The 144,179-nt window shown below is 42.2% G+C and overlaps 4 protein-coding genes across 7 annotated transcripts; 2 read left to right on the top strand and 2 right to left on the bottom strand.

The window, feature by feature from the left end:
- Positions 1-33,746: 33,746 nt before the first annotated feature.
- LOC119524030 (mediator of RNA polymerase II transcription subunit 12-like) lies at positions 33,747-73,457 on the bottom strand. The gene is given in 15 exon segments (XM_037822710.1): positions 33,747-33,782; positions 67,478-67,558; positions 67,907-68,136; positions 68,582-68,708; positions 69,041-69,172; positions 69,391-69,529; positions 69,663-69,760; positions 69,922-70,068; positions 70,464-70,718; positions 70,826-70,936; positions 71,126-71,307; positions 71,791-71,950; positions 72,083-72,269; positions 72,478-72,587; positions 73,204-73,457. Coding segments are annotated over 15 exon segments (2,094 nt in total). The 5' UTR covers positions 73,303-73,457.
- Positions 73,458-77,506: 4,049 nt separating this feature from the next.
- Positions 77,507-81,153, top strand: LOC119524167 (cytokine receptor common subunit gamma-like). 4 transcript variants are annotated; one of them, XM_037822808.1, is made up of 8 exons: positions 77,507-77,648; positions 77,865-78,018; positions 78,269-78,414; positions 78,617-78,756; positions 79,164-79,326; positions 79,894-79,990; positions 80,251-80,320; positions 80,662-81,153. In XM_037822808.1, exons 2-8 carry the CDS (start codon positions 77,957-77,959, stop codon positions 80,845-80,847), a joined length of 864 nt encoding a protein of 287 aa, XP_037678736.1. In that variant the 5' UTR covers positions 77,507-77,648; positions 77,865-77,956; the 3' UTR covers positions 80,848-81,153. The 4 variants fall into 4 exon arrangements, with proteins under 4 accessions (XP_037678736.1, XP_037678734.1, XP_037678733.1 ...); XM_037822806.1 differs by having other exon boundaries at positions 77,576-77,676; positions 79,164-79,281; XM_037822805.1 differs by having other exon boundaries at positions 77,576-77,676.
- A 550-nt stretch (positions 81,154-81,703) lies between these two features.
- On the top strand, positions 81,704-83,571 carry LOC119524318 (uncharacterized protein CXorf65 homolog). Its single transcript, XM_037822926.1, has 6 exons — positions 81,704-81,728; positions 81,856-81,942; positions 82,143-82,277; positions 82,598-82,666; positions 83,111-83,217; positions 83,435-83,571. The coding sequence occupies exons 1-6, from the start codon at positions 81,704-81,706 to the stop codon at positions 83,528-83,530; spliced, it is 519 nt and encodes a 172-aa protein (XP_037678854.1). The 3' UTR covers positions 83,531-83,571.
- Positions 83,572-91,835: 8,264 nt separating this feature from the next.
- Positions 91,836-98,944, bottom strand: LOC119524153 (forkhead box protein O4-like). The gene is given in 3 exon segments (XM_037822787.1): positions 91,836-93,296; positions 93,643-94,702; positions 98,109-98,944. Coding segments are annotated over 3 exon segments (1,521 nt in total). The 5' UTR covers positions 98,562-98,944; the 3' UTR covers positions 91,836-93,288.
- Positions 98,945-144,179: the final 45,235 nt, after the last annotated feature.

Raw genomic sequence — 144,179 nt, 5'->3', positions numbered from 1 at the left:
AAACATAAAAAAAATTTGAAATAGATCTCAGGGAAATGAAGGACAACATGAAGCATGCAAATATAAGAATCAGTGGTGTCCCAGAAGGAGCAGAGAAGAGTAAAGGGTTAGGAAGAGTATTTGAGAATATAGTTTGGAAAAACTTCCCAGCCATCTTAAATGACCTAATTATGCAAATCAAAGAAACTCAAAGAACTCAAAATAAAATAAATCCAAATACACCCAAAGAAAGACATATACTATGCAGATTGCCAAATGCTGAAGAGAAGGAGAAAGTCCTGAAAGCAGCAAGAGAGAAGCAATTCAACACATACAAGGGAAAATACATAAGACTAAGTACTGACTACTCAGTGGACACCATGAAAGCGAGAAGGCAGTGGGACAACATATTTAAGATTCTAAAAGAGAAAAAGATTGCCAGCCAAGAATTCTTTATCCAGAAAATCTCTCCTTCAAAATTGAGGGAGAGGTTAAAATTTTCAAAGACAAACAAATACTGAGAGAATTTGTTAACAAGAGACCTGTCCTGCAAGAAATACCAAAGGGAGCCCTACTGGCTGAGAAAAAAAGAAATGAGAGAGAGGTATGGAGGACACAGAACTGAAGAATATTAGTAAGGGTAACTTAAAGGGAAGACGGCTGATTCAAGAACTGCCTTCACAGTAATAACTTTGAATGTGAATGGATTAAACTCCCCAATTAAAAGATACAGACTGGTAGAATGGATTTAAGAATATGTCCCATCAATATGCTATTTACAAGAGACTCATCTTAGACTCTGCGACACAACAACACTGAAAGTGAAAGGATGGAAAAAAATATTCCACGTAAGCTGCAACCAAAAGAAAGCAGGGGTAGTAGCTATATTAATATCAGACAAAACAGACTTTAAACGCAAAGATGTCATAAGAGACAAAGAAGGACACTATATATTACTAAAAGGGACAATTCACCAAGAAGAAATAACAATCATAAATGTTTAGGCACCCAATCAAGGAACTCCAAAGAACATGAGACAAACATTGGCTAAACTGAAGGGAGCAATAGACACGTCTACAATAATAGGGGGAGACTTCAATACACCACTCTCCTCTATAGATAGAACAACTAGACAGAAGTCCACTAAGGAAATTGAGAACCTAAATAATGTGATAAGTGAATTAGACTTAGCAGATATATACAGATTCTTACATCTCAAAGTACCAGGATATACATTCTTCTCTAGCTCTCATGGAATGTTTTCCCGGATAGATCATATGCCGGGGCACAAAACAAGTCTTAAAAAATTTAAAAAGATTGAAATTATTCAAAGCAAATCCTCTGACCATAATGGCATGCAACTAGAAATCAATAACCACCAAGGAACCATATCTTTCACAAATACATGAGGTTAAACAACATGCTCCTAAACAACCAGTGGGTCAAAGAAGAAATTGCAAGAGAAACTGCTAAATATCTAGAGATGAATCAAAATGAGAACACAACTGTTCTAGTTTGCTAATGCTGCCGGAATGCAAAACACCAGAAATGGATTGGCTTTTATAAAAGGGGATTTATTTGGTTACACAGTTACAGTCTTAAGGCCATAAAGTGCCCAAGGTAACACATCAGCAATCAGGTACCTTCACTGGAGGATGGCCAATGTGGTGTCTGGAAAACCTCTGTTAGCTGGGAAGGCATGTGGCTGGCATCTGCTCCAAAGTTCTGTTTCAAATGGCTTTCTTCCAGGACATTCCTGTCTAGGCTGCAGTTCCTCAAAAATGTCACTCTTAGCTGCACGTAGGGTATTTGTCCTCTCTTAGCTCCTCTGGGGCAAGAGTCCGCTTTCAACGGCTGTCTTCAAACTGTCTCTCATCTGCAACTCCTGTGCTTCTTCAAAGTGTCCCTCTTGGCTGTGACAAGCTTGCTCCTTCTATCTGAGCTTATATACTGCTCCAGTAATCAAGGCCCACCCTGAATGTGTGGGGCCTCGCCTCCATGGAAATTATCTCATCAGAGTCATCACCCACAGTTGGATGGGGCACATCTCCAATGGAAACATTCAGAGAATTACTATCTAATTAACACTGATAGGTCTGCCCACACAAGATTACATCAAAGATAATGGCATTTGGGGGGACATAATATATTCAAAGCAGCACAACAACATATCAAAACCTATGGGATGCAGCAAACGTGGTGATGAGAGGGAAATTTATGGCTCTAATGCTAAATGCATACATCAAAAAGGATGAAAGAGCTAAAACCAAAGACCTAACTGAACAACTGAAGAGGCTAGAGAATGATCAGCAAACTATCCCTAAAGCAAGTAGAAGAAAAGAAATAACAAAGAATAAAGCAGAAAGAAATGAGCTGGAGAACAACAAAAAAAAAAACAATAGAGAGAATAAATAAAATCAAAAGTTGATTCTTTGAGAAGATCAACAAGATTGACAAACCCTTAGCTAGACTGACAAAGTCAAAAAGAGAGAAGACCCAAATAAAAAAAAGCCAAAATGAGAGTGGGGTCATTACAATGGATCCCAAAGAAATTTTAAAAATCATAAGAGGATACTATGAACGACTGTATGCCAACAAACTAGACAACCTAGAGGAAATGGACAATTTCCTGGAAACATGTGAACAATCTAGACTGACCCGAGAAGAAACAGAAAACCTCAACACACCAATCACAAGCAAAGAGATAAAATCAGTCATCAAAAATCTACCTACAAATAAAAGTCCTGGATCAGATGGCTTCACAGGGGAATTTCACCAAACTTTCACCCCAAAATTGACACCATTCCTGCTCAAACTCTTTCAAAAAAAAAAAAAAAAAAAAAAACAGAAGAAAAAGGAACACTACCTAACTCATTTATGAAGCTAATATCACTCTAATACCAAAACCAGATAAAGATACTACAAGAAAGGAAAACTGCAAGCCAATCTCCCTAATGAATATAGATGCAAAAATTCTCAACAAAATACTTGCAAATTGAATTCAAAGGCAGAGTAAAGGAATTATACACCATGATCAAGTAGGGTTCATCCCAGGCATGCAAGGGTAGTTCAACGTAAGAAAATCAATCAATATAATATGACACATTAACAAACAGAAAGGGAAAAATCAAATGATCATCTCTAGATGCTGAAAAAGCATTTGACAAAATTCAGCATCCTTTCTTGATGAAAACACTTCAAAGGATAGGAATAGAAGGGAATTTTCTCAACATGATAAGGAGCATATATGAAAAATCCACAGCCAGCATAGTAATAATAAATGGTGAGATACTGAAAGCCTTCCCTCTAAGATCAGGAACGAGACAAGGATGCCCGCTGTCACCACTGTTATTCAGCATTGTGCTAGAGGTACTAGCCAAGGCAATCTGGTAAGACAAAGAAATAAAAGGCATCCAAATTGGAAAGGAAGAAGTGAAACTGTCATTATTTGCAGATGATATGATCTTACATCTGGAAAACCCTGAGAAATTGATGATACAGCTACTGGAGCTAATAAACAAATTTAGCAAAGTAGTGGGATACAAAATTAACGCACATAAGTCAGTAATTTCTATATGCTAGAAATGAACAAAGTGAAGAGACACTCAAGAAAAAGATACCATTTTCAATAGCAACTAAAAAAATCAAGTACCTAGGAAAAAACTTAACCAAAGAAAACCACATAACTCTAATAAAAGAAATAGAAAGGGACCTTAAAAGATGGAAAAATATTCCATGTTCATGGATACGAAGGCTAAATGTCATTAAGATTTCAATTCTACCCAAACTCATCTACAGATTCAATGCAATCCCTATCAAAATTCCAATAATATACTTTGCAGACTTGGAAAAGCTAGCTATCAAATTTAATTGGAAAGGGAAGCTGCCTCAGATTGCTAAAAATGCTCTAAAAAAAGACAAACAAACTGGGAGGACTTACCCTCCCTGACTTTCAAGCTTATTATAAAGCCACAGTATTCAAAACAGCATGGTACTGGCACAAAGATAGACATATTGATCAATGAAATTGAATTGAAAATACAGAGATAGACCCCCAGATCTACAGCTGACTGATCTTTGATAAGGCCCCCAAAGCCACTGAACTGCGACATAACAGTCTTTTCAACAAATGGGGCTGGGAGAGTTGGATATCCATATGCAAAAGAATGAAAGAGGACCCCTACCTCACACCCTACACAAAAATTAGCTCAAAGTGGATCAAAGGCCTCAATATAAAAGACAGTACCATAAAACTCCTAGAAGATAATGTAGGGAGACATCTTCAAGACCTTGTTTTAGGAGGTCACTTCCTAGACCTTACACCCAAAGCACAAGCAACAAAGGAAAAAATAGATAAATGGGAAATCCTCAAGCTTAGAAGTTTCTGTACCTCAAAGGAATTTGTCAAAAAGGTGAAGAGGCAGCCAACTCAATGGGAAAAAATTTTTAGAAACCATGTATCTGACAAAAGACTGATATCTTGCATATATAAAGAAATCCTACAACTCAATGACAAGAGTACAGACAGCCCAATTATAAAATGGGCAAAAGATATGAAGAGACAGTTCTCTGAAGGGGAAATACAAATGAACAAGAAACACATGAAAAAATGTTCAGCTTCACTAGCCATTAGGGAGATGCAAATTAAGACCACAGTGGGATACCATCTCACACCAATTAGAATGGCTGCCATTAAACAAACAGGAAACTACAAATGCTGGAAAGATGTGGAGAAATTGGAACTCTTATCCTTTGTTGGTGGGACTGTATAACGGTTCAGCCATTCTGGAAGACATTCTACCAGTTTCTTAGATAACTAGATACAGAGTTACCCTTCGATCCAGCAATTTCACTTCTTGGTATATACCCAGAAGACCTGAAAGCAGTGGTGTGAACAGATATCTGCACGCCAATGTTCATAGCAGCATTATTCACAATTGCCAAGAGATGGAAACAACCCAAATGTCCTTCAACAGATAAGTGGATAAATAAAATGTGGTACATACACACAACGGAATACTACGCAGCTGTTAGAAAGAACAATGTCGTGAAACATATGACAACTTGGATGAACCTTGAAGACAAAATGCTGAGTGAAATAAACCAGGCACAAAAAGAGAAATATTATATGCTACCACTAATGTGAACATTGCTGGGGGAGAATGCAGGGGTGTTGGGTTTCCCCACATCAGTGGTTGGTGATGTGCTCACAGACATTGGGGACTGGTGGTTCCCGATGGGCTGAGCCCTCAGTCACGGGACTTGCCCTTGGGAAGACTGTTACTGCAAAGGAGAGGCTAGGCCTGCTTATAATTGTGCCTAAGTGTCTCTTCCTGAATGCCTCTTTGTTGCTCAGATGTGGCCCTCTCTCTCTAGCTAAGCCAACTTGGCAGATGAAATCACTGTCCTCCCCGCTATGTGGGATCTGGCACCTAGAGGTGTAAATACCTCTGACAACATGGAATATGACTTCCAGGGACGAATCTGGACCCGGCATCATGGGATGGAGAACATGTTCTTGACCCACAGTGAGATGTGAAACGAAATGAAATAAGTTTCAGTGGTTGAGAGATTCCAGAAGGAGCCGAGAGGTCACTCTGGTGGGCACTCTTACACACAATATAGATAACCGTTTTTAGGTTCTAATGAATTGGAATAGCTGGCAGTAAATACCTGAAACTACTAAACTATATCCCAGAACCCTTGAATCTTGAAGACAATTGTATAAAAATGTAGCTTATGAGGGGTGACAATGTGATTGGGAAAGCCATGTGGATCACACTCCCCTTTGTCCAGTGTATGGATGGATGAGTAGAAAAACAGGGGCCAAAAAAAAAAAAAGCATCCAGTGTTCTTCTTTACTTTAATTGTTCTTTTTCACTTTAATTTTTATTCTTATTACTTTTGTGTGTATGGTAATGAAAATGTTCAAAAATTAATTTGGGTGATGGACACACAACTATATGGTGGTACTGTGAACAACTAATTGTACGCTTTGTATGACTGCATGGTATGTGAATACATCTCAATAAAACTGAATTATTAAAAAAATTGAATTACTAAAAAAAGTGACTCTAGCTTGTATGTCAGAGACGTAGGAAGGAAGAAGAAAATGAAAATAGTAAATGAGAGGAAAGAAGAGTAAATGAGGGGGGAAGGAGAGAAATGTTTTAAACGCTGACTAATAATAATAATAATATATTGTTGGATTTAAATATATGGTGAAAATTAAAATACATGACAGAAATAGCATGTAAGTCATGGAAAGAGATGCATGGAATTAAAGTGTTGTTGTCTTTGCATTGAAACAATAAATATATGAAGACGTCTTTAACCTCACCGGAAACAAACCAAAAAAAAAAAAAATGCAAAAATAAAATGCAGTAAGATTCTCTACATGTCCACCAGAATGGCTAAAATTTGAAAAATTGCCTGGTTCGTAAGAATGTGGAGCTAGTGGAATATTCACACACTGCCCATAGCGTATTCAGAAAGCGGCACATTCAGAAAGTTACAGACATGTGCAACAAGACATGTGCAAGAAGTGCTGCAACAGCCTTATTCATAATAATTACAAACTGGAAACAGTCCAAATATCCAGCAGTAGTAAAATGGGTAAATGAATTATTGTATATTCACATGATGGAATACTTTAGTGCTGTACTGTCCAATACAATAGCCACTAGACGATATACATGTAGCTCCTTAGATTTACAATTATATTAATTAAAATAAAATAAAATTTCAGTTCCTCAGTAACATTAGCTATATTTCAAGTACTCAGTAGTCTCATGTGGTTACTGAGTATTGTATTGCAAGCACAAATACAGAACATTTCCACCATTGCAAAAGGTTTAGAAAGCACTGCTATAGAGTCAGGTTCAGCAAAATTTTTATATAAAGGATCAGTAGTAAATATTTTAGGCTCTGAAGGCCACATGGTCTCCTGTGGCAATTACTCAGTTCTGCCCTTATATCATGAAAGTATCCACAGACAACACTTTAACAAATGAGTCTGACTGTGTTCCAACACTTCATATGCACTAAAATTTGTATTTCACAAAATGTCATTCTTCTTGTGATTTTTCCCCACACATTCAAAAATGTAAAAAAAGATGTTAGTTCACAGGCCTTAACAGAAACAGACACTGAGCTAGATTTGGCCTATGGGCCATAGTTTTCCTACCCCTACTGCAAAGCAAAGAAAATGAATAAATTATAGCTACCCACAACAACATGAGCAAATCTCATAAACACAAGAAATATGTATTAGTTTCCTATTGCTGCCATAACCATCTGCCACAAACTAATTGGCTTAAACAAAACAACTTTATTCTCTTACAGTTCTGGAGGTCAAAAGTCTAAAATGGGTTTCACTAAGCAAAAATCAAGATGTCATCACAGTTGTGTTTGCTGTGTTTCTTCTGGAGACTCTAGGGGAGAATCTATTTCTTTGTCTTTCCCAGCTCTTGGAGGCCACCCGTATTTCTTGGCCTATGATGCTCTTCCTCCAACTGCAAAGCCAGTAACATTGAGCTGGGTCCTTCTCACACTGCCATGTCTCTGGTTCTTCCTCTTCTACTTCCCTCTTCCAGTTTTAAGGACCCTTGTGATTACACTGAACCTACCCAATTAATCCAGGATAATCTCCCTATTTTAAGGATAGTTGATTAACCACCTCAATTCCATCTGCAATCTTAATTCCCCTTGACATGTAACTTAACATATTCACAGGTTACCAGAAATAGAAAGTGGACCTATTTAAAATGTCATTATTCTATCTACCCCACAACCAGAACCCAAATCACATATATCAGCTTTATATGGTTCAAAATAAAAAGGTGAAACTTACTGTGCTGTTTAAAGAGTACTCCTTACTGGTGGAGGCTGTAAAGGAAAACAAAGAAGTGATTACCATGAAAGTTAGGAGGGTTGTTACTTTAGAGTGAGGGGGAAGGTGAACTGATTGAGAAGGGACACAAAGGAAGCTTCCAAATGCGGGTAATGTTTTGTTTCTTGACCCATATGGCACTTACAAAGGTGCATGTTTTATGATCATTCATTGAGCCATCCATTTAAGTTTGGTGATCTTCTCTGTGTGTGTTACTTCTACAATAAAAGAGTTTTCATAAAAAGAAAGAATAGGACTCCCAGTGTGAAATCACTAGGCAGTGTGTGGTGGAAGAATGTGTAACCAAACTCAGTTTATGGAAATGTAGCACCCAGTCAGAATTGTATGCCTCAAAAATTAATATTAATGAACTGCCAGGGATCCCATGATATTCAAGTAAGGCCTCCAAAATGAGAGAGATCTAAACAAACAGAAAGAAAAGGAGAATTCAGAGGAAACAGAATTATGGGAAATAGAGTAAAATTTAAATAAAAAAAAACATAAACAGAGTGACATCAGCAAGATGATAGAGTAAGAAGCTCCTAGCAAATGCCCTCCACACAGGGAAACAGAAAAATAAGAATTAACTGTCAGAATCAACATCCCCTGCATTGTGTAAAACTCAAGGACAGATAGTAACCAAGTGAAAACTAAATCAGGAAAAAGAAAATCTATACTTGGTAGGAAAGCTGTGAAATACTTTCACTTGCCTTGGCCCCACTCCTTCCTCTGGATTGCTTTGGCATCCTGTGGGAGTGATGGCAGCTAGCCTGCTCTCCCAGTGCTGCAGTTCACATTCTTAGTGTAGGTCCCTGGTATCTGGTTATTAGCACACCTAATGCACAGATTTGGTGTGTTTGTATGTCTTTCCCAACTTGCTCACCCCCTGAAAGACTTACTCAAGGCACTCATTTGTGTGGCCTAAACCAGAATTCACTGGGGGCAGAGAAGTGGTATGGAGAAGTAGCACAGAACCAAGCAAATCACAGCTGCCTGAGGTGAAATTTTGAATACGAAACATAAAATACAGCATCTGTAGCCCAGGAGGAGAAGATGGGGAGAGAGTACTGCACATGCCTAGGGCAAGACACATGCTCAGAAAGACCTGAAGAACCTAAATGTTCACTGTAGGCTGACCTATAGGTTCAGCGTAATCGGAGCTAAGCATTGAATGAAAGTTTCACAACATGACCAATCTAGACTACACCCTTAAACAATCAAAAATAAATAAATAAATAAGAACTCACCAAACCCCGGGGAAGGGGAGAATCTGACTTCCAAAGTTAACACATAAAAATATTCAAATATCCAGAAAATCACATGGCATAGAAAGAAACAGGAAAAGATGGCCCATTCAAAGGAGCAAATTCAGTCACAGAAACTATCCCTGAGGAAGCCTAGACACTGGAAATAAGTTCAATGAACTGAAGGAAAACATGGAAAAGAACTAAAGGAAATTGTGAAAATAATACATGAACAAAAGGAGGAATTATAAATTTTAAAACAAACCAAACAAAAATTCTGGAGATGAAAAATAAAATAAACGAAATTAAAAATTCACTAGAGGTATTCAGCAGAAGATTTGAATAGCCAGAAGAAAGAATTGGCAAACCTGAAGATAGGGTAATTAAAATTACTCAGTCTGAGGAGAAGAATGAAAAATAGGAAGCAGAGACTAAGAGACTAGTGGGAGACTATGAAGTATACCAATGTATGCATTATGGGAGTCCCAGAATGAGAAGAGAAAGAAAGGGTAAGAAAAAATACATAAAGAAAGAATAGCCAAAAACTTCCCAAAATTTTCAAAACACACGAATATACACATCTAAGAAGTTCAACAAACTTCAAATAGGATAAACTCAAATACGTGGATGCTGAGACATACTGTAGTCAAACTGTTGAAGGCCAAAGACAAAGACAGAATTCTGAAAGAAGTGACTCATCACACTTCTCATCAGAAACCAAGGAGGCCAGAAAACAGTCAGGTGACATATTTAAAGTGATGAAAGAAAAAAACTGTCAACCAAGAATTCTATATTAGGAAAAACTGTCCTTCAAAATGAGGGCGAAATCAAGACACCTCCAGATAAACAAAAGCTGAGGTTGCAACTACCCTGTAAGTTTGATATTATTTCAAAATACGAAATTTAAGAAAAAAACAGCTGAGAGATATTGCTACTAAATCTGCCATACAAAAATTGTTAAAGGGAATCCTACAGGATGAAAGGAAAGGATGCTAGATAGTAACCTGAAATCATATGAAGAAATAAAGACCCATCATAAATGTAACTACATAGGTAAATAAAAATGCTATTATTAGGAGGCGGGGCAAGATGGCGGACTGGTGAGCTGTATGTTTTAGTTACCCCTCCAGGAAAGTAGATAGAAAGCCATGAACTGCGTGGACTGGACACCACAGAGCAATCTGACTTTGGGCATACTTCATACAACACTCATGAAAACGTGGAACTGCTGAGATCAGTGAAATCTGTAAGTTTTTGTGGCCAGGGGACCTGCACCCCTCCCTGCCAGGCTCAGTCCCGTGGGAGGAGGGGCTGTCAGCTCCGGGAAGGAGAAGGGAGAACTGCAGTGGCAGCTCTTATCAGAAACTCATTCTACTGATCCAAACTCCAAACATAGATAGACTGAGACCATACACCAGAGAATCTGAGAGCAGCCAGCCCAGCAGAGAGGAGAGAGGCATAGAAAAAAACAACACGAAAAACTCCAAAATAAAAGCGGAGGATTTTTGGAGTTCTGGTGAAGATAGAAAGGGGAAGGGCAGAGCTTAGGCCCTGAGGCTCATATGTAAATCCCGAAGAAAAGCTGATCTCTCTGCCCTGTGGACCTTTCCTTAATGGCCCCAATTGCTTGGTCTCTTAGCATTTCAATAACCCATTAGATCTCTGAGGAGGGCCCTTTTTTTTAATCCTTTTTTCGTTTTCTAAAACAATTACTCTAAGAAGCCCAATACAGAAAGCTTCAAAGACTTGCAATTTGGGCAGGTCAAGACAAGAGCAGAACTAAGAGAGCTCTGAGACAAAAGGCAATAATCCAGTGGCTGAGAAATTTCACTAAACACCACAACTTCCCAAGAAAAGGGGGGTGTCCACTCACAGCCATCATCCTGGTGGACAGGAAACACTCCTGCCCATTGCCAGCCCCATAGCCCAGAACTGCCCCAGACAACCCAGTGTGACGGAAGTGCTTCAAATAACAGGCACACACCACAAAACTGGGCGTGGACATTAGCCTTCCCTGCAACCTCAGCTGATTGTCCCAGAGTTGGGAAAGTGGAGCAGTGTGAATTAACAAAGCCCCATTCAGCCATCATTTCAGCAGACTGGGAGCCTCCCTACACAGCTCAGCAGCCCAGAACTGCCCTGGGGGGACGGCACTCACCTGTGACATACCACAGTCATCCCTCAACAGAGGACCCAGGGTGCACAGCCTGGAAGAGGAGCCCACTTGCAAGTCTCAGAAGCCATACGCCAACACCAAGGACTTGTGGGTCAGTGGCAGAGACAAACTGTGGCGGAACTGAACTGAAGGATTAGACTATTGCAGCAGCTTTAAAACTCCAGGATCACCAGGGAGATTTGATTGTTAGAGACACCCCCCTCCCTGACTGCCCAGAAACACACCCCATATACAGGGTGGGCAACACCAACTACACACACAAGCTTGGTACACCAATTGGACCCCACAAGACTTACTCCCCCACTCACCACAGAGGCAAAGCAGGGGAGAACTTCCTTGAAGGGAACAGGTGGCTCGCGGATGCCACCTGCTGGATAGTCACAGAAAGTGTACTCCAAGAAGCTGTAGACCTGACAAATTAGAGAAAAGGATTTCAATTGGTCTACAAATCCTAAAAGAACTCTACCAAGTTAAGCAAATGCCAAGAGGCCAAAAACAACAGAAAATTTTAAAGCATATGAAAAAAACCAGAAGATGTGGATAACCCAAGCCCAAGCACCCAAATCAAAAGACCTGAAGAAATACAGTACTTAGAGCAACTAATTACAGAACTAAATATGAACGATGAGACCATGGCACGGGATATACAGGACATCAAGAAGAGCATGGAACAGGATATAAAGGACATCAAGAAGACCCTAGAAGAGCATAAAGAAGACACTGCAAGACTAAATAAAAAAATAGATGATCTTATGGAAATTAAAGAAACTGTTGATCAAATTAAAAAGACTCTGGATACTCATAGTACTAGACTGGAGGAAGTTGAACAACAAATCAGTGACCTGGAAGATGACAGAACGGAAAATGAAAGCACAAAAGAAAGAATGGGGAAAAAAATTGAAAAAATTGAAGTGGACCTCAGGGATTTGATAGATAATATAAAATGTCCAAATATAAGACTCATGGCTGTTCCAGAAGGAGAAGAAAAGGGTAAAGGTCTAGAAAGAGTATTCAAAGAAATTGTTGGGGAAAACTTCCAAAATCTTCTAAACACCATAAATATACAAATCATAATGCCCAGCGAACTCCAAATAGAATAAATCCAAATAAACCCACTCCGAGACATATTTTGATCACACTGTCAAACACGGAAGAGAAGGAGCAAGTTCTGAAAGCAAGAAGAGAAAAGCAATTCACCACATACAAAGGAAACAGCATAACACTAAGTAGTGACTACTCAGCAGCCACCATGGAGGCGAGAAGGCAGTGGCACGATGTATTTAAAATTCTGAGTGAGAAAAATGTCCAGCCAAGAATACTTTATCCAGCAAAGCTCTCCTTCAAATTTGAGGGAGAGCTGAAATTTTTCACAGACAAACAAATGCTGAGAGAATTTGCTAACAAGAGACCTGCCCTACTGGAGATACTCAAGGGAGCCCTACAGACAGAGAAACAAAGAAAGGACAGAGAGACTTGGAGAAAGGTTCAGTCCTGAAGAGATTCGGCATGGGTACAATAAAGGATATTAATAGAGAGAGGGGAAAAATATGACAAACATAAACCAAAGGATAAGATGGCTGATTCAAGAAAGGCCTTCACGGTTATAACGTTGAATGTAAATGGATTAAACTCCCCAATTGAAAGATATAGAATCACAGAATGCATAAAAACAAATGAACCATCAATATGTTGCATACAAGAGACTCATCTTAGATACAGGAACACAAAGAAACTGAAAGTGAAAGGATGGAAAAAAATATTTCATGCAAGCTACAGCCAAAAGAAAGCAGGTGTAGCAATATTAATCTCAGATAAAATAGACTTCAAATGCAGGGATGTTTTGAGAGACAAAGAAGGCCACTACGTACTAATAAAAGGGGCAATTCAGCAAGAAGAAATAACAATCGTAAATGTCTATGCACCCAATCAAGGTGCCACAAAATACATGAGAGAAACACTGGCAAAACTAAAGGAAGCAATTGATGTTTCCACAATAATTGTGGGAGATTTCAACACATCACTCTCTCCTATAGATAGATCAACCAGACAGAAGACCAATAAGGAAACTGAAAACCTAAACAATCTGATAAATGAATTAGATTTAACAGACATATACAGGTCATTACATCCCAAATCACCAGGATACACATACTTTTCTAGTGCTCATGGAACTTTCTCCAGAATAGATCATATGCTGGGACATAAAACAAGCCGCAATAAATTTAAAAAGATTGAAATTAGTCAAAGCACATTCTCTGACCACAATGGAATACAATTAGAAGTCAATAACCATCAGAGACTTAGAAAATTCACAAATACCTGGAGGTTAAACAACACACTCCTAAACAATCAGTGGGTTAAAGAAGAAATAGCAAGAGAAATTGCTAAATATATAGAGACAAATGAAAATGAGAACACAACATACCAAAACCTGTGGGATGCAACAAAAGCAGTGCTGAGGGGGAAATTCATAGCACTAAACGCATATATTAAAAAGGAAGAAAGAGCCAAAATCAAAGAACTAATGGATCAACTGAAGAAGCTAGAAAATGAACAGCAAACCAATTCCAAACCAAGTAGAAGAAAAGAAATAACAAGGATTAAAGTAGAAATAAATGACATAGAGAACAAAAAAACAATAGAGAGGATAAATATCACCAAAAGTTGGTTCTTTGAGAAGATCAACAAGATTGACAAGCCCCTAGCTAGACTGACAAAATCAAAAAGAGAGAAGACCCATATAAACAAAATAATGAGTGAAAAAGGTGATGTATCTGCAGATCCTGAAGAAATTAAAAAATTATAAGAGGATATTATGAACAACTGTATGGCAACAAACTGGATAATCTAGAGGAAATGGACAATTTCCTGGAAACATATGAACAACCTAGACTGACCAGAGAAGAAATAGAAGACGTCAACCAACCCATCACAAGCAAAGACATCCAATCAGTCATCAAATATCTTCCCACAAATAAACGCCCAGGGCCAGATGGCTTCACAGGGGAATTCTACCAAACTTTCCAGAAAGAACTGACACCAATCTTACTCAAACTCTTTCAAAACGTTGAAGAAAATGGAACACTACCTAACTCATTTTATGAAGCTAACATCAATCTAATACCAAAACCAGGCAAAGATGCTACAAAAAAGGAAAACTACCGGCCAATCTCCCTAATGAATATAGATGCAAAAATCCTCAACAAAATACTTGCAAATCGAATCCAAAGACACATTAAAAAGATCATACACCATGACCAAGTGGGGTTCATTCCAGGCATGCAAGGATGGTTCAACATAAGAAAATCAATCAATGTATTACAACACATTAACAAGTCAAAAGGGAAAAATCAATTGATCATCTCAGTAGATGCTGAAAAAGCATTTGACAAAATCCAACATCCCTTTTTGATAAAAACACTTCAAAAGGTAGGAATTGAAGGAAACTTCCTCAACATGATAAAGAGCATATATGAAAAACCCACAGCCAGCATAGTACTCAATGGTGAGAGACTGAAAGCCTTCCCTCTAAGATCAGGAACAAGACAAGGATGCCCGCTGTCACCACTGTTATTCAACATTGTGCTGGAAGTGCTAGCCAGGGCAATCCGGCAAGACAAAAAAATAAAAGGCATCCAAATTGGAAAAGAAGAAGTAAAACTGTCATTGTTTGCAGATGATATGATTTAATATCTAGAAAACCCTGAGAAATCGACGATACAGCTACTAGAGCTAATAAACTAATTTAGCAAAGTAGCAGGATACAAGATTAAGGCACATAAGTCAGTAATGTTTCTATATGCTAGAAATGAACAAACTGAAGAGACACTCAAGAAAAAGATACCATTTTCAATAGCAACTAAAAAAATCAAGTACCTAGGAAAAAACTTAACCAAAGATGTAAAAGACCTATACAAAGAAAACTACATAACTCTACTAAAAGAAATAGAAGGGGACCTTAAAAGATGGAAAAATATTCCATGTTCATGGATAGGAAGACTAAATGTCATTAAGATGTCAATTCTACCCAAACTCATCTACAGATTCAATGCAATCCCAATCAAAATTCAATCAACCTACTTTGCAGACTTGGAAAAGCTAGTTATTTGGAAAGGAAAGATGCCTCGAATTGCTAAAGACACTCTAGAAAAGAAAAACGAAGTGGGAGGACTTACACTCCCTGACTTTGTAGCTTATTATAAAGCCACAGTTGCCAAAACAGCATGGTACTGGCACAAAGATAGACATACAGATCAATGGAATCAAATTGAGAATTCAGAGATAGACCCTCAGGTCTATGGCCGACTGATCTTTGATAAGGCCCCCAAAGTCACTGAACTGAGTCATAATGGTCTTTTCAACAAATAGGGCTAGGAGAGTTGGATATCCATATCCAAAAGAATGAAAGAGGACCCCTACCTCACCCCCTACACAAAAATTAACTCAAAATGGATGAAAGATCTCAACATAAGAGAAAGTACCATAAAACTCCTAGAAGATAATGTAGGAAAACATCTTCAAGACCTTGTATTAGGCGGCCACTTCCTAGACTTTACACCCAAAGCACAAGCAACAAAAGAAAAAACAGATACATGGGAACTCCTCAAGCTTAGAAGTTTCTGCACCTCAAAAGGAATTTCTCAAAAAGGTAAAGAGGCAGCAACTCAATGGGAAAAAATTTTTGGAAACCATGTATCTGACAAAAGACTGATATCTTGCATATATAAAGAAATCCTACAACTCACTGACAATAGTACAGACAGCCCAATTATAAAATGGGCAAAAGATATGAAAAGACAGTTCTCTGAAGAGGAAATACAAATGGCCAAGAAACACATGAAAAAATGTTCAGCTTCACTACATATTAGAGAGATGCAAATTAAGACCACAATGGGATACCATCTAACACCGATTAGAATGGCTGCCATTAAACAAACAGGAAACAAAAATGCTGGAGGGGATGTGGAGAAATTGGAACTCTTATTCATTGTTGGTGGGACTGTATAATGGTTCAGAGACTCTGGAAGTCAGTCTGGCAGTTCCTTAGAAAACTAGATATAGAGTTACCGTTCGATCCAGCGATTGCACTTCTCGGTATATACCCGGAAGGTCGGAAAGCAGTGACACGAACAGATATCTGCACGGCAATGTTCATAGCAGCATTATTCACAATTGCCAATAGATGGAAACAATCCAAATGTCCTTCAACAGATGAGTGGATAAATAAAATGTGGTATATACACATGATGGAATACTACACGGCAGTAAGAAGGAACGATCTCGTGAAACATGTGACAACATGGATGAACCTTGAAGACATAATGCTGAGCGAAATAAGCCAGGCACAAAAAGAGAAATATTATATGCTACCACTAATGTGAACTTTGAAAAATGTAAAACAAATGGTTTCTAATGTAGAATGTAGGGGAACTAGCAATAGAGAGCAATTAAGGAAGGGGGAACAATAATCCAAGAAGAACAGATAAGCTATTTAACGTTCTGGGGATGCCCAGGAATGACTATGGTCTGTTAATTTCTGATGGATATAGTAGGAACAAGTTCACAGAAATGTTGCTGTATTAGGTAACTTTCCTGGGGTAAGTAGGGAACATGTTGGAAGTTAAGCAGTTATCTTAGGTTAGTTGTCTTTTTCTTACTCCCTTGTTATGGTCTCTTTGAAATGTTCTTTTATTGTATGTTTGTTTTCTTTTTAACTTTTTTTTCATACAGTTGATTTAAAAAAGAAGGGAAAGTTAAAAAAGAAAAAAAGAAAAACAAGGAAAAAAAGATGTAGTGCCCCCTTGAGGAGCCTGTGGAGAATGCAGGGGTATTTGCCTACCCCACCTCGATGGTTGCTAACATGACCACAGATATACGGGACTGGTGGTTTGATGGGTTGAGCCCTCTACCATAGATTTTACACTTGGGAAGATGGTTGCTGCGAAGGAGAGGCTAGACCTCCCTATGGTTGTGCCTAGGAGCCTCCTCCCGAATGCCTCTTTGTTGCTCAGATGTGGCCCTCTCTCTCTAGCTAAGCCAACTTGAAAGGTGAAATCACTGCCCTCCCCTCTACATTGGATCGGACGCCCAGGGGAGTGAATCTCCCTGGCAACGTGGAGTATGACTCCCGGGGAGGAATGTAGACCTGGCATCGTGGGATGGAGAATATCTTCTTGACCAAAAGGGGGATGTGAAAGGAAATGAAATGAGCTTCAGTAGCAGAAAGATTCCAAAGGGAGCCGAGAGGTCACTCTGGTGGGCACTCTTATGCACACTTTAGATGGCCCTTTTTGGGTTCTAAAGGGTTGGGGTGGCTGGTGGTGGATACCTGAAACTATCGGACTGCAGCCCAGAACCCATGAATCTTGAGGACGGTTGTATAGGGATGTAGCTTGTGAGGGGTGACAATGGGATTGGGAGGGCCGTGGGGACCACACTCCACTTTGTCTAGTTTATGGATGGATGAGTAGAAAAATGGGGGAAGGAAACAAACAGACAAAGGTACCCAGTGTTCTTTTCTACTTCAATTGCTCTTTTTCACTTTAATTATTATTCTTGTTATTTTTGTGTGTGTGCTAATGAAGGTGTCAGGGATTGATTTAGGTGATGAATGTACAGCTATGTAATGGTACTGTGAACAATCGAAAGTGCGATTTGTTTTGTATGACTGCGTGGTATGTGAATATATCTCAATAAAATGAAGATTAAAAAATGCCATTATTATTGTATTCTTGGTTTGTAACTATATTTTTATTTCTTGCATGATATAAAATACAAATGCATAAAATAATCATAATTCTATGTTATTGGGCAGGTAAAATATAAAGATGTAACTTGTACTAAGAATGACATAAAGAGAGGGATGGTACAGGAAGAGAAGATTGTATATGCTATTGAAGTTAAGTCGGTTTCAATTCAAACTAGACTGTGAGAGATTTAGGATGCTAATGTTAACCCTACGTTAACCAAAAGGAAAATACTCAAAAAATATACAGAAAAGGAAATGAAAAGGTAATCAAATGTTTCACTTGAAAATGATCAACTTTACACAGAAGGCGGCAACAATGGAGGCAATGACAGATACAAAAAGATAGAAAAGTTACCCCAAAAAGGGCAGAATGGCTGAAGTAAGCCCTGTCTTATCAGTAATTACTTTGAATGAAAATGGTTTAATAGGCAAAATTGATTTTTTTTAAAAAAGCATGATCTAACTATATGCTGTCTAAAGAAGACTCAGCTAAGACACAGAGATACAAACATCTTGAAAGTGAAGGAATGGAAAGAAAATATTCTGTACAAATAGTAACGAAAAGAGAACTGGGGTGGCTATACTAATGTCTTAGTTTGTCAGGGCTGCTATGACAAATTCCAACAACAGGCTGGCTTAAAAAAACAAATATTTACTGGCTTACAGTTTTGAAGGCTAGAAGTACAACATTGAGGCAATGGCAGGGCTTGCTTTCTCCAAAGTCTGTCATGCTCTGGTAATAGCTTTCCAGAAATCCTCCATCAGATGGTGTTTTAGTTTGCTAATGCTGCAGAATGCAAAACACCAGAGATGGACTGGCTTTTATAAAAAGGGGGTTTATTTCACTACACAGTTACAGTCTTAAGGCCACAAAACGTCCAAGGTAACACATCAGCAATCGGGTACCTTCACTGGAGGATGGCCAATGGCGTCCGGAAAACCTGTGTTAACTGGGAAGGCACGTGGTTGGCGTCTGCTCCAAAGTTCTGGTTTCAAAATGGCTTTCTCCCAGGACGTTCCTCTCTAGCAAGCTTGCTCTTCTTCAAAACGTCACTCACAGCTGCACTCTGTTCAGTCTCTTTGAGTCAGCATGTTTTATATGGCTCCACTGATCAAGGCCCACCCTGAATGGGTGGGGTCACACCTCCATGGGAGTATCCCACCAAAGTCACCACCCACAGCTGGGTGGGGCACATTCCAAGCAAATCTAACCAGCACCAAAACGTCTGTCCCACAAGACCACAAAGATAATGGCATTTGGGGGACACAATACATTCAAACTGGCACAGATGGTGATCTCTTACTCTCTTTGTGTCTGCCTTTCTGGTTTCTGCTGACTTCTGTCTTCATCTGGTTTCTTGCTTCACCTGACTGTATCCAAATTTCTTCTCTCTATAAGACCTTCAGCCATACAGATTAAGACCAACTCTGACTGAATTTAGTCACACCTAAATAGGATCATCGAAGATCCTAGTCACAAATGAATCTACACTCTGACTCACTTTAACATATTTAAAGATACTATTTAAAAATGGGTTCACACCTATAGGAATGTATATTAAGACTTGAGCATGTCTTTTGTAGGGTACATGATGCAATCCCCAACAAGTAACACCAGACAAAATAGATTTTAAAACAAAAATTGTTACAAGAGTCATAAAAAGACATTTCATAATACATCAAGAAGCTATGACAATTATAAAAACGTACACATCTAACAAAAGAGCCCCAAAATTCATGAAGCAAAAACTGACAGAATTGAAGAGAGAAACAGAAAATTCAATAATGATACTCAGAGACTTCAATATTCCATTTCCAATAATGGATAGAACAACTAGACAGAAGATCAGTAAGGAAATAGAGTATTTGAGCAACATTATGAACAACTAGACGTAACAGATACCTATAGAACACTTCACCCAACAAGTGCAGAAGACACATTCTTCTCAAGTGCCCACAGATCATTCTCCCAGATAGACCACATGTTAGGTGACAAAAGAAGTCTCAATACATTTAAAAATATTGAAAACACGCAAAGCATCTTCTCCTACCACAATGGAATGAAGCTATAAATCATTAACAGAAGGAACCCTGGAAAATTCATGAATATGTGGAAAAGAACGAATACATTCTTAAACAACCAGTGTGTGTCATAACTATCAAAATTTTTTGTGTGTTGCCTCAGCATTCATCTTATGTCGGCTAAACCACTTGCTTCAACACTGACCTTTGGCCTAGTTAATAAGCAGCATTCCAGCCCTGGAGCATATACTCCCCCAGACCCCAAACCTGCATCTGTGGCCACCGTACAACCTTACCCCAAACCCACAATTTGTCCCAAATGATAGGCTAACCAAACCTATCACCTTCAGACCCCTAGCCCTTTCACCTCTTCACGCACATTTGCTTTAAACTAACCAATCCTTGATTCCCATGGGAAATCTACTAACCTCTACCCCTGGAAAACAATAAAGCCCACAGGTCCCTCTTGCTTGTCTGTGTGCTCCCCACCTGCTGGCTGAGCCACCTGACAGGATCACACTTCCTATAGACTCCTCATGGCAGTCTTCTCTCTCTGGGGCCTGTGAATTACAAAATATCTTTTCTCATGCATTATGGGCTCTGTTTCCTATTGTGTCACACCTGACCTCCACCCAGACCCAAATTAAAAACCCAACCTAAGTAATTCAAAACAGTAGGTCAAAGAGGAGATCACAAGGAAAATTAGAAAATTCTTAGAGACAAATGAAAATAAAAACACAGCATATGAAAATTTATGAGATACAGCAAAGACAGTGCTCAGAGAGAAATGTACAGTTGTAGATGCCTATGCTTAAAAAGAAGAGAGGTCTCGAATTAATAACCTAACTTCACATCTAGAAAAGAGGAGCAAATTAAACCTAAAGTTAGTAAGGAAGGAAATATTAAGGATTAAAGTGGAGATAAATGAAATAGAGAATAGAAAAACAATTGAGAGAATCAGCAAAACCAAAAGTTGGTTCTTTAGAAAGATCAATAAAATTGGCAAACCTTTAGCTAGATTGACAAAGAAAAAAGAGGGTGCAAGCAATTAAAAGCGTAAATGAAAGTGGGGGCATTACTACTGATCTTGCAGAAATTAAAAGGATCATAAGAGACTACTATAAACAACTGTATGCAAGCAAATTTGATAACCTATATGAAATGGACACCAAATCCAAGTGACACTGAGCCCTGTAATACAAGGGTGGCTCAACATAAGAAAACCACATAATATACAACACATCTCAGTAGAAACTAAGATGGTGGCTAGGTAAGACAGGACAAAAAAACACCTCCGTGAAAAACACTAGATAAAAAGCAGAAAGTGACCCAGAATACAGGTTACAGCGATGCACCAGCTAGATGAGGTCTGCTAGTTCCACGGGGCCGTATACTTGGTGAAACCGGGAGTCTGCATTCAGAAATGAGTAAGTAAGCTGGCTGGAAGACCCGCAGCCGTGCGGCGGTGTGGGGAAGCCAGGTTTTGGCGTTTGGAGACCAACTGGCTCTTTTTTAAAAAAAAAGAAAAAAGGGAAATACCCAGGAGCAGCTGCAGTTGCGATAGTGGGAACCACGCAGTAAAACACAGCAAGAGGGGGCTGGGCCGGCCTCTCCATGTCTGGCCAGGAAGATAGCCCGCTGCAGATCCCCTCGGGGCCGGGGGAACAGAGGGGAGAGCCGGAAGCAGAAAGAAACCCCGCGGCTAGCAGCTGGCTCCCCGGAGGGCTGGATAAACTCCTGCCCTGGTCCATGCCCACAGCCCAGAGCCCCACCAGTTGTCCCAGAGCTGGGAAGGAGGAACTGTGCAAGGAGGGGGGGGGGGGCTGGGATGCCCCGTTCGGCCACCTTTGCATCAGGCTGAAAGTGCAGCTGCAGGGCCCGGTGGCCCGGGGCTTCCCTTGAAGGACGGCACGCACTGGTGACGTAGCATGGCATTCCCTCAGCAGAGGTCCTGGATGATCGTGGCTGGGGGTGGGGGACCCGCTCGGAGAACCCAGGGATACTACGCCAAATCTGGTGGTTTGTGGGACAGCGAGAGAGAGGGTCTGGGGCTGAAATGAAATGAAGGCTTAGACTCTTGCGGCAGCCTTGAATCTCTGGGAACCTGGGGGATTTGAATATTAAAGCTGTCCTTCCTCCCTGGCCACCGTACACATGCCCCACATTCAGGGTGGACGGCTCCAGCAACACACACAAACTGAGTTCTCCAACTGAACCCCACAAGAATCATTTTCCCACACGTCGTGGGGACAAGGTGCAGAACTGACTTGAGGGGTATAGGTGACTCACAGGCGCTATCTGCTGGTTAGTTAGAGAAAGTGTATGCCACCAAACTGTGTTTCTAAAAAATTAGATTGGTATTTTTTTTTACAACTTGAAAGAACCCTATCAAGCAAAGCAAATGCCAAGAGGCCAAAAACAACAGAAAATCTTGATGCATATGATAAAACCAGACGATATGGAGAATCCAACTCCAATCACACAAATCAAGATATGGGAAGAGACACAGTACTTGGCACAATTAATCAAAGAACTACAATCGAGGAACGAAAACATGGCAAAGGATTTAAAGGACATCAAGAAGACCATGGCCCAGGATATAAGCGACATAAAGAAGACCCTAGAAGAGCACAAAGAAGACATTGCAAGAGTAAATAAAAAAATAGAAGATCTTATGGAGATAAAAGAAACTGTTGGCTAAATTAAAAAGACCCTGGATATTCACAATACAACACTAGAGGAAGCTGAACAACGTCTCAGTGTCCTAGAAGCCCACAGAACAGAAAATGAAAGAACAAAAGAAAGAATGGAGAAAAAAATCAAAAAAATCAAAATGGATCTCAGGGATACGATAGATAAAATAAAACGTCCAAACTTAAGACTCATTGGTGTCCCAGAAGGGGAAGAGAAGGGTAAAGGTCTAGAAAGAGTATTCAAAGAAATTGTTGGGGAAAACTTCCCAAACCTTCTACACAATATAACTACACAAAGCATAAATGCCCAGCGAACTCCAAATAGAATAAATCCAAATAAACCCACTCTGAGACATACTGTGCTCACACTGTCAAATACTGAAGAGAAGGAGCAAGTTCTGAAAGCAGCAAGAGAAAAGCAATTCACCACATACAAAGGAAACAACATAAGACTAATTTGTGACTACTCAGCGGCCACCATGGAGGCGAGAAGGCAGTGGCATGACATATTTAAAATTCTGAGAGAGAAAAATTTCCAACCAAGAATACTTTATCCAGCGAAACTCTCCTTCAGATTTGAGGGAGAGCTTAAATTTTTCACAGAGAAACAAATGCTGAGAGAGCTTGCCAATAAAAGTCCCACCCTACTTCAGATGCTAAAGGGAGCCCTACCGATAGAGAAAGAAAGGAGAAAGAGATATAGAGAATTTTAACAGACATACATAGCACCTTACATCCAAAATCACCAGGACACTCATTTTTTTCTAGTGATCACGGATCTTTCTCCAGAAGGGACCATAAGCTGGGACATAAAACAAGCCTCAATATATTAAAAAAAAATGAATATACTCAAAGCACATTCTACAACCACAATGGAATGCAAATAGAAGTCAATAATTTTTGAAACTGTAACTTCACTATTTACTTCCTACATGATATAAAATACATAAACTCTAATGACAAATCAGTGGTTTTGAACTCAATGTAAAATATGTAATTTTAGACAACTATATAAAGGTGGGGGAATGGAGGAGTATAGGAACACAGTTTATGTGTCCTATTGAAGTAAAGGTGGTATCAAAGAAAAACAAGATTGTTATGGATTTAAGAGGTTAATTTTAAGCCCCACAATAAACACAAAGAAATTACCAGAGAATATAACCATAGAGATGAAGAGTAGAGTATGGGTTAAGAGAAATGGGGGAAGGGGCAATGGGGAGTCAAGAAATGAGTGTAGGGTTGCCGTTTGAGGTGAAGGGAAATTTCTAGTAATGGATGGTGGGAAAGAGCATTAGAACATTCTAAATGTGATTAATCCCACTAATGGAAGTCTAGGGAGGGGATGGAATGGGAAGATTTACGCTGTATATATGTTTCCGAAACTAAAAAAAAAAGACAGTCTAAACAGATGACAATTGAATGCCAAGGATGAACTTGGATGGGATTGGAGGATCGAGGACAGGTGGCTCAAAGGGACACAGTTGAGACATAAGGAAAAGGAAATATAGAATGTAAGCTTCGTATCATTGTTGAGTCTCTTCTACTTCTTAGCTGCGATTAATGGGATTGCAAAAAAGAATGTTCTTGTTCATGGGAAGTGGATATGTGAATTATAGTGTATGTTCAAGGATGTGTGCAGCTAGCTCTCATATGTTCAGAAGACAGAGCAATAGATGATGGATGATAGGGAGGGAGGGAGGGAAAGAAACAGCAATGTGACAGCATGTTAAAGTTGACGGATTGAGCTATCAGGGGACAGGGGTCAGGGTATGATGGAATTCTGTGTATGGGGTTAGTATTGCTTTTGCAACTGTTCCTGTAATTTTGAATTTATTTCAAAATAAAAAAATACAACACATCTCATTAATAGAATGAAGAACAAAACCCACGTGATCATCTCAATTGATACAGAAAAGACATTTGACACATTCCAGTGCCCATTCATGATAAAACACACATTAAAATAGGATAAAACACTCATTAAAAGGGAACTTCCCCAAGATGTTAAAGGGCATATATGAAAAACGCACAGCTAACATCATACTCAATTGAGAAACACTGGAAGTTTTCCCCTAGGATCAGGAACAAACACGGATGTCCATTGCCACCACTGTGATTCAACATTGTATTGGAAGTTCTAGACAGAGCAATTAGGCAAGAGAAAAATGAAAACTGGAAAGGAAGAAGCTAAACTATATCTATTCACAGGTGACATGATCCTTTATAAGTAAATGCCAAAGAATTCACAAGAAAACTAGTAGAACTAATAACTGAATTGTTATCATGACTTGCAGGGTAAGATCATCCCCAAAATTAGTTGTGATTCCGTACGAGGTAATGAACAGCATGAAGAGGAAGTAAAAAAAAAAAAAACATTGCTAAAATTATTTGTTTACAAAACATTGCTAAAAATAATCAAAGAAGACTTAAATAATGGAAGACTTAAATTCCATGTTCATGGATTGGAAGACTTAATATTGTTAAGATGTCAATACCACCCAAAGAGATATACAGATTCAACACAATCCCAACCAAAATTCCAATAGTCTTCTTTGCAGAAATACAAAAGCCAATTATCAAATTTATATGGAAGGGTAAGGGGCTGGGAAAAGCCAAAACCATCTTGAAAACGAAGAGCAAAGAGAGAGGACTCACATGTCCCAATTTTAATACTTACTACAAAACTACAGTAATCAAAACAGCATGGTACTAGCACAAGGACAGATATGTAGACTAATGGAATCAAGTCAAGAGTTCACAACTAAACACACACACCCATGGCCAACCGATTTTTGGCAAGGGTGCCAAGTTCACTCAATGGGGAAAGAATAATCTCTTCAACAAATGGTGCTGGGAAAATTGGATATCCATATGCCAAAAATTAACTCAAAATGGATCAAAGACCTAAATATAAGAAACAAAACTTCCTAGAAGAAAACCTAGGGAAACACAACTCTCCCTCCAGCTCTACTCTATTTGTAGCAGGTGATAGAAGTGATATGTGTACCGTGTGCATGTGTATCCATTTCCATAGCTTTTTTGTGGTGTTTGAAATGTTGCCGGTGGACAGATTCTGATTCCTTTGCAAAAGGAATTCCTTTGCAAAAGGAAGCTGATAGAGAAATGACCCCCTTTTTGACTCTCCCTTCACCTTCCTCCATAAGATTATCTTCCTGTAGCCTGGCCCCCCGCACACATGTGCCTGATCTACCAACACATGAGGTCTGCATACAAGAGGAGAAAACTATCACCAAGTCCTTGGAGGAGAAGATGGTCTTCTGAGCTCTCCGTTCCCACCAGGAAACTGTAGGTTCCTTCAGGAGCACCCTTAAAAGCCAGACCTCTGGGTCCTACCTGGTTTTCCAGCAGTTTCAGGAAAAGAGGTGGGGAAGGGACTCCTTGATCATTAGCTATTTTCTAACACATTAGCCATATGGAGGGTGTCATGAAGGCTGCTTCCCTGGGTAGCTTCACTTTTCCTGCCCAGTGCATCTTTTAAATTAAATTCAGTTTTATTGAGATATATTCACGTACCATACAATCCCATGGTGTACAATCAACTGTTCCAAGTACCATCATATAGTCGTGCATTCATCACCCCAATCTATTTTCGAACATTTTCCTTGCATCAGAAAGAATCAGAATAAGAATAAAAAATAAAAGTAAAAAAGAACACCCAAATCATCCCCCCCACCCCACCCTAATTTTCATTTAGGTTTTGTCCCCATTTTTCTACTCATCCATCCATACACTGGATAAAGGCAGTGAGATCCACAAGGTTTTCACAATCACACTGTCACCCCTTGTAAGCTACATTGTTATACAATCGTCTTCAAGAGTCCAGACTACAGGGTTGGAGTTTGATAGTTTCAGGTATTTACTTCTAGGTATTCCAATACACTAAAACCTAAAAGGTGTTGTCTATATAGTGCATAAGAATGCCCACCAGACTGACCTCTTGACTCCATTTGAAATCTCTCAGCCACTGACACTCTTTTCATTTCATTTTGCATCCCCCTTTTGGTCAAGAAGATATTCTCAATCCCACGATGCCGGGTCCAGATTCATCCCCGGGAGTCATATCCTGCGTTGTCAGCTGCCCAGTGCATTTTGAAGCAGACTGCCAAAGCTTCTGATAAATCCATCCCATCCCTCACACCCCTTCCTGAAAGGGAGTTGTACCACAGCTTTTATTCATTAGCTTTTCCCCCAACCCCCTACCCAAGAGCAACTGAGTTTTCGCCTTTGTGACCTTCTGTCTGTCTTTCATCAACAAAATTGCATGACAAGTTGCATATTCAACCTCTGCCCTTGCAAAGAGAAGAAAAAACACTCCTCACAGCCAAGAAAGCCCAAAAAGTAGGAAACCCATGGGAATGAATGAGGTGGGCTCTCTTCACAAGTCCTGGCGGGGAACTTTTATTCTGAACAGATACTATGAACAAACTTGAAGGGAATCGGTTCCCCACAGAAAGCTTTTTATTTCCTATTCCTTGAGGGCCTAATTAATCTTTAAGAATGGCAGCCATGAAGGCAAAGGTGCTGTGTCAGGCATCTATTAGAAAGATGGAACAATAGGAGAAATTGTTGGCATAAAAGGAGAAAGAAGGAATGTCACAAGGGAAGTGCTACAAATTAAACGCACGTGAATAACTGATGAAGGAGGTCTAACGGGCATCACTGGGAGACATCTGCTCTCCCCTCAACCCTCTAGTTTTATCCCTGCCTGGTAGCACCCTGCGTTCATGGAGTTATGGTGGAAGGTCTTGGAGCTGGACTGCTGAGAATGGGCTGGGGTTGGAATAAGCATCAAAATGCTCCTAGACTTTGAAGTCGGTGATGTGCTTACATTAAACTGGTTTGCAGAAGGAAAAAAAAGCAATATCAGAACTGGGGCAGGATGGCAGATTTTAGAGCCACCACTGAAGACCTAAAGGAGGCAGGGTTAGTGGCCCTTTTACTTTTCCACTCTGGCCCTTGCAGAAACTAGAGGCATCCTGCTGAATGACTGCAGACTACCGCAAGCTCAATCACACCTGGTATGAAGGACGTGGTATTGTTGCCAGAGCAGGTTAATAAAACCTCGGGCATGAGGTTATGTGGCCCCTGATTTTGTAAATCAGAAAAAAAAAGATCAGAAAGAGGTCATATTTACATGGCACAGACAACAATATTTGTTTACATTTTTATTCTGGTTTAACTTTCATGCCCTCTGTCAAAAGAGATCTGAACCATTTTTTCATCCTGCAGAACATCACATAGATCCCTTATATGGATGACACCATGATAATCAGACAGGAGGAGCAAAGGGTGGTTAGTATGTGGGAGGTCTTGGTTAAGCAAATGGAATCCAGAAGGTGATGGATAAAGTCTATGAAACTTCAGAGATCTGCCACTACAGTGAGGTTTTCAGGCATTCAGTGGTCAGGGGCATGCTGGGCTGTCCCTCCAAAGTAAAAGACAAATCGCTGCACTTTGCATCCCCTACCACAAAGAAGAAAGCACAGCTTCTGGTAAGGTTGTTTGGGTTCTAGAGGCAACACATGCCACACCTAGAAATAGTGCTCTGGCTCATAAACTGGATAATGTGGAAGGCTGCCAGTGGGGCCTGGAGCAGGAATGGGTTCTGCAGCAAGTCCAAGCTGCAGTTCATAAGATCCAGCAGACCCTACAATGTTGGAGGTGTCAGGGGTGGGAAAAGGCATTGGATGCCATTCATAGCAAGCCCAAGCGGGTAAATCATAACCATGATTCTGACCAAGCCAATGTGATCTACAGTGGAAAACTTTGAGAAAAAGTTACTGGTGAATTACTGGGCCCTGGTGAAACAGAGCACTTACCATGGGGCAAGGGACCATAAATTAGAACTGCCTATTACAAGTCACAAAGTCAGACAAGCCCAGCAGCTGTCCATTGTAAGATGGAAATGGTACATGGGGCATCAGACTCGAGCAAGACCCGAAGTAAGTAACTCAGAGTAACCCAAATAAGCCGCATGAGCAGGAAACACTAATGTCCATGACACCTGCTGCGGTTTCACCAGGGCCCCTAACCTAGCTCGCCCCTAGGACAAATGAGAAGTCCTATATGGCCAGTCTGAGACTGGTTTTGAACAGGTCAGCTCATTTTTGGATGCATGCCGAAACTGGATGGCAGTCTAATTTCTGCCGCATTCAGGGGTGGCCTTGAAAGACAGTGCACACAATTAACTCTAGATATATGCTTTGCTATAGGACAGTGGGATCCCTGCCTCATTGGGAGTGTTTAAACTACAGTCATTTTTTGTTCTTTTTCTTTTTTGAACATTAACCAGTCACAGGGCCAACTCGTCCCTTTCTGACTGCTTCCCCAGGTCTCCCCAAATTCCAGCTTCCGCATGGGAAATTCCCTCATGGTTCAGCTGTGGAAGTACCTGACTCGTGTAGGGCTCAGATGAGTGATTAGGACTCAGCTGAATGTCGCTTTTGCTGGGTCTGCATGCGTGCCACCACTCACTCAGCCCTACTTCTTCTGTCTGTCACCCAAGTGATCATGACTGTCTGAATACCCCTTCATCTTTGAGGCTGGAGAGAAGGACCACAGGGCCAAACCGTGGGTGGAGGCTGAATGGAAACCAGCCAAGTACCTGGAATTATCCCAAAGAGGGTGATTTTGGGCCTGAATTCACCTATCTTCTATTAAGTCAGACACTTAATGAGATTTGCAAAAATGTAAAACAATGCCACTCCTCTCACTAATTTTGATTGGGACAATACTGCTATTTTTTAAAAAATACATTACTTATGTTTACATGTAATGAGTTTATTACTGTTATTTAAAATATAATAATAAATGTTTCTAATTAAAAAAAAAAAAAAGACTGGGCACAGAGAAAAATCTTCCCAGCAGGCAGAGATTGGACCAGTGTACCTGGTGATCCATTTTGCGTGGAAGGGAACGCGGCCCACAGTGATAATATATACAGTTTTCTGGGCAGTAGACAACAGCCTGGCGGTGTGATCAGGGAGCTGGAAGGACAAAGACTGATGATCAAAGACAAGGAGTTCTGGGAAGTGGGGAGATAACACTTGTGGGAGTGGGCCCAAAGTGTGAAGATTTTTGCCTCACAGAATGCTGAAAAGAAAATATTCACACCATAGGGTCACCAAACAGCCACACAGACTAAATTAACTGTCCAATTGAAGGGAGTTAGCCTTTGAAATCAGTGAAAAACAACCGTCCCAAAGGGCACAAGCACAAAGAGGTCACGGAGGCCCGTACAGAGGTGCAAGAGCAAAGACTCTCACTTACTTAAGGCTGATTTATATCCTTTGCCCGTCCATATCCAGTCCACAAGTAATGCAAAAGCACTGGTTTCCTCATAAACTCTGCAACTCTTGGAATTGCTGAGCTCCTGAACTGTTGCAAACGTGGTGTGCAAAAACACACTTGTGGTTTCACGTTCCGTCTCCATGATCAGGGTTGGCGAGCATCTTTTGGGACGTCCATTGCTGACAGGGACTCCCTCTAAGAATCACCGCGGGGGGAGGAGGGGGTGTGCATGGGACAAACTCTGCCCTATCTGCCAAAACCTCCTGGCAATAACATTGCACTGGTAAACATCCAGGCCATCCTCCACGGCTGCTTTTTGCAACACGGCAGAGTTGAGCAGTTGCAACAGAGACCGTACGTAAACCTAAATCATTTCATATCTGACTCTTTACAAAAAAGGTACCCCAATCCCTGATTACCAACTGTTGGTGCCCTTCGCCCATTTCCCTATTGGGTCGTGTGTCTCGGTGTGGAATATTGGTTTGCAGATAATTTCTGCCCTGGGGGCGTCATATCCATCACTCTTCCCTCTTCACAAGCCCACAAGTGTTATCTCCCCACTTCCCACAGAGTGGACTGAGGAGCTCACAGACCCCACTCTTACTCGAAGGTAGATTCACGCCCAGGAGAAGACGGGCAGAAAGAGATCCGACCACAGCCACGAAAAGGGGATTTACTTCAGACGAACGACGGATTTTGGAGGCAACCAAAGGCGTACATTCTTATTGGCCACGTCCTGGGAGTGGGGGTGGGGCGGGCAAACAAGCGGCGCACTGGTTGGCTGGGAGAGGACGAATGACAAGGTCCGAACCGCGAAGGCGCGCAGAATTGGCCTTGCGTTGTTTGCAGTGATCTCGTCAGGCTGCGGTTGTGGTGGCAACGGCGTTCTGTCCTCCAGCGGCCTAACTTGCCCGGCCCCACCTGCCTCTCCCGTGTACCGAGGACATCCTTCGACCCCTGACCAGAGCTGCCGACTGACAACATGAGCTCCCCTGATGAGGTGTCTGTCTGGGGAGCGGGGCTCGGCCCGGAGGGTGGGGAGCGGGGCGGCGTCCGCCGGGGACCCGGACGAGACTTTGATTTGCGGGCCCCGCGGAGCGGCGAGGGCGAGGGCGGGCTCCTGGCCCCGGAGGGGCTCCAGGCCGAGCAGGAAGTGACGGAACCGGCAGAGGCAGAGCTGTGGGGCCAGGACGGTCGACCTGGCTCGCATGCCGACGAGGAGGAGGACGCTGTGGAATACCAACCGCACCATGCTGAGGAGGCCTCGGCCATTGCCAAGCAGCCTACTGACCAGGACACACCAGGAGTCCGGAGAAAACCGGCCCCGAAAAGCCGCACCCTTCAGATGTCCAGCCATTGGGCCGACCTAGACGAAATCCCCAGTGGCAGAAGCGCACATTCGCCTAGCTGTGAGGAATTACAGCAGGCTTCTCCCAGAGTCCGGCCCTGGGGAAACCCTAGAAGAGGCCCTAGAGGTCGGCTGAATATCCCTGTGGATCTCCAGCGGCCTTCGAAGGAAGGCATGATTGGGCCTCCTTCTGACCCCGAGTCATCGGATGAGTTCAGCGAGATACAGATGATGAGGGTGAATATTTACCCCAAAGGAGATGGCCAAGCAAAGACCAGCAGCCAGGGGGATCCCAGAGACACACCGAGACACCTGAATCCCCAAGTCAGGGAGAAAGTCTTCCTTGGGCCAGGCTCTTTCCTGGCCTCCACTTCTCGGAGGCTCACATCAGCCACGGATCGGCAGCCTGTTGGAGAGCTTGAGCTCTTGTCCTCTAAGAAAATGCAAAGTTTGGCCTCTGGGAAGAGAAGCACCAAGCCCAGGTACATGGGAGCTGCTGCTGCAGGCTGCCTGCCTCATGCCACTCTTAAGAAGAAGGTGGCCCAGGAGAAGAAATCCAGCAGTGGTGCCTCCAAAAGTGCCCTGGGGAGAAAATACCAGGCCTTTCTTACATGGGGGAGGATGGTGGCAGGAGGCAGCATGGCACCAGCCACCCTCCCCCCAATCTCTGGTCTTCCGTCTGTTGGAAGGGCCAAGAGATATTCCTCGGTCCATCCGGCAGCCAAACAGTCCAAATACAGCAGCGCTGGGAAGAAACCTGTGGCAGGCAGAACATGGGAGTCTGAGGCAGAGGCTGGAGAAGATAACGATGAAAGTGGAGAGCCAGTCCCAAAGGGTCAAGTGAGTAGGCCATCCTCCTCCTTTCATTCCCTCACCCTGTCCACACCTTCAACACACACACATCTTCACACTTGCACCCTCTGTCCTTTACTCAGTGTATGTCATTGGGTGCCCAGGGTCATCAGAATGCCAAACTGGGGTCATTTTACTAGGAGCAGATACTAAGAGAGCACTGACTATGTGCTGGGCACTGTTCTCAACCTTTACACGTTTTCGGCCTCCTCTCTGGAGAGGGGCTGTGAAAGTTGGGAGCACTGGCAGCTGATTTGGATGGCCAAGCCTTAGAGGTTGGGCTGCAAGCTTCCTGATTCCCACTTCCCAGCTATTCTCCAAGTCTTTCTTGAAGGAGCCTGGGCTTTCTCACTGCCGCCCTGTTCTCCCTGGCTCAGCTCTGCCTCCTGGCCTGGGACTAACTGAGGGAGATTGTGGAAGGAGAGTAGCCTCTAAGTCCCCTCCCAGTTCCCTGCTTCATGCCAGCCCCTAGAGGCATGGATGTGCACGCACACCCCCACACCTATACCCACCCACCCATATCCCCTAAATGAGCCGGAACTCTTTGTTTTAGCTTCCATCAGACTACCCACATTTATCTTGCCTGGCCATGCATCGTGGGGAATTCAGCGGTGGAGACCCCAAGACCAGGAGCTCCCAAGTTCCAGGAAGCTCACAGCCCCTGGTCCTGAGCCAGGGAGGAATCAGTCTCAGAGGGCCTACACCCTCAGGTGAGTCTGGTGGGTTTGGTATGTGGGGAGTGAAAAGGGGAGGCAAAGAGGGAAAACTCTGGCTTGTCAGTTGTGGGCCCTCAGCCCTGCTCTCAGGCCTTTCTGCCTACCCTTTAGCTCCCCCACAGGAAACAGGGTGTAGACAGCGCTGGCTTTAAGCCAAATCATCCTCTGCTTTGGGTTTGGCCAGTGGGAGTGAGTTATGGCAGTGCCCCAAACTCCAGCTCCAGGAGTAGACATTCAGAGGAACAGAACCTTTGTATTAGGTCCTGTTCAGCCACACTGCTCATTCCAGGGACCGGCTGCGGCTGCAGCTCTGCCAGCATCGACCCACAGCCACACTCCCTGGGGCCACGGTCTCTGATGGGTCTAGTCAGGACAACAGGGAGGGCAAGCCCAGGGAAGGCTGCAGGTGCTAGGCAGAGCAGGGGCAGCTGCTTGCCAGCAGAGGGTGGTGCTGGCTCAATTTAGACCCCACTCAGTCCTTTCCATCTCACTCCTAAGCCTGGCAACTGGATTTTGTGTTCTCTTTCAGGTCACCAGGAGCCACTTGATGTTCCCCCAAGACAGGAACGGCAACAGCAACTACCTGAAGCACAGAGCTGCCCTGGGGTAATGCTCTCTCTGGTTCCTAGAAACCCAAGTCCAAACTAAATAGGTGGGATCTGAGTCCAAATTAAAATGACTTATCACCCCCACCTCCACTATCCATCCCGCTCACCCGACACCACAGAGGGGGGTACCTCCTTTCCATCGTGGATTCCATTCCAGTCTAGCCACTGGGCTTGGGATGTGGGTATGGAGGGCTCTGGGGTAAAGGGGAGGATGAGGAGAGAGTTGGCAGGAATATACTAATACTTTCTCTTTCTCCAGTATCTGCTGGGCTAGTGTCTCTTGCGACAGAAGGAAATTGATGACCTTAAACATCAACTTGGTATGACATACCTCTGGCTGGGGCAGGGGCCGAGCAGGGTGTCTTAGTGTGGAACCCAGGGGTGGGGTGGGTTGCAGGAGCAGGCGGCCTCCCAGAGACCAACATCCCTGTGGGTGGAAGACCTAGCAGGCCTGGAGCCTTCTCTGCATTTACGTGAAGCTGTGTGTATGTATAGGAATTTATTGTCGGAACTACATGTACACTTTGTGAACAAGGTCTAGAGATCTTCCCTTAGAACATTTAGAGATGCCGCATTTATTTTCCCTTTAACTGCTGCTTGGTGTGATGGGAGCACATTATTTTAAATTTTTAAATTTAAAAAATTTTTAATAAAGTAAGCAGCATTCCCTTATACCCGTCACTATTATTAGCACTATGTATTACTGTGGTATGTATATTATAATTGATGAAAGATTATTATCATAATTGCACTATTAAGCATAGTCCATAGTTTACTTAGGGTTCTCTTTTTGTGCTGTACAGTCCTATGGTTTTTGTTTATTTGTTTGTTTTTAACAAGTTCTGAATTACTGTGATAATGCACCAAAGTTTGCCATTCACTGGTACTTTGTGTTCCTGTTGAGGAAACATTTGCACACTTAATTCAGGTGTTGGGTGGGTGAGTCACCCCAGGGCTGCTGGGGTAAGATCTGGAGGTGGTTTCAGGGTTTGGCTGTTCCCCATGGGGGCATGGAGACAGGTTTCTGTCTCCCTGTGTCCGGAGTGCCTGGTTATGCCTTTTTCTGTTTCAGCGGTCATGCAGAGCCTCATTGACAAGTTCCAGGCCCTTTGAAGTGAGTGTTACACATACCATACCCTTCCTTAGGCTTGGCTTTTCAGGAGGGCTGTGTGCTGGCCCTGGCTTGTGCCTCTTCCCTGACTGCTGTTTGACAGGTTGAACCCAGCATTCGTGTGCCAGAGAAATTCGTGTGCCAGAGCTGGTACCTTTCAAGCCCAGGAGCCGCAGCCAGCCTGGATCTCTCCTGTTCTCCTACCCCCACCAGGGTTTTCTATTTCCCTCTGTTTGTCTCCTCCCCACCCCACCCCACCCCTACCCCCAGTTCAAATTAAACCAGTTTCAAATTAAAGTTCCTCTCATATTCCGTTGTCAGCCCTCTATGTTTTGGGGTGTATGTGGCAGTGTGGGAGTACTCAGTATCAGAGATATCTTACAGTCGAATACCTCTTGTATTCTGTGATCTGCCTTCTCTAGCAGGGTCTCACCAAGCACCCTGTGTCTCTGCACCATGTAGCTGTTCCTGCCACGTTAGCATTTCCTCCCTTACTCCTATCCCCCCTCTTCATGTTCTCTCCTAATGTCCTCTTCTTTGTTCTATTAGGTCCCATTCATCACCGCATTCCCCCTTCCCTTTCAGCAGGAAACTCTGAGAGAGAAAAATTTCCAACCAAGAATACTTTATCCAGCAAAACTCTCCTTCAAATTTGAGGGAGAGCTGAAATTTTTCACAAACAAATGCTGAGAGATTTTGCTAATAAAAGATCTGCCCTACTTCACATACTAAAGGGAGCCCTACCAACAGAGAAACAAAGAAAGGAGACAGATACAGAGAATTTTAACAGACATATATAGAACATTACATCCCAGGTCACGGGGACACACATTCTTCTCTAGTGATCACAGATCTTTCTCCAGGATGGACCGTATGCTGGGACATAAAACAAGCCTCGGTAAATTTAAAAAAAATTGAATTTTTTCAAAGCACATTCTCCAACCACAATGGAATACAAATAGAAGTCAATAACCACCAGAGGCTTGGAGAATTCACAAACACCTGGAGGGTAAAAATGAGGGGGAGACAAAAACATTCCTGGATAATAAAAACTGAGGGACTTCATCACCAGTAGATCAGTCCTATAAGAAATGCTACAGGGATTGAGCAGCCTGAAAGGAAGGGACACTAGACAATTGACTGAAACTACATGAGGAAATAAAGATTTCCAGTAAAGATCACATGGTAAATATAATACCAATACTACTGTATTTTTGATTTGTAACTCCACTATTTACTTCCTACAGGATCTAAAATACATAAACTGTAATGATAAATCAGTGGTTTTGGACTCAATGTAAATTATGTAATTTTTGACAAGAACTACATAAAGGTGGGGGAATGGTGGAGTTTAGGAACATAGTTTATGTGTCCTCTTGAAGTTAAGTTGGTATCAAAGAAAAACAAGATTGTGATAGACTTAAGAGGTTAAATTTAAGCCCCACGGTAAACACAAAGTATCAGAGAATATGACCATAGAGATGAAAAGTAGAATACGGGTTACAAGAAGTGGGGGAAGGGGCAATGGGGAGTTAAGAAATGAGTGTAGGGTTTCTGTTTGGGGTGAAGGGAAATTTCTAGCAATGGATGGTGGGAAGGTGATGGCATTGCAACATTCTAAATGTGATTAATCCCACTAATGGAATGCTAGGGAGGGGTTGGAACAGGAAGATTTAGGCTGTGTATGTTTCCACAATTGAAAAAAAGATAGTCTAAATAGATAATGACAATTAAATGCCAAGGATGAACCTGGATGGGATCTGAGGATGGAGGGAAGGAGGCTCAAAGGGACACAGGTGGGACATAAGAAAAAAAAAGGAAATACAGAATGTAAGCTTTGTATCAATGTTGAATTTCCTGAACTTCTTAGCTGCGCTTAATGGGATTGCATACAAGAATGTTCTTGTTCATGGGAAATGTATATGTGAATTATATTGTTTGTTCAAAGATAAGTGCAGCTTGGTCTCATATGTTCAGAAGACAGAGCAATTGATAGATGATAGATAGGGAGGGAGGGAGGGAGAGAGAGGGAGGGAAAGAAAGAAATGGTGGTGTGACAGGATGTTAAATTTGGTGGATCGGGGTATCGGGGGAGGGGGGTCAGGGTATGCTGGAGTTCTGTGTATGGGGTTTGTATTGTGTTTGCAACTATTCCTGTAACTTTGAATTTATTTCAAAATAAAATTTAAAAAAAACTGAAGGAGAGTATGTGAATATAGCTCAATAAAATTGAATTAAAAAACAAACAAACAAAAAATAAAACCTAAAAAGGGTTATCTATATACAGCATGGGAGTGCCCACCGGAGTGACCTTTCAGCTCCATTTGGAATCTCTCAGCCACTGAAACTTTGTTTCGTTTCGCATCCCCCTTTTGGTCAAGAGGATGTTCTCAGTAGCATGATGTCAGGTCCAGATTCATCCCTGGGAGTCATGTCCCACGTTGCCAGGGAGATTTGCACCCCTGGGGGTAGGATCCCACATGGGGGGGGAGGGCAGTGGGTTCACCAGCCGAGTTGGCTTGGCTGGAGAGGGAGGGCCACATCAGAGCAGCAGGGATGTACTCAGGGGGAAACTGTTAGGCACAACTGTAGGCGGGTTTAGCCTCTCCTTTGCGGTGGCAAGCTTCATAGGGGCATGTCCTGTGATGGAGGGCTCGGCACATCGAGCTGTTAGTCCTCAATGTTTGTGAGAACATCAATGACGATCCAGCTGAGGAAGGCCAACACTTCCACGATTTCCCCCAGCTCCTCAGGGAGGCCCTGTATATGTATTTTTATTCTCTGTCCAAATTACTTTGGGATGTGTCTCTATTTCACACTAACCTATGCAAACCTACCAGGTCTCACTTCCTATTAAAAGTTCCATGTACTTATGGTATTTGAAAAAAAGAAAAACTGAGGGAGAGATTAAGACATTCCCAGATGAACAAAAGATGAAGGTGTGTATCACCACTATACCAGCCCTACAAAAAATGCTAAAGGGAGTTCTTCAGGTTGAAAGGAAAGGACACTGGACAATACATTGAAGTCATATGAAAAAAATAAAGGTTCTGGTAAAGAGAATGACATGGGTAAATGTAATTGCTAGTACTGTTTTAATTTTTATTTCTAACCCCACTTTTAACTTACTACAGGATCTAAAACGCAAATGTATAAAAATTAAGGATGAATCAACAGTTTGGGACTTACAATTCACACATTTGTAATTTTCGACAAGAACTACCTGAAGTCGGGGGACAGAGGAGTATAGAGACATAGTGTGTTATGCCATTGCAGTTAAGCTGGTATCAAACCAAATGAGATTGTTAAGATACAGGATGTTACATTTCAGCTCTGTGATAACCACAAAGCAAATACTGGGAAAACATGCACAGAAACAAATGAGAAGGGATTCTGAAAGTTTCACTAGAAAAATAAGCAACGTACTTGAATAGGTATTTTTCCAAAGAAATACAAATGACCAATAAGCACATGAAAAGATTTTGAATAACATTAGCCATTAGAGAAATGTAAAGCAAAACCATAATAAGCTACCACTTCACACCCACTAGAATAGCTATTGTTTTAAAAAAGGAAAATAATAAGTGCTAGCAGGAATGCAGAGAAATAGGAACTTTAGTACATTGTTGGTGGGAATGTAAAAAGGTGCAACTGCAGTGGAAAACAGCTTTATGGTTCCTCAAAACTTTAAACATAGAACTACCATATGTCCATGTCCTGGCACTCCTAATTTTAGGTATATATCCCAAAGAACTGAAAGCAGGGACTTAGACAGATCTTTGTACATCAATGTTCATAGCAGCATTACACACAATTGCCAAAAGGTGGAAGCAACTCAGAGACCCATCAGCAGATGAATGAATAAACAAAATGTGGTGTGTGGATAAATAAAATGTGGTATATACACACGATGGAATACTACGCGGCAGTAAGAAGGAACGGTCTCGTGAAACATATGACAACATGGATGAACCTTGAAGACATAATGCTGAGTGAAATAAGCCAGGCACAAAAAGAGAAATATTATATGCTACCACTAATGTGAACTTTGAAAAATGTAAAACAAATGGTTTCTAATGTAAAATGTAGGGGAACTAGCAATAGAGAGCAATTAAGGAAGGGGGAACAATAATCCAAGAGGAACAGATAAGCTATTTAACGTTCTGGGGATGCCCAGGAATGACTATGGTCTGTTAATTTCTGATGGATATAGTAGGAACAAGTTCACAGAAATGTTGCTGTATTAGGTAACTTTCTTGGGGTAAAGTAGGAACATGTTGGAAGTTAAGCAGTTATCTTAGGTTAGTTGTCTTTTTCTTACTCCCTTGTTATGGTCTCTTTGAAATGTTCTTTTATTGTATGTTTGTTTTAACTTTTTTTTCATACAGTTGATTTAAAAAAGAAGGGAAAGTTTAAAAAAAAAAAAAGAAAAACAAGGAAAAAAAGATGTAGTGCCCCCTTGAGGAGCCTGTGGAGAATGCAGGGGTATTCGCCTACCCCACCTCCATGGTTGCTAACATGACCACAGACATAGGGGACTGGTGGTTTGATGGGTTGAGCCCTCTACCATAGGTTTTACCCTTGGGAAGACGGTTGCTGCAAAGGAGAGGCTAGGCCTCCCTATGGTTGTGCCTAAGAGCCTCCTCCCGAATACCTCTTTCTTGCTCAGATGTGGCCCTCTCTCTCTGGCTAAGCCAACTTGAAAGGTGAAATCACTGCCCTCCCCCCTACGTGGGATCAGACACCCAGGGGAGTGAATCTCCCTGGCAACGTGGAATATGACTCCCGGGGAGGAATGCAGACCTGGGATCGTGGGACGGAGAACATCTTCTTGACCAAAAGGGGGATGTGAAAGGAAATGAAATAAGCTTCAGTAGCAGAGAGATTGCAAAAGGAGCCGAGAGGTCACTCTGGTGGGCACTCTTACGCACACTTTAGACAACCCTTTTTAGGTTCTGAAGAATTGGGGTAGCTGGTGGTGGATACCTGAAACTATCAAACTACAACCCAGAACCCATGAATCTCGAAGACAGTTGTATAAAAATGTAGCTTATGAGGGGTGACAATGGGATTGGGAAAGCCATAAGGACCACACTCCACTTTGTCTAGTTTATGGATGGATGAGTAGAAAAATAGGGGAAGGAAACAAACAGACAAAGGTACCCAGTGTTCTTTTTTACTTCAATTGCTCTTTTTCACTCTAATTATTATTCTTGTTATTTTTGTGTGTGTGCTAATGAAGGTGTCAGGGATTGATTTAGGTGATGAATGTACAACTATGTAATGGTACTGTGAACAATCGAAAGTACGATTTGTTTTGTATGACTGCGTGGTATGTGAATATATCTCAATAAAATGAAGATTAAAAAAAATGTGGTGTGTGTGTGTTGTCTGTTTTAATTTTTTGATAAAGTTAAAAATTAAAAAAAAGGAAAGGAAAGAAAGAAAAAAAATGTAGAACTTTAATTGAATCAAGCCTCTAGATCTATTCAATATTCAGGAAATACAGGGAACATACCAAAAGGATGCAAGCAGTAAAATCCATGCTATGGGGACGCTCTATAGGACAAATAACCCAGGTTCTTCTTCAAATAAATCCCACAGGAGGAAAAAAAAGGAGTGGGAAATAGAGGAGGAATCTATAGATTAAGAGAGTCAGGAACCTATTAACCAATCACAGCGTATAGTCCTTATTTGGATCCTGATTAGAAAAAACTAAAAACAAACACAAATATTTATGGGACAATCAGGAAAACTTGAACAGTGATTGTATATCTGATGACATTAAAGCATCACTGCTAATTTTTTAAGAGGTGATAATGTTTTTTGTGGTAATGTTTAAGAAGTATCCTTATGTTTTGGACATATATACTGTAATATTACAGGTAAAATGAAATGATATCTGGTATTTCCTTCAAATAATCTTGGAGGGCGGGGCAGGGTTAGGGGCATATAGATGAAACAAGATTGGCCATGACTTAACAACTGCTGAAGCTGGGTGTCAGGCACATGGAAATACAAAATACTATTCTCTTTACTTTTTTATGTTTGAAATTTTCCCTAATAAAAAGTGAAGAAAAACGAGCCAAAGAGAAAAGACAGATTACCCATATAAAGAAAACTGACAGATGACTTATCAACAACAAAAATCAAGGTTTAGAACAGTGTATATAGTATGCTACTATCTATGGAAAAAATAACGGATTCACATAGACACTTATATTTGCATTGGTTTTTATCAATAGGACACATTAAAATTGTTAATGGGAACTGCTTCTCAGTAATGGATCTGGGAAACTGGGAAAAAGAGGTGGATGACGACTCTTAACATACCTTTTGTATTACTTGAATTTTTTTACCTCGGCCTTGTAGTACCTTTTTTTTATTAATTCATTTTTATTGAGATATATTCACATACCATGCAGTCATACAAAACAAAGTGTACATTCAATTGTTTACAATACCATTACATAGTTGTGCATTCATCACCAAAATTAATTTTTGACACTTTCATTACCACACACACAAAAGTAATAAGAATAAAAATTAAAGTGACAAAGAGCAATTAAACTAAAAAAAGAACACTGGGTGCCTCCCCCCCCCCCATTTTTCTATTCATCCATCCATAAACTAGACAAAGGGGAGTGTGGTCCATATGGCTTTCCCAATCACATTGTCACCCCTCATAAGCTACATTTTTATACAATCATCTTCAAGATTCATGGGTTCTGGGTTGTAGTTTGATAGTTTCAGGTATTTACTGCTAGCTATTCCAATTCATTAGAACCTAAAAAGGGTTGTCTATGCTGTACGTAAGAGTCCCAACCAGAGTGACCTCTTGGCTCCTTATGGAATCTCTCTACCACTGACGCTTATTCCATTTCCTTTCACATCCCCCTTTTGGTCAAGAAGATGTTCTCCATCCCATGATGCCAGGTCTAGATTCCTCCCCGTGAGTCATATTCCATGTTGCCAGGGAGATCCACTCCCCTGGGTGTCAGATCCCACGTAGTGGGGAGGGCAGTGATTTTACCTGCCAAGTTGCCTTAGCTAGAGAGAGAGGGTCATATCTGAGCAATAAAGAGGAATCTGGGAGGAGGCTCTTAGGCACAATTATAGGCAGGCCTAGCCTCTCCTGTGCAGCAACAGTCTTCCCAGGGGCAAGTCCCGTGGTAGAGGGCTCAGCCCATCAAACCACCAGTCCCCTATGTCTGTGAGCACATAAGCAACCATCGAGGTGGGGAAGCCCAACAGCCCTGCATTCTCCACCAGCTCCTCAGGGGGGCTCTGCATATATTTTCATTGTTTTTGTTTTATTTTAGTTTTATTAATTAACTATTTTTAAAAAATTAACTATATCAAAAAAACATTAAAACAAAACAAAATAAAAAAAATTTCAAACAAACCATAACATAACAAGGGAGTAAGAAAAAGACAACTAACCTAAAATAACTAATTTACTTCCAACATGTTCCTACTCTACTCCAAGAAAATAACCTAATATAGCAACATTTCTGTGGACTTGTTTAAAAAAATTTTCTCAGTAGTCGAGGAACGAGAGTTTCTTTTGTTTTGTTTTTATTTTTATTGAGATTTTTCAGATACCATACAATTATCCAAAGATCCAAAGCGTACAATCACTTGCCCCTGGGTACCCTCATACAGCTGTGCATCCATCACACTTAACTTTTGTTCAATTTTTAGAAACTTCTCATTACTCCAGACAAGAAATAAAGTGAAAGATGAAAAAAGAAAAAAAAGAAAAGGAAACTTTAATCCTTCCCAGCCCTAACCAACCCCCCTCAATTGCTGACTCGTAGTATTGATATAGTACATTTGTTACTGTTTATGAAAAAATGTTGAAATACTACTAACTGTAGCATATAGTTTGTAATAGGTATATAGTTCTTCCCTATATGCCCCTCTATTATTAACTTCTAATTGTATTGTCATACATTTGTTCTGGTTCCTGGAAGTGATTTCTAGTATTTGTACAGTTGATCATGGACATTGCCCACTATAGGATTCAGTTTTATACATTCCCATCTTTTGACCTCCAACTCTCCTTCTGGTGACATATATGACCCTGAGCTTCCCGTTTTCACCTCATTCACATGCCATTCAGCACTGTTAGTTATTCTCACATCTTGCTACCAACACCTCTGTTTATTTCCAAACATTTAAGTTCGTCCTAGTTGAATATTCTGCTCATACTAAGCAACCACTCCCCATTCTTAAGCCACGTCCTATATCTTGGTGCCTTATATTTCACGTCTATGAGTTTACATATTATAATTAGTTCCTATCAGTGAGACCCTACAATAATTGTCCCAATGTGTCTGGCATATTTCACTGAGTATACTGCCCTCGAGGTTTTGTCATCAACCCATTTTTTTTTAACATGGTTTTGTTCACTCACCATACATTCCATCCCAAGTAAATAATCGATGGTTTTCTGCATGGTCATACATTTATGTGTTCACCACCTTCACCACTATCTATATAAGGGCATCTGCATTTCTTCCACAAGGCAGGAGGGAGAGTCAAAGAAGGTAGGGAGGCAAAAGAAAGAGGGAAAAAAATGACAGCTACGAAGCAGCAAAGGAAAAATAACCTTAAATCAAAGTAGAATAAAGAATCAGACAATACCACCAATGTCAAGTGTCTAACATGCCTCCCCTATCCCCCCCTCTCATCTGCATTCACCTTGGTATAATCACCTTTGTTACGTTAAAGGAAGCATAATACAATGATTCTATTAGTTACAGTCTCTAGTTTATGCTGATTGCATCCCTCCCCCAATGCCTCCCCATTTTTAACACCTTGCAAGGTTGACATTTGCTTGTTCTCCCTCGTAAAAGAACATATTTGTACATTTTATCACAATTGTTGAATACTCTAGATTTCACCAAGTTACACAGTCCCAGTCGTTATCTTTCCTCCTTTCTTGTGGTGTCTCACATGCTCCCCACCTTCCTCTCTCAACCGTATTCATAGCTACCTTTGTTCAGTGTAGTTACATTGTTGTGCTACCATCTCCCAAAACTGTGTTCCAAACCACGCACTCCTGTCTTCTATCACCCTGTAGTGCTCCCTTTAGTATTTCCTGTAGGGCAGGTGTCTTGTACACAAAGTCTCTCATTGTCTGTTTGTCAGAAAATATTTTGAGCTCTCCCTCATATTTGAAGGACAGCTTTGCTGGATACAGGATTCTTGGTTGGCGGTTTTTCTCTTTCCGTATCTTAAATATATCACACCACTTCCTTCTTGCCTCCATGGTTTCTGCTGAGAGATCCGCACATAGTCTTATTAAGGTTCCTTTGTATGTAATGGATTGCTTTTCTCTTGCTGCTTTCAGGATTCTCTCTTTGTCTTTGACATTTGATAATCTGATTATTAAGTGTCTTGGCGTAGGCCTATTCATATCTCTTCTGTTTGGAGAACGCTGCGCTTCTTGGATCTGTAATTTTATGTCTTTCATAAGAGATGGGAAATTTTCATTAATTATTTCCTCTATTATTGCTTCTGCCCCCTTTCCCTTCTCTTCTCCTTCTGGGACACCAATAATACGTACATTATTGTACTCTGTTTCATCCTTGAGTTCACGGAGACGTTGCTCATATTTTTTCATTCTTTTCTCAATCTGCTCCTTTGCGTGTAGCCTTTCAGGTGTTTTGCTCTCCAGTTCCTGAGTGTTTTCTTCTGCCTCTTGAGATCTGCTGTTGCATGTTTCCATTGCGTCTTTCATCTCTTGTGTTGTGCCTTTCATTTCCATACATTCTACTAGCTGTTTTTCTGAACTTTTGATTTCTGCCGTATACATGCCCAGTGCTTCCTTTACAGCCTCTATCTCTTTTGCAATATCTTCTCTAAACTTTTTGAATTGATTTAGCATTAGTTGTTTAAATTCCTGTATCTCAGTTGAAGTGCACATTTGTTCCTTTGACTGGGCCATAACTGTGTTTTTCTTAGTGTAGGTTGTAATTTTCTGTTGTCTAGGCATGGTTTCCTTGGTTATCCAAATCAGGTTTTCCCAGACCAGAACAGGATCAGGTCTCAGAGGGAAGAAATATTCAGTATCTGGTTTCCCTGAGGGTGTGTCTTAGAAAATTACTCCGCCCTTTGATGCCTCGGGTCACTGTGCTTTTCTGCCCAGCAGGTGATGCCTGTTAGCCTATAATTCTTGACTGGTGTGAGGAGGTATGGCCGTGTTCCCCCAGGCTCTGGGGTCTGGTTCTGAATGGAAAGGGCCCCACCCCTTTCCTCCTAGAGAAGACAGACTCCCCAGGTGGAGGTCATTAGCATTTCAACGGTCTCACTCTCTGCTTGTGCTGTCTCCGCCCTTCCCCGAGTCACAGCCCTGGAAACTGAAAATGACTGGGGCCTTCTCCACTGAGCCAAGAAAGAAAGAGATGGTCCCCTTCAGACCCAGTCCAAGGCGACCCTCCGGCTCTCCAAGGTCAGTCGTCACCCAAAGCCTCTGTCTGTTTTTTGGGGATGCGTACCTGTAGTGAGCAGTTCACACTCGCTACTTAAAACCCCAGTTGGAGCTCAGCTGAGCTGTATTCGCTTGCTGGGAGAGAGCTTCTCTCTGGCACCACGAGGCTTTGCAGCTTGGGCTATGGGGTAGGGGGTCTCACGACTTGGTTCCGCAGGTTTTACTTACAGATTGTATGCTGTGTTCTCGGGCATTCCTCCCAATTCAGGTTGGTGTATGATGAGTGGATGGTCTCGTTTGTCCCCCCGCAGTTATTCTGGATTATTTAGTAGTTGTTTCTGTTTTTTTGTAGTTCTTCCAAGGGGACTACTTAGCTTCCACTCCTCTCTATGCTGCCTTCTTGCCCAAGCTCCAAGAGAGTTTCTTGACTTAGTAAAGATTATCTATAAGAAAACAAGTGCAACCATCATACTCAATAGTAAAATACTAGTGGCATTCCCCTTAAAGTCAGAACAAGGCAAGAATAGTCACGTTTTATGGCTATTAATCAACACTGTTCTGCAGGTTCTGACCAAAATATTAAGACAAAAGAAGAAGATAAAAGCTACAAATGTTATAAAGGAAGAGTCAGAAATTGTTCCTGTTTAACTATGATATAGAAAATCCAAGAGAATCAATTGAAATAATATTAGAATTAAACAGAATAAAGAGTTTGGTAAGTTTAAAATCAATAACTTTCCTATATAAAACAATATCCAATTAGGAAATAAATTGAGGAAAGAGATCCCATTCACAGTAATGAAAAAAAAAGGATATAGGAATAAACCTAAGAGGAAATGCACCATTTATATGAATAAAACTACAAAACTTTACTGAAGGCTATAACTATGATCCAATAAATGAAGAGAAGTACAATATTCCTGAATCAGAAGTTCAATAATTGAAAAATTGCCAAATAACTATAAATTCCAATAACAATTTTATTGGGATGAGGGGTGGACAGATGGTAGAACAGGACAAGCTGGTTCTGAAGTTCATCTGGAAGAATATAAATAAGAGTCAAAAAAGTTTTAAAACATAGAATGAGGGATATCAAATTTTTATATAAAGGTGTGATTGGTTCAAGAATAGACAAATAGATCAATGGAACTGACTAGAGAGACAATTATGTGTATATAATGAACACAGCATTGCAAATCCCTCGAGAAACTACTTAAAGTATACTAAAAGAATGTGGAAAACTTGTATAAACCCAAACAGAGAAAAAGTTCCAGTTGTTTTCCAGAGGCAGGAAGGACATTGGAGAAATGGTAGGTGAAATAGCACCTGGGTGGAAACACTGCCCTAGTGCAAAGAGGGATACAGATGAGAAAGGTTCCACTTTACCAGAAAACCTGTGGAAAGGCTCCAGAATCCAAGACACCAAGTACCACAGGAGGTAGGGGTAAACATTTAGAGCTGAAAGCAGACTTTAAAGGAAGTCTGCACATTTCATTTAAAATGCACACCCTTTCTTCTAAAAAGAGGAAATGCAAAAAAAATGAGATACCATGGAGGCAGAGCAAGACGGCAGCAAAGAGAATGTGGAATTCAGTTAGTCCTCTAGAGCAACTAGTAAACAGCCAAGAAAAGGGACACAGAGAACCAGGAACCAACACCGGTCAATTCGGCGAAACTGGGTGGCTGGGGACTGGCTCTGAAAAGGGGCTTTCTCTCTTTTTCCTTTTTTTTCCTCCCATTCCAAGTAGCTCATTAAAGAAAGCCTCAGGCATTTTCAATTGTCAGCACTGATCCAGGCAAGAGGGGAGTTAACAGAGTCAGAAAAGAGGAATTCACTGTAGGAGATAACTCCCTAAAGGGTGTATCTTCCCTAAGAAAAGGGGGGCAGGGCCCAGCTCAAGTGGCTGCCCTCCCTCGGAGAATTCAGACACCAGGGCCTGGGGGAGAAAAAAAAAACAAACCAGAAATAACTTAAGCTTGGCTGCTGAGACCCTTGGCCCCTGGCCAGGACAGGATCCCCCAAGAATTAAAGGGACGGCACTCTTTACACCAGTGGGGAGTTGTGGGCTGACAAGCGCCACCTGCTGGACATGACAGGAAAAGCACAGAGTCTAGAGGCTTCACAGGGAAGTCTGAGAACCTGCTGGGACTCATCCTCAGGGAAACATGATACTGATTATACCTTCCTCCTGAAACATGGGCCCATCCAGTCTGAGAAAATATGATTGGGGTAATCATGGAAACCAGATTGCTAGACAACAAAAAATTATGAGTCAAATTAGGAAAAACGAAGATATGGCCCTTACTTACACTAAAAAGGAGACACAGGAGTTGAAACAACCAATAAAAGATCTTCAAACAAATATGATAAATCAATTCAAAAATCAAATCAACAAGTTGAGGGAAGATATGGCAAAAGAGATGAAGGATATAAAGAAGACTTGGGTGAATCTAAGGAAAAACTCAAAAGTTTGAAAAAACAATTGGCAGAACTTATGGGAATGAAAGGCACAAAACAAAGGATGAAAACACAATGGAGACATACAATAGCACATTTGAAGAGGCAAAAGAAAGGATACATGAACTGGAGGACAGGCAAACTGAAATCTTACGCACAAAAAAACAGGTAGGGAAAAGAATGGAAAAATATGAGCAAGGTCTCAGGGAATTATACGACAATATGAAGCACATGAATATATGTGTCATGGGTGTCCCAGAAGGAAAAGAAAAGGGGAAATAGTGAGAAAGTATAACGTAGGAAATAATCACTGAAAAATCCCCATCTCTTATGAAAGACATAAAATTACAGGTCCAAGATGCGCAGCATACCCCAAACAGAACAGATCCGAACATATATACACCAAGACACTTGTGCAAGTTTGAATGTATTATGTCCCCCCAAATGCCACTATCTTTGATATAATATTGTGTGGGCAGATATATCAGTGTTAATTAGATTGTAATTCTTTGAGTGTTCCCATGGAGATGTGACCCACTCAACTGTGGGTGATGACTCTGATTGGATAGTTTCCGTGGAGGTGTGGCCCCACCTATTCGGCATGGGCCTTGATTAGTTTACTGGAGCACTATATAAGCTCAGACAGAAGGAACGAGCTTGCTACAGCCTAGAGTGACATTGAAGAATGCAGAGAAGCTGAGAGTAGTTGCAAATGGACAGCTTGAAGACGGCCATTGAAAACAGACATGCTCCAGAGAAGCTAAGAGAGGATAAACACCCCAAGAGCAACTAAGAGTGACATTTTTGAGGAACTGCAGCCTAGAGAGGAACGTCCAGGGAGAAAGCCATTTTGAAACCAGAACTTTGGAGCAGACGCCAGCCACGTGCCTTCCCAAAAGAGGTTTTCCGGATGCCACAGGCCATCCTCCAGCAAAGGTACCTGTGCTGCTTTGAATGTATTATGTCCCCCAGAAAAAGCCATATTCTTTGATGCCATCTTGTGGGGCAGACACATTAGTGGGGATTAACTTGGAGCATTTGGATTAGGTTGTCTGCATGGAAATGTGCCCCACCCAACTGTAGGTGATAACTCTGATGAGATATTTCCATGGAGGCGTGGCGCCACCCATTCAGGATGGGCCTTGATCAGTGGAGCCATATAAATGAGCTGACAAACAGAAGGAACTCAGTGCAGCTGTGAGTGACGCTTTGAAGAGGAGCTACAGCCAAGAGGGACACTTTGAAGAAAGCACAGGAGCTGCAGATGAGAGACAGTTTGAAGATGACCGTTGAAAGCAGACTCTTGCTCTGGAGAAGCTGAGAGAGGACAAACACCGCAAGAGCAACTAAGAGTGACATTTTTGAGGAACTGCAGCCTAGAGAGGAACGTCCTGGAAGAAAGCCATTCTGAAACCAGACCTTTGGAGCAGACGCCAGCCACATGCCTTCCCAGCTAACAGAGGTTTTCTAGACACCATTGGCCATCCTCCAGTGAAGGTACCCGACTGCTGATGTGTTACCTTGGACACTTTATGGCCCTAAGATGGTAACTGTGTAACCAAATAAACCCCCTTTTATAAAAGCCAATCCATCTCTGGTGTTCTGCATTCTGGCAGCATTAGCAAACTAAACAGATTTTGGTACCAGAGAAGTGGGGTGCTTTTGCTGCTGAGTTTGCAAATACCAAACATGTTGGAATGGCTTTTGAAATGGATAAGGGGAAGATTCTGGAAGAATTGGGAGGAGCTTGATAGAAAAGGCCTAAACTGCTTTGAAGAGACTGTGGAAAGATACTTCTGATGAGGCCTTGAAGAGAAATGATGAATGTGTTGTTGTAAACTGGAAGAAAGGCGATCCTTGTTTTAAAGTGGCAGAGAATTTGGTAAAATTGAGTCCTGGTGTTGGACGGAAGGAAGAATTTGAAAGTGACACCCTGGAATACTTAGCTGAGATCTCCAGACTGAGTGGAGGATGTACCCTGGCTTCTCCTTGCAGCTTACAGTAAAATGTGAGCAGAGAGAGATAAACTTAGAACTGAAGTCTTGAGTTCAAAGAAACCAGAAGCTGATGGCTTGGAAAATTACAGGCCTCCACGGGGTAGAATCCCAGAAGCTACAGCCCAACATGAGGATGTTACCAAACATGGAACTCTGCCACCATTTCAGTACAAGCCAAGATTGTAAAAGAAGTTAAGCAGAAAGGATTTGTGGAAAGTCCTATCGTCTGATGGCTTTGACCCGTGTGCTTCATGCAAAGCCAACAGAATTTTTGCGAGATCTTTATAGGCAGAGATGCTGCCAGTCTGGACTGGAGGAGACAGACAAGGAACAAACTGAAGGAAAAATCTCTTCAAAGACAGAGCCATGGAGGTTGAGGTCTGGAGTCAAGAGGCCTTGGGCTGGAAGAGTGGAGTGGCCCACATGCATGGAAAGGGTGAGTTTGCCCTGGAGGTTGAGGGTGGGCATTCCGCCTCGATGCTCTGGAAGAGTTTTGCTACCCAAGGTCCCAAAGAGGGTGGAGCACATTCCCAGGGAATTGGGGAGAGCCGGGCTGCCACCCCACTGTTCTGAAGGGGTTGAGCATGTGTCCTGGAGATGGAAGGGAATCCAGGTGCTGCCCCGAAATTTGAGGAGGGTGGGGCTGAGAAGGTGATCTCCCCATTGTGTGGATATGTTGGAACACTCACCCAAGCGTTTGGAGAGGAAAGGTCTACTGCTCTCTCAAGCCCCAAGGATGCAACGTCATTCTGTAAATGACTCTCAGACTTTGAAATCTAACAGAGTTTGTCCTGCAGGTTTTAGGGACTGTTTTGGCCCTGTGAACCCTGTTTTCCTTTCAGTTTCTCCTTATTGCAGTGGGAATGTTTATCCTATGAATGTCCCTCCTTTGTATATTGGAAGCACATAAGTTGTTCTAAGTTCACAGATCCATAGTCAAAGAAAAAGTATGCCTTAGGACTGACCACGCCTATAATTGATTTTGATGGGATCTCGTACTTACCTACTGTTACTGAAATGAGAAAACGTTTTTCTGATATTGTGATGGGATGAATGTATTTTGTATTTGGAAAGAATATGTTTTTCTGGGGTCCAGGGGGGTGGAATGTGCCAAGAGGGACACTTTGAAGAAAGCACAGGAGCTGCAGATGAGAAACAGTGTGAAGACGGCCGTTGAAAGCAGACTCTTGCTCCGGAGAAGCTGAAAGGGACAAATATCGCAAGTGCAACTAAGAGTGACATTTTTGAGAAACTGCAGCCTAGAGAGGAACATACTGGGAGAAAGCTGTTTTGAAACCAGAACTTTGGAACAGACACCAGCCACGTGCCTTCCCAGCTAACAGAGATTTTCCAGACACCGTTGGCCTTCCTCCAGTGAAGGTACCCGAATGCTGATGTGTTACCTTGGACACTTTATGGCCTTAAGACTGTAACTGTGTAACCAAATAAACCCTCTTTTATAAAAGCCAATCCATCGCTGGTGTTTCGCATTTCAGCAGCACTAGCAAACTAGAACAGTACCCTACTGTTGATGCATTATCTTGGACACTTTATGGCCTTAAGACTGTAACTGTGTAACCAAATAAACCCCCTTTATAAAAGCCAATCCATTTCTGGTGTTTTGCATTCTGGCAGCATTAGCAAACTAGAACAACACTTAATAATCAGATTATCAAATGTCAAAGACAGAATTTTGAAAGCAGCAAGAAAAAAGTGATCCATCACATACAAAAGAAGCTCGATAACGTGGAGAGGGATGTGCCTGTTTACTGTTGGTGGGGAGGCAGCCTATCTGAAGGACAATGCGGTGGTTCCAAAAAAAACTAAGTATGTGGGTGCCACAAGGTCCTGCAACCTCATTATGGGATATATTCTTGGAAGAGCAGAGGGCAGGGATATGAACAGACATTTGCACACTGGCATTTATGGTGGTAATACGTTCACAATCTGCAATGGATAGAGGTGGCCTAAGGGTACATCGACTGATGAATAGGATGGTGAAATGTGGTGTATGCATACAATACATTATTGAGCAGCTGCAAGAAGGAATGAAGCTATGAAGCACACAACTAGGCGAACGGATCTTGAGGACAGCATTCTGAGTGAAATACACCAGAGAAGAAAAGGCAAACATTACAATGCCACACTAATACGGACAAACTATAATGTGTAAACTCTGAGAATTGAAACTTAGTGCAGAGCTTATCAGGGAATGCTTTTGGTAATGGTTCCTAGACTGTAAACTCTTACAGCAGTCACATCCATTCCTGAGTTGTAATGGTTATCTCTGAATTCTGAGATGGTGAGCTGTTTCTGTATAACCTGGCTGGTCTCTGGAACTTTGGGTATCTGTGTGACACCTGAAACTCAGAGCTAGAGCTCAACAGCTATAAATGTCAGTATTACCTCATACAGCAAGTGTTAAAAAAGCTGAAAAAGAGTTCAGACTTCAGTTAGAAATATGAGTGAAGCAGATATGGTTAGGTCTAAGGCAAATCAGGCCAAAGGATAAAGGACGATATTGACTGTGTTTTAAAACTTCAACTTCAGTGTGAGACAAAGGGAAGAGAAGTTTATTTGGTGCAGGATCTATATTTTTTGCAGCACACTAAATAAATTAACTTGTATGGTCACTTAATTCAAACACCCTAATTACATAGAACTTTGAATAGGAAGTGAGATCTATTAGGTTTGTACACATTAGTGTGAAATCCCGATATATCCCAAAGTAATTTGAGCAAAGAACAAAAATATATTTGTAGGGCTTCCCTGAGGAACTGGGGAAGAAACTGAAAATGTTGGACTTCCCCATCTGGGTTATTACCAATATTCTCACAAACATCGAGGACTAACAATTTAGTAGGATGAGTCCTAGATCTTGGGGCTTGCCCTTATGAAGCTTATTACTGCAAAGGAGAGACTGAGCCTACTTATAATTTTGCTTAAGAGTCTCCCCCAGAGAACCTCTTTGTTGCTCAGACCGGCCCTCTTTCTCTCTCGAATCCCATGCGGCAGGTGATCTCACTGCCCTCCCCCCTACGTGGGATCTGACTCCCAGGGGTGTAAATCTCCCTGGCAACATGGGAGATGAATCCCGGGGATGAGCCTAGACACAGCATCATGCCATTGAGAACATCTTCTTGACCAAAAAGGGGAAGCAAAATGAAACAAAATGAAGTTTCAGTGGCTGAGAGATTTTAAATGGAGTTGAGTGGTAACTCTGGAGGGCATTTTTGTGTGCTATACAGATATCCCTTTTAATTTTTAGTGTATTGGAATAGCTAGAAGGAAATACTTGAAACTGTGGAAATGCAACCCAGTATCCTGGATTCTTGAAGACAACTGCATAACTATGTAGGCTTACATGGTGTGACTGTGTGATTGTGAAAACCTAGTGGCTCACACTCCCTTTATCCAGTGTATGGACAGATGAGTAGAAAAATAGGGACAAAAACTAAATGAAAATTAGGGTGGGATGGAGGAGATGGAATGTTTTAGGTGTTCTTTTTTTACTTTAATTTGTATTTATTTATTTTTTTTTTTGAGTAAGGAAAATGTTCGAAAATGTATTCCGGTGATGAACGGACAACTACATGATGGTACTGTGAATAACTGATTGTACACTGTGGATGATTATATGGTATGTGAATATATCTCAATAAAAATGTATTAAAAATGAGGGAGACACTCGGCTCAGCTCGGAGCCAGGCCATGACAGAAAGAACTGGAGAGGAGGGGAGCCTGCAGTTACACGGCTAGTAAAAGGCAGAGTCAGGATTTAAACCCAGGTTCATATGATGCTAAAGTTCATGCACTTAACCCTCCTCCGTATCGTGGAGCATGAAGACCGAGCTATAGAAGAGGCCGGAGAGGGAACTGCCCAAGAGATAGGAGGGAAACCAGGGGTGGTGGTGTCTGAGGCCAAGGAGGGTGCTTCAAGAAGCAGTGGGTCAGCAGGGCCTACTGCCCCTAGATCACGCTGGGTTGGGTAAAGTGAGGGATTTTGCAGTTAGGAGGCAACCTAAAAAAAAAAAAAATGAGGGAGAGTTTAAAATATTCTCAGACAAACAGACATTGAGAGAGTGTGTGAACCAGATACCTGCTCTACAGGAAACATTAAAGGGAGCACCACAGGCTGATAGGAAAAGACAGGAGAGAGAGGTTTGGAGCATAATATTGGGTGAGGGTAGCACAATACTGTAAGTACAATGAAGAAAGATGACTGTGAGTATGGTTGAAAGAGAAAGATTAGGGGCATGTAGGACACCAGAGGAAAGATAGAAGATAAAGACTGGGAATGAATAACTTAGCGAAAACTAGAGTGGTCAATAACAGTGACTAAATGTACAAACGTAAGAATGTGTTTACGTGAAGGAGAAGAAATGAATGTCGACTCTGCAAGGCATTAAAAATGGGGTGGCACTGGGGAAAAAATACAATCAATGCAAACTAGAATCTATAGTTAACAGTAACATTGTAATATGCTTCCATTAATTGTAACAAAGGTAATATACTAAAGCTAAATGTCTCTAAGAGAGGGACATAAGGGAGGGGTATGGGATTCTTGGCATTGGTGGTGGTGTCCGACTTTTTTATTGTATTTTATTTTTTCTTTTGTTGCTTTTTAGTTGTTATTTTTTCTTTCTTTTTTCGCCTCATCCTCTTTCTTTGTCAAAGAAACAGAAATGTCCTTTTATAGATAGTGGTGGTGAATGCATAACCATGTGATTATACAGGGAACAAATGACTGTTTAATTAGGATGGAATTTATGGTGTATGAATAAAACCATCTAAAAAATAAACAGAGGGATACAAGTGCTGGAGAAAATGTGGAGAAAAAGATGTACCCAATCAACGGTGGTAGGAAAGTAGAATGGTGCGGCCCATAGAGAGGGAAGGGTGTTGGTTCCACAGGAAGCTAAGCAAGGGATTGCCATACGGTTCTGCAACTTGGTTATTGTGTATATACTAGAAAGAACTGAAAAGAGGGACATGAATGGATATTTGCACAGTGGGGTTTATGGTATCAGTAGTGAAGATTTACAGTGGAAGGAGGTGGCCTAAGGGTACATTAACTGATGAAAGGAATGGAGAATTGTGGTATATACACACAATGGAATACTGAGCAAGAAAGAAGGAAGTTGAATGAGGTGAACAGACACTGAGGACAGTATGTTAAGTGAAAAAAAACAGAAATGAAAAGAAAAACATTATCATGCCTCCCTAATATGGACTAACTATAATGTGCAAACTCTGAGAATTAAGTCTGAGAGCACAGGTTATCAGGGAAAGGCTTCCTGTAAAGATTCCTAGATTGTAAGCTCTTATAGCAGTTACATCTGTTCCTGAGTTCTAATGGCTATTTCTAAATTCTGAGATGCTGAGGTCTTTGTGTATAACCTGGATGGTCCCTGGAACTTTGGATATCTGTGTGACACCTGAGACTCAGAGCCAGAGTCTGGCAGCTAAGAATATCAGCATTACCCCATATAGCAAATGTTAGAGTCTGAAAAAAGAGACCAGACTTCAATTAGATTTATGAACTAAATGGATTCGGTTAGGATTAAAGTAAATCAGACTAAAAGGTAAAGGATGATATTGACAGTGTTTTTAAAACTTCAACTTCTGTGTGAGACCAAAGGAAGAGATGTTTATTAGGTGCAAAATCTGTATTTTCTTGTAACACAATATATAAGTTAACTTGTATGGTCAATTTATTCAAGCAACATAATTACATGGAATATTGAATAGGGAGTGAAATCTGGTTGGTTTGTACAGGTTAGTGTGAAACCCCAATACATCCCAGAGTAATATAGGCAGAGAAGAAAGATGTATTTGGAAAGCTCCCTTGAGGGACTGGGGGAAAATGTGGAAATATTAAATTTCCCCACCTGGGGAATTAATGATATTCTCATTGAGGGCTACCCATTTAGAAGGCTGAGACCTTGATCTTGGGGATTGCCCTTATGAAGTTTGTTACTGCAAAGGAGAGGCTAAGCCTACTTAAAATTGTGCCTAAGGGTCACCCCCAGAGAAACTCTTGTTGATTCAGACACCCACTTGCCACATAGACAAAGTTGGGGAGAACTTGCCTGACGGTATTAGGGGGCTCGGGGAAGCCATCTGCTGGTAAGTTAGAAAAAGTACGCTCCACCAAGCTGTAACTCTGACAAATTACAGATGATTGTTCAAATAAGCCTGCAAATTCTAAAAGAACCCTGTCAAGATAAGCAAATGCAAGAGGCCAAAAACAACAGAAAATTTTAAAGCACATGAAGAAACCAGAAGATATGGATAACCCAAACCCATACATCCAAATCAAAAAATCAGAGGAGATACAGTACTTGGAGCAATTAATCAAAGAAGCAATCACAAACAACAAGATCATGGCACAGGATATAAAGGACAAGAAGAAGATCCTAAAAGAGCATAAAGAAGAATTTGCAAAAGTAAATACAATCAGACACCCAGGGGAGTGAATCTCCCTGGCAACGTGGAATATGACTCCCGGGGAGGAGTGTAGAACTGGCATCGTGGGACGGAGAACATCTTCTTGACCAAAAAGGGGATGTGAAAGGAAATGAAATAAGCTTCAGTAGCAGAGAGATTCCAAAAGGAGCCGAGAGGTCACCCTGGTGGGCACTCTTACGCACAATTTAGACAACCCTTTTTAGGTTCTAAAGAATTGGGGTAGCTGGTGGATACCTGAAACTATCAAACTACAACCCAGAACCCACGAGTCTCGAAGACAATTGTATAAAAATGTAGCTTATGAGGGGTGACAGTGGGATTGGGAAAACCATAAGGACCACACTCCATTTTGTCTAGTTTATGGATGGATGAGTAGAAAAATAGGGGAAGGAAACAAACAAACAAACATACAAAGGTACCCAGTGTTCTTTTTCACTTCAATTGCTCTTTTTCACTTTAATTATTATTCTTATTATTTGTGTGTGTGTGCTAATGAAGGTGTCAGGGATTGATTTAGGTGATGAATGTACAACTATGTAACGGTACTGTGAACAATCAAATGTACGATTTGTTTTGTATGACTGCGTGGTATGTGAATATATCTCAATAAAATGAAGTTAAAAAAAGTAAATACAAAAATAAACAATCTTATGGAAATAAAAGGAAATGTTGATCAAATTAAAAAGATTCTGAATACACACAGTAATAGATTAGAGGAAGCTGAGGAAAGAACTCGAAGAGTGAAGAATGGAAAGTGAAAGTACAAAAGAAAGAATGGATAAAAGAATTGAAAAAATCGAAATGGATTGCAGGGATACAATGGACAACATAAAGCACACAAATATGAGAATCATTTGGTGTCCCAGAAGGGGAAGAGAAGGGTAAAGGTCTAGGAAGATTATTCAAAGAAATTGTTGAGGAAACTTCCCAACCCTTCTAAACAACATAAATATGCAAATCATAGATGCCCAAAGAACTCCAAACAGAATAAATCCAAATAAACCCACTACGAGACATATTGTGATTAGATTGCCAAATGCTGAAGAGAAGGAGCAACTTCTGAAACCAGGAAAAGAGAAGCAAGAGACCACATACAAGGGAAACAACATACGACTAAGCAGTGACTACTCAGCGGCCACCATGGAGGCAAGAAGGCAGTGGCATGACATACTTAAAACTCTGAAAGAGAAAAGTTGCCAACCAAGAATTCTTTATCCAGCAAAGCTCTCCTTCAATTTGAGGGAGAGCTAAAGTCTTCACAGACAAACAAATGCTGAGAGAATTTGCTAATAAGAGACCTGCCCCACTTGAAATACTAAAGGGAGCCCTACAGGCAGAGAAACAAAGAAAAGAGAGAGAGGTATGGAGAAGAGTTCAGAACCAAAGAGATTTAGTAAGGGTACGTTAAAGGAAATAGAGAGAGGGAAAAAAAATATATCTGACAAACATGAACCAAAAGATAGGATGGCTGATTCAAGAAATGCCTTCACGGTGATAACATTGAATGTGAATGCATTAAACTCCCCAATTAAAAGATAGAGATGTGCAGAATGGATTAAAAAATATGAACCATCAATATGTTGCTTACAAGAGAATCATGTTAGACACAGGGAAACAAAGAAATTGAAAGTGAAAGGATGGAAAAAAATATTCCATGTAAGCTGCAGCCAAAAGAAAGCAGCAGTAGCGATATTAATCTCAGATTAAACAGACTTTAAATGCAAGGAAGTTATAAAAGACAAAGAAGGTCACTACATACTAATAAAAAGGACAATTCAACAAGAAAAAAATAACAATAAAAAATGTCTATGCAGCCAATCAAGGTGCTCCAAACAAAATACATGTGACAAACATTGGCAAAACTGAAGGAAGCAACAGATGTTTCCTCAATAATTGTGGGAGTCCAATACATTACTCTCTCCTATAGATAGATCAACCAGACAGAGGACCAATTAGGAAATTGAAAACCTAAACAATCTGATAAATGAATTTGAATTAACAGACATATATAGAACATTACATCCCAAATCACGAGGATACACATTCATCTCTAGTGCTCCTGGAACTTTCTCCAGAATACATCATATGCTGGGACATAAAACAAGCTTCAGTAAATTTAAAAAGATTGAAATTCTTCAAAATACATTCTCTGATCACAATGGAATAAAATTAGAAGTCAATAACCATCAGAGACTTAGAAAATTAAAAAATACCTGGAGGTTAAACAACACACTCCTAAAAAATCAATAGGTTAAAGAAGAAATAGCAAGAGAAATTGCTAAATATATAGAGATGAATGAAAATGAGAATACAACATATCAAAACTTATGGGATGCAGAAGATCTGACGGCAGGGACATGAATGGACATTTGCACACTGGTGTTTATGGAGAGAGTATGCATGATTTTCAATGGGTGGAGGTGGCCTAAGGGTACATCGACTGAGGAACAGAATGGTAAACTGTTTTGTGTGCATACAATGGAACACTGAGCGGCTGTGAGGAGTGAACCTGTGAGGTAGCCACGAGGTGAATGGAACCTGTAGACAGCATTTTGAGTGAACTATGCCAGAAACAAAGGCAAACACTATAATGCCTCACCAATATGGACTAACTACAATGTGTGAACTCAGAATTGAACCTTAGAGCACAGCTTATAAGCGGAACACTTATTGTAACAGTCCCTGGATTGTAAGCACTTGCAGCAGTCACATGCATTCCTGACTTTAAAGGGCTATCTCCAGATTCCAAGATGCTGATCCCTTTGTATACAACCTGATTGATCCCTGGAACTTAAGGTATCAGTGTGACACCTGAAACTCAGAGTAGAACTTGACAGATATGAATGTCAGTATTAGAACATATAGCAACTGTTAAAAAAGCTGAAAAAGAGCCCAGATTCAACTAGAGATATGAATGAAGCAGATATGGTTAGGACTAGGGCAAATCGGGGCAAAGGGTAAAGGAGAATACTGACTGCATTTTAAAACCTCAAATTCCATGTGAGAGCAAGGGAAGAGATGTTTAGTGGTGCAAGATCTATATTTCCTAAACAATTTAACTCGTACAGTTTCTTCATATACCATAATTACATGGAACTTTTAATAGGAACTGAGACTTGGTGGGTTTGCATAGGTTAGTGGGAAATAGAGACACATCCCAAAGTAATTTGGACAGAGAATAAAAATATATATGCAGGGCCCCCCTGAGGAGCTGGGGGAAAATGCAGAGGTGTTGGATTTCCTCACCTGGATTGTTGCTGAGGTTCTCACAAATGTTGAGGACTGAACAGTTGATGGGCCGAGCTCTCTATCACGGGACTTGCCCTTATGAGGCTCCTTACTGCAAAGGAGAGGCTAAACCTGCTTAAAATTGTGCCTAAGAATCTCCACCTGAGTACCTCTTTCTTCCTCACATGCGGCCCACTCTCGCTAGCTAAGCCAACTTGGTGGGTGAACCCACTGCCCTCCCCTCTACGTGGGATCTGACTCCAGGGGTGTAAATCTCCCTGGCAGTGTGGGATATGACTCCCAGGGATGAATCTGGACCCAAAACCGTGGGACTGAGAACATCTTCTTGACCAAAAGAGGGAAGTGAGATGAAATGTAATAGTTTCAGTGGCTGTGAGATTCCAAATGGATCTGAGAGGTCACTTGTGTGCACATTCTTATGCACTATATAGATAACTTTTTTAGGCTTTAATGCACTGGAATAGCTAGAAATAAATAGCTGAAACCATCAAACTGCAACCCAGTAGCCTAGACTCTTGAAAACGACTGTATAGCAATGCAGCTTACGAGAGATGACAGTGTGACTGTAAAAGCCTTGTGGATCACACTCCTTATATCTAGTATATGGATAAATGAGTAGAAAAATGGGGGCAAAAACTAAATGAAAAATAGGGTGGGGGGATGATTTGGGTGCTCTTTTTTACTTTTATTTTTTATTCTTATTTTCACTTTTTCTGGTACAAGGAAAATGTTCAAAAATAGATTGGGGTTTTGAATGCACAACTACATGATAGTACTGTGAACAACTGACTGTACACTTTGGATGACTGTATGGTATATGAATGTATCTCAATAAAATTGAAAAAAAATCAATTGGCCATAAAAAAAATTTATGGGATGCAGCAAACGCGGAATTGAGGGGGAAATTTATAACTCTAAATGCATGCAATAAAAAGGAAGAAAAGAGCCAAAATCAAAGAACTAATGGAACAACTGAAGAAGCTGGAAAATGAACAGCAAACTAATCCTAAATCAAGTAGAAGAAAAGAAATAACCAGGGTTAAAGCAGAAATAAATGACATGGAGAACAAAAATACAAAAGAGAGAATAAATAACACCAAAAGTTGGTTCTCTGAGAAGATCAACAAGATTGACAAGGCCCTAGCTAGACTGAAAACATCAAAAAGAGAGAAGACCCAAATAAACAAAATAATAAATAAGAGGGGGTAAATTGCTGCAGATTCCAAAGAAATTTAAAAAAATCATGAGGATACTATGGACAACTGTATGCTAACAAACTAGATAATGTAGACGAAATAGACATTTTCCTGGAAACACATGAACAACTTTGACTTACCAGAGAAGAAACAGAATACCTCAACCAACCAACCACAAGCAAAGAGATCCAATCAGTCATCTAAAGCTTCCCATAAATAAATGCCCAGGGTCAGATGGCTTCACAGGGGAATTCTATCAAACTTTTCAAAAAGAACTGACACCAATCTTACTCAAACTCTTTCAAAACATTGAAGAAAATGGAACATTACCCAACTCATGTTATGAAGCTAACATCACTCTAATACCAAAACCAGGCAAAGATGCTACAAGAAAGGAAAACTACAAGCCAATCACCCTAATGAATATAGATACAAAAATCCTCAACAAAATACTTGCAAATCGAATCCACAGACACATTAATAAAATTATACACCATGACCAAGTGGGTTCATTCAGGCATGCAAGCATGGTTCAACATACGAAAATCAATGTAATACAACACAGTAACAAATCAAAAGGGAAAAATCAAACGATCATCTCAATAGATGCTGAAAAAGCATTCGACAAAATCCAACATCCCTTTTTGATAAAAACATTTCAAAAGGTAGAAATTGAAGGAAATTTCCTCAATACGATAAAGGGCATATATGAAAAACCCACAGCCAGCATAGTACTCAATGGTGAGAGACTGAAAGCCTTCCCTCCAAGATCAGGAACGAGACAAGGATGCCCGCTGTCACCACGGTTATTCAACATTGTGCTGGAAGTGCTAGCCAGGGCAATCCGGCAAGACAAAGAAATAAAAGACATCCAAATCGGAAAGGAAGAAGTAAAACTGTCATTATTTGCAGATAATATGATCTTATATCTGGAAATCCCTGAGAAATCAATGACACAGCTACTTGAGCTAATAAAACAAATTTAGCAAAGTAGCGGGATACAAGATTAATGCACATAAGTCAGCAATGTTCCTATACACTAGAAACGACCTAACTGAAGAGACACTCAAGAAAAAGATACCATTCTCAATAGCAACTAAAAAAATCAAGTACCTAGAAATAAACTTAACCAAAGATATAAAAGACCTATACATGGAAAACTACATAACTTTATTAAAAGAAATAGAAGGGGACCTAAAAAGATGGAAAATTATTCCGTGTTCATGGAAAGAAAGGCTAGTTGTCATTAAAATGTCAATTCTACAAAAACCTATCTACAGATTCAATGCAATCCCTATAAAAATCCCAACAACCTACTTTGCAGACTTGGAAAAGCTAGTTATCAAATTTATATGGAAGGGGAAGATGTCTTGAATAGCTAAAAACATTTCAAAAAAGAAAACCGAAGCAGGAGGACTTTCACTCCCTGACTTTGAAGCTTATTATAAAGCAAGAATAGTCAAAACAGCATAGTACTGGCACAAAGATAGACATATTGATCAATGGAATCATACTGAGAATTCAGACATAGACCCTCTTTCTACAGTCAACTGATCTTTGATAAGGCCCCCAAAACCACTGAACTGGCACCTAACAGTCTATTCAACAAATGGGGTTGGGAGAACTGGATATCCATATCCAAAAGAATCAGAGAGGTCCCCTACCTCACACCGTACACAAAAATTAACTCAAAATGGATCAAAGACCTCAATATAAAAGACAGTACCATAAAACTCCTAGAAGATACTGTAGGGACTATATCACAAGGGCACTTCCTAGACCTTACATGCAAAGCGCAAGCAACAAAAGAAAAAATTGATAAATGGGAACTGAAACCTAAAAGCTTCTGTACCTGCAAGGAATTTGTCAAAAAGGTGAAGAGGCAGCCAATTCAATGGGAAAAAATATTTGGAAACCATGTATCTGACAAAAGACTGATATCTTGCATATATAAAGAAATCCTACAACTCAATGACAATAGTACAGACAGCCCAATTATAAAATGGGCAAAAGATATGAAAAGACAGTTCTCTGAAGAAGAAGTACAAACGGCCAAAAAACACACAAAAAAGTGTTCAGCTTCAGTAGCTATCAGGGATATGCCAGTTAAGACCACAATGAGATATCATCTCACACCAATTAGAATGGCTGCCATTAAACAAACAGGAAATTACAAATGCTGGAGAGGATGTGGAGAAATTGGAACTCTTATTCATTGTTGTTGGGACTGTATAATGGTACAGCCACTCTGGAAGTCAGTCTGGCAGTTCCTTAGAAAACTAGATATAGAGTTACCCTTAGATACAGCAATTGCACTTCTCGGTATATACCCAGAAGATCTGAAAGCAGTGACATGAACAGGTATCTGCATGCCAATGTTCACAGCAGCATTATTCACAATTGCCAAGAGATGGAAACAACCCAAGTGCCCTTCAACAGATGACTGGATAAACAAAATGTGGTATATACATACCATGGAATACTATGTGGCAGTAAGAAGGAACAATGTCATGAAACATGACAACATGGATGAACCTTGACAACATGGATGAACCTTGAAGACATAATGCTGAGAGAAATAAGTCAGGCACAAAAAGAGAAATATTGTATGTTATCAGTAATTTGAACACTGTGAAAAATGTAAAACAAATGGTTTATATTGTAGAATGTACAGGACCTAGTGGTAGCAAACAGTGAAGGGGGAACGATAATCCAATAAAAACAGATGAGGGAGGTGGGGCAAGATGGCAGAGTGGTGAGGTGTTTTAGTTACTCCTCCAGGGCAGTAGGTAGAAAGCCAGGAAATACGTGGACTCGACACCACAGAGCAATTTGACTTTGGGCATACTTCATACAACACTCACGAATGCGTGGAACAGCTGAGATCAGCGAAATGTGTAAGTTTTCGAAGCCAGGGGACCCGCGCCCCTCCCTGCCAGGCTCAGTCCCATGGGAGGAGGGGGCGTCTGTACTGGGAATGAGGAGGGAGAATTGCAGTTGCGGCTCTGATTGAAAACTTAGGCTACTGATCAGAACTCCAAACACAGATAAACTGACACAAGACATCAGAGAATCTGGGAGCAGTAAAACCAGTGGGGAGGAGATAGGGCTAGCAAAAACAGCAAAAAAAAAAACAAAACAAAACAAAACAAAACAAAAAAACCCAAAAAAAAAACAGATTTTTTGGAGTTCTGGTGAACACAGAATGGGGAAGGGCAGGGCTCAGGCAGGGTCAGGCTCCTATGCAAATCCAGAGGGCAAGGTACCTGATCTGAAGAGCCAGTTTCTCTGCTTTCTTGATTGTTGCTTAATGGCCCTAATCTCCTTGCCTCTTATCATTTCAATAAGCCATTAGATGTGCAAGGAGGGCCCTTCTTTATTTTTATCTTTTTCTCTTTTTCTAAAATAATTACTCTAAGAAGCCCATTACAGAAAGCCTCAAAGACTTGCAATTTGGGCCCAGGCAAGAGCAGAGCTAAGAGAGCTCTGAGAGACAAAACAATAAGTCTAGTGGCTGAGAAAATTTGCTAAACGCTACAACTTCCCAAGAAAAGGGGGGCGTCCCCTTACAGCTATCTTCTCGGAGGGCTGGAATGCTCCTTCCCAGTGCAAGCACCACAGTCCAGAGCTGCCCCAAACAACCCAGTGTGAGTGGAAGTGTTTCCAACAACACACGCACACACCACAACATAGGGCGTGCACCGGCAGCTAATTGTCTCGGAGCCTGGAAGGCGGAGGTGTGTGAAAAGGGGGAAATTAATACACCCCATTCAGCCATCCTTTCAGCCGACTGGGAACACCCCTACACAGCCCTACAGTCCAGAACTTCCCTTGGGGGACCGTGCTCACCTGTGACATAGCACAGTCTTCCCTCAGCAGGGGAACTAGGAGGGCACGGCTTGGACGAGGAACCCACTCGCAAGTCCCAGGGACCATATGCCACTACCAAGGACTTGTGGGTCAGCGGCAGAGACAAACTGTGGCGAGACTGAACTGAAGGATTAGACTATTGCAGCAGCTTTAAAACTCCAGGAACACCGGGGAGATTTGATTATTAAAGCTGCCCTCCCTCCCTAACAGCTCCCTAACCCACATGCAGGGCAGGAAGCATCAACTACACATGCAAACTTGCTGCACCAATTGGACCCCACAAGACTCATACCCCAACTCAGCACAAAGAGAAAGCTGGGGAGAACTGGCTTGAGGGGAATAGGTGGCTCATGGATGCCACGTGCTGGTTAGTTAGAGAAAGTGTCTTCCACAAAGCTGTAGATCTGACAAATTATAGGTAAGTGTTTGAATCATCCTACATGTTCTAAAAGAACACTATCAAGTGAAGCAAATGCCAGGAGGCCAAAAACAATGGAAAATTTTAAAGCCTATGAAGAAAACAGATGATATGGATAACCCAAACCCAAACACCCAAATCAAAAGATCAGAGGACTCTGACACAGTACTTGGAACAATTAATCAAAGAACTAAAGACAAACGAGAGGATGGCACAGGATATAAAGGACATGAAGAAGACCTTAGAAGAGCGTAAAGAAGAAATTGCAAGAGTAAATTAAAAAACAGTTGATCTTATGGAAATAAAAGAAACTGTCGACCAAATTAAAAACATTCCCCGGATACTCATAGTACAAGACTAGAGGAAGCTGAACAGTGAATCAGTGACCTCGAGGACGACAGAACAGAATATGAAAGAACAAAGGAAAGAATGGGGAAAAAATCAAAAAAATTGAAATGGACCTCAGGGCTATGATAGATAATATAAAACTTCCAAATGTAAGAGTCATTTGTGTTCCAGAAGAGAAAGAGAAGGGTAAAGGTCTAGGAAAAGTATTCAAAGAAATTGTTGGGGAAAACTTCCCAAATATTCTAAACACCATAAATACACAAATCATAAATGCCCAGCAAACTCCAAATAGAATAAATGCAAATAAACCCACTACAAGACATATTCTGATCAGATTGTCAAATATTTGAAGAGAAGGGGCAAGTTCTGAAGGCAGCAAGGGAAAAGCAATTCACTACATACAAAGGAAACAGCATAAGACTAAGCAGTGACTACTCAGCGGCCACCATGGAGGCAAGAAGTCAGTGGCATGACATATTTAAAATTCTGAGAGACAAAAACTGCCAACCAAGAATTCTTTATCCAGCAAAGCTCTCAATCAAATTTGAGGGAGAGCTTAAATTTTTCACAGACAAACAAATGCTGAGAGAATTTGCTAACAGGAGACCTGCCCTACTTGAGATACTAAACAGAGCCCTACCAACAGAGAAAAAAAGAAAGGAGAGAGATGGAGAAAGGTTCAGCACTAAAGAGATTCAGTATGGGTACATTAAAGGACATTAAGAGAGAGAGGGAAAAAATATATATGACAAACATAAACCAAAGGAAATTAAAAAAAGTATAAGAGGATACTATGAACAACTGTATGGCAACAAACTGGATAATGTAGAGGAAATGGACAATTTCCTGGAAACATATGAATAACCTAGACTGACTAGAGAAGAAACAGAAGACTGAAACCAACCAATCACAAGCAAAGAGATCCAATCAGTCATCAAAAAGCTTCCCACAAATAAATGCCCAGGGCCAGCTGACTTAACAAGGGAATTCCACCAAACTTTCCAAAAAGAACTGACACCAGTCGTAAACTCTTTCAAAACATCAAAGAAAATGGAACAACAACCTAATACCTTTTATGAAGCTAACATCAATCTAATACCAAAACCAGGCAAAGATGCTACAAAAAAAGGAAAACTACAGGCCAATCTCCCTAATGAATACAGATGCAAAAATTCTCAACAAAATACTGGCAAATCGAATCCAAAGACACATTAAAAAAATCATACACCATGACCAAGTGGGGTTCATTCCAGGCATGCAAGGATGGTTCAACATAAGAAAATCAATCAATGTATTACAGCACATTAAAAAATCAAAAGAGAAAAATCAAATGATCATCTCAATAGATGCTGAAAAAGCATTCGACAAAATTCAACATCCCTTTTTGACAAAAACACTTCAAAAGGTAGGAATTGAAGGAAACTTCCTCAATATGATAAAGGGCATATATGAAAAACCCACAGCCAGCACAGTACTCAATAGTGAGAGACTGAAAGCCCTCCCTCTAAGATCAGGAACAAGACAAGGATGCCCGCTGTCACCACTGTTATTCAACATTGTGCTGGAAGTGCTAGCCAGGGCAATCCGGCAAGACAAAGAAATAAAAGGCATCCAAATTGGAAAAGAAGAAATAAAACTGTCATTGTTTGCAGATGATATGATCTTATATCTGGAAAACCCTGAGAAATCGACGATACAGCTACTAGAGCTAATAAACAAATTTAGCAAAGTAGCGGGATACAAGATTAATGCACATAAGTCAGTAATGTTTCTATATGCCAGAAATGAACAAACTGAAGAGACACTCAAGAAAAAGATACCGTTTTCAATAGCAACTAAAAAAATCAAGTACCTAGGAATAAACTTAACCAAAGATGTAAAAGACCTATACAAAGAAAACTACACAACTCTACTAAAAGAAATAGAAGGGGATCTTAAAAGATGGAAAAATATTCCATGTTCATGGATAGGAAGGCTAAATGTCATTAAGATGTCAATTCAACCCAAACTCATCTACAGATTCAATGCAATCCCAATCAAAATTCCAACAACCTACTTTGCAGACTTGGAAAAGCTAGTTATCAAATTTATTTGGAAAGGGAAGATGCCTTGAATTGCTAAAGACACTCTAAAAAAGAAAAACGAATTGGGAGGACTTACACTCCCTGACTTTGAAGCTTATTATAAAGCCACAGTTGTCAAAACAGCATGGTACTGGCACAAAGATAGACATATTGATCAATGGAATCAAATTGAGAATTCAGAGATGCACAAAGAGGCAAAACAGGAGGCTCTAAGGAGCTGGATTCTTCTCCACTTGGGATCAAACTTACTGAGAAATCAGGCTTCTCCATGTCCTCAAAGAGTACACTGGAACTGGGGTCAATGTCCATAGATTCTGAGAGCCCTGGATCCTAAGGACATAGAACAGAAGGGAAGTTGCTTTGGCCCCACCATCCAGAAACTTGGCAGGGCAATAAGAGAAAGGAGAACACACTGGGAAAAGCACAGGATCTGGATTTGAGCCTTGCCCGTTCACTTTAACCAGTAGGGGCCTCGGTTTCCTTCACCTTTAAAAAGGGGATAAGAGGACCTCACAGGGATGTGAAGATGGAAGGAAAATTTAACTGATGTGAGGGTGCTTTGGAAACTACCAAGTGCTGAGCAACTACTGCTGTTGTCATCAGGCAAAGGCACATCTCAGAGGCCCCTGGAGGCCATGAAGATGGGAATGTCAGAAGGGCAAGGAAAAGCGCACTCACCTCAAGCTTGCTACTGCTGCTACCCTCAGCCTCCTTGCGCTCTGGGTCATCGGCAGGGTCATCGAAGGGAGAGGGAGGCCGGGGACCAGGGGCTCCAAAGGCAAGGTCCCCTCGGGAGATGAGGGTGCAAGTATACATGTTGTGGGAGAAAACATCATGTCGGATCAGTTCACAGAATAGCAATACCAAGTTAAAGAATTCCACCCGCTCGCTCTCACTTCAGGGGTCCGCTGGAGAGAGGGAGAGAGGGAAGATGAGTTAGGTGAGCCCAAAAGACATGGGCAGAAAGAGGGAGGAGGGACACACCTAAGGCATGGAGCTCCTAGAGTACCTGAGGCAGGCAGTATATAGGAACTACCCAAAAAAACACAAAAATCATAAAAACTGTCAGGGAACCCGCTGCCCCATACACCATCTCAAAAAGGAACCTAATCTTGGCTGCCATTTATATGATGAAAAAACTTTAATCACGTGTTCTTGGTTTTATTCTTCTCTTGATTGCTCTGCTCTGTTCAACTGTAAGATGATCAGGGACTAGAATTACATCTACAAGTCACTCTGTATGAAGCCCAGGGCAGAAATATTCAGCAGAAAGCCCTTAATGACACTTTTGGATGACAGTGACAGGCAACTGAGTCTAGGCCAAAGTAACTAGAGGGTGGCAGGGGTCCATACTCAGCATGGGAGCCTGTGTGTACAGAAATTGCAGGAGGACATCCTGGAAAATGGGAGCACTAGGAGCAGATAGGGAGCCAGAGGCGATGGAACCCTTCTCATCTGCTGCTTCTGATTCTCCACAACGCTGCAAGGAGAGAGAACAAATTGTAGGATCAATTTTTACCCTGCTGTTCCTTTGCTCCTCAATGCAGAACTCTTGAACTGCCACCTATTTTGCCTCCACCCTAAGCTTTTAACTTCCACCCCTGCCTCTGACCTTCATTTTCTCTACCATCTCCCAACTACTCTCTCTACTTCTCCCTAATATCCTTAACTTTCCCTTTAAGTTCTCTACCACTTCTTTATTCTCACACCTTCAACTTTGATCTCACTGCCACCTCACTTTCTCTGACTCCAACCCCAGTTAGATACCTTCCCGCTGGCCAGTCTCATTCTCTTATCTCTGACTCCCCTAACCTCAGCCTCAATCTCTGCTTGTCTCTCTTCCAGGAGCTTGGCTACCACCTTTGCAAGATGCCGACCAGAACGCTTGCAGCTGACAGCCCATTCACATAGTAATGACACCACTGCGTCATCATCTGAGGAGATCTGGGGACCAAAGGAAGAAAGGGATGATGAAAAAGGTAGGGTTGGGGACAAAGAACTGAGTGCACATTTCTTTGACAAACCTCATCTTAAAACATCCCGGGCCCAGGAAGGTCATCTCTTCGGACATCCCCCAGTTTCCATGTTTCACCATGCCTTTCCTACACACCCCAATGTTGCTCTTGTGATGTTTCTGCTCCTTCTATTTCCTTCTTACTTACCTCATGTCCATCCTTGCTGGGCCCCAATCCAAAAATTCGGTTACAAAGGGAGTCAAGAGAGTTGCTGAAGTCAGAACGTTCAAAACTATGGCTGTCTAGCACTTCCAGAGTATGGAGCACCCGTCCAATGGTGAACCCTAAGGAGGAAAAGTGGTAAAGGGGACTTACTGGAGACCTGATGTCTTCTTATTTTCAGGTCTAGCTACATGTCTTTACCACCCCTATCATTTTCTCAAAAACCCTTCCTACTATCTGTCCACTGGCACCCATCTGCAGTGGCTTCCTGGCACTTATCAAAAGACCAGCGAACCTCAGCTGCTTGTCCCCGCTCCTTGATCTGCTGCTCAATCTCCCGCAACTTTGCACGGACCTGCAACATCAAGAAGGAAGGCTTTAAGGATGTACTGAGGCATATAAAAGGTCAAGGCCCCAGGCTAAAATAAAAGTTGCAGACTCCAAATCACTATTTCTGAAAGAGTAATTTGGCCTTATATCCCAACCTGGGAGTACCAGGCTATTGGTCAGACTCACCTGCCGAGTGAAAGCACTGTTGCCCTCAGGCATGGGCAGGTTGGAGGGGGCAATAGGGAGGTGGTCAAGTGGTGAGCCAGTCTTAACTCGGCTATCAGTCAGTGAATAGTGCCAAACCAGAGCACTAGGACAACACAGGAGAACAGTCTGCCAGACAAAAACAGTGAAGTCAAGTTCAGTTACCATGGCCACCTCTCCAGCATCCCACCGTTAAGACCCAACTCTTAGCTTCTGAATCCAAAAAGTTATTCTGACTGAGTCCCTGGGGCAGGCATCAGTCCATCCCTGAGCCCTTCCCTTGGCTCGCTTTCTGAAAAGGCTTTGGGCCTACTCTTTGGCCCCGGAAGGGAAAAGATGGCAAAAACCCTCTAAAGGGGTTGCCCCAACCCCCAAACACCCCTTAGTGAGAAGCAACAATCTCCAGGCAAGTACTCAGTTCCTACTCCCACTGCCAATTTAGAATCACCCCCATTCTCCAGGATGGGTGCCCAACTCTTCTCATAGTCCCTCTCAATGCTTCCTTGGGGCCACCTAGTACTTACCTGTAGGATACAGCTGAGGCCAAAAACCAGAGGCCGGTGCTGAGGGCACATAAGCAGGTCACTAAAGGGTATAGAGGGTGTGCTGCTTGTTGGAGGCTGAGGAGCGGGAGTGGTGGGCAATGTGCTTGTTGACTGAGCAGATATAACATGAGATGAGTGGCTGCTCATGCCATCCAGTTGCAGGGCCAATCTCCGGGTACAGAAGTAGGCAAGGCGGTGGGAGAGGTAGGCAGACTGAACAAACTCCCCAGAGTACTGTGAAGACATGATGATCAGAACCCCCAGTTCTCTCCAAGGGCCACTGCTCTAAAGTTTTGGTCTTCCTCAAATTCCCCTCTACCCCCAAATCCTAAGGGTCTTACCCGAAGCAGTAGCGGCAGCAGCAGTTGAAGCAATTCATCCTCTCCGGGACGGATTTTCTCATAACACTCAAGTACCCAGGTCAGGAACTCGTGTCTGTCCAGCATTCCATCCTATGGGTCCCAGGGGTGGGAAGAATATTAATTCAGCCTAAGGACTACTGGTGATGAAGCAGATAAAGTAACTGAAAGGATGAAGGGAACCACAACAGGGGCAGGTGGCAGGCAGATTCTATTCTATACTGGCAGGAGCAAGACCACGCTCAATCCAGTGCCCCCTGCACTACATGCCCTACTCTCTACCTGAAACATGAACATGGCCAGCTTCTCGTTGTAGTCCCACTGCCGGATTGCCACCTCCACATCATGGGGCAAGGGCCCAATAGTGGAACTGTAGCCCCCACTTCCTGCAGGCCCTGGCCGGTAGTACTCGGCCATCTTCTGTAGCTGCTCCCACAGGTATTTGGTGATGATCTGAGTCCATCCTAGAGGAAAGATGAAACCAGGGCTATTTCACACTGTCCCTCTGCTTGGCTATCTTCTCTCCCCTACCCCACCCCCACTCACCATACTTCTAAATCCTTAGGCTAAAGTTACATGCCACCTTCCTAAAGCCTTCCCAGGTATCCCCCAAAGAAAGTAATCTTTCTGTTCACTGACATCTCAAAATACCTTCTGCCTCCTCTTTTTGACAGTGACCACTTTCCCCATTTAATTTTGTTATTTCTACATGTGCCTTAGCATCCCTCCTCGATTATAAGCCTCTTAAGGGCAGGAATTATGCACTGGTCATCTTTACAGCTCAGTATGTGCACATAGTAGAGACTCAGAATACTCGATGGCTAGTAATTTAATGAGTGCAAGATACAAGCAGAAACCAGGGTTCTAGATTAAGAAGGAGAATAATTCCAGGGGTCTATCACTCCCTGAAGGGATCAGGGGTACATCTGGTATTAGGAGTTACTCACCCATGAAGGGATCAATGACATGTCTCTTCTTAACCTTGGTCTCAGTGATTGCTGCACGGTAAGCACAGGTCATCTTAATGAGCCAGGCGGCCCGCATCACAGGCACTGTGTACTTGGCTAAGTATCCAAACACTTCTTCCTTCTTACTGAAAATGGGGACCTGGATGGACATTAAAAATAATGAGGCCTCTGTTAACCCCATGAGTGGGCACCCGTGTAACTTAATCTGGGAATGGGAGGGGGGTACCCACACTTCCTCCCTTAGCCTGAAGAACAGAAAACAGTACTTCACCTTTTTGGCTAGTTGTGTGAGTGGCTTGGTGCCAGCCAGGTCAGTGAACCAAGTGTTAATGGCACTCTGGGACCGTGCGGTCACCAGCCAGAAGTTGTCTTTCTGGTTCACTTGGGGCTTCCGGCGACCAGTGTCAGGGAGGGTGTTACAACGTAATTTCTCTGCGATAATGCTGCTGAAGTTGGAACTGATCTGAGGGAAGAAAACTACACCTCAGGGTGGGCAGAAGGGGCAGACAGGTGGTCGTGCCTTTGATGGGCAAACACCAATGTGGTTATTAGATTAGGAAGGAAAAGAACTCAGCCATTTAGGTTGTCCCTTTAGGTCTTCACAACCTGGGGCCTTTACTCCTTCTCAGATTCTTCCAGCCTTTTCCTTTAGCCTGGCAGGGTTGCCTCTCCTTGGCAGGATTGAAGTTGACGTTCTTGGCACTGCCATGTTCATCCCCAGACACAGCAGGCTGGTTATTGAAACCTTGTTTTACATTCAAGGCTGTCAGTTCATCCTGAGGCAAGAAAACGACATTTTAACCTTTTCTTTCCTGGGGGTAGTGGTGAGGGTGAGGGGTAGAGCAGCAGGAGAGAAGGGCAGGAGAAAGGAAGGGAACAAGGAAAAAAAGCTAGGAGGGGGATTCTGAGTAGAACAGATGGTTATTTAAGGGTAGGCCCTATATTCATTTGGAGCCCACCCTCACTCCCACAGTCTCTAAGGTTCCCAACCATTCAGAGCTTCCTCAACATCACTCTTCCTCAGCGACTTGCAGTACCTCACCAAGCAACCTCGGCAGACAACTTTCTGAGGGTGTGTGTGTGTGTGTGTGTGTGTGTGTGTGTGTGTGTGACAGCTTTCTGAGTGTGTGTGTGTGTGTGTGTGTGTGTAGGAGGAGCGCCCTACGTCATTCCCTATTCACAATCAGGAGCCCCTCACCCCACCCCCAAATTCTCCTCTCCGACACCAGCCCGCTTCACTCTTCCAACCCTTTCGGGACTTTCGCTCTCACCTAACCGCCCAGCCCCAACTCCTTTCCTCTCATTTCGCAAACCGGCAATGCCTACCCCCGCCCCTCCGCCGTGCTGATCACTTGCCCCTGTTCCCTCACGAGCCCGGATTTTCGAACGTACCTCTTTCTGTTTGGGATCTTGAGGGTACACATCGGGAGGCCCCAGCCGCGGCCGCTTCAAAGGCCGGTGTTTGTAGCTCAAGATCCCGAAGGCCTCCATCTTGCTCAGCCCGTAGCGCCAGAGGCGCCAGCAGGGCCAGGCTGAGGTGGGGGGTAAGAGGGAAGAGGGAGCCGAGAAGGGGGGCGGCGGTTGGGCGGACAGCGGCCGAGACAGCAAGAGGGCACGTTAGAAACTCTCGATCGTTGCCGGAAACTGCCGAGTGAAGCCGAGGGACGCCGGGAACCATCGGACAATACCGACTGCGACGGGGCGGGTCCTGGCCCGGCGTGAGGCGGAGCTCCGCGCCAGAAAATCGAGTTCACTCAGCGAATATCTATGAAACCTTTGTGAGCCAAGTACCGCGGCTGGGAAAAGCAGGGGACAGCTGGGCAAAGCAGGGGACAGCCGTCGTGCTGAACTCTGACTGGAATGGGGTCCCCAGCGCTAGCTCAGTTCTTGGCCTAAGAACAGTAAGGTGCTCAATAATGTGTGAATTGATTCGGAACTCGGCCTTCTACCAACCACTTCTTCGCTTCTTGGTCTCCGCATCTGACAAGTGGATGTACTAATACCTCCTTCGAAGACCTGTTGTGAAGATTAGAAACTACATATGCATAAGAAAGCACCTATTAAACCATGAAAGACTGGCTTTAATCCTTCAACGTCTAGCACTGAGGTTCGTAACTTCTTTTGATTCTCAAGTCCTTTAATATGCTGATGAAAGCTGTGGACTTTCTCCCCCTTAAAATGCGCACATGGACATACTTTTGTATGCCATCCCGGGAGATTCTTAGACCCTCTGAAGCTCATTCCTGTATCCCCCTACGTGTCCGTGAACCCCGAGGTTAAAAACCCTTGCTCAGTTTCCTGTGGGTATACAGACCTTGTGGCCTAAAAAACAAAACCAGAGAGGAGTCTTGTTTGAGGCTTCCTCTGGCCCGTGTCATCCTGTCCATCGTCCGCTGTCGCTCTCCCGTTTAGAAGCGTGTTTCCACCGGCTGTATCTAACGCAATGCGTTTTAAAAAAATTATGTTTGCATTCAAGACAGCAAAATCCTTATTAAAAACAAAAACAACCTTGCTCTAGCGAAAGAGGTATCTACTGGGTGTCAGATGCTTCACAGACGTTACATCATTTAATCCTCAAACCCCATGAGTTGGGAATTATTATTGCCCCATTTTACAGATGAGGAAGTTGATTTTCCAAGATGGGCAATAGACTTGCTAAAGAGTAACAGAGTTAGGAGCATAATTCTTCCTTGAATCTAGAGTCAATATTCTTTCTACTATGGTTTTGCCTTTTAGAGAAAAGACAGCCAGAGTGCTATAACAAAAGTACAAAATGCTATTTAATCACAATGGGAAGAAAAATTAATTTTGATTGGAGAAAGGAAAACATCTTGGAGGAGGTAACATTTGATCTGATCCTGAAGGATTTTAATCCACAAAAAAATCAGGGAGTGGCTAATTCCAGTCAGAGAGCAGATGCATGTGATATATTCAATATGGCTGATGATGGGAGTTTGGACATTATCCTTAAGGCCACAGTTAGTTTCTGAAGACTTTTTTTTTTTTATTATTAAATTCAGTTTCCGAAGACTTTTAAGTTGCAGAATGCCCTCTGTGGTGGGTTGAATGGTGGCTGCCAAAAGATGTGTCCACCTGGAACCCTTGTATATGAACTTGTTTGAGAAAAAGGGTCTTTGCAGATGCAATTAATTGATTAAGGTAAGGACCTCGAGATGCGATCTTTCTGGATTAGGGTGGACCCTATATCCAGTGCAAAGAGTCCTTAAAAAAGAAGCAAAGGGGTGATGGAGAGTTTTAGTAATGGATGATGGGGATGGAGGCCCAGTTTTGTGTATGCAATTAATACCACTGAAATGCATGTTCAAAGAGAGATAAAAAAGGAAATTTTAGATTGTGAGTTTCCACACACAAAACTCCACAGTGCTGTACAACACAGTATAAGCACTGAACTAAACATTAATAGCATAATTATAACAATATTGTTTCATGAATTCTAACAAAGCTATCATACCAATGTAAAACGTTAATAATAGGGAAATCTGTATGTGTGCGTGGGAGGTATATGGAAATTCCATACTTCCTGTAGGTTTCTGTAAACCTACAACTGCTCTTAAAAAAAGACTAGTGGGGAAAACCAAAGGGGTGGGGGAGGGAAGGGAAGAGAAGGGAAGAGAAAAGGAGAGAGAGAGAGAGAGAGAGAGAGAGAGAGAGAGAGAGAGAGAGAGAGAGAGAGAGAGAGAGAGAGAGAGAGAAAAAGGAGAAAGGAGAGAAGGTGATGCGACCCTGGAGGCAGGGACTGGAGTGATGTGTCTACAAGCCAAGGAACACCAAGGATTGTTGGCAGCCACAAGAACCTAGGCATGGAATGGATTCTCCCCGAAAGCCTCTGGGAGGAACCAACCTTGCTGATCCTTTGATTTCGGACTTTTGGCCTCCGGAAACATGAGAGAATACATTTCTGTTGTTGTAAACCAACCAGTTTGTGGTCGTGACGATTTGTTACAACAACTCTAGGAAATCAATTCATCCTCGAATATCAGGGCTGGAAGAGACTTTAGTGGTCTTCCAATACAACCTTCTCATTTTACCAGTGAGTCCCAGAGAGAGAAATTATTTGCTTAGATAATAGCTATGAAAAGAAAACTATAATCCAGATTTCTTCAGACTCACAGTCAAGTGCTCTTTTCCTCTGCCTGATGCCCTACCCTTTTTCTGGCTGGTAAAATTCTACTCATTCTTCAAGATTCCACATATTCTTTAAGACTTCACTCAAATAGCACCTCTTCAGCAAAGCCTTCCCTGAACTACCTCCTACCCCCAAGCCTGGTAAACTGAATTACTTCTTTCATGCTCACACACTCTGTAGTATCTCCATATCTATGCTATAGAACATATTTCATGGTATTAGACTATTTGTTTATGTCTTCCCCCTCTGAGCTCCTAGAAGGGTGAGAATGTCTTATTCATCTGTATAGTCTCAGAACATAAGCACATACCTGGCACATAGTAATGGCTCAGTAAATGTTTGCTGAATAAACTATTTCTGTTACTAGTGTCTCCAATCAGCTCTGTGTTTTGCGGGGAGGTAAATCTGGTAATGGCGCAAAGAATGAACTGGAAATCCTTTAGATCTTTAGAAAGGTAGACCAGTTCATGGATTCTAGTAATCATCATGACTAGGGGCATTGAGGGCCTGATTTAACACTGTGACTATGTTAATGGAAAGGAGGAGACGGCTGGGAGAAACACCAAAGAGGCAGAGCTGATTGGCTTCTCAGGGCCAGAGAGAGGCAGAAATTGAAGATGACTCTGAGGCTTCAAGTCTGGGTGCCTGAGAGAGTGACACTGCCATTCATAGAAGAAGGGAACACAGGAAGGGAAGCAGATTTCAGGGAAGATGAGGAGCTTGAAGAGTATTATTATTATTCTGTTTCCAGAATAACCAAAGATTTCTTCACCACTTTCAACAGGGACCCAGCTCAGGCAGTAGCTAAGGGTGGGTATTCTGGTTCTGATTAGGTCCGAGGAAAGACAGTACCCCACAGGAGCCCAGATTTTTGCCTATTTTCACATGGCATTCTCCTCTCCGGGTCTGTGTCTCTGTATCTCTGTCCACATTTCCCTCTTCTTAAAGAAATACCCTAATCCTGTATGACCTCATCTTTAACTAATTACATCTGCAAAGATCCTATTTCCCAATAAGGTCACATTTACAGGCACCAGTGTTTAGGATTTTAACATACGTTTTTTAATGGGGGTGTGGATCACAATTCAATCTACAACAATGGGATTCCACACATTGCTTCTGTCTAAGGAACATATTTAATGGTGAAAGAATTGTAGCAAAGTGCTTATTATGTCCATGGAGCTCACTGGTGAGCCAAGACTATTTTCCACCCTCCAAGACAGAGATTTAAGGGTGAGAGAACCAAGGGAGAAGGATAGGAGAGGATAGGAAGACAGATTCAGACCCTCCAAAATAGAAGCTAATGATTTAGAAGAGAAGGTTAACTGGAAACTGTGGCAGTGGTGAACAGATCCTTCCCAGGGATGTGCCCTGAGGATTCTTGAGTCTGTAGCAATACCCAGGCTCGATCTCTACTTAACCCCCCCTCACAGAAGTACCTAATCTCCCAGAGGGTTTAGCCTGTGTCACAGTACTCATTTGCCACACCCTTGGTAAAGTCCTGGTCTCTAAGGTTCTTTCCACCGGAAGCTATGACAGAAGGAAATGTGTGGGTGAGGAGAGGTAGTGGGTGAGGGGCCTGGGTTCCTGACACAGACTACACCTGGATAGCGAAGAGCAGCTGCCTCTGCTGGGGGTGGGACTGACCCCAGAGTCCTCACACCCAATGGGAATGAAGACATCACAGCTGGTGGGGATCCTGGGGCTGGAGGGACTTGGTGAGAAGGGAGGCTGTGGGGAAGGAACTGTACAGCAATCTGGATGCTGCTACTGGACATTAAGACAATGGGGGCAGCATTTCAGAGAGTGGGGAGGGCAAGGGGAAAGGCTTCCTGTCTTACGCTACTCCCTCTGACCATCATTTATCCTCTTCCCCTCCCCCCACTTCATTTTCTCTCCAACCTAGATTTATTCCTGACTTCTCTGTCCCCTGGATCCCTCAACGTTTCCACCCTGCCCCTCCCAAAGGTTCAGTGTTTTGTATTCAATGTCGAGTACATGAATTGCACTTGGAATAGCAGCTCTGAGCCCCAGCCTACTAATCTGACTCTGCGCTATCGGTATGAGAAGGGAGGAGGGGGTGGCAGAGGGGAGGAGGAGGAGGTGGGCTGGATGAGAGAGACTGCATGGGGACCAAGAAAGAGGATAGCCAGCATCCCAGACTACCCAGTATTTCTCAGGGGTAAGTCAGAAGTCAGTTCAAAGGCAATGAGGCTGGGCTGCGGACATCTGTAGTACCCAAGTTTGCCCCACTTTTCTTCTTCCTTTTAACCTTTCTCTACATACGACGCCTCTGATGATGAAGTCCAGGAGTGTGGCCACTATCTATTCTCTGAAGAGATCATGTCTGGCTGTTTGTTTCAAAAAGAAGAGATCCATCTCTATAAAACATTTGTTGTCCAGCTTCAGGACCCAAGGGAACCCAGGAGGCAGGCCAGGCCTCCTGCAGGATCTGGGTATTTGGAAAGAGGGGGGTCAAGAGTCTAAGGATTTTGTGGGGCATTGGGGTATATGGAGTGGGGCTTGTTCACCATAAGGCTACTTTGGCAGTAAGGAGGAGGTGGGGGATCGGGATGGAGAAGGGATAAAGGGCACTGCCTTGAGGATCCTAACTTGTCTAGGCCAGGGGAATGACCGCACACGCACACATATCTCCAGTGATCCCCTGGGCACCGGAAAATCTAACAGTTTGCAACCTGCGTGAATCCCAGCTTGAACTGAGCTGGATCAACAGATTCTTGGACCATTGTTTGGAGCACCTTGTGCAGTACCGGACTGACCAGGACCACAGCTGGACTGTGAGTGATGGGAAATGAATGTAGCAGCAAAGGTCAGGCGACTGGAGAGATGCCAGAAAGGAGGGCCTAGCCCCAAACCCCTGTTCTTCTGCCTCCCAGTTCCTCTGCCCACTGTCTACCACCCTCCTTTCCCTATCATCATCACCAGAGAGTTTTCATTAAACTTTCCCTACTCAGACTTTCCGTGATAGCAGATAGACAAGTCAACAAAAGGCAGCTTTAAGGGGATCTGGAGGGGAGGCATTAGATTCAAGTCAGTGAAGGGAGCATTGTGGCTTGAGCAGTCAGCAGAAGAGGAAAGAACTGGGAAGAACCAGATGACATTGGGATGGGGGGAAGGAGCAGTATGTTTCAGTTCTCCCTTTTGTATTCACACCCATCTTTCTCTCACCCTCTTTCTCCCCAAGGAACAATCAGTGAGCCACAGACCTAGCTTCTCTCTGCCCAGCGTGGACGCACAGAAACTCTACACGTTCTGTGTTCGGAGCCGTTATTACCCACTCTGTGGAAGTACTCAGCATTGGAGTGAGTGGAGGCACCCAATCCACTGGGGGAGCAATACTTCAAAAGGTAAAACGGGCCCAATACATGACTACAATCCCTAAGCCCAACATCCCCAACTTTTCTAACATCACTATCTTTTACTCTACCTCTCTACCCCTAAGTCCCCAGCCTTGGTGTCCCATCTCCCCTCACTGTTCAACCCCAACCCCCAGGAAGCAGGGTATTTCTGTATAGGATCAGGCCTGCATGTTGTTAGAGCAGAGGGTTGGATCCGCAAGGAGGCAGAGAAGTGCACAAGGCGGCTACAGAATGGATAGGATTTCCCTTCGGGATTCCCGGAGAGCCTGCATGGTAAAGATGGCTTTGGAACCAGACAAATATGGGGTTTAAACTGAGTTCTACTACTTACTGCCTCTTTGGCCTTGGGCACATCCCTAACCTCTTCTATTCTGTTTCCTTATTTGTAATATGGGGACAATAATTGTTCCTCCCTCTCAGCTGGTATTGTGAGGATTAAGCATATGGAAAGTGTTTAGCACAGTGCCTGGCACCAAGTTGGGGGATCCACAAATGCTGGCACACAGTAGGGGCACCATAAATGTTAGTTCCCTTTTCCTTTCCTCTTTTCTATAGAGAATCCTTCGTTGTTTGCATTGGAAGCTGTGTTTATCCCTCTTGGCTCCCTGGATTTGATTATTAGCCTCATCTTTGTGTATTGCTGGTTGGAACGGTGAGACTCTGGGAAGACCAGACAAACGAGGTGGGGGTGGCTGGAAATAATAGAGGAGGGTTTTTGCCGGGTCTCCATGAGCAGGGAGCAGGTCAGTAAGGAACGAAGGATCACTCTTGAGGGCACAGTGACGTGATGGGTGGAAGCTACAGACACAGAGAACACAGAAACACTCTGTTCTGTTCCTTATGGGGAACTGGGAGAAGGGTCATATGAGAACTTAAGCGATATGCTCCTGCTCCCTCTTCCTCTGCACCCAGGACAATGCCTCGAATTCCCACTCTCAAGAACCTGGAGGATCTAGTTACTGAGTACCATGGGAACTTTTCGGTGAGAGCATTGCCATAAGCAGACTGAACCCTGTTAACTGCCGACTGCCCTTCCACAAGACAGAGAATGGGGGGGGGGGGCTGGAAGAGAGGGGGAGGGAGGCCTGAACTAACTGTCAGGATGTGGCCAACCAAATGGGGGATGGGGTAGACAGAGTGAGACACACAGGCTGGTTGTAGATCGGGTGGGACCGATGGAAATGGTGGGACTGGGGGCCCAGGAGTCTGTGTGTCCCTTCCGTAATCACAGCAGTTGCAGACACTGTGAGATCTCCCTTGGCACGGAGCTGGGTCTTTTACTTCCTGCTTGTAACTGAACTCTGACCTGGAGATATCTTTTAGGCCTGGAGTGGTGTGTCTAAGGGACTGGCGGAGAGTCTGCAGCCAGACTACAGTGAACAACTCTGCCACATCAGTGAAATTCCCCCAAAAGGAGGAGCTCTAGAGGAGGGGCCTGGGGGCTCCCCCTGCAGCCAGCATATCCCCTACTGGGCCCCCCCAGGTTACACCCTGAAGCCTGGGCCTTGATACACTGACAGAGCCCCAGGGTCCTGTAGCCCCAAGTTGTTGTAACTTCCCCTCATCCAACCAGTCTGGGTCCTGTGCTCACCTCGCCCCCCTGTGGCTGATATAGAATTTTGTGCCCCGTATAACTCGCCTTTCATTCAGTATCCCCTACTTGAGAATTGCCCCTTTGCCCTGTACATATTTTTCCCCCTCCCCAGCCCTTCCTTTTCTCAGGATTCTCTCTCCCTCAGCCCCTTTCTCTCTTTCCATCTGTCCTTCAATTGTTCCTGAATCAATAGAAAAAATAAAGTTTCTGTTGATAATCAACAAGCATGTCTGTCATGGGGGGAGCAGGGGACATGTGGGGTACAATAGGGGTGGGAGGCATGGTGCTGAGGGTAGGAAAAAGGAGTAGTAGACTCATACGCTGGAAGGGATAGTACTAAAAATTAAGTATAAAAGAGTACTGTTACAGAAACTTTTCTCTAGGTGTCCCACACTCATTCCAAGGTCCAGATTAGAGCTAGACTTACTGTTGCCCTCTTGCCCCACACTTCTCAGCAAATCTTTTACAGACTCTACCCAAGTTCTTCTCTTTTGATCCTTCCTTGACCCTCTGCCACACATCCAACATCTGACCTCATAATCCCTCAACTGCAGCCTCAGGCCCCACCCTCAGCAATGCTGATTATCCACAACTGCCAATAGCTCCCTCCTCTCTGCCCAGTTTGGGCCTTCTTGGCCTATGGGATCCATCTGGTTCCCCAGTCCCCCGACCCCATGGCCCCCACTTGACCTCCCCCCAAGATCTCCTGAACACCCGACTTCTGCATGAGTGATCACACCCCTCTCTGAAGACTGAGACAATCTTGAGAGTATGTTCATCTACATCAAACATGGAGGTGAGGGGCACCACAGAGCTGGAATCCATGTATTGGGGAGAGGAGGTGGGGTTTGAAGGCAATGGAGATCATAGGGATTGTATAACTAAAGAAGGGCCCACACATGCCCCACCCCATCTCTTTTCAGATAATCAGCAGTTTCTGGTCAATACCAATTGCTCTGTCCTCCTGTTGCTGCATCACACCCGCAGTAAATTGGGGTTGTCTAAAACAGGTGAGACGTTTGGGGAGGGGACTAATGGCCAGGGGTCAGAAGTCCTAGGATCATCCCTAGCTCCCAAACCCTCTTCCTGGCAAGAAAGGAGTTCCTCTTATCCATACAGCTTCCTTCAACCCATTCATTATAGGACCACTGGGCCCTTTTGCTCCTACTCTTTCCATAGCTGCCCCAATTACCTTGTGGCCTCCCCCCAGACACCATCGATTTGTGTGATGAAACGGGGACAATGAAGATGCTATTCCTGACGAAGACCCCAGGAGACTACGCCAGCAATTTCCTTACACCCCGAAACACCTACTACGTTTGTAGGGTAGACCGTGGGCCACGAGGTAGAGACTTGGGAGCCCTCCCCAGAGATAGAGCAAGGCCTGAAAATGGATCATGACCTTGTACAGAAAACAGGGCATCTTTAACCAGATCCAAACTGACCAACTCTTGTTATCCTAAGAAAAGGCACTGCATCTATGATAATAGGTTGGGTTCACACATACCGCGTCCTCCCACCTTACGCTAGGGATAGATCGAGGGGGAGGTAATAAGGTAAACCTGTCAAAGTTAGTTTTTGGTGTTAGAGTCCTGAAATCTTGGGCTTTGGGAGAGTGGAGACTTGGGGGCAGTGACTAGTGAGAGCACACTGCTGTGTTCACAGGAACCCGATTTGAGAATGCCTACAGAGCTTTTGTGCCTCTCCTGAAGAATCCAGAGCCTGAGCTAATTGGTAAGAAGTATGATGGAGGAGGGAAGAACATGGAGAGTGCTGTTTGTAGCTGTGTGATGGAGAATATAGGGTGAGATCATGGGATTTTAGGGAAAGGGGTCAGACTGGAATAGAGGTCCATGTCCACGGCAGGAGAGATGTTTAGCTCAAACCAGGTGGAGTATGCCTGTGTTTCTCACATCCCCTCTCCCAAGTCTCAGCCATCTTCTCAGAATACCTCCCTACCACCACCCCATCATTTCCATCTTTCTCTTCCTTCTTTTTTCTTTGGTGTCTTAGTATCCCAATTCCCACTGAAAGGGGCAAAGCTTAAGGACCTTCAGATTATGCCTCAGCTTAGCTTTTGGCCAGGTTATTCCCAGTGATGATTTGAATGATGGGGGTGGTTAGGATGAGTAAGGTCTCTGGTCCTCAGAGGTCTGGGTGACTTTTCCTGGTTCCTAGACGCATTGCACACACAATGTGACTTCCTAGAGAGGAACAGAATAAAAATGCTTAGAAGCCAAGAAATCAAGAAGGTCATTCCAGTTGAGTCTTCCGTGCACCTACCAGTACGAACCCCCAAACGAGGTCTGTTCCAGTGCCTTCCTCTTTTGACCAGCCCGTTGAGGGGTCCTCTACCCCACCGTCCCACCCCCACCCTAACCCCAACACCCATCCCCAAGACCTGCCTCTAACCTCTTTGTCCTTCCTTTAGCCCTAGTTTGTAGAAATCTTCCTTGGAGGAGCCCTTTTGTTTATTTACTTACTGATTCTTCTTCTTTCCAGTACAAATTATCAGGACGAGCAGAGGAAGAGGGGGCCACTAGTCTGCTCTTTAAGACCAGAGCAGACTTTCTCAGCAGGAGGAAAAACTATCGCTAACTAAATAAACTCACCAAGCTAAAGCAGTAATGCTAGGTATGAAATTACTGGGATTTAACATGAGGTCCCTTTTTTTTTTTTTTTAATCTTCATTTTATTGAGATATATTCACATACCACGCAGTCATACAAAACAAATCGTACTTTCAATTGTTTACAGTACCATTACATAGTGGTACATTCATCACCCAAATCAATCCCTGGCACCATCATTAGCACACACACAAAAATAACAAGAATAATAATTGGAGTGAAAAAGAGCAATTGAAGTTAAACAGAACACTGGGTACCTTTGCCTGTTTGTTTCCTTCCCCCATTTTTCTACTCATCCATCCATAAACTAGACAAAGTGGAGTGTGGTCCTTATGGCTTTCCCAATCCCCTTGTCACCCCTCATAAGCTACATTTTTATACAACTGTCTTCGAGATTCATGGGTTCTGGGTTGTAGTTTGATAGTTTCAGGTATCCACCACCAGCTACCCCAATTCTTTAGAACCTAGAAAGGGTTGTCTAAAGTGTGCGTTAAGAGTGCCCAACAGAGTGACCTCTCGGCTCCTTTTGGAATCTCTCTGCCACTGAAGCCTATTTCATTTCCTTTCACATCCCCCTTTTGGTCAAGAAGGTGTTCTCCGTCCCACGATGCCGGATCTACATTCCTCCCCGGGAGTCGTATTCCACGTTGCCAGGGAGATTCACTCCCCTGGGTGTCTGATCCCACGTAGGGGGGAGGGCAGTGATTTCACCTTTCAAGTTGGCTTAGCCAGAGAGAGAGGGCCACATCTGAGCAACAAAGAGGCATTCGGGAGGAGGCTCTTAGGCACAACCATAGGGAGGCCTAGCCTCTCCTTTGCAGCAACCGTCTTCCCAAGGGTAAAACCTGTGGTAGAGGGCTCAACCCATCAAACCACCAGTCCCCTATGTCTGTGGTCATGTTAGCAACCGTGGAGGTGGGGTAGGCGAATACCCCTGCATTCTCCACAGGCTCCTCAAGGGGGCACTACATCTTTTTTTTTCCCTTGTTTTTCTTTTTCTTTTTTTTTTTTTAAACTTTCCCTTCTTTTTTAAATCAACTGTATCAAAAAAAAAATTAAAAAGAAAACAAACATACAATAAAAGAACATTTCAAAGAGACCATAACAAGGGAGTAAGAAAAAGACAACTAACCTAAGATAACTGCTTAACTTCCAACATGTTCCTACTTTACCCCAAGAAAGTTACCTAATATAGCAACATTTCTGTGAACTTGCTCCTACTATATCCATCAGAAATTAACAGACCATAGTCATTCCTGGGCATCCCCAGAACATTAAATAGCTTATCTGTTCTTCTTGGATTATTGTTCCCCCTTCCTTAATTGCTCTCTATTGCTAGTTCCCCTACATTCTACATTATAAACCATTTGTTTTACATTTTTCAAAGTTCACATTAGTGGTAGCATATAATCTTTCTCTTTTTGTGCCTGGCTTATTTCGCTCAGCATTATGTCTTCAAGGTTCATCCATGTTGTCATATGTTTCACGAGATCGTTCCTTCTTACTGCCGCGTAGTATTCCATCGTGTGTATATACCACATTTTCTTTATCCGCTCATCTGTTGAAGGACATTTGGGTTGTTTCCATCTTTTGGCAATTGTGAATAATGCTGCTATGAACATTGGCGTGCAGATATCTGTTCGTGTCACTGCTTTCCGATCTTCCGGGTATACACCGAGAAGTGCAATCGCTGGATCGAATGGTAACTCTATATCTAGTTTTCTAAGGAACTGCCAGACTGACTTCCAGAGTGGCTGAACCATTATACAGTCCCACCAACAGTGAATAAGAGTTCCAATTTCTCCACATCCCCTCCAGCATTTGTAGTTTCCTGTTTGTTTAATGGCAGCCATTCTAACCGGTGTTAGATGGTATCTCATTGTGGTCTTAATTTGCATCTCTCTAATACCTAGTGAAGCTGAACATTTTTTCATGTGTTTCTTGGCCATTTGTATTTCCTCTTCAGAGAAATGTCTTTTCATATCTTTTGCCCATTTTATAATTGGGCCGACTGTACTATTGTCATTGAGTTGTAGGATTTCTTTATATATGTAAGATATCAGTCTTTTGTCAGATACATGGTTTCCAAAAATTTTTTCCCATTGAGTTGGCTGCCTCTTTACCTTTTTGAGAAATTCCTTTGAGGTGCAGAAACTTCTAAGCTTGAGGAGTTCCCATTTATCTATTTTTTCTTTTGTTGCTTGTGCTTTGGGTGTAAAGTCTAGGAAGTGGCCGCCTAATACAAGGTCTTGAAGATGTTTTCCTACATTATCTTCTAGGACTTTTATGATACTTTCTTTTATATTGAGATCTTTGGTCCATTTTGAGTTAATTTTTGTGTAGGGGGTGAGGTAGGGGTCCTCTTTCATTCTTTTGGAGATGGATATCCAACTCTCCCAGCCCCATTTGTTGAAAAGACCATTATGACTCAGTTCAGTGACTTTGGGGGCCTTATCAAAGATCAGTCGGCCATAGATCTGAGGGTCTGTCTCCGAATTCTCAATTCGATTCCATTGATCTATATGTCTATCTTTGTGCCAGTACCATGCTGTTTTGGCAACTGTGGCTTTATAATAAGCTTCAGAGTCAGGGAGTGTAAGTCCTCCCACTTCGTTTTTCTTTTTTAGAGTGTCTTTAGCAATTCGAGGCATCTTCCCGTTCCAAATAAATTTGATAACTAGCTTTTCCAAGTCTGCAAAGTAGGTTGTTGGAATTTTGATTGGGATTGCATTGAATCTGTAGATGAGTTTGGGTAGAATTGACATCTTAATGACATTTAGTCTTCCTATCCATGAACATGGAATATTTTTCCATCTTTTAAGGTCCCCTTCTATTTCTTTTAGTAGAGTTATGTAGTTTTCTTTTTATAGGTCTTTTACATCTTTGGTTAAGTTTATTCCTAGGTACTTGATTTTTTTAGTTGCTATTGAAAACGGTATCTTTTTCTTGAGTGTCTCTTCAGTTTGTTCATTTCTGGCACATAGAAACATTACTGACTTATGTGCATTAATCTTGTATCCCGCTACTTTGCTAAATTTGTTGATTAGCTCTAGTAGCTGTATCATCGATTTCTCAGGGTTTTCTAGATATAAGATCATATCATCTGCAAACAATGACAGTTTTACTTCTTCTTTTCCAATTTGGATGCCTTTTATTTCTTTGTCTTGCCGGATTGCCCTGGCTAGCACTTCCAGCACAATGTTGAATAACAGTGGTGACAGCGGGCATCCTTGTCTTGTTCCTGATCTTAGGGGGAAGGCTTTCAGTCTCTCACCATTGAGTACTATGCTGGCTGTGGGTTTTTCATATATGCTCTTTATCATGTTGAGGAAGTTTCCTTCAATTCCTACCTTTTGAAGTGTTTTTATCTAAAACGGATGTTGGATTTTGTCAAATGCTTTTTCAGCATCTATTGAGATGATCAATTGATTTTTCCCTTTTGACTTGTTAATGTGTTGTAATACATTGATTGATTTTCTTATGTTGAACCATCCTTGCATGCCTGGAATGAACCCCACTTGGTCATGGTGTATGATTTTTTTAATGTGTCTTTGGATTCGATTTGCAAGTATTTTGTTGAGGATTTTTGCATCTATATTCATTAGGGAGATTGGCCGGTAGTTTTCCTTTTTTGTAGCATCTTTGCCTGGTTTTGGTATTAGATTGATGTTAGCTTCATAAAATGAGTTAGGTAGTGTTCCATTTTCTTCAATGTTTTGAAAGAGTTTGAGTAAGATTGGTGTCAGTTCTTTCTGGAAAGTTTGGTAGAATTCCCCTGTGAAGCCATCTGGCCCTGGGCATTTATTTGTGGGAAGATTTTTGATGACTGATTGGATCTCTTTGCTTGTGATGGGTTGGTTGAGGTCTTCTGTTTCTTCTCTGGTCAGTCTAGGTTGTTCATATGTTTCCAGGAAATTGTCCATTTCCTCTAGATTATCCAGTTTGTTGCCATACAGTTGTTCATAGTATCCTCTTATAATTTTTTTAATTTCTTCAGGATCTGCAGTTATGTCACCTTTTTCATTCATTATTTTGTTTATATGGGTCTTCTCTCTTTTTGATTTTGTCAGTCTAGCTAGGGGCTTGTCAATCTTGTTGATCGTCTCAAAGAACCAACTTTTGGTGATATTTATCCTCTCTATTGTTTTTTTGTTCTCTATGTCATTTATTTCTGCTTTAATCCTTGTTATTTCTTTTCTTCTACTTGGTTTAGGATTGGTTTGCTGTTCATTTTCTAGCTTCTTCAGTTGATCCATCAGTTCTTTGATTTTGGCTCTTTCTTCCTTTTTAATATATGTGTTTAGTGCTGTAAATTTCCCCCTTAGCACTGCTTTTGCTGCATCCTGTAGGTTTTAGTATGTTGTGTTCCCATTTTCATTCGTCTCTATATATTTAGCAATTTCTCTTGCTATTTCTTCTTTAACCCACTGATTGCTGAGGAGTGTGTTGTTTAACCTCCAGCTATTTGTGAATTTTCTAAGTCTCTGATGGTTATTGACTTCTAATTGTATTCCATTGTGGTCAGAGAATGTGCTTTGACTAATTTCAATCTTTTTAAATTTATTGAGGCTTGTTTTATGTCCCAGCATATGATCTATTCTGGAGAAAGTTCCATGAGCACTAGAAAAGTATGTGTATCCTGGTGATTTGGGATGTAACGTCCTGTATATGTCTGTTAAATCTAATTCATTTATCAGATTGTTTAGGTTTTCAATTTCCTTATTGGTCTTCTGTCTGGTTGATCTATCTATAGGAGAGAGTGATGTGTTGAAGTCTCCCACAATTATTGTGGAAACATCAATTGCTTCCTTTAGTTTTGCCACTGTTTCTCTCATGTATTTTGTGGCACCTTGATTGGGTGCATAGACATTTACGATTGTTATTTCTTCTTGCTGAATTGCCCCTTTTATTAGTACATAGTGGCCTTCTTTGTCTCTCAAAACATCCCTGCATTTGAAGTCTATTTTATCTGAGATTAATATTGCTACACCTGCTTTCTTTTGGCTGTAGCTTGCATGAAATATTTTTTTCCATCCTTTCACTTTCAGTTTCTTTGTGTCCCTGTGTCTAAGATGAGTCTCTTGCATGCAACATATTGATGGTTCATTTTTTTGGATCCATTCTGCGAATCTATATCTTTTAATTGGGGAGTTTAATCCATTTACATTCAACCTTATAACCGTGAAGGCATTTCTCGAATCAGCCATCTTATCCTTTGGTTTATGTTTGTCATATTTTTCCCCTCTGTCTATTAATATCCTTTATTGTACCCATACCAAATCTCTTTAGTACTGAACCTTTCTCCAAGTCTCTCTGTCCTTTCTTTGTTTCTCTGTCTGTAGGGCTCCATTTAGTATCTCCAGTAGGGCAGGTCTCTTGTTAGCAAATTCTCTCAGCATTTGTTTGTCTGTGAAAAATTTCAGCTCTCCCTCAAATTTGAAGGAGAGCTTTGCTGGATAAAGTATTCTTGGCTGGAAATTTTTCTCACTCAGAATTTTAAATATATCGTGCCACTGCCTTCTCGCTGCTGAGTAGTCACTACTTAGTCTTATGCTGTTTCCTTTGTATGTGGTGAACTGCTTTTCTCTTGCTGCTTTCAGAACTTGCTCCTTCTCTTCTGTGTTTGACAGTGTGATCAGTATATGTCTCGGAGTGGGTTTATTTGGATTTATTCTATTTGGGGTTCGCTGAGCATTTATGATTTGTGTATTTATGTTGTTTAGAAGATTTGGGAAGTTTTCCCCAACAATTTCTTTGAATACTCTTCCGAGACCTTTACCCTTTTCTTCCCCTTCTGGGACACCAATGAGTCTTATATTTGGACGTTTCATATTATGTATCATATCCCTGAGGTCCGTTTCGATTTTTTCAATTTTTTTCCCCATTCTTTCTTTTATGCTTTCATTTTCCATTCTGTCATCTTCGAGGTCACTGATTCGTTGTTCACCTTCCTCTAGTCTTGTACTATGAGTGTCCAGAATCTTTTTAATTTGGTCAACAGTTTCTTTAATTTCCATAAGATCATCCATTTTTTTATTTAGTCTTGCAATGTCTTCTTTATGCTCTTCTAGGGTCTTCTTGATTTCCTTTGTCTCCCGTACTATGGTCTCATTGTTCATCTTTAGTTGTTTGAGTAGCTGCTCTAGGTGCTGTGTCTCTTCTGGTCTTTTGATTTGGGTGCTTGGGCTTGGGTTATCCATATCGTCTGGTTTTTTCATATGCTTTATAATTTTCTGTTGTTTTTGGCCCCGTGGCATTTGCTGAACTTGATAGGGGTCTTTTAGGATGTGTAGACCAACTGAAGTCCTTATCTCTAATTTATCATATCTACAGCTTCGTGGAGTACACTTTCTGTAACTAACCAGCAGGTGGCGTCCACGAGCCACCTGTTCTCCACAAGCCAGTTCTCCCCTGCTTAGCCTTTTTGGTGAGTGGGGGAGTGAGTCTTGTGGGGTCCAATTGGTGTACCAAGCTTGCGTGTGTAGTTGGTGTTGCCTGCTCTGTATGTGGGGCGTGTTTCTGGGCAGTCGGGGAGGGGGGGTGGCCCTAACAATCAAATCTCCCTGATGATCCTAGAGTTTTAAAGCTGCTGCAATAGTCTAATCCTTCAGTTCAGTCCTGCCACAGTTTGTCTCTGCCACTGACCCACAAGTCCTTGGTATTGGCGTATGGCTCCTGAGACTTGCAAGTGGGCCCCTCTTACAGGCCGTGCACCCCCTGGTCCTCTGTTGAGGGATGACTGTGCTATGTCACAGGTGAGTGCCATCCCCCCAAGGCAGTTCTGGGCTGCTGGGCTGTGTAGGGAGGCTCCCAGTCTGCTGAAATGATGGCTGATTGGGGCTTTGTTAATTCACACTGCTCTACCTTCCCAACTCTGGGACAATCAGCTGAGGTTGCAGGGAAGGCTAATGTCCATGCCCAGTTTTGTGGTGTGTGCCTGTTATTTGAAGCACTTCCGTCACACTGGGTTGTCTGGGGCAGCTCTGGGCTATGGGGCTGGCGATGGGCAGGAGTGTTTCCTGTCCACCAGGATGATGGCTGTGAGCGGACACCCCCCTTTTGTTAGGAAGTTGTGGTGTTTAGTGAATTTTCTCAGCCACTGGATTATTGCGTTTTGTCTCAGAGCTCTCCTAGTTCTGCTCTTGACTTGACCTGCCCAAGTTGCAGGTCTTTGAAGCTTTCTGTATTGGGCTTCTTAGAGTAATTGTTTTAGAAAAAGAAAAAAGGATTAAAAAAAAAAAGGGGGGGGGCCCTCCTCAGAGATCTAATGGGTTATTGAAATGCTAAGAGACAAAGCAACCAGGGCCATTAAGGAAAGGTCCACAGGGCAGAGAGATCAGCTTTTCTTCGGGATTTGCATATGCGCCTCAGGGCCTGGGCTCCGGCCTGAGCTCTGCCCTTCCCCCTTCTATGTTCACCAGAACTCCAAAAATCCTCCACTTTTATTTTGGAGTTTTTCGTGTTGTTTTTTTTCTCTATGCCTGTCTCCTCTCTGCTGGGCTGGCTGCTCTCAGATTCTCTGGTGTCTGGTCTCAGTCTATCTATGGTTGGAGTTTGGATCAGTAGAATGAGATTCCGAGAAGGGCTGCCACTGCAGTTCTCCCTTCTCCTTCCCGGAGCTGACAGCCCCTCCTCCCATGGGACTGAGCCTGGCAGGGAGGGGCGCGGGTCCCCTGGCCGCAAAAACTTACAGATTTCGCTGATCTCAGCAGTTCCACGTTTTCATGAGTGTTGTATGAAGTATGCCCAAAGTCAGATTGCTCTGTGGTGTCCAGTCCACGTAGTTCCTGGCTTTCTACCTACTTTCCTGGAGGAGTAACTAAAACATACAGCTCACCAGTCTGCCATCTTGCCCCGCCTCCCCCTTCTTCTAGAAAGACTCCTTCCCCCAATATCTTCCCCAAGAGTTAAGTAGCCCTGGGCATCATGTAGATTCTGAGGGTAGGTTGGAGCGGGAGGACAGAGCAAGGGTGAGCACATGGGTGGGGGTGAGGGAAGACTGTGAAGTCTAGTACAATGAGCCTTTGAGGGATGGAGTAGGGGGTAGGTTTCTCTCAGACCAGACTATCTCCCCTGCAAAGTCTATTCCACAGCCCACCTACTCCTACTGGGGCATTTTCCCTCTCCTGCCACACTCCACCACCTCCCCCAGCTGAAAGCCCCCACCCCCCACCTCTCTGCCTCTGGGCAATCCCACCCTACTGCCCCGCTCTTCCCCTCCACCTTCCCCCTTATCCCAGGGGAGCAGCAAGGCGGCAGAAACCAGAGCTGGTTACAGGCATTTATTGAATTTATTTGTTTATTGACTTGACACACTTCCCCACTCCAATCTAGCACATGATACAATCTGAGTAGGCCAGGCGCTGACACAGGAAATGATGGGAACCCACAGCAGGGGTAGGGGAGGGGACAATGCAAAGGGGACTGGGGGAGGGGCAGCTTTGGGGGCTGGGGTGGAGGAGCCCCAGATGGCTTCCCTGGCAGGTGCTAGTAAACCTGATCCCCAACCCCCAATCCCTGCTCATTTCCCAGACCCTCAGCCAAGCTCTCCAGCTCCCCCTTCTCTGTTTCTCCCCTCCCCCCTGCCTGCCACCACACACACTTCCCAATAACCCCTGTAGTAAGGGAAGAGGAAGAAGGGCAGGGACAGCTGTCAGAGTCCTTGAACAGGAAGGTCTCTGTACCTAACTTTACCACCCGAAATCCTTCCCTCCTTCTCTCCCCCTGCCCCTTCCCAGGCCCCACGCTAATTCCAGGCCTTCAGTGCACTCTCCCCTGTAGCACTAACCCACACTGGGTCATACAAGAGCGTGGCTGCATCCCAACACCACACACTCCCAGGCACAACTTGACAGAATGAGGGGACCTGGCTTAGCCTTTTCCTTGGGGAACTGCCAGCCACTTTCCACACAGACTTTATTCTAGACGTGATCCAAATGGGAGCTCTTCCCCTTGTACACTGTTGCTCCCCACTACATCTCCCCGTTTTCCTTCTCTGTTTTGGCCTCAAGTTCTCTCTCCCATTTCCCCATGTCACCCCCAATATTGTCTGTAGTGTTTTGCATCTTGTCACTATGACAAAGCCTTCAGAAAGAAAAGGATTCTCTCCCCATCGCTAGCACCTTGCCACTGTTAAAAATCTATTTGTGTTTATATTTCTTTAAAAGTTTTATAAAAAGCCTCTCTGTTACCTGCAGCCTTCCAATGGGTGATCTGGCCTGGCTAACCATTCCAGCGCACAGACCTTGGCCCTTCCAGCTCTCCCCTAGTCCCCCCACCCCCCACCACTGGCCACTGCATGAAAGTCCCAGGCTCAACCTAGCTGGCCCAGCTCAGATAAGACTCTACAAAAGATCCTGCTCCCAAAGGCAGGGGTAAGGCCACTGGTGACTTCACATTTCCAACAGCATTGCCTGCCCCTGCCACAAAGCCTAGGGGGTAGGAATGGGGGAAGCCAAGAATGGCTCCAGGGAGGGGGCCTTACCCTCTAACTGGCACAGTGAGAATAATCCCTCTCCTTTTCCCCCTCCCATTCCCCCCCCCAGAGTCCCCATATGGGGCAACTTTATTTTTATAATTTCCTCATCACTCTTGTGTGACCAGACCCCACCCTAGCTCTAAAGCAGGGTACCAAATTCCCCAGGAGGAGTCAAGGGCAAAGAGTGGATATGCATACGCCTGGCTCCACGTCTGAAGCGGGGCGGAGAGAAAGCTTCCAGCCATGGCTCAGGGATCTGAGGGAAGAAGAAGTGGAGAATGAGGTAAGAGGCTTATCTGGGGCATGGCAACTTCCCACCACCCACGTTCACACCAGGGAAAAGACCTCTCCCCAGCCAGATGCCCCCACCAACCACACATACCTCCTCTGTGCCTCCTTGTAGGGGTGAGCACTGCCGAGGGGCCCAGAGTTCCCATCAAGAAATTATGCCACTCGGATACAAGCTATCCTTTCTCTAATTCCCCAGGAGCTCCAGCTATCCCATGTTCTAAATCTCCCCCTTGCTCAGATTATGGGACTAGCTGGGCACTAAAGAGAGGACATGGGTCATGAGATGCACGAATGATTAAAGAGTGCTGTACCTGGCTCGAAGTTGAAGTCCAGTCCCTCGCCCCCATCCATGAGGTCACTGATGATGTTATCCATGTCACACTCCAGGTTCTCCATGTACATATCAAGATCTAGATCCTGAGGCATTCTGTCTTGGCTTGCAGCGTCAGTAGAGGGTGTGAGCACAGGAATCCCCAGGGTCTTGGGGATGGGCGCACCGGCCATGACCGGAGGTGGTGATATCATAGAAAGGGTAGGAACCAGACCGCTGGGGCCTGGAGCCTCAAGGGCCTTGGGGCATAGGCCGACTCCTGTGGCTAGCTTACTGGAGGAAGGCAATCTCCCCAGCAACAGAAATGTCGGAGCCTGGGATAGGATGGGATCTACCTGGGTCATGAGAACGTCAGCAGGGGATGGTGGTATATCAGAGGTGAGCAGGGCCTCCAGAGGCTGGGAGCTTGAGAAGCACCCTTCTCCTGCTGACAGGGACCCCTCTGCTGTGCTGAAGAGGGAGGTGCTGTAGGTGTGTAAGGGGCCAGGAACCCCAGGATGCTGCAAAGAGAAGCCAGAGAGACTGCTCTGAGATAGCAGGGAATGGGAAGATGTGAGATTGAGCCCATCTAACAGCTCTAGATCCTCGTTTAGAGGGGGAGAGACACCCCCTGAATAGCTGCTGACTGAGGCTGGTATTTCCTCCTCCGCCAGCACCTCGGGCTCTGGCCTCTTGGGGGACAGCCGGGTGCTGACAGTGCTAGCATTGGAACTGCTTCGTGGACGGAAGGTGGTCCACACATCGGTTTCCTCACAGTTTCAAGAGCAAGGGCTGCCTGACCACTTGGCAAAGTGGCCAACAGGGCTTGTCGGAGTGGCACCTTCAGGTGGAGCCGGCAGCACAGCTGGTTGCTTCTTGGGGGCCTTGCCGCGGCCCCAGAGCAGCTTGCTGCTGCTATCCATGGAGGCTGCCCGGCGGCGGGGCGCCTTGCCGCTCTTGCCTCCCTCTGGGTTCAGCATCCACCAGGAGCTCTTGCCGGTGGCCTCGTTGTGAACCTTGATGAACTTGCTGTGCAGGGACAGGTTGTGGCGGATCGAGTTCTGGAGGGGGCAGAGGCAGCAGGAAAGGGGAATGAAGTGTGTGTGTGGGGAAGGTCAGGGTCTAGCAGTCTAGTCTAAAAGGGTGCTGGGACACAGCAGGGGCGTTTCTGGGGACTCAGAGAAAGCCAAATCCCAGGAGGAAAACAAATGGGCAGAGGCAGGGATGAGGAGGGAGGAGACCATGCACAGTTCCCACCCCTAAGACTAGCTGCTCAGTTTCTGTTCCAAACTCTCTGCACAGGGCCCCGGAAATCGGGTCTGAACAGCATTCTTCTGCAGATGGCAATGCGCCTATCTTGGAAAAACTCACAGCACCCTACTCCTCTGGAGTTCTCAGAGGGGCTGTCTGGGGCTGGTGGGGTGGGGGAGGCACACCCCTGGCCTAGCAAGAACTTGGCTCGGGTGGGAAAAGAGCATTCCATACCTCCACCCCTTTCCTTGAGAGCAGGCTTGGGTGGAGTTTACAGGACAGTTGTGTAACACCAGCCCGCGACTGACCCATCCTGTCTTGAGCCAGTTCTCTGAATAGGCTGAGGGGCTGGGGCCTCAGCCCAGTTGGTGCTCCATCCCCACAGGGCATTTGGGCCCCGGCTCTCCATATGATTTGAACATTCCCTTTTCCTCCTTAACTCCAACCTTATTTCTCCCAAACCCCGACACACACCCTCAACTATGCCTCCAACACACAAGGTGCGTTCTTCCCTTCCTTCTCCTGAGAACTGTCTCCCCTCCCTAAATTCTACGGGTTCATCAAGACCGAGCTGAAATCGCTGCTTGACTTCTGCAGCCAAACGTCTACAGTGTTTTTCATCGGTTCCACACAATTTTACTCAATCTCTATTGTACTGTTTACAGTTTCACGTAATTAAGTTCATCAACTGTAAGTAAGTACCGAGTGCCTGGATCATGTCCCCCATTCCCGCATCCCCTAACAGTGCCTCTCAGCGTGCCAGACTCACAGAACGTAGTCGATCACTATTTGTTACCTGATTGGTGGGAAGCTCCTCTTGAGGCTCTTTCAGCTCTTGAATGCCTTGGGTATTGGAAGCTATGTCCTTTCTCTAGGGCTGAGTTTCCTTGGGGGGCCCAGGGAGCCGAGATTGGCAGGTTCTTGAGTCCTCAGCACTACTTATTTCTAACTGGTCGCCCAAGGCTAGTTACACCACTGTCCCTCCCCCCACCTCCCTTCTTTTCCCAATCTCCTTCCTAGCTCCTTTCCCCCACTTCTCAGGAATTTATGCTTAAGCTCTCCAGCCTTAGGGGCATTTGACCTCCTACATGGAGATATTTAGTGTTTAGAAACTCAGGAGGAGCTGCGAAGGGCTTGGAGCAATTAGGCTGAGGCTATGGACAGAAAGCACTTGATGTGGTTTCTCGGACTGGTGCTCTCTAAGTTAAGGAGACCCTTTGTCTGGGGAAAGATGCTTGAGCAGCTTCTTGTTCCAGGGCTCTTCAGCCAAAGGACTCTTTGCCTCCCTGAAACCCTGCCATAATGGCACTCCAGCTACTCTGCCTGCACTGATGCTCCTAGCTCCTTCAAGAAGTCCCACTTGTCCATCCAGCCCGGGCTCTTAGCAACTGAGGATCACAGTGATTTCTGGCACCACGAATTCCCCCTTTCTATCCTCTAACTCTGAGTCTGTTGAGAAGGCCCATTCGTTCCCTACTACTTAGGATCCATATGGTCCATTTGTTCATCCCCTCTTCTTTAGGCCTCAGAACTAGTAAGTGGTATGGCTTCCTATCTGGAGAGGTGAGCTCCCTAGAAGAGCCCACAACTTTTACACACTGGGAAGGGGGTGGCTGCTAATTGCTCCCCAAGCCATCTTCCCTAAGCTTTCTTGTTCTAAGTGAGTGCCGCCCCCTGGTGGGGTGGGAGTAACCTTGGCACATCACCAGGGAAGCTAGTTTAGGCTCAAGGCTTTTCCCTACCTCCCCAGGGCTTTGAGGCCTGAGGCTCGGCCTGACTTGGTTTTGCCTTCATTCCAAGAACAAGTCACGCTCTTCTTAGGTTCTGGAAGAGAATCTGGCAGCATGGACTAGCAAGAAAGAGCATATGAGTTATAGTTAGAAGACCTGGGTTCAAATCCTCATTCTACTAATAGATGGCAATTTTCCTAACCTTTCTGTACCTTAGTTTCCTAATATTTAAATGTGGGGTCACAGAATTGCCCTGAAGATTAATGGAATAAATAATTTTAAAAACACTTTAGGAACCAAAAAGCCCTGTATTAAGTGACTGTTCAGGAGGGACTACACTCCTACGGCATAACTAACAACTCGTGGTTATTTCTTTTGCCCTGGAAAATGAACCTAAGGGAAAAGAAAAACAGCTGTGTAGGCTGGGTCCAAGGAGGGGAGCTCTTTATGAACTGAGCCTATGGCCTGGTAGTCTACCCAGAAATTGTGCCAAGGGTCTCAGTCAGCTATCCCTTTTTCTGTTCTGCGCGGCCCCTTGGGATATCACAGATCTGATCCCTCATTCTCCTATACCTCTGCTCATTCGACCCTCTGTATGTCATTGTACACTGAGCTCACCACCTACCTGGGAGGGGGGGTAGATGGGTTTATGAGACATCAATAGAGGTTAGGGATTAGAGCCCCATTATTTCTCAGGACAAGTTTTCAGAGCATTTCCGAGATCTTTCCTTGTGATTTCTTTATGGAAGGCCAAGGGGACTCCCAAACTGGTGCTCTGAAGTCAGAGCCTTGCCTCCTTTTTATGACTAATATTCCTCAATAGTAAATAAAGAACTTTCCCCCAAATTGGATAGTCCCTTGCAAGGGAGAGTTTCTTGGCATTATAGGGTAAACTGAGGCAGGTAGTAGCTCATAGCTCTTTTTCTTCCTAGTACACAACAGCAACTGCCTTACCCCATGAATAGCACACATTTTACCTTCTGCCTCCCCCACTCCCTCCTCTGGGACAGAACAGCCCTAGAACAGTACCTCTATTCTGAGGTATTGGGAGGCAAGCAGGGAATCCAAGTAATCCCACAGGAATGGGAGAAAAGGTATTGGGATGGGAGGTGGGGAAGAGGGAAGGCTAGGCTCATGTGGGGAATCCACACAGTTCCTTCTGTACATAGGATAAAGACTTCTCTGTGGAAATAAGTATTTGGGGCAGCCCAAGCCAAAGCGCTGGGAGTGTTGAGCAGTGCGCTGAGAATTCAATTTTCTCCAGGGAAGGGACAGTGTCTTATTCATCTGTGATCCTCCTGCATCAAGCACTGAGCACGGCAAATACTAGTACTAAGTACGTGTTTGTCTAATTGACCATAGAAGGTGGATCTCTGGGCTTTCTAAGGGGGTGGGCACAGTAAAAGGGGCCCCAGAGGAGAAGTAAGGAAGCTAGGGGACCCAGGGGTAGGTGGCGTTGGGACAGAGGTAAACGGGTCATAGTTACCTTCCATCCTGCTGAGCTGTTGCTGTCACCCTTGTCCTTGAAGTAGGGCACTGTGCGGACCATCCACTCATAGATTTAGGCGAGTGTTAGTCGCTTCTCCGGGGCGCTTTCAACGGCCTGGCTGATGAGTTCTGCATATGACTGATTTCCCCAGGCATTCTGACGGGAGCCTCCCTGCCGAGGACCTGTTTCAGCCCCCAGGATCCCAGACTGGGGGCCCCCCGCCGGCCCTGGGAGCCGGGAGGGCAACAGGATCGGGTGTGAGCGCCCCTCCGAGTGTACCTTCTCTCTTAGACCCGGCTCCACCTCGGGCGGCTCGGATGGCTCGGTAGCAAGCTCTAGGCGAGGAAGGGGCCAGGTGCTGGAGCGAGGTCGGCTCTGGGGTTCGAAGTCGGGATCGAGGTCTATGAGCGCGGCAGCCTCTGTGGCTGAATTCTCATTCCCTAGATCCATACGTAGAGTCGGATCTCCGTGGCTCAGCGTTCAGTAGAGCCTGCCACAGTCCCTCGCGATGCCTCCCCCCAGGGGGGAAGCATCGAGGGCTAGGGGGCACATTCCTGCCAGTCCTCAGAAAGTCGCGAACTTCCCCCTCGCCACAGGACTCTGGCCCCCAAGCTGTCCCTTCCACACAGTTCTCCGCTTCTCTTCCCGACTATAGCCTCCGAGCTTTTTCCGAGACACCACCCGTAACCTTTCTCCAGCGAAGACACTTTTTCTCCAGCCTCTCACTCAGCTTCCTGCTCTTTTAAACCCGAGGCACCGTATCCCCTCATACATTGCGCTCCCATCACCGATCTTCTCCTTAGCCACAGTTCCCTCCCCCTTTTAAGTTGCTGCCCACCCGGACACTCCTCCCAAATTTCCTCCACCCGGATCGCTGCCCTCCCCCACGCCTCGCTCTCCCGCGTCACTTGCCTCTCCCCTGGCTTCCCCTCCCCCCTCCCTTCCCTCCACTCTTAATAGGGTCCAGGTTCACGCGGCCCTGGCCTCTCTTATTCCCGCAACAATTCCCCTATCAAACCCCCGCCCCCGCCCCCGGGTTTCCCTTTTGTTTTGCTCCAAGCAGCAGCCCCCGCCTGACACCTCTGTTTACCACTCGCCGGGGGGAGCCATCTGCGCACGCGCTGGAGAGCCAGATGGGAAACCGAGTTCTTCAGTCGTGCCACCCTGGGCAGCCTTGAGGACTACATCTCCCGTCTTACTTCGCGGCCAGGAGCCCCATACCGGTGGCGGGAGAGCGGCGTGGCAGGATATAGGAAGGTGGAACTATTATTTATTAGAGGGCGTGGCGGACTCTCTTTAATTTCTTAAAAATCGCTTTCCACCTATCTCCCTTTTCCTCTCTCTTCCTGGCGACTGAGAGGCACTAGACCTTTCCCTCCTTTAGTGAAGAGAGGGCACAAGAAGCCGAAAACCGAGAAGCTGAAAAATAGGATTTATGCATGTTGGGGAGTGGGGTGGAGGGCTTGTGCCGTGTGGCATAAACAATGGTTACTTAATGGTAGTGTCTCGCCCCCTCCCACACTACGCAATTCCACACTGACAGTGCGGTTACTTACCAGCCAGTTTGCTCCATGGGCTCTTCTGGCCAACCCTTAAATATTGGTATTCTCCAGGTTTCTATCTTCAACGGCTTCACTTCTTATTCAGCACGTCCCAACTGAACTTATCTGTTTTTGCACCCACGCCCCATCCTCTGGCTACCTTTATCTCTGACTTTGGTTGTCTTGGTCCAGCCGGGTCTCCCAAGCTAGAATTTCCCTTCGCCTTTTCATCTGCCTAGCTTCCTACACCCAAAGTCCAGTTTAAGACCTTATTTATAGCCGGAATTAAATTGTAGTGTCATCTTCATTGGGCTTCCTTCCATCAGTCTTTGCCCTACTACGGTTTATATTCTGTGCTAACAAAGTTACCTTTCTAAGAAACCCACCTGGTAATGATAGTTAAAGTTTACGGAGCACTTACTATTTGCCAGGCACTGTGCTGATTGTTTTCCATACATTTGCTCATTGACTCCTCAAAAATACTTTGTGAGGTGGATACTACTATTATTTCCATGGTGTAGATAAAGACATCTGTATGCCCCAAGATTAAGTGACTTGCCCAAAGTCACATGTCTAGGAAGCAGAAGAACTGTGGTCCTATCACTTACATATATAGATGTAATTTCATGCTTAAAAACCTCCTCTGATTTTCCCCATTACCTGTGTGATAAAGTTCAAACTCCTTAGCAAGGTGTAGGAAGTTCAGATTCAGGCTACATCCCACCTTTCCTGTCTTACCTTTCCTTAGGCACACTAAGTTCCACCTGGACAGAGTTTCATATTATTCCCTGGATATCCCGTGCCCTTTTATACCCTTCCCTCTGCCTCCTGGGATGTTGTCCGTCTCATTACCCCCTGCCCCCCGTCCTTTCCCCCTCTTTCCTCAGGTGCGGTTATTTCTCCCTTTATGGCTTTCCCAAGCACTTCGTGCAGGCTTATCTTATAGAGCACAGATCATATTGTATGTATTGTAATGGTTTGTTTACATGTCTGTCTCTCCCACTAAACTGTGAGCTCCTTTGGGCCAGAGACAAGTTTTAGGTATGTTTGTGACCCTAGCTTAGCACATAGTAGACACTCAATAAATTTCTGTTGAATGAATGAATGAATAGAATCAGAAACCAAATGACATTGCACTTGTACATTTAACAAGTTTTTAGTAAACGTATTGTATGTGTTTTCTGCCTGGCTGTGTCCCAATTTTTCTGCTAGACAGCAAACCCCAAGGGCAGGGCCTGTATTTTATCTTGCCCATATATGCCTGGCATTATACCATTTGTGGTGGTTGCTTGATACATGCTCTGTGTTGATGAGGCCTTTGTCCTGTGAGGAGTGATATCCCTGCATCCAGCAATATTGGATTCCTCAGAGGTGGCGGCATGTTGGGCCATCAAAGGGATATTTGCCTGCTCATGGTAACATGAGCCTTGAGTTCATTCACTATCTTGGTTCTCAATATTCCTGTCTCCTTCTTACCCCAACATGCATTTGTCCTCCACTTGTCATGTAGGGGGTATACAGAAGATCATGTATTCATTTGTACCTTAGGTCCAGACTGGAGAGATGGGACCTAGTTGCTCACAATGCCTGCAAACATTTCCTGCATACACCTCTTCCTCTTCCAGCCCAGCATGAGTGGTGAATTTGGTAGAGGAGAGGGCTTGGTGGGCACTAGGTCACAAGGTGCTCTCTTCTAAGTCAAACAGGTGTGGTGGCAGATCATGCTGAGCTGCTGAGACAGGGAAATAGCAGGGTGGGGCAGACACCTGTCCTGGCTTGAGTTATATCTTGCATTGTCTCCCTTTGTGCATTTGTTTGAAACAGTCCACCTCTCCACCAACTCGTGTCCATCACATCCTTAAATTTCCAAGCCAAAGCTCAAAACTTACGTGCTCTTGGAAACTGGCTCTGACTAGCCCAACCTGACAGATAACTTATCTACTTTGCATCTCCTGACCCTCTATGAACTCCGTTCATATTCTTTTATGTTTGGGGTGACTATCACTTTGCATTTCATGAGGGTATAATGCTCCCCCAACTAGATTATAAACCCTGCAGTTAATCAACAAATGTTTATTGGGCCTTTTCTATTAAGATTAGAGCATAACTTGAAACCCTGGATGCATCAAAATGACCATAAACCACAGGGACAAGATGATTTAGAAGGGTGAGCTGAAGGATCGGTGGGAAGATAAAAACATCATGACGTTAAATCCTGCAGCTAGAGAGGCCAGAGTTACTCACCTTATTACTGTAGGAGGGTTAGAATATATTTTAGCCAAGAGACCAAGTTAGCAAGATAGCCTTGGGCATAGACGAGACATGGGTCAGGAAACAGGACCAACAAAGGCTCCTAGAAAATCACTGTTAGTCATAAGTTATGAACAGATATGGCAGGATATGGGGGCAGAAGCCTTTCTCCCGGTTGAAACCCCAACTGGCTCTCCGTTCATGACTCATTTTGTTTTCCTCTTGAAGGTCATAGAAGTTTGGCCCTTTTGCGTCTTTCACTGCCACTGCCCACTCTTCTTCCTTGGGTGGGGTACCTTCCACCCAAGCCTGCTGCCAAACTGGCTCTATTAATTTGAATTGAGATAGATGGCTCCCCACTTCTCTCTTACCCTGCCTGGCTTTGAAAAAACATGCAACCCCCACCTAGAGTTTTTATAGGATTTTTTGCTAATGACTACGGGGAAAGATGCAAGAGTTAACAATAATGAAAAAGTTAAAGGAATCTCAGAAAGTGTATCCTCTGCTTGTCCCTGGTCTCCATAGATATATATGGGACATACATATTTTTGGTAGTCCCCCTCCCTCAGTCCCTTCTTATGTGTTTCTGTGGAAAATTTCTAGTCCTTGTCTCAGAAGCCAGCACCACTCTCCCAACCTTGTCTGTTGTTGATTTTAAATCTTTTCAGTTAAACATTTCTTAAGAACCTACTAGGGCCCAAATCAACAGTAATCCCCCAAATCCTAAAGAATACCCAGGTCCCTATCAGAGACTCTATAAAAGTTTCACTCATGAAGTTTATTTCTCAGAAACTTAAATCCTCCAGGGTGTTCCTATGCCAGGTAAGTCCCAAAACCCAGAGGAAACAGCCTCTTCAAGAACATCAATCAGATGCATCCCCCTTCCCCATAATGTCAATACTGTTTTTCAACATGAACAAGTAAGGGTGGTCACTGCCCAGATATTCCCAAAGATTGAGACAGCGATCAAATGAGAGGGAGGAGTAGCAACAGACAAGATAGGATTTAACAAAGGATTATGAATACTGAATCTTTATATAATTTTTTTTTTTAGTCTCTAGGGTATTAGAACAGCTAGAAGGCAGTAACTGAAATGGTGAAATTGTAACCCATAACATTCTTTGAAATTTGCTGTATAACTACTTGTTAAATCATACTTTGAAAGTTATCACTTTTCTGTACTTACATTTCACAATAAGGAAACAACTGAAATTGTGGAACCATAACCCATAAAATTTTTTGAAATTTGTTCTAGAACTACTTGTTAAATTGTACTTTGAAAATTATCACTTTTCTGTATATATATTATATTTCACAATAAAAAATGTTAAAAAAAGAAAGAACCTACTAGGTTCTTAAGAACCTAGCCAGATATCAGGCTAGGTGCTTTCATATAAAGTGCATCCTAGACTTAAGTATTCAGGTTTTAGCCCTAAACAGATTTGAGGTGGTACCACTACTAAGTTTGGGGGGGAAATTTCAGTCCTTTCTGGACCCTGGAAATCAGTCTGGTGCGGTGAAAGAGCACTAGATTGCGTCAGGAGTCAGTGTTCCTGTTATAGCTCTGTCACTAACCACTTGAATAATGATGATAACTACACTAATGTTAATAACTGACATTTATTGAGCTTTTATTATGTGACAGAAGAAAATGAGACTTAAGAGAGGGTAAAAGGATCTGCTTAACATCAGAAGTTATTAAGTAGTGGAGCAGAGGTACAAATCCAGGCAGTCTGACTCCAGAGTCTACACAAGTCAATTTACCTCTTTTGGCTTTGGTGGTTTCCTCATTTGTAAAATGAGAACGTTGTATTAGATGATCTCTAAAGTCTCTTGACTCTAAACTCCTGTTTCCTGAGATTTTTCAATCTGGGTACAAGACCCTAGATTGCTTTTTTTGGCTTTAGGCTGTCCTGAGCTTACACTTCGCACCCACACAGGTTCTGCCCTGGCCCCCCATGTGAATAACGTCCTCAAAGCTATGTATGACCTATGACTTTGGGCCAGCCTGCCCTGACCTTCAGGCTTTGTCTTTCATGTCTCCTGTTGGGCCTCTAGGGCCCAAACCTCTGAAAGTCCTACTGGCATGATATTTATAAAGAGTTTTCAATAAAACTAAAGCATGCTTACATGAAAAGTTACATGAAAAAAGCAGGATATGATACCTTTATATACTATATATATGCTCATACTTTTTGTTTTAAAATACCTTTAGAAAAGATAGGAAGAAATATCCAAAAGTGTTAACAATGGTTATCTTTTTTTTTTACTTATATTTTTCTGAATTACTATGACTATGACTATGTATTACTATGACTATTACTATGACTATGACTTTTAAACTACAAGGGATTTGAAGCACCTTCCCAAAAAATAATACAAGTACAATAAGGTTTAGAAATAGAAAATCAGAAGTCTGGAAAGGAAGAGGAAGCTGATGTGTGATGACTGAGCATTAAATTCACCTCTTTGGGTAGCCAGGGGAAAAGGGGAAACACAGTAAATTACACAATTCTTGTTATCAGAAAGAAAGAAGCATAGCAATTCCTCAAGAGAGACAAAGATTTTCCTGTCACTAAGTTTTTTTCTCCCCCAATTGAAAAGACAAGGCTATAGCACACAAAAATTTGTGGGAAAAAAATACAACACTTATGATCCCATTGCCTCATACAGTTTTCATCTTTGCCTATCAGCTTTCAGTCCTTGTCCACAGACACATATAATTTTACATGGTTGCAGTTAGAGTCTGTATGCCATTTTGTGTTCTGCTTTTTTTTCAATGAACGTATCATAAACTCCTTTTCATATTTAGTCTTCCATAATTATAATTTTTAACAGCTACATCACGGTCCATTGCTGGCACTAAATTCCATAGAAAATGTCTCATGTGGAATTAACATAAGGGGCAATGTCCTCAGTAACAGTTTCATAACACACACAGAAGTGATTTTCATATTACTTTCTTGCAGTGATCCTGGCTAAGAGCCAGGGGTGTAACATTAAAGCATTTCTGCAGGGGCCGAGCTAGTATGCTTCAGGCATGTAAACTTCTGGTGCTCTAACTTGATCTGAGGACACAACTTAAAATGCCACCTAAAGGAATGGATGGATGGAATGTCCCTTAGAATATATTCCATAAATATCTCTTCTCACAGCCAGGCTTTTGACAGGACCTCAGAGGCAGACTACACTTATTCTTGATGAAGGCCATAAGAATTGGTATGCTCTGTTGTTGATAGCAGCAGGATCCATATGTTTTGGAAGCCAGATGAACAGGTGGTAGGGTGACCAGGTTAACATTCTGGCTTGAAAGTTGAGAAGCTCAGCCAGTGTTGTTGCCCGTGTGGAAGTTTATCTCGCATCCCCGTGGAGGTAGAGTGCAGACAAAACCAAATTTTTCTTAGGAAGCAACTTTTGGATCCGAGTTGTATGCCACAGAGGAGGGATTTTGATCCGCACATTTTTCAAAGCCCGTAACCAGTCAGGTGGCCTGGGTGTAACAAGGAAAAACTCACAAATATTCCAACGGGAATTCTAGTTTTAGGAACCGTAGGGTCCCAGTGTGCCTGCCAGTATGAATTAGCTGCAGAATGGGGGTTATCTCGACCAATTGAAGTTTGGAGACTATTACCAAAGGTGATTAAAATTTTTGACATTAAAGATATTGAGCTGTTATTTCTGGCCCTGATTATACACCAGAGCCAATTGTCTCTTAAGAACTACACCTAATATGTGATAATGTAAATATGTTACTGGCATAAAGGCGGGATCAGTTTTTATTTAAAAATTTCTATTGAAGAAACATTACAGCCAGAAAACAAAAAACTTTTTTTTAAATGGAGAAAAAGAAGAAAATCCTGCCCATTATCCTGCTGTTGTAATGCAACTATCATTAGGGTTTTGTGTATTTCTCTTATTTTTCCATATTTTTCCATATTTATATTCATATTGAATGTATACACTTGTGTCCTGTTTCGATAATTCTAGTTGCACAGGTAATATGTGAATATACTTTCCTTTTAAAAGTTACGACATTTCAGTAAAAGTTAAAAGTTCCTTTGAACCCTTATCCCATACTCCACCCCCAGGCCCCCCACCGAGCAAACCACTGTCATGAATTTGATATGTATTCTTCCAGACCTTTAAAAAAAATCTCCTACATAGGAAAAATATAGCATCTTGTCATGTTTTTCTTTGCAACTTGTTTTTTTTTCACACAAAAATGTTTTTGAGATTAATCCATATTGAGATCTCTAGTTCATTCCCTTTGGCTGCTGCGTTGTATTTACTTTAATGAATATAACACATTTTAGTTAGCCATTCCCTAAAGGAGAATTCTTATTTCTTTTTTCTTGTGGCAAGAGGGTTAATAAGTCTGCTAAACTGCCCCGGTTTCACTCTGAGCATGCCAGTGCAAAGAGATAAACTGAAGTAAGCAAACAAAACAAACCAAAACCTGTCACTTTACATGCAGATGCAGAGATGTCTGGTCCCCAGAGCACCATCCTGTGAGTCTAGTTTCACAGTGCTGTCCACCAGAACTTTCGGCAATGAGGGAAATGCCCTATATCTATGCCCTCTGAGAAAGTAGCCACTAGCCTCATACGGCTATTGAGCACTTGAAATGTGGCCAGTGTAACTGAGCAACTGAATTTAAAATTTTATTGTAGTATACATTAATGCAAATTTAAATTTAGCTACATGTCACTAGTGGCTACCGTATTGAATGTTGCAGGACTGAAGCATATGGTAATAAAAGCTGCAATCTTTTATATTACAAAATACATCATCAGGAGCTCTACAACAATTGTGCCCACCCTCTAAAGGTCAATGGATGATGCTAAAATCTTGCATCGGTCCTCTTACATGCCTTCCTTTCAGGTTAAGTCTCCTTGTTCCTGGCCTCTGGTGGGTTGAAAGATGCAGTATCATACAGAAAAGACAATGTTCCTAGAATGCCTATCTTTCTGGGAAATTACTAAACTCAAACTCAAACCAAACCAACACCCAACACCCTCACTTGACATTTAATTAATGAAAATCCCACAGCAGTCATCCCGCTAGCCAACTAAAAGCTACAAGGATGACAAGTAGTACACAAAATCAACAGAATAGTATTAACATCTTCCAAAAACGGTCTTGGCTAAGAGCCAGCATTGTTCAGTTAGTTGGGTTGTGCATCACAAATGGGGTTTAGACCCAGGGAGAACCGATCTGTCTTCTTGGTTTCCATAAATGTCTCTGGGGTTCCCTGAATCTCCATGCAGTTCTCCTTTATCACTCAGAAAGTTCCTGACTGTCCCGTACATCCTGCTACATCTATAGCTCACATATATAGGCATGTGGTTATGCAATTTGCTCTCAGAATAGGCTCCAGAATGTCCAGATCTAGTGTTCAGTTGATGTTCTCTGGCAGCACCAAGCAGATATGACAGCACAAGTGGTATGAAGAAATATACAGCCTGTCCCTGGGAGGAATAGTGAGGGGCACAACGGCCTTAAACATCCACTTTCGGGTGGTGAACACACACTCTTAATACAGCAATAATAAAATAGCATTAAAAATGTGCTAGCTATGCCTGCTATAAAAATCCATTTCTAGCTCCTCTTTTTCATATGGGCCCTGATATATGAAAGTATACCTACCCTTAGGTTCTTCCCTCCCCTCTCCCATTTCCTGTTCATTCATGTTTACTTTCTCTGATCTCTTTGTTTGGTGGCTTCTTCTGCCTCTGGCAATTTCCACTGCTGATCCCCTTTCTTCTTTTCCCGAGGCCAGACTTATAGCATCTTTCAACAAGGTCATGCACTCAGTTAATTTATAGCTGGTGTCAGACCATTAAGATATAAGTTAAAGAGAAAGGAGGCTTAAACACAGTGCTGCTTTACTCATAATTGTGGTTTGGTGTACCAGGGGACTTCGCCTACCTACCCTGAGACTTTCTAGTTTAAACTTTTAAAAAAGAAAGTTTCCCTCCTCACTATAGGAGTAATACATGTTTATTAAAGAAAAATTGTAAAATACAGAGGAGTTAAAAAAGAAAAAGCACACATAGTCCCACCAATCCAATGAAAACTGCAGTTAATATTCTGTTACATTTCTTTCTAGTATTCTTTTTTTCACTTCTGCATGGATTAAAAAAAAACACTGTCATAAACTGTATATGCAATTTCCTAATTTTGTTTTTTTTCCCATTTAATATATAAGCAATTTTTCAAGTGAATTACATAGGCTCATAAATATAATTTTAGTGCCTACATAATATTATATCAGTAGGATATACAATAGTTTACTTAATCATTCCCTTACTGTTAGTAATTTATTTTGAAGTGGTATTAAAATGAGGATTTGCCCAAACAATAATTGCCAAGGATCTACATTAAGCACATATAGATTGTCCCAAAACAGAAATTGCCCATGTAATCACAGGAAAATGATAGTGCAATGAAAACTTCAGTTTTTCAGCGAACAGTAAATTTCTCCAACAAGTTTAAGAGAGTATAATTGTAATGAATCTGATAGTAGTGTTAGGACTTCCCTCTCCATAATGGCAGCCTGGCATAGAAGAAGAAAAATAGACTTTGGAATCAGACATTCTTTCCTTCATTCAACAAATATTGAGTGCCAAGGGCTGTAAGGACACCAATCAAAAAAAAAAAAAAAAAGTGCCTGCCCATACAGAGCATATAGTCTAGTGGAGTTTACAGGCAATCAAACAAGCAATTACATACAGCGTGATATATCTTGGGATAGGGGAAACATGAAGTGCTATAGGTATACAAAAGAGGGACATCTAATTTGGACTTGGAGGGTCTGGGAAGGCTTCCTGGAGGAAGTGGCATCTAAGCTTAAATAGGAAGGATGAGTAGCAGTTAGCAAATTGAAGATAGGGAAGGAATTGTGCATTCCAGACAGTTTGAATAGCAAGCACAAAGACTTAGAAGCATGAGAGAAATTCCCTCTTATCTGGATATATATATTTGTTGCCTCCATTCTTGAAGGATATTTTCACTGAACATAGAAAAACAGTGCTATTCTTTCAGCAATTTAAATACATTGTTCCACCATCTTTTGGCCTTAGTAGTTTCTAGTGAGAAGTCCATGGTAATTTGAAATGTTATGTGTAGCATGTTTTTCTCTGGCTGCTTTTGATATTTTCTCTGTGGTTTTCTGCAGTTTGCTATGATATGACTAGGTGTGGTTTTCTTCACATTTATCCTATTTGGGCTTTGCTGAGCTTGCATCTGTAAATGTATGTCTTTTGCCAAATTTGGGAAGGATTCATTGCTTCTGCAAATAATGTTTCTCCCCCATTCTCTCTTTTCTCTCCTTCTGGGACTCTGATTACATGTAATTTATACCTCTGATATTGTCCCACAGGTCTGTGAGGCAGTGTTCATTTTTTTCCTCAATCCTTTCTCTCTCTTCTACAGATTGTATAATTTTTATTGTTCTGTCTTCAAGTTTACTGATTCCTTCCTCTGTCAGTTCCATTATGCTATTAAGCCCATCCAGTTAAGTTTTTTTTTTGTTTTGTTTTGTTTTTTTAGTTGTGTATTTTTAAAAATTTTTTAATAATTCAATTTTATTGAGATATATTCACATACCATGCAGTCATACAAAACAAATTGTACATTCAGTTGTTCACAGTACCATTACGTAGTTGTACATTCATCATCAAAATCAATCCCTGACACCTTCATTACCACACACACAAAAATAACAAGAATAATAATTAAAGTGAAAGAGGGCAATTAAAGTAAAAAAGAACACTGGGTACCTTTGTCTGTTTGTTTCCTTCCCCTATTTTTCTACTCATCCATCCATAAACTAGACAAAGTGGAGTGTGGTCCTTATGGCTTTCCCAATCCCATTGTCACCCCTCATAAGCTACATTTTTATACAACTGTCTTCGAGATTCATGGGTTCTGGGCTGTAGTTTGATAGTTTCAGGTATCCACCACCAGCTACTCCAATTCTTTAGAACCTAAAAAGGGTTGTCTAAAGTGTGCGTAAGAGTGCCCACCAGAGTGACCTCTCGGCTCCTTTTGGAATCTCTCTGCCACTGTAGCTTATTTCATTTCCTTTCACATCCCCCTTTTGGTCAAGAAGATGTTCTCCATCCCACGATGCCGGGTCTAGATTCCTCCCCGGGAGTGATATTCCACGCTGCCAGGGAGATTCACTCCCCTGGGTGTCAGATCCCACAGAGGAGGGAGGCATCCAGTTAAGTTTTATTTCAGATATTGTATTTTCAGTTCTAGAATTTCCGTTTATTTGATTTTTATATTTTTTATTTGTCTGCTGAGGTATCCTTTTTTGCATTCATTACCAAGGTATTTTTCTCTCCTCCTTGAGCATCGCTATCACAGAGTTTACCTCCATCAATTGTCTTTCCCATGAGAATGGATCACGTTTTCCTGATTTTTCATATATTAACTAATTTTAGATTGTTTCCTGGACATTGTGAATGTTATGTTGTGGAGATTCTGGATTCTATTTTATTCCTCTGATGAGTGTGGATGTGCTTGTTTTTAGCAGGCAGTTAGTTTGGTTAAATTCAAACTGCAAACTCTGACTTTCTTGTAGCAGGAGGCAGCTCAAATCCCAGTTCAGTTCTTTTAGTCTTAGCTGGAAGCTGCTTTGAGTCGGTCCCATGCATGCATAGTTCAGAATAAGCCTTTGGAAGAATTTACACAGATAATTTGGGGCTCCTCTTCTCAGGAGCTCTCCTTTCTGACATATCCTCTCATTTCTGAAGACTGTGGTTGCCCCAGGCTCTGTTCTCTGGTTCTTCAGGCTTGAAAGATGAGGATTTCCTAATAGAGTTTTAGTGGTGTGGCTGGTGACTGCAGGTTGCCCTCAGGCAAAAGCCATAAAAATGGGAAACTCATCCCATGTTGATCCCTTATTGCATTTCAACTCCCCTCCCAAATCTGCCTGCTTCTATTCACTTTCTGGAGCCTTCAGGTGTTTTTTTAAAATGCAATTTTATTGAGATATATTCACAAACCATACAATCCATCCGAAGTATACAATCAATGGCTCACAGTATCATCATGTAGCTGGTGATCGCTTTTTGTTTGCTTGTTTGCTTTCGTATTTTGTCCAGAGTTTATAGTTGTCATCTATTGGGAGTTTATGCCATCATACTGAGACTGGAACCTGAGAGAGGCTCTCAGATTAGCTTGCTTCACTTTTTGGGGGTTGGGTTGGGTTGGGAATCAAAGCCCTCTCCTTTACATCTTTTTTTTTTTTCATTTTTATTGAGATTGTTCAGATACCATACAATTGTCCAAAGATCCAAAGTGTACAATCACTTGCCCCTGGGTACCCTCATACTGCTGTGCATCCATCACACTTAATTTTTGTTCAAGTTTTAGAAACTTTTCATTACTCCAGACAAGAAATAAAGTGAAAGAAAAACAGAAAAGGAAACTCTAAACCTCCCCTATCCCTAACCAACCCCCCTCAATTGTTGACTCCTAGTATTGATATAGTACGTTTGTTACTGTTTATGAAAAAATATTGAAATACTACTAACTGTAGTATATAGTTTGTAATAGGTATATAGTTCTTCCCTATATGCCCCTCTATTATTAACTTCTAATTGTATTGTCATACATTTGTTCTGGTTCATGAAGTGATTGCTAGTATTTGTACAGTTGATCATGGACATTGCCCACCATAGGTTTCAGTTTTATACATTCCCATCTTTTGACCTCCAGCTTTCCTTCTGGTGACATATATGACTCTGAGCTTCCCCTTTCCACCTCATTCACACACCATTCGGCACTGTTAGTTATTCTCACATCTTGCTACCAACACCCCTGTTCGTTTCCAAACATTTAAGTTCATCCTAATTGAACATTCTGCTCATACTAAGCAAGAGCATCTACATTTCTTCCACAAGGCAGGAGGGAGAGTCAGAGAAGGTAGAGAGGCAAAAGAAAGAGGAAACAAAAAAATGACAGCTAGGAAGCAGCAAAAGGAAAAATAACCTTAAATCAAAGTAGAATAAAGAATCAGACAATACCACCAATGTCAAGTGTCTAACATGCCTCCCCTATCCCCCCCTCTTATTTGCATTCAGCTTGGTATATCACCTTTGTTACATTAAAGGAAGCATAATGCAATGATTCTGTTAGTTACAGTCTCTAGTTTATGCTGATTGCATCCCTCCCCCAATGCCTCCCCATTTTTAACACCTTGAAAGGTTGACATTTGCTTGCTCTCCCTCGTAAAAGAACATATTTGTACATTTTACCACAATTGTTGAATACTCTAGATTTCACCAAGTTACACAGTCCCAGTCTTTATCGTTCCTCCTTTCTTGTGGTGTCTCACATGCTCCCCATCTTCCTCTCTCAACTGTATTCATAGTTACCTTTGTTCAGTGTACTTACATTGTTGTGCTACCATCTCCCAAAATTGTGTTCCAAACCACACACTCCTGTCCTCTATCACCCTGTAGCGCTCCCTTTAGTATTTCCTGTAGGGCAGGTGTCTTGTTCACAAAGTCTCTCATTGTCTGTTTGTCAGAAAATATTTTGAGCTCTCCCTCATATTTGAAGGACAGCTTTGCTGGATACAGGATTCTTGGTTGGTGGTTTTTCTCTTTCAGTATCTTAAATATATCACACCACTTCCTTCTTGCCTCCATGGTTTCTGCTGAGAGATCCGCACATAGTCTTATTAAGGTTCCTTTGTATGTAATGGATTGCTTTCCTCTTGCTGTTTTCAGGATTCTCTCTTTGTCTTTGACATTTGATAATCTGATTATTAAGTGTCTTGGCGTAGGCCTATTCATATCTCTTCCGTTTGGAGTACGCTGCGCTTCTTGGATCTGTAATTTTATGTCTTTCATAAGAGATGGGAGCTTTTCATTAATTATTTCCTCTATTATTGCTTCTGCCCCGTTTCCCTTCTCTTCTCCTTCTGGGACACCAATGATACGTACATTATTGTACTTTGTTTCATCCTTGAGTTCCCGGAGACGTTGCTCATATTTTTTCATCCTTTTCTCCATCTGCTCCTTTGCGTGTAGGCTTTCAGGTGTTTTGCTCTCCAGTTCCTGAGTGTTTTCTTCTGCCTCTTGAGATCTGCTGTTGTATGTTTCCATTGTGTCTTTCATCTCTTGTGTTGTGCCTTTCATTTCCATAGATTCTACTAGTAGGTTTTTTGAACTTTTGATTTCTGCCATATACATGTCCAGTGCTTCCTTTACAGCCTCTATCTCTTTTGCAATATCTTCTCTAAACTTTTTTTAATTGATTTAGCATTAGTTGTTTAAATTCCTGTATCTCAGTTGAAGTGTACGTTTGTTCCTTTGACTGGGCCATAACTGTGTTTTTCTTAGTGTAGGTTGTAATTTTCTGTTGTCTAGGCATGGTTTCCTTGGTTATCCAAATCAGGTTTTCCCAGACCAGAACAGGCTCAGGTCCCAGAGAGAAGAAATATTCAGTATCTGGTTTCCCTGTGGGTGTGTCTTAGAAAATTGCTTCACCCTTTGATGCCTCAGGTCACTGTGGTTTTCTGCCCAGCAGGTGTGGCCTGTTAGCCTATAATTCTCGAGTGGTGTGAGGAGGTATGGCCGTGTTCCCCCAGGCTCTGGGGTCTGGTTCTGAATGGAAAGGGCCCCACCCCTTTCCTCCTAGAGAAGACAGACCCCTCAGGTGGAGGTCATTAGCATTTCAATGGTCTCGCTCTCTGCTTGTGGTGTCTCCACCCTTCCCCGAGTCACAGCCCTGGAAACTGAAAATGACTGGGGCTTTCTCCACTGAGCCAAAAAAGAAACAGATAGTCCCCTTCAGACCCAGTCCAAGGCAACCCTCTGGCTCTCCCAGGTCAGTCGTCACCCAAAGCCTCTGTCTGTTTTTTGGGGCTGCGTACCTGTAATGAGTAGTTCACACTCGCTACTTAAAACCCCAGTTGGAGCTCAGCTGAGCTGTATTCGCTTGCTGGGAGAGAGCTGCTCTGTGGCACCACGCGGCTCTGCAGCTCGGGCTATGGGGGAGGGGGTCTCTCGACCTGGTTCTGCAGGTTTTACGTACAGATTTTATGCTGTGTTCTCGGGCATTCCTCCCAATTCAGGTTGGTGTATGATGAATGGATGGTCTCATTTGTCCCCCCGCAGTTATTCTGGATTATTTACTAGTTGTTTCTGGTTTTTTGTAGTTGTTCCAGGGGGACTATTTAGCTTCCACTCCTCTCTATGCCGCCATCTTGCCCGAGTCTCTGTCCTTTAGTTTTTATCCCCATTTTTCTACTCATCCATACACTAGATAAAGGGGGTGTGATCCACAAGGTCTTCACAATCACACTGTCACCCCTTGTAATCTACATTATTATATAATTGTCTTCAGGAGTCCAGACTGCTGGGTTGGAGTTTGGTAGTTTCAGGTATTTACTTCTAGCTATTCCAATACATTAAAACCTAAGAGGTGCTGTCTATATAGTTCATAAGAATGTCCACCAGAGTGACCTCTCGACTCCATTTGAAATCTCTCAGCCACTGAAACTATTTCGTCTCATTTTGCATCCCCCTTTTGGTCAAGAAGATACTCTCAGTCCCATGATGCCGGGTCCACATTCATCCCTGGGAGTCATACTCTGCGTTGCCAGGGAGATTTACACCCCTGGGAGTTGGGTCCCACGTAGCGGGGAGGGCAGCGAGTCCACCTGTTGAGATGGCTCAGTTAGAGAGAGAGAGGGCCACATCTGAACAACAAAGAGGTACTCAGGGGGAGACTCTTAGGCACAATTATATCCAAGTTTAGCCTCTCCTTTGTGGTAACAAGCTTCATAAGGGCATGTCCCATGATTGAGGGCTCAGCACATCAAACCGCCAGTCCCAGTGTTTGTGACAACATCAACAGCATCCCAGGTGAGGAAGTCCAACACTTCCTCACCTTCCCCCAGATCCTCGGGGCTGGAGAGGGGGAGGCTAAATATATTTTTTATTATCTGCCCAAATTACTCTGGGATGTGTCACTATTTCACTCCAGCCTATACTAACCTACCGTATCTCACTTCCTATTCAAAGTTCCACGCAATTGTGGTCAAACTGGCCATTTTTGCACAGAACTGGGTCCTGAAAGAACTCAAAATCCAACCCCTCTTGCCTGCAACACTGAAAAAAACCTTATTTTTCTTTTATTATAAGGAATTCAAGTTTACACATGAATCTAGGTGTTTACTCCTAATTAATTTCCTTTAGCCATAGCACAGAGGGAGGGGGTTCAGCCTTACACTGGACCTGGGGGACAGAGCCTAACAAAAATTTTTGAACATAGTAGCTAGACCCCAAAGAATTCTAAATCCTCACATTCCAGAAATGCCTTACCTTTCCTTTGACCCAGTCTTTGAGAAGAGGAGTTGGGCTAGTAAAAGTGGGAGAGGTGGACAACATTCAGTCTTCTCTGGAGTTTTTGTTTGAAGTGATATCCTAGGTGAGGCATGTCTGTGTTCAAATGTGTGCTGTAATAATTTAAGTAAAATTACTTGCTGTTCTGGAAGTGATGACCAGCTGCTCACCGAAACGGATATTTCTTCATATACTTGATGATTGTTGAGTCACCTCGGGTCTTCTCTTCTTAGACACAGTAACAGTTCTAATTTTTCCTCACTTGGCTCATTTTTAACCCTTTTATCTTTATTATTCTGAAATCTCTCCAAGGTCCTCACATATTGTCTGAGCAGTGGAGTCTAAAACTGGGCACTTTAAATATAGACTGAAGGTTAGGTGGTTGTTACTTTTAAAATATAAACTCTTTGTAACTAATTTAGTGTGTGGTTCTGTCACTCCCTTTTCTACTACCCACCACCCCTCATAATCTTTTTTTTTTTTGCCTTGCTTGTACAAAAAAACAATTGTTCCATATTTTAATTTTATTCCCTTCCTCCCTCTGTCTCTATCTCTTATATGTGTAGGCATATATCTGTATATATGTATGCTCTTAAAAACAGAAAACTCATTCTTAAAAAACAGACCTCAGGGTAATTATCAACATCATAAAATAATTCTTTACTTCATGGAAGGCTTCCTTTAAATAGATGCGTCCTATGGTGGTTTAAGTGTTTGTATATAGATCATCAAGTACTTGATATAGAGAAACTGAAGGAGATGGTTAAGAGGCATTGCTAATTGAAGATCAATCAGAAATTAAGATAAAACACTAGTTAAGTAAACAATAAAATACTGTTAAGAGTCATAGAAATTTTATTTATGTATTTCCAAGAAAACATTATATTATAGCAATATATTTTTTCAAATACAGTCAACTTTTGATTATCTGTGCTAATAGAGGGGTATACATTTTTAATTTTGTTATGCATTTTTCTAAAATTTAAATATGGGGTGTCTTATATTCACAAGACTTTAAAATATTTCATAATATGTCATCAGCCTGAAGACTCATGATGATCGGAAAAGAAATAGAATACTAGGCCTGGAATAGAAACCTGGGTTCTGGAGCTGGTTATGCTATCAGCTGGCAAGAGGACCTTAGGCAAATTGCTTTCTTATTCTGGGCCTGTTTTCTCATATATAAAATGAGAGTTTGACTAAATGATCTCTGAGGTCTCTTAAAACTCTAATATTTTATTATTTCACACCCTTTCCAAGGAGTTGAGTAAACCCTGCAAGTGATGCCACCAAAAAAGGTGAAGGCACAATTTTTCCTGAGAAGGATGGCATTTACTGTGGTGTAGTTTTCTCTTGGAGAAATGAATGACTCTTTACTTATCCTGATGAAATTTTGTTTGCTCACATCCTGTTGTATCAAGTCCTGAGTACTCCACTGAAATGCAGTGTTGATTTGGTTTAGAGGTGCCCTAATTTTATCCTAGGTCTTCTAACTGGAAAAATTTTTTTAACTAGTTGTATGATTTTTTTTCTTTTTTAAATGCAGCTTTATTGAGATATAATCACATAACACAGTCATTCAAAGTGTACAGTCTGTTGCTCACAGTATCATCATATAGTTGTGCATTCATCACCACAATCAAACTTTGAATATTTTCATTACTCCAAAAAATAAAATAAAAATTAAAATAAAAAAGAACATCCAAAACATCCCATTCCCGTCCTCCCCCATTGTTCATTTACTTTTTTTAAAATAGTTTAATTGAAATATATTCACACACACAGTCATCCACAGTGTACATTTTTTCACTGTGCCATCATACATTTGTGTGTTCATCACCAGAATCAATTTTTGAACCTTTTCCTTACTCCAAAATAAAAATAAGGGCAAAAAAGAACACCTAGATCTTTCCATCCCCTCCATCCCACCCTATTCTTCATCCAATTTTTGTCCCCATTTTTCCACTCATCTGTCCATACACTGGATAAAGGTAGTACATGGAGATCTACCTCATTTGAAAAAATGGCTTCATAATATTTCCTGGTCTGGATGTATCACAATTTAATGATTCACCTGATGATAGAAATTTGATTCCAGACATTCACTGTTACAGATAGTGCCACACTGTACAGTCTTGTTTGTGTGTGTAAGCATTTGTGTAGGATAGATTTTGGGAGGAGGAATTACTAGATCAAAGGGTGTGTGAATTTTACACTTTGTCAGGTACTGCTAAATTGTCTTCTTACAGGGGATGCAGTTTAGGCTCCTGCTGATAGCAAATGAGAACCACTTTTTCCCCACATCCTTGCTAAAAGTGGCCAAATTTTAAACAATCGAGAATTATCCAGACTATTTGGTGAAGATGGTGTTTCATGGTTTTAATTTGCATTTTCCAGTACTTTTAATTGTAATGATACCAGTATCAGTTTTAGAAAATATTTCCCTGCACATCTACTTTTAGTCGTTCTAGAAGCAAAATATACTGCTGCTAATTGAGGCTTCCTATCACTCCTCACCATGGATAAACCACCACTCGGGGCGTTTTAGAGTTTATACCATCCTCCCAACTTAATTTTATTAAAAGGGTTCTGAATATTCATAGACTTCTTGCCACCTGACTTTGGAGGAAAACGAAACGATTAGCTTGATGACAAAGCAACATTATATGAGGCACTCTCATGACCAGTGCTTTTGTCAGGTTGGAACTACTACACAGAGCAACACTGACAGCTCAATAACAAACTCATCTGACTTCAGGGCCAGCCCACTTGGACACTCGGGAAATGTTACTTTGCCTCATGGGCCACCAGTCTCCCCAGCTTGGACCTCCCCTGGGTTATTTATCCCAGATTCAAAGCTTAGATTTCAGGCAGGGGCGGGAGGAAGAAGGGGATCGGGCTCCAGAGGGTGGCGGAAATAGGAGACAGGGTCGCCAGGCCTCAGCTCTTTTGGTTGGCTGTCCACGTGTCACTCAGAAGTGAGCGAGCTTTCAGTTGGTCTTTCTCAGTGAGAAGCACATACACTTTTCTGATTGGCCTTTTAGTCGGGGGAGGGGGCATCGGAGTTCGGCTGGTTGGCTGGGACGGAAGACCAATGGGAACACTGTGGCGCTGCTTTCGAAAGCGAGACCTTCGCCGCGGCGCCCGGAAGCGTTAACAGGTTTTCTTGGAGCACTGGCGATTGTTTTGGTAACCCTGTGCACCCTCAGCCTAGCTGCCTTCTACCTCTGGCAACGCTTTCTGCGACTCAGGGTTTTTCTCCCGGTGTGCCGCAGCGACTCAGGATGTAGTCTCCTTGTCTCGCTTTCAGGTAGGCCCTTTCCGGGCCTCTGGGTCTCCTTCACCACATGCCAGTCCCCAGCTCGCTCCGCAGAGCAAGTCCTCTGATGTGGCCGCTTAAGTCGTGGGTAGGTCTGGGCCGGCGGAGTTGGGCCTGAGGTTGCGCGCGCCAAAGGCCAAGACTCGGCGTGGCGCGGTTCGCGGCGGAAATGGGAAAGACTGTTGCGGACTGAAGTACCTTCTTACAATTAAGTCCACGGCCGTCGCGGAGCACTTGATGAACCCGGGAAGGGGGCAGGAGATGTCTGACCCAGGTGTCCGCCACGTAGGTGTCCACTGCCATTTCAGCCAGCCACCGCCACCGTCACCTGCTTTCATTCCTCCTGCTTCCTTCCTTCCTAGACTCGTCAGCTCCAGAACTACTGCAGCAAATCCATTGGCCTTCTCAGCCTGGCCTCAGAGCACAAGTCCCCTTTCTTCCTTAATGTCACTTGGCCAGACCTCGTTGCTTTTATCCCTTTTAGCTAATTTTTATTACACCAGTTCATTCTTATATTTAGAAAATGAAAACATTACATATAGATGGGGCTAAAGTACCCTTTGAACGTTACCCACAATCCTACTCCTCTTTCACCCTTCCCAAAGGTAACCATTGTTACCAGTTTGGCCCGTTTTTTTTTTTTAATCATTTGCTGCAGAAAATACGTTGTATTGTGTTTTTTATTTCTGCAAAACTATATCGTACACTGTATATACTACAAAATTTTCACTCAAATATGGTTTGGAAACACTTTTATTTCCATACGTAGAGATTTATTTCGTAAAAATAGTGCCATAGTATGGCCATAAAATGGTTTATTTAACCGTTTCCCTATTGACTACTAGATTTTTCTTTCTCTTTTTCTTTTTTTTTCCCCTTTACAGTCAGTACTGTTATGAACATTCTTGAACATGACTCTGTCAGAGTTGCTCTAGGGCAGTGCTCTCAAACCTTTTGGCCTCAAGACCCCTTTACACTCCTAAGAGAATTTCTTTACTTGGATTATAGCTGTCACTATTCAACATATGAGAAATTAAAAATGAGAAATTTTAAGAATATTTAATCATTAAAAGTAACTGTAATAAGCTCTTTACATGTTAACAATATTTTTAAATGAAAAATAAAATTAGAAGAGTAAAACTGTATTTTTTGCAAGTCTCTTAATGTCTGGCTTAATAGAAGGCATCTGGATTCTCAAAGCTGCTTCTGCATTTGATCTATTGTGATATTTTGTTTTGGTTGAAGTATATCACATGTGGTTAGAAAGGTGGGGAATATATTAATAGCCTTTTCAGATCATTGTTGGTATTCTTTTATACTACATCAATCCTCCACGAGTGGTAGTTTCCTAAACTTTAGTTTTAATGTAGATTCTGAAATAGTATCAATCATCTTTTCATACTTTGTTACATTAAAATCCATTGGTCCACCTTGCACTTTGAATAGATCTCTTATCCATGCATCATTTTTTAATATCATGCACTGGCAATTTGGAAAATTCACTGAGTTAAGCAGGTCTTTCAAATGTTGACACTGTTCATTATACAGGTCAAAAAATCACATTCATTAATATCACCACTGCTGTCATCAGGAAAGTCTTTAAGTATTGTGAAGCTGCCAAACCCATGGTAGAGTTACACGTTTTCCAAAATTCTAAGTTTTCGCTTGAAAGCTCAAATTTTATCATGGGCAGCAAATATTGTCAGTTGTTTTTCTTGAAGTGACAGGCTCACTTTGCCATCTTCAAGAAAATGCCTGCCAAATTCCCGTCTGGAAAACCATAATTTATCTGTCAGTCATAATTTCAAGTAGAAATGGTATTCCATGAAAAAAGGTGGCTGATTCAGTTCACAACCCAATCTCACAAGTGCTTTCCCGTATACACAGCCATCGTATTTCATTATGCATACTATTACACAGAACATTAAAAAGCCACATACTCCATTGTTGGTAGGAATGTAATATGGTGCAGCCACTGTGGAAAATAGTTTGTCACTTCCTCAAAAAGTTAAGCAGAATTACTCTATGACCCGGCAATCCCACCTCTAGGTATATACCCCAAAGAATTCAAAGCAGGGACTCCAAACAGACACTTGTACACCAATGTTCATAGCAGCATTATTCAGAATAGCCAAAAGATAGAAATAACCCAAGTGTCCATCAACAGATGGATGGATAAACAAAATGTGGTATAGCCGTACAATGGACTATTAATAGGCCATAAAAAGGAATGAAGTTCTGATATATGCTATATCATGCATGAAACTTGAAAACATTATGCTGACTGAAATAAGCCAGGCACAAAAGGACAAATATTGTATGATTCTACTTATATGAAATATCTAGAATAAACAAATTCAGTAGAGACAGAAAGTAGATTAGAAGTTACCAGGAGCTCAGAGGAGGGGGAAAGGGGAGTTACTACATAATGGGTATGGAGTTTCTGTTTGGGGTGATGAAAAAGTTTTGGTAATGGCAGCACAACTTTGGGAATATAATTAATGCCACTGAACTGTACACTTAAGATGGTAAAAATGGGCTATTGTGTGCTATGTATGTTACCCCAATTAAAACAAATAAGCCATGTACTCAAGGATGTAAATTTAATAGTTTTTACTGCTTCGTCAAGGACATTCTTAAGTGTGTGTTGGTGAAAAAATACATCTACTAGTACAGTTTCATGCCTTGATGAGCACTAAGGCATCTGGAGCTTTACCCACCTTTGCTTTATTTTTCATCCCATGTATGCATTTGCACCATCAGTGCAAATGTCAATACCGTGAAAAAAGCAGATAGTGTCTTTTTTTGAATGGTAACATGTCATAAAATTTTCCATTCTGACGATTTTTTTAAAATGCATTTTTATTGAGCTATATTCACACAGCATACACACCATCTGAAGGGTATAATCACTGGCTCACAGTATCATCACATAGTTGTGCATACAACCCCATGATCAATTTTAGAACATTTTCATTACTCCAGAAAATAAATAAAAATAAAAAAGGAAACCTAAATCTTCCCATACCTCTTATCCCTCCCTATTATTGACCCATAGTATTGGTGTAGTACATTTGTTACTCTTGATGAAAGACTATTAAAATATACTGTTAATTCTAGTCCATAGTTTGCAATATGTACATTTTTTCCCATATATCCCTCTATTATTAACTCCTTGTAATAGTGTCATATGTTTGTTCTGTTTCAACAGAGAACTTTTAAATATTTGTAAAGTTAATTATGGACATTGTCCACCACAAGTTTCACTGTTATACATTCCCATCTTTCAACCTCTAACTTTCCTTCTGGTGACATACGTGACTCTGAGCTTCCCCTTTCCACCACATTCACACGCCATTCAGCACTGTTAGTTATTCTCACAACATGCTACTATCACCTTTGTCCACTTCCAGACACTTAAATTCAACCTAGTTAAACATTCTGCACACATTAAGCAAACACTTCCCTTTCTTTAGCCTCATTCTGTATCCTGGTAACCTATATTCTAGATTTTATGTCTATGATTTAAACTTTTTTTTCATTTTTTTTATTGTGGACTATAACATATATACATAAAGTAACAACTTTCCAAGTGCAATTTAACAAGTAGTTAGAAAGCAAATGTCAAAGAATATTATGGGTTACAGTTCCACAGTTTCAGTTATTTCCTTATTGTGAAATATAACAAAAAGCTGATAACTTTCAAAGTATGATTTAGCAAGGAGTTATATAGGAAATTTCAAAGAATGTATGGATTATAATACCGTAGTTTCAGTTATTTCCTTATTGCAAAATATAACAGATATTACAGAAAGGTGATAACTATTTGAAAGTGTACAATTCAGTGGCATGAATTAATTTCCTTTCTTTTCCAATTAGAGCAGTTAGTTGTAGGTTTGCAGAAACATCATGCAGAAAGTACAGTTCCCGTATATCCCCCCTCACATACACAGGTTTCCCTATTATTAAAATTTTGCATTAGTGTGGTAGTTTTGTTATAAGTGAGGAAACAATTATTATAATTATGCTATTAACTTTAGCCCACTGTTTACATTAGGGTTCACTCTTTATGTTGTATGAGTCTATACGTGTTTTTCTGCGGGTGTGGTAATGATATACAACCTAAAATTTACCTTTTTTTAAAAAAAATTTTATTTTGAAATACATTCAAACTTACAGGAACAGTTGCAAAAACAATACCATCCCCACACACGGAACTCCAGCATACCCTGACCCCCCTTCCCCGATACCCCGATACCCGGATCCACGAACTTTACATCCTGTCATACCACCATTTCTTTCTTTCCCTCTTTCCCTCCCTGCCTCCCTCCCTATCTATCATCCATCAAATATTGCTCTGTCCTCTGAACATATGAGAGCAAGCTGCACACATATTTGAACAAACAATATAATTCACATATACATGTCCCATGTACAAGAACATTCTTTTATGCAATCCCATTAAGCGCAGCTAAGAAGTTCAAGAAATTCAACATTGATACAAAGCTTACATTCTATATTTCCTTTTTTCTCTCTTTTGTTCCATCTGTGTCCCTTTGAGCTTCCTCTCCTCCATCCTCAGATCCCATCCAGAAACATCCTTGGCATTTAATTGTTATCTATTTAGACTGTCTTTTTTTTTTCAATTGTGGAAACATGTATATAGCCTAAATCTTCCCATTCCACCCCCTCCCTAGCCTTCCATTAGTGGGATTAATCACATTTAGAATGTTGCAATGCTATCACCTTCCCACCATCCATTACTAGAAATTTCCCTTCACCCCAAACAGAAACCCTACACTCATTTCTTAACTCCCCATTGCCCCTTCCCCCACTTCTCGTAACCCCTACTCTACTATTCATCTCTATGGTCATATTCTCTGATACTTTGTGTTTACCATGGGGCTTAAATTTAACCTCTTAAGTCTATCACAATCTTGTTTTTCTTTGATACCAACTTAACTTCAAGAGGACACATAAACTATGTTCCTAAACTCCACCATTCCCCCACCTTTATGTAGTTCTTGTCAAAAATTACATAATTTACATTGAGTCCAAAACCACTGATTTATCATTACAGTTTATGTATTTTAGATCCTGTAGGAAGTAAATAGTGGAGTTACAAATCAAAAATACAGTAGTATTGGTATTATATTTACCATGTGATCTTTACTGGAAATCTTTATTTCCTCATGTAGTTTCAGTCAATTGTTTAGTGTCCCTTCCTTTCAGGCTGCTCAATCCCTGTAGCATTTCTTATAGGACTGATCTACTGGTGATGAAGTCCCTCAGTTTTTATTATCCAGGAATGTTTTTATCTCCCCCTCATTTTTACCCTCCAGGTGTTTGTGAATTCTCCAAGCCTCTGATGGTTATTGACTTCTATTTGTATTCCATTGTGGTTGGAGAATGTGCTTTGAAAAAATTCAATTTTTTTTAAATTTATTGAGGCTTGTTTTATGTCCCAGCATACGGTCCATTCTGGAGAAAGATCTGTGATCACTAGAGAAGAATGTGTGTCCCGGTGACCTGGGATGTAACGTTCTATGTATGTCTGTTAAAATTCTCTATATCTGTCTCCTTTCTTTGTTTCTCTGTTGGTAGGGCTCCCTTTAGTATGTGAAGTAGGGCAGGTCTTTTATTAGCAAAATCTCTCAGCAGTTGTTTGTGAAAAATTTAAGCTCTCCCTCAAATTTTTGTTTGACTTTTTTAATGGTTTTATTAAGACATAATTTGCATAACATACAAGTAACCCATTTAAAGCATACAACTCAGTGGGGTTTGAGTACAGTCATAGTTGTGCAACCATCACCACAATCTAATTTTAGACATTTTCATCACCCCAAAAAGAAACTCCATCCCCATCCCACTGCCGTCTCCAGGCTCAAAGCAACCACTAGTCTGCTTTCTGTATCTATAGATCTGCCTATTCTGAATCTCCCTCAAATTTGAAGGAGAGTTTTGCTGCATAAAGTATTCTTGGTTGGAAATTTTTCTCTCTCAGAATTTTAAATATGTCATGCCACTGCCTTTTCGCCTCCATGGTGGCCACTGAGTAGTCACTACTTAGTCTTATGTTGTTTCTTTTGTATGTGGTGAATTGCTTTTCTCTTGCTGCTTTCAGAACTTGCTCCTTCTCTTCAGTATTTGACAGTCTGATCAGAATTAATGTCTTGGAGTGGGTTTATTTGGATTTATTCTATTTGGAGTTAGCTGGGCATTTATGCTTTGTGTATTCATATTGTGTTGAAGGTTTGGGAAATTTTCCCCAACAATTTCTTTGAATACTCTTTCTAGACCTTTACCCTTCTCTTCCCCTTCAGGGACACCAATAATTCTTAAATTTGGATGTTTTATTTTATCTGTCATATCCCTGAGATCCATTTTGATTTTTTTGATTTTTTTCCCCATTCTTTCTTTTGTTCTTTCATTTTCCTTCTGTGGTCCTCGGGGAAGCTGAGTCGTCGTTCACCTTCCTCTAATCTTGTATTATGAGTATCCAGAGTCTTTTTAATTTGGTCAACAGTTTCTTTTATTTTCATAAGATCTTCTATTTTTTTATTTACTCTTGCAATTTCTTCTTTATGCTCTTCTAGGATCTTCTTTATGTCTTTTATATCCTGTGCCATGCTCTTCTTCATGTCCTTTATATCCTGTGCCATGCTCTCGTTGTCTGTCTTTAGTTCTTTGATTAATTGCACCAAGTACTGTGTTTCTTCTGATCTTTTGATTTGAGTGTTTGGGTTTGGGTTCTCCATATCGTCTGGTTTTATCATATGCTTTAAGATTTTCTGTTGTTTTTGGCCTCTTGGCATTTGCTTTACTTGATCTCTAATTTGTCAGAGCTACAGTATGGTGGCATACACTTTCTCTAACTAACCAGCAGATGGTGTCCGTGAATCACCTATTCCCCTCAAGACTGTTGTCCCCAACTTTGTCTTTGTGGCGTGTGGGGATCTGATTCTTGTGGGGTTCAATTGGTGCACTAAATTTGGGTGTGGTGTTGGTGCTGTCTGCCCTGAATGTGGGGTATGTGTGTGGGTGGTTAGGGAGGCAGGGCAGCTTTAATAATCAAACCTCCCAGGTGTTCCTGGAGATTTATGGCTGTTGCAAGAGTCTAAGCCTTCATTTCAGTCTCGCCACAGATTATCTCTGCCGCTGACCCACAAGTCCTTGGTATTGGCGTGGGGTGTCTGGGATTTCCGAGCGGGTGCCCCTTCTCAGCTGTGCTCTTCCAGGACCTCTGCTGAGGGAAGGTTGTGCCACGTCACAAGTGCTCTCTGGCCCACCAGGGAAGCCCTGGGCCGCTGGGCCATGCAGGGGCGTTCCCAGCCTGCTGTAAAGATGGTTGAATGGGGTGTGTTAATTTCCCCCTTTTCGCACAGCTCCGCCTTCCCAGTTCCGGGACAATTAGCTGTGGGTGCACTAAAGGCCACTGTCCACGGCTGATATTGTGGCGTGTGCGTGGTGCTGTGGGAAAGACTCCCCATCACACTGGGTTTCTTGGCTTGGCTCTGGGCTGTGGGTCTGGCCCCGGGCAGAAGTATCCCCAGCCTGCCGGGGAGATGGCTGCAAGGGGAGTGGTTTCTTTCTCCTTTTGGCTCCCCTCTGCTCCCCTGGCCCCAACATAATCAGCAGCGGGTGTGGGAAGGGCTATCCTCCATGCCAGACACCGAGGCATTGACACAGCCCACTCCTGCCATGCTTCACTGTGCGGTTCCCCCATCGTATCCACAGCTGCTCCCAGTTTTTTTTTTTTTTTTAAAGAGCTAGTCTGTCTCCAAATGCCAACCCACCATTTCCACACACCGCAGCACGGCCGCCAGATTTTCAGCCAGCTCACTCACTTGTTTCAGAATGCAGACCCCTGGTTTCACCAAATGCACGGTCCTTATAGATTTAGCAGACCTTGTCTGGCTGGTGCATCACTGGAACTGGTCTTCTGGGTCACTTTCTGGCTTTTATCTAGTATTTTTCACAGAGGTGTTTTTTTGCCCTGTTTCACCTAGCCACCATCTCAGATTTTCCAATTTTCCCTTTTTTTCTCTTTTCAAATATAGAATTCACTGGACACGAATTACTTTGACAATGTTGTGTTACCATCGCCACCTTCCATTACTAAAACTTTTTCATCACCCAAAACAGATACTCTTAACCCATTAAGCAATAATTCTCCATTTCCCCATAGATAATGTCTTAATATTATCAAAATAGTTTTGAGCCTCTTGGATCCCCTGAAAGGATCTTGGGAACCCTCAGGGGTCCATGAACCACATTTTGAGAACAGTTGCTTCTAGGGCATATACCTAAGGTTGTTATAAAAAAAACCTATGTGCATTGTTCTGGTTTGCTAATGTTGCCATTTGCAAAATACCAGAAATGAATTAGCTTTTATAAAAGGGGTTCATTTGGTTACAAAGTTACAGTCCTAAGGCCATTAAGTATCCAAGGTAAGGCATCAACAATAATGTACCTTCACTAAAGGATGGCCAATGGCATCTGAAAACCTCTGTTAGGAAGGCACATAGCTGGCATCTGCTTGCTTAGTCAGATTGCGTTTCAAAATGGCGTTCTCCAAAATGTCAGTGTCAGCTTCCAATGGCCATCTTCAACATGTCTCTAAGCTGCAGCAGCAAGCTCTTTCTGTCTGAGCTCTTATATAAGGCTCTAGTAAACTAATCAAGGCCCATGCTGAATGGGCGGGGCCACACCTCCATGGAAATGATCTAATAAGAGTTATCACCTACAGCTGGGTGGGTCATATCTTCACCGAAACGACTTAATCCAATGATTCCAACTTAATCAACACTAATATGTCTGCCCCCACAAGACTGCATCAAAGAACATGGCTTTTTCTGGGGGACATAATATGTACAAACTGGCACATGCATTTTTTAATTCATTTTTATTGAGATATATTCACATACCATGCAGTCATCACAGTACCATTACATAGTTGTGTGTTCATCCCCCAAATTAATTTTTGAACATTTTCATTACCACACACACAAAAATGATAAGAATAAAAATTAAAGTGAAAAAGAACAATTTAAGTAATAAAGAACACTGGGTGCCTTTTTTTTTTTTTTTGCCCCCATTTTTCTACTCATCCATCCATACACCGGACAAAGGGGAGTGTGGTCCATATGGCTTTCCCAATCACATTGTCACCCCTCATAAGCTACATTTTTATACAATTGTCTTCAAGATTCTTGGGTTCCGAGTTGAAGTTTGATAGTTTCAGGTATTTACTGCTAGCTATTCCAATTCATTGGAAACTAAAAAAGGTTGTCTATATTGTGCATAAGAGTGCCCACCAGAGTGACCCCTCGGCTCCTTTTGGAATGTCTCAGCCACTGAAGCTTATTTCATTTCCTTTCACATCCCCCTTTTGGTCAAGAAGTTGTTCTCCATCCCATGATGCCGGGTCTAGATTCCTCCCCAGGAGTCATATTCCACGTTGCCAGGGAGATTCACTCCCCTGGGTGTCTGATCCCACGTAGAGGGGAGGGCAGTGATTTCACCTGCCAAGTTGGCTTAGCTAGAGAGAGAGGGCCACATCTGAGCAACAAAGAGGCATTTGGGAGGAGGCTCTTAGGCACAATTATAGGCAGGCCTAGCCTCTCCTTTGCAGCAACAGTCTTCCCAAGGGCAAGTCCCGTGGTAGAGGGCTCAGCCCATCAAACCACCAGTCAGTCCCCTATGTCTGTGAGCACATCAGGCACATGCATTTTTAATCTTAGTAGATACTGCGAAATGTCTTTCCAAAGACGCTGTGCCCATTTATGCTCCCCAAAGTTGGGGGCAAGTGGTCTCATTTCTCCATACCCTCCCCAGCACTGAATATTATCAAGCTTTAAATTTTGCCAATACGATAGGTAGAAAATGGAATCTCATTGCTTTGTTTATAGTACCCTGATTACTAGGGAAGTTGATTCCTATGTTTATTGGTCATTTGTATTTTTTCTATAATGTGCCTGCTCATACTCTTTGCCTATTTTTTTTATTTTGTTTATCTTTTCTGTACCAAGGATAATTAAAGAAAAATAATACTAGTTCTTTGTTATATGGATTGCAAATATTTTCTCCCTAGTTGGTCTCTTGCCTTTTAATTTTGTTTATGGTATCTTTTATTGAATAGATGTTTTAAATTTGGAGGTCAGATTTAACAGTCTCTTCTTTTTTGACTTTTGCTTTTTGTGTTTTGTTTAAGAAGGTCTTCCATATTCCAAGGTAATAAATATCCTCCTGTGTTTTCTTCTAATATTTGTGTAGTGATTTCTGAGTGTTTGCTTATGTCTTTAATTGAGCTAGGATTTATTTTTGTGGATGGTGTGGGTAATTGTGCTGGTTTGGATATATTATGGCCCCCAAAATGCCATTATCTTTGATGTGATCTTGTGGAGGCAGATGTATTAGCTTTGATTAGGTTGGAACCTTTGGATTAGGTTGTTTCCATGGAGTTGTGACCTACCCGAGTGTGGGTGATAACTCTGATTAGATAATTTTCATGGAATCGTGGCCCCGCCCATTCAGCATTGGCCTTGATTAGTTCACTAGAGCCCTATAAAAGCTCAGACAGAAGGAGCTCACTGCTTGCTGCAGCTGAGAGACATTTTGAAGATGGCTGTTGAAAACTGATATTTTGGAGAACGCCACTTTCAAATGCAACCTGGGAGCAAGCAGATGTCAGCCACATGCCTTCCCAGCTAACAGAGGATTTCCAGATATCATTGGCCTTCCTTCAATAAAGGTATACTTGTGTGGATGCCTTCATTTGGACATGTTCATTGCCTTCAGACTGTAACTTTGTAACCAAATAAACCCCCTTTATAAAAGCCCATCCATTTCTGGTATTTTGCTTAATGGCAGCATTAGCAAACTGGAACAGTGATCTTAATTTCTTCCTTTTTGTTATCAAAGGACTGTCTGTCTTGGAGCAAAGCAAAGAATGGAGGAATCTTAGGATTGTGATTATGTCACTGTGAATTTCCAGGGCTCCTCAACTGAATGATGTCTGTGATGACTTCCGACCTCACTAGTTAGCTGCACTCAATGGGATACATCTGGCTGAGGGGGGGAGGGCATTTCCTCTAAGGAAGAATGGAATTCAGAGTCCAGCATCCCCATTGGCACTGGAGCCACACCCAGCTCTGATCTGCCAGTCAGTGAGAATTTCCTATATGACACCGGATCTTTCCTGACCTGCACACCCCATGCTGCACAGACATGACCTGTAGGAGAGCTTAGCTTTTTCCTAGAGAGGTCTCTGAGGTTTGTAGTCTTATCTACAATAGAATTTGTGACTCTTCCAAAATAATTCTCCAGTCATATTCTATCTGCCTTTGGTTTGATTATAGAAGAAGTTGGAGGTACAAAAGGAGGGGCTTACAAAGAAAACTGAGGAATGGGAAGAGATGTAGGAGGAAAACCAGGAGCGTGATGTGTCATGAAAAGGGAACCGAGTAGTAACAGAAGATGTGGTTAATTGTATTAAATGCTGCTGAGAGGTCGAAGTAAGATGAGGACTGAAAGACATCTATTAGATTTAGTGACCTTTGCAATAGCTGTTTTAGTGGAGTAATGGGAATTAAAGCCATATTGGGGTGGGCTGAAGACTGAGTGGGATGTGGGTAGAACATTAACTATACAGCTCATTCAAGAATTTTCTGTGAAGAGCTGGAGAATGACAGGGTAGAACTGAGAAAGTATTTTTTTCCCTTAAAGTTGGGAGAGGCTTAAGTCTACTTAAATGATGATGTAAAGGAGGCTGTTGAGAGGATGAGGTTCATGCTACGGAAGAGGTTTTGAATTCACATGGTTTCAATAACCTGATTCCCAAATGTGTGGTTCTAGTCAGACCTCTCTCCCATATTCCAGACCTGGCTAATCCAACTGCCTATTGAATATCTCCATTTGAAAATCCTTCTCTAAATTAAAATGTCCAACTTATAGAACCCTCTATTCCTCTCCTGCCTCCCTTCTCCCATTTCTACCCCCTTTTATTGTTTCTTTTTTGGATTACTAACATAGCTTCCAAACTGGCCTTTCTGTTTCTACAACGATCATCCAATCCGTTTTCTCCACAGCAGCTAGAGTAATCTTTCTAGAACTTACAGCTGACTTATGTGCTTCAAAAATCCTCTGGTAGCTCCCTATTTTTTCAGTGTAAGAAGTGAATCGTATACTTACCTACATACATTCTAGGCTTCAAGCCTGGTGAACTATTTATTTCCAGCTCCCAGAGAAAGCTCTGTTCTTTCATAATTCCATACCTTCACACACGCTGTTCCCTCTGCCTAGAATACCCTTTCCATTTCTCCTTTCTCACTCACATTTTGCTTGGCTAATATCTACTCATTTCAAGACTCATTTTAGGCTTTACTTCCTACTTCCCCTGGGAAGTCTTCCCTATTTCCCCCAGGCTGGGTATCCCACTGTATCCTCATGTACCTGTGCTTTCTTCCTTTTTTATTTATCTTATTAGACATTTTCTTTTGTTCAACCCATGCTTTTAGTTATCTATAAAAAGTATTTTAATTCTTCAGCTAATATATGAATACCTTTTTTTGTTGTTTGTCAGACATTATGTAGTCCTTCTTTCCAACCTACCGGTGCCGGTCACTGTCCAGAGAGAAATCAACATTATCAGGGTAGTATTTGTTCTTCTAGACCATTTTCTGTGTATTCACAAATAGTTTTTTGTTTATTTTTCCCTATATAAATGATGTAATACTGTATATTGTTCTGCTGCCTTTTTTTTTTTTTTTTTGCAGCTTGCCTTTTCACTCAACAATATGCCTAAGAGAATGAGGTAAATCAGTGGTTCTGACATGGAACACACTGCATGGTATTCCATAATATGAACATACCATTTTCCATTTCCCTCTTGATGGACATTTAGATCAGTGCAACTCTAAGTGTGTTTCGCAAACTGGTACCAGTTGTGAACTATCAATAGTCCACAATGAGATAAGTATAGAAATTGAGGGTAAACATTTAGAAACTTTTATAGCAATTTGACATTGCCATGACATCCAAGTGTGTGATCCTTTTTCTAGTAAATCATTTTTTATGCAATTCTATCAAGATATAATCACACAACATACAGTCTTCCAAAGTGCACAATCAGCCGTTCACAGCATCATCACATAGCTGTGCCTCCATCACCACAATCATACCTTGAACATTTTCATCACTCTAAAAGACAAAACAAAAATTAAAATAAAAAGAATATCCAAAACATCCCATTCCCCGCCTATTCTTATTGTTCATCTACTTTTTCGGATACAGTTTAATTGAGATATAGTCACATACCCTACAGTCATCCACAGCGTACAATCAATTATGTACAGTACCACCATACAGTTGTGCGTTCGTCACTCTATCTCTGAACACTTGCCTTACTCCAAAATAAAAATAAAAGCAAAAAAGAACCCCTAACTCTTTCCATCCCCTCCATCCCACCCTATTCTTCATGCAATTTTTGCCCCCATTTTCCCACCCATCTGTCCACATGCCAGGCAAAGGGAGTGCGAGCCACAAGGTTTTCACAGCCCCACAGTCACATTATGCAATCTTCATAGTTATACAATTGTCTTCAAGAATCAGGGTCCCTGGGTTGTAGTTTGACAGCCCCAGGTATGTCCTTCTAGCCATTCTAACACACTAAAGACTAGAAGGTGATATCTGTATAGCGCATAAGAATACCCTCCAGAGTGACCTCTCAACTCCATTTGAAATCTCTCAGCCACTGGAACCGTATTTTGTTTCATCTCTCTTCCCCCTTTTGATCAAGATCTTCTCAATCCCACAGTGCTGAGTCCAGGCTCACCTCCAGAAGTCATTTTCTGCGTTGCCAGGGGGATTTACACCCCTGAGAGAGGGTGCCACATCTGCGCAAAAAAGAGGCTCTCTGGGGGGTGGATCCTAGGCACAATTATAAGTGGGCTTAGCCTCTCCCTTGCAGCAACTAGCCTCACGGGAAAGCCCCCAATCAAGGGCTTGGCTCATTAAATTGGCAGTCCTCAATGTTTGCAGGAAAATCAGCAATAGCCCAGGTGGGGAAGTCCAACATTTCTGCATTTGTTCCCGCCCGCCTCGGGGGATAATACTCTGCCCATATCACTCTGGGATGTGTCAGGGTTTCACCCCAGCCTGTACAAACTCACCAAATCCCACTTCGCATTCAGAGCTCCATTAACCTCTGGTGTTCAAACAAACTGATCATACAAGTTAAATTATCTAGTGTGCTACAGAAAATATAGATCCTGCACCAGATAAACATCCCCTCCCTTGGTCTCACACATAAGTTGTAGTTTTAAAACCCAGTCAGTATCGCCCTTTACCCTTGGGCCTGATTTGCCTTAGTCCTAACCAGATCCTCTATGTTCATATCTCTAATTAAATTCTGAATTCTTTTTCAGCTCTTTCAACAGGTGCCATATGGGGTAATACTGACATTCATAGCTGCCAAGTTCTAGCTCTAAGTCTCATGTATCACACATATACCCAGAGTTCCAGAGACTGACCAGGTTATACACAAGGAGCTCAGCATCTCAGGATTTAGAGTCTAGTAAATGATTTTTTTCTCTGTTTCACAAAGGTATCAGTTTGTGACAGATTGGAAATTAAAAAACAACAACAAGAAAAACTGGCCCTTTACCACAGATAGTTTGAGAAGCGTTGATTGAGATAGTTTCTGTTTTTTTCCCTTGTAATATTTTTTGTGCACTTGTGCAAGTGTTTCTCTAGGGTAAGTGCTGAAGAGTAGAATGACTGACTTGAAGTGTATGCACATTTTACATTTTAATAGATAGTGCAAAATTGTTCTCTATAAAGGCTGAATAACTTCTACCAACAGTATATGGGAGTACCTATTTCCCTACATCCTCTTCAATACTTGATATCGATCTTTGAAACTTTTGCTAATCTGATAGGCAATAAATTATATCTTGTTTTAGTTCATAGATCTTTAATTATTAGTGAATTTAAGTATCTTTTCATATATTTATTAACTATTTGTGTTTCCTCTTTTATTAATTGTTATATCCTTAGCTTATTGTGTTATTTGTTTTTTCTTATATTGATTCATAGGAAATCTTATATATTTTGGACATTAATAATACTTTTTGTCTATACATATTACAAAATTTTCCCTTAATGTACTCTTCTTTTATATTTATTTACAGAATCTTTAGAAAAGAAACTTTAAATTTTGATGTAGTTAAACATATCATTCTTTTCCTTTATGGCTTTTGCCTTTTGTGTCTTGTTTAAGTTTAAGAAGGCTGTCCCTACCCCAAAGCTATAAACATTTTCACTTATATTTTCTTCTCAGTTTCTCCTCTTACTCTTTTTACAGCTTTACTGAGGTACAATTGGTGTACAATAAACTGTACATATTGAAACTATACAATTTGATGACTTTTGATAGGTACACACCCATGTAACTAGCACCACAATAAAAATTATGAACATGCCCGTCACCCCCCAAATTTCTGTCCCCATGTTCTCATACATTTGTAAGTGAGTATGTGTTGGGAAGGCATAATTTACACTCAGTAAAATGCACCCTTTTTAGTGTACAGTTCTGCACGTTTTGACAAGTGCATACAGTCATGTTAACAACCACCACAATCAAGATATAGAACAGTTTCATCACCTCAAAACATTCCCCAGTGCCCCTTTATAGTCAATCCTTCTCTCCTACCTCCTGCTAATCACTGCCTGTTTTCTCTCACTACAACTTTGCTCTTCAACACTGTCATATAAATGATATCATATGGTATGTGACTTCTGAGACTGACTTCTTGCGATCAGCTTAATGCCTTTAAAATTCATGTGTTGCATGTGTCAGTAGTTTTGTCTCTATTATTGCTGAGTAGTATTTCTTTGTATGAATGTACCACAGTTTGTTTATCCATTCTTCAATTAAGGAACATTTGGATTGTTTCCAGTTTTTGGTGATTACAAACACAGCCACTGTAAGCATCGGCATGCAGGGTTTAGTGTGAACGTGTTTTCATTTTACTTGGTTGAATGTCTAGGGGTGGGATTGCTGGGTCATATGGTAAATGTATGTTTTCTTTGTTTTGTGAAATATATATACAGAAGAGTAATATCTTTCAAAGTACAATTTAACAAGTAGTTAGAGAGCAAATTTCAAGGAATGTTATGGGTTACAGTTCCACCATTTCAGTTATTTCCTTCTAGCTATTCTAATACCCTAGCATCTAAAAAAATTTATATAAAGATTCAATATTTGTAATCCTTTGTTAAATCCTATCTTGTCTTTTTCTACCCTGTCCTCTTGTTTTATCACTTTCTCGATCTTCATAGATGTCTATGCAGTGACCACCAGTCTTAGTTTGCTAATGCTGCAGAATGCAAAATGTTACGGTGCCCGCGAGTTAAAGTACGAGACAGCCAAACAGAATTTAAAGAGCCTTTTATTAGCCAGCTAGCAGGCGGCTGCTGTCTCTCACTCCACGCAGGGAGTTCAGCAAGCAGCCCCCACCTGTGTGCACTGGTGCCTTATATAGGCAGAAACCGTATCCTAGAAACGCAAGCAAGCAAGCTATTCTAACAGAAGCAGAGTTGGCAGTTTAGCTCTTGATCATAAAAACAATTTCACAAAAACAATTTCACAAAGAGTTTCACTTGGAGCTGGAGCAGCTATTGATTATAAAAGGGTTACAAAAAGTTTCACTTGGACCTGGAGCAGGTATTGTTAGAAGGGTTACGCTTGGCTGATGCGTGCAACCGCAGCTTTGCCTCCCCTAAACAGTAAAGTTTTGCTCCCTTTAACTGGTACAGACCCAGCCTCACTCCCCGCTCCCCATGGCCTAATGCCGTTTACACAACGCTGTTGCTTTTCAGATGTTTTAGGATTAAGGGAAAGGGACCCCACTTCACAAAACACCAGAGATGGATAGGCTTTTATAAAATAGGGGTTTATTTCACTACACAGTTACAGTCTTAAGGCCACAAAGCAGCCAAAGTAACACATCAGCAATTGGGTACCCCCACCGGAGGATGGCCAGTGGCCTCTGGAAAACCTCTGTTAGCTAGGAAGGCAGCTGGCATCTGCTCCAAAGCTCCAGCCTCAAAATGGCTTTCTCCCAGGACGTTCCTCTCTAGCAAGCTTGCTCCTCTTCAAAACATCACTCCCAGCTGCACTCACTGAGTTTTCTCTCTCTGAGTCAGCTCATTTATATGGCTCCACTGATCAAGGCCCACCCCGAATGGGTGGGGCCACACCTCCATGGGAACATCTCATCAAAATCATCTCCCACAACTTGGTGGGGCACATTCCAAGCAAATCTAACCGGCACCAAAATTTCTGCCCCACACAAGACTACAAAGGTAATGGCACTTGGGGGACACAATACATTCAAACCGGCACACCACCCTAACTTGTTCATATTGAAAAGCAATGTTGACATTATGGGGAAGGGGGGTGCATCTGGATGATGTTCTTGAAGAGGCTTTTGCTTCTGGGTTTTGGTGCTTCTTTGGCATAGGAACACTCTGGGGGATTTAAGTTTCTAGAAAGTAAACTTAATGAGTGAAACTTTTATAGAGTCTCAGATAGGGACCTCGGTATTTTGGGACTACCGTTGGTTAGGGCTTGGCATACTGTGGCCATTTGGGAGATCTAGCTGGAGCTTGCATAAAGGTAACCTCCAGGATAGCCTCTCGACTCTGTTTGAAATAACTTAGCTACTGTAACCTTATTTTGTTACCTTTCTTTCCCCCCTTTTGGTCAAGAAGGCATTTTCAATCCCTTGATGCCAGGGCCAGGCTTATTCCTGGGAATCGTGTCCCACGTCGCCAGGAACAGTCACTCCCCTGGGAGTCATGTCCCACGTAGGGGGGAAGGAATTTAATTTATTTGCAGAGCTGGGCTTAGAGAGAGGAAAGGCCACATCTGAGCAACAAAAGAGGTTCTTTGGAGGTGCTTCTTAGGCATAACTATAGGTAGGCTTAGCCTCACTTTTACAACCATGAGTTTCACAAAAGTAGGCCTCAAGATCAAGGGCTTGACTTATTAAGTGGGGGGTTCCTAATTTCACATAGCATATATTCTGTCCAAGATAAACAATTAGTGACTCACATTTTCTTCACTTAATTGTACAATCACCATTACACAAAACACCCGAAAGTTCTTATCAGCCCCCTAATTATTCATCTCTAGTATTAATGTAGTATTGGTAAGTTATTCCTAGTAAATACAGTCTATAATATGCAATGGGTAGTTTTTCCCATATAGCAGTCTTTTGTTAACTTTTTGTACCAGTGTCATACCTTAGAAGTATATCATGTAAGCACTTACTTATATTTATAGTGCTATGCTAATCTGTGGGATACTTGCCTTTAAACCACCACTTTCAATCATGTTCACCTTCAGTGCAGCAGTGATACTTACAATCCCATTAATGAACAATCATCACCCCTGTCCATTCCCATGCCTTTAAGTTCACCCCCATTAACATGTCTGTACATACTAGGTTATCATTCCCCCTTTACTAGCTTCTGTCTATCTCTAGGTCCCCTATATTCTACATTGTAAGACACTGATTTCACATTGTTCAGGGAGTTCATATTAGTGGTTACATACAATCTCTCTCCTTTTGCGTCTGACTTATTTCACTCAGCATTATGTCTCCAAGGTTCATCCATGTTGTCATGTGTTTTGGGACCTCGTTCCTTCTTATTGCTACATAGTATTCTATCATATGTATGTACTACATTTTGTTTATACACTCATCTGTTGAAGGACACTTGAATTGTTTCCGTCTCTTGGCAACTGTGAACAATGCCACTATGAACATCAGTGTGCAAATGTCTGTTTGTGTCACTGCTTTCAGATCTTCTGGATATATACCAAGAAGTGGAATTGCCAGTTCTTAGGGTAATCTGATATCTGGTTTTCTGAGGAACTGCCAAATTTTCTTCCACAGAGGCTGTACCATTATACATTCCCACCAGCAATGAATAAGAGTTCCCATTTCTCTACATCCTCTCCAGCATTTGTAGTTTCCTGTTTGTTTAATGGCAGCCTTTCTTATTAGTGTGAGATGATATCTCATTGTGATTTTGATTTGCATTTCCCTAGTAGCTACTGAAGATGAACATTTTTTTTTCATGTATTTTTTTAGCCATTTGTATTTCCTCTTCAGGAAATTGTCTTTTCATATCTTTTGCCCATTTTCTAATTGGGCTGTTTGTACTATTGTCGTTGAGTTGTAGGATTTCTTTATATATGCTGGATTTGAGTCTCATATCAGATATATGGTTTCCAAACATTTTCTCCCTTTGAGTTGGCTGCCTCTTTACCTTTTTGACAAATTCCTTTGAGGGACAGAAGCTGTTTTCTTCTGAGGAGTTCCCATTTATTTTTTTCTTTCATTACTGTGCTTTGGCTGTAAGGTCTAAGAAGCTACCTCCCAGTACTAGGTCTTGAAAATGTTTCCGTACATTATCTTCTAGGAGTTTTATGGTACCCTCTCTCTTTTTTTTTTTATTTTGAAATAAATTCAAAGTTATAGGAACAGTTGCAAGAACAATAGTAACCCCATGCACAGAATTCCATCATACCCTGATCCCCCTCCCCCAATAGCTCAATCCACCAACTTTAACATGCTGTCACATCGCTATTTCTTTCCCTCCCTCCCTCCCTATCATCCATCATCTATTGCTCTGTCTTCTGAACATACGAGAGCTAGCTGCACACATCCTTGAACATACACTATAATTCACGTATACACTTCCCATGAACAAGAACATTCTTTTATGCAATCCCATTAAGCACAGCTAAGAAGTACAAGAGATTCAACAATGATACAAAGCTTACATTCTACATTTCCTTTTCCTTATGTCTCAACTGTGCCCTTTGAGCCACCTGCCCTCTATCCTCCAATCCCATCCAAGTTCATCCTTGGCATTCAATTGTCATCTGTTTAGACTGTCTTTTTTTTTTTTTTCTTCAGTTGTGGAAACATAGATACAGCGTAAATCTTCCCATTCCACCCCTCCCTAGCCTTCCATTAGTGGGATTAATCACCCTTAGAATGCCGTAATGCTCTTTCCCACCATCCATTACTAGAAATTTCCCTTCACCTCAAACAGCAACCCTACACTCATTTCTTAACTCCCCGTTGCCCCTTCCCCCATTTCTCTTAACCCAAACTCTACTTTTCATCTCTATGGGTATATTCTCTGATAATTTCTTTGTGTTTACTGTGGGGCTTAAAATTAACCTCTTAAATCCAAATCAATCTTGTTTTTCTTTGATGCCACCTTCACTTCAGTAGGACACATAAACTATGTTCCTATACTCCTCCATTCCCCCACCTTTATATAGTTGTCTAAAATTACATATTTTACATTGAGTTCAAAACCACTGATTTGTCCTTAGAGTTTGTATATTTTATATCATGTAGGAAGTAAATAGCGGAGTTACAGTTAAAAAATTATTGACTTCTATTTGTATTCCATTGTGTTTGGAGAATGTGCTTTGAGTATATTCAATTTTTTTTAAATTTATTGTGGCTTGTTTTATGTCCCAGCTTATGGTCCCTTCTGGAGAAAGATCTGTGATCATTAGAGAAAAATGAGTGTTCTGGTGATTTGAGATGTAAGGTACTATATATGTCTGTTAAAATTCTCTGTATCTCTTTCTCCTTTCTTTGTTTCTCTATTGGTAGGGCTCCCTTTAGAATCTGAAGTAGGGCAGGTCTTTTACTGGCAAAGTCTCTCAACATTTGTTTTTCTGTGAAAAATTTAAGCTCTCCCTCAAATTTGAAGGAGAGTTTCACTGGATAAAGTATTCTTGGTTGGAAATTTTTCTCTCTCAGAATTTTAAATATGTCATGCCACTGCCTTCTCACCTCCATGGTGGCCACTGAGTAGTCACAACTTAGTCTTATGTTGTTTCCTTTGTATGTGGTGAATTGCTTTTCTCTTGCTGCTTTCAGAACTTGCTCCTTCTCTTCAGTATTTGAGAGTCCGATCAGAATATGTCTCAGAGTGGGTTTATTTGAATTTATTCTATTTGGAGTTCGCTGGGTGTTGCTGACAGAGCGGCGCAGGAATGAGACACAGACACAAGAATTAAGGGAGCAGGGGGCTCACTGCATCTCGTGCTAAGTGGACAATAATGCACCCTTGCTCCAGCTATTTATTTCAGAAGATCAAGGAGTATATGCTAAACGTCCTCAGGCTTGGGAGAGCCCACCAGATACAGATGTTTATATCCTGTTGCATATCAGAAGGGACAAGCTAGGTTTAGGACAATGGTAAACGTCATCATCATAGTCACAAGACACACATCTTTACAGGGCAGGCCTGCATGGCCTTCTATGCAGGCCTGCGGCTCAGCGTTCTAAGCCACCACCCTAGATATGCTTCAGGCAACATGGAAGACTCAGTTTCCCACAGCTGGGAATTTATGCTTTGTGTATTTATATTGTGTAGAAGGTTTGGGAAGTTTTCCCCAACAATTTCTTTGAATACTCTTTCTAGACCTTTACCCTTCTCTTCCCCTTCTGGGACACCAATGAGTCTTAAGTTTGGACGTTTTATTTTATCATATCCCTGAGATCCATTTCGATTTTTTCAATTTTTTTCTCCATTCTTTCTTTTGTTCTTTCATTTTCTGTTCTGTGGACTTCTAGGACACTGAGACGTTGTTCAACTTCCTCTAATCTTGTATTGTGAATATCCTGAGTCTTTTTAATTTGGCCAACAGTTTCTTTTATTTCCATAAGATCTTCTATTTTTTTTTATTTACTGTTGAAATGTCTTCTTTATGCTCTTCTAGGGTCTTCTTTATGTCGCTTATATTCTGGGCCATGGTCTACTTGATGTCCTTTAAATCCTTTGCCATGTTTTCATTTCTCGATTGTAGTTCTTTGATTAATTGTGCCAAGTACTGTGTCTCTTCTGATATTTTGATTTGGGCGTTTGGAATTGGATTCTCCATATCATCTGGTTTTATCATATGTATTAAGATTTTCTGTTGTTTTTGGCCTCTTGGCATTTGCTTTGCTTGATAGGGGTCTTTCAAGTTGTAAAAAAAAGATACCAATCTAATTTTTCAGAAACAGTTTGGTGTCGTACACTTTCTCTAACTAACCAGCAGATGGCATCTGTGAGTCACCTATACCCCTCAAGTCAGTTCTCAACCTTGTCCCCGTGGTGTGTGGGGAAATGATTCTTGTGGGGTTCAGTTGGAGAACTCAGTTTGGGTGTGTTGCTGGAGCTATCCGCCCTGAATGTGGGGCACGTGTCCAGGTGGCCAAGGAGGAAGGGCAGCAGTAATATTCAAATCCCCCAGGTTCCCAGAGATTCAAGGCCGCTGCAAGAGTCTAAGCCTTCATTTCAGTTCAGCCCCAGACCCTTTCTCTCACTGTCCCACAAACCACCGGACTTGGCTTAGTGTCCCTGGGTTCTCCGAGTGGGGCCCCCCATCCCAGCCATGATCCTCCAGGACCTCTGCCGAGGGAATGCCATGCTACATCACCAGTATGCGCTGTCCCTCAAGGGAAGCCCCAGGCTGCCGGGCCTTGCAGGGGCGCTCTCAGCCTGATGCAAAGATGGCCGAAGGAGGCGTCTCAAACCCCCCTTCCTTGCACAGTTCCTCCTTCCCAACTCCGGGACAACTGGTGGGGCTCTGGGCTGTGGGCACGGCCCCAGGCAGGAATTTATCCAGTCCTCTGGGAAGCCAGCTGCTAGCCGCGGGGTTTCTTTCTGCTTCCAGCTCTCCCCTGCACTCCCCTGGCCCCGAGGGTATCTGCAGCAGGCTATCCTCCAGTCCAGACACTGAGAGGCCTGCCCAGCCCCATCTTGCTGTGTTTTACTACGTGGTTCCCACTGTCACAACTGCAGCCGCTCCTGGGTTTTTCCCTTTTTTTTTTTTTTTTTTAAAAAAAAAGGACCAGTCGGTCTCCAAACGCCAACCCCTGGCTTCCCCACACCGTCGCATGGCTGTGGGTCTTCCAGCCAGCTTACTCACTCGTTTCAGAATGCAGACTCCCGGTTTCACCAAGTATATGGCCCCTGTTGTACCAGCAGACCTCGTCCAGCTGGCACTTCGCTGTAACCAGTATTCTGGGTCACTTTCTGGTTCTTATCTCGTGTTTTTCACAGAGGTGTTTTTTTGTCCTGTCTCACATAGCTGCCATCTTAGTTTCTCCCCTCTCCTACCATTTTTTAAAGCTGTGTTTTTTTGATTCGACACTTGCCCAGTTTCTGCAACCCTTTAAATGTTTTCTGGATTTCTGAGAAAGATGTCTCTGACATTTTTTTGCTATTTGTATGAATACTCTGTAGGGGAATTGCACCCTGGAGTGTCCTATGCTCATCTTGGTTGACCGGAAGCCTCCACTACCCAATTGTTTTTAGCTTTCATTGATGAGTCTTGCCTGAATTCAGTTTTGCTATGATGTTTGAAAAATGGTGATTTTCTAAATACATCATTAGTTCTACATTTATTAGTTCACATTCTACTCTAAGGAAGGGCTTTCACTTTACCCTATGGATTGACTGACTGACTGATTATCAGTACGGGCTCATGAATTCTTATTTATTAAATGGGCTATAATGTTTTACTGTCATTAATCATTTTGATGCTCAAATTGTTGCAGATTTGGCTAGTGGAAACCCCTTCAAGGTGATTTCTGTGTTTTTTGACATGATTCCATTATTCTTTAGCACTTTCTTGCTTTCTGGGACAACAAGAATATTTTAGGCTCACTCTGTATTTTTCCTGCTCCAGCCCTGGAATTGGCCATTTTTCTAAGGAGCCCTGGCTTCTTTAAGTGGGGAATGATAATAAGAAACCAAGATCTAGGTGTTAGGTATACTCATTGCTACTGGAATATCGTTCTGGTTTGCTTAAGCAGCTAGAAATGCAATATACCAGAAATGGATTGGCTTTTACAATGGGGGTTTATTAGTTCAAAAATTTACAGTTCTAAGGCCATGAAAGTGTCCAAACTAAGTCATTAACAAGAGGATACCTTTACTGAAGAAAGGACGATGATGTCTGGGGTTCCTCTGTCAGCTGGGAAGACATGTGGTTGCCATCTGCTGGTCCTTTGCTCCTGGGTTGTGTTGCTTTCAGCTTCTGATTCCAGTGAATTTCTCCTTAAGCATCTGTGGGTTCTAACTTAGCTTCTCTGAGGCAAACACTGGGCTTCAGCTCTTAGCATAGCATCTCCAAAGCCTGGGTCTGTAACAGCTCTGAGCATTTTCTCTCTAAGTATCTCTGAGCTCTCTTCAGAATGTCTCTGCCTTTTATTCTCTCATAGAGAATAAAACTAATGCCAATAAACTAATTAATACCCACCTTGAATAGGCAGGGCCACACCTCCATGTAAACAGTGTAACAAAAATGTTGCACCTAAAACTGGGTGGGTCACATCTCCATGGAAGCAACCTTATCAAAAGATCCCACCCACACAGGTCTGCCCCCACAAGATTGCATTAAAGAACATGGCTTTTTATGGGGTACATAACAGATTCAAATCAGCCCAAATATCTTTGACTCTTTTAGCAAGAAAGACCTAGGAATTATCCCAGGCTTTTGAATCCCTCTCAACATCCCCATCAAGTGATTGTCTAGATCTGTGCTTGAACACTTCATTTTTTTGTTTGTTTGTTTGAGGAAATCACTCCTAGACAGTCTCTTCCATTGTTGGACAGCTCTGATATTTGACGTCCCTTTATATTTGGGAACAGTGGTCATTGGTTTCCTTTACAAATCTTGTCTTCTCATTCTAAACATCTCCTGTTCCTTTACCACCATTACTCTTATGACCGAGTTTTAGGATCTATTCATCATGCTGTTATTCTGTTCTGTTCTGTTCATACTTCAGCTCATTAATATCTCTTGTTTAAAGATTGGCATCTAGAATAAAACATACTATTTCAGGCACATTTTATGATCATATAGTATATCTATGGCTTTCTTTATTCTAGACCCTATGCTACTGATCATGCAGGCCATGATTAAATTAATTTTCTTTTTGACAGCCACACCAATCACTCTGTTGATTTATGTGGAGCCTATAGTTAGTTGAAATGCTTAAAACTTTAATTCTGGTGCTAAGTGTCCATCCATTTGTTACTTGTACAGTCATGTTTTAGGGCCTGGTACAAGTTGTAAGTTTGTGCCTTAGTTTTCAGCTTGTTAAACTCAGACTGTTGTTCCTGTTTGTCAAGCTCATTTTGAATTTTAAATGTCATCCAGTTGAAATAGCTGTATTTTATAGCTTATCATCTACAAATTTGATTAGTGTGCCATTAGTATCATCATACAAATCACTATTGAAAAGTATCAAAAAGGGAAGGTCTGAGCACAGATCTTTTCAGCCTGACTAGAGACTGTCATCCATGTTGAAATCAGTCCATCAGACAAGGTGTCCTGTTGGTTATCTGCCTTCAGTGACTGTTGTATATAGGATCTGAGCCAAGACACTTATCACAATACAACCTCGACACAACTTATAGTCTTTTCCTGGGATCAGTGCTTCAGGGTCATGTGGAGGCTTGTTTATTTTACAGTGGGGGCCTTTCATATTGT

This window comes from Choloepus didactylus, chromosome Y, assembly GCF_015220235.1.
Source record: "Choloepus didactylus isolate mChoDid1 chromosome Y, mChoDid1.pri, whole genome shotgun sequence".
NCBI lineage: Eukaryota > Metazoa > Chordata > Mammalia > Pilosa > Megalonychidae > Choloepus > Choloepus didactylus.
Note: the sequence above shows the minus strand (reverse complement) of the source record. Positions and strands in the feature narration are given on the sequence as shown.

Bases quoted from the DNA above. Each gene is read 5' to 3' on its own strand.
- LOC119524167 (XM_037822805.1), top strand. From the start codon at position 77,625: ATGGGAATGAAGACATCACAGCTGGTGGGGATCCTGGGGCTGGAGGGA. The intron at 77,677-77,864 runs GTGAGAAGGGAG...TCTCCAACCTAG, and splicing joins CCTGGGGCTGGAGGGACTTG to ATTTATTCCTGACTTCTCTG. The intron at 78,415-78,616 runs GTATTTGGAAAG...ACATATCTCCAG, and splicing joins AGGCCTCCTGCAGGATCTGG to TGATCCCCTGGGCACCGGAA.
- LOC119524318 (XM_037822926.1), top strand. From the start codon at position 81,704: ATGTTCATCTACATCAAACATGGAG. The intron at 81,729-81,855 runs GTGAGGGGCACC...ATCTCTTTTCAG, and splicing joins CATCTACATCAAACATGGAG to ATAATCAGCAGTTTCTGGTC. The intron at 81,943-82,142 runs GTGAGACGTTTG...GCCTCCCCCCAG, and splicing joins ATTGGGGTTGTCTAAAACAG to ACACCATCGATTTGTGTGAT.